Genomic DNA, 135,806 nt, shown 5'->3' with positions numbered 1-135,806 from the left:
GCGTGGTCGGAGTGCCGGGCAGGGGCGTGGCTGCCGTGAGGCTAGAAAGGTTCCCGCCGTGGCCGGGACTGGTCCAAGGGTCCTTTAATGCGTGGAGAGCAGCGTCCTGGTTTGGCCCGCCCCATGTTGTCCGTGGGACCTCAGGCGGCCCGGGTCTGTGTTCCCACGCCGGCAGATGGGGCGATGGGGTTGAGGGCATTTGAGTTATTGGTCATCGACTGTATGTCAGGGAATTTTTCATAGAAGCGGGGATTTCTTGCATGTGAAACAGAAGGCACGTATGCTTACACGTCAATGTGACATCTGGTCAACACAGAAGTTAAGTACCATTTAAAGTTTAGATCTTGATAACTGTCTCAAGGTACAGAACTTGGTGGCAATCAAATGATTATCACCAACTTTGCAGATGAAAAATGGGTGCTTGAAGCAGACTGCTGCTAGCTGAATAGTTGATTATCTGGGAGCACAAAGATGACCTAAGGATGTGTTCTTAGTGAGGAATTTGAAAACTTGATCTTCAGGAATTACTTAGATTATTTAAAATTTCTAGGAGTGATAAAATTACTGTTTTGGACAGTCCATAAATGTACATATGAAACAGTGGAGCCATAAATAAATTTAATGTGCAAAAAAAAAAGCAAACAAACAAACAAGAAACAGTACATGGAACTTGGTACTCTAGATAAATTTATTAAAAAAAAAACTGAATTTCTTCTAGGGAGATGCTGGTGCCATGGATCACATAAAAAACCCAGCCTCCCCTCTCCTCACACACATACTCCACACTGGGGTATGGACCCCTTCAAGTTTCTATTTCGTCCGGTTCTAGTCTCTACTATACTATTTACCAGTTTTGCAATTACCTATTTACTTGTTTTTTATCCATTAGACTATGACATTACAGAAAAGAAAGACCACATTTGGGTCCTCTGTATCCTTTTCACCAGTGCAGGGCTAATTAACACATTCACTCAACAAATCTTTTGAGTATTTACTCTGGCTCTGGCTTAGGCACTGAGGATACACTGGTGTGTAAAAGAGATATGATCCCTGCCCTTGTGAAGCCAGCAGTCTCGTGGCAAAGACGGTTAGATAGCAAGGACTGTGAATGAAAAAAATCTGCTGCAGGGATAAGAATAAAGTTGGGATGGGGAGAAGACAGGGGGAGTCACTTGGGTAGAAAAAAGATCGGGGAAAATTTTTCTGAGGAGGTGCCAAGTCCTGAAGGTCAAGAATGACTTAGACAATATGACTTAGCCAAGAATGTTCTGGGCAAAGGAAAAGGTGACAACCTTGAGGTGTGCAATATTGCTTGGCATGTTCAAAAAACAGAGGAGAGGCCAATATAGCTGGGGCTTAGCTGGACAGAGGGCAAATGGAGAGGTTGGCAGCAGTCAGCAGAGACCAGATGGGTAAATCCTGTAGCTCCTGATATGGCTGTAATTTTTTTTTCAAAGCATAGTGTATGAAGTATAATGGGAAAGAAGCCATAGGCAGTTTTTAAGCAGACAAGTGATAGATTTATATTTTTAAAAGACTTATCTGGCTGCTACAAAGAAAATAGACTGTAGGGGGCCAGCGAAAATGCATAGAGATCACTTAGGAGGCTACTGCAGTCATCCAGGTGAGAGGTGGTGATGACAAGGTTGCAGTGGAGAAAAGTGGAAGGAGTCCAGATATATATTGGAGACAGAGTCAACAGGACTTAGAGATGGATTGGATTTAGGAGGAGGTGAGGGAAAGGAAGAAATTATGGTCTATGTGCAAGCTGTGTGTGGATGATGGTATCATTTCCAGCAAAGGAGAAGACTAGAAGGACAGGTTGCAGAGACAAAACCACGAGTTTTATTTTTGACATAGTAAGTTCTGAACACTTATGGGACATCCAGGGGCAGACGTGCACAGTGGCTCTAGTCTGTATATCTCTTAGAGGGGAGGTCTGGGATGAGAGAGTTTGGGGGAAATTATCAGTGTATATATATGTAGTATTTAAGGCCCCAAGACTGGATGATATTACCTTGAAAGCCTGCAGAGAGAAGAGAGCAGTGCTCCTTCCTGAGTCAAGAGAAAGTCCATCCAACATTTAGAGGTGTGCTCAGGCGGAGATGCCTGCAGAAGAGTCATGAGCAAGACAGTTCAGAGAGGGGAGGGTGATTTCCCAGAAGCCAAGAGAAGAGCAGGAGACATTAGTCAACAGTGCGATCAGCTACTGGGAGACTAGCGTAAGGACAGTAACTGATGTTTCCAGAACTGATCTGAACACACACACCTGTGTTTTCTGAATGTCTAGCCTGGCAAACCTTATCCCTATTTCCCTTTATCTAGTCTCCCTCCACGCATCTTGGACAGCGGCATTTGGGTGTGTCCCTGCAGGAGCAACAGAAAAGAGAATATCTCTAGCAGTATTGTTCACAGTAGCAAAAGAGGGGAAGGGGGAAAGGAAATAACCACTGACAGAGTAACAGATGAATGAATTGTGCTGTGCTTAGAGTATCATGAAAGCACAGAGCGGGACACTTAGATTCAACTGAGTCAGCTCTCCCAGAGTGTCATTGCTTGCCTCCCATTCACAATCTCCAGAAAACCTTCATATTAAGGAGGATAGTGTAAACAAAATAAAATTTAAAAGGAGGGCTGGTGTAAGTCCAGGATGGAAGACGGGGAATTGATAAAAATTGAAACTGATATAAAATGGATAAACAACAGGTTTATTCTGTATAGCACAGGGAACTATATTCAATATCTTACAGTAACATGGTTAAAAAGAATATGAAAATGAATATATGTATGTTCCTATATGACTGAAGTATTGGTCTGTATACCAGAAATTGACACAATATTGTAAACTGACTATACTTCAATAAGAATATATTTAAAACATTTTTTTAAGAGTTAAAAAAATTGAAACTGACTTCTATTGACAGGTATAAATTCCTGATCCACAAACTCAGAAATAAAACTGTTTTAAAAACTGAATTTAAGGAGGGAGGGCAGTGGTAGATGCTCAGTGGTAGATGCATGCTTAGGATGCACAAGGTCCTGAGTTCAATCTCCAGTGCCTCCAAATAAATAAATAAATAAACCAACCCTAATTACCCCCCCAAAATTAAAATAAATTAAAAAAAAAACTGAAGTGCATGAACAGGCACCTAAATGAAGTGAAGGCATCAACCCTGTGAAGATCTGGGGGTAAAAAAAAAACTGAAGTGCATGAACAGGCACCTAAATGAAGTGAAGGCATCAACCCTGTGAAGATCTGGGGGAACCGATTCCAGATGGAGAGAGCGATAAGTTCAGAGGGCCTAAGGCTAAGAGCACTTGGCTTGTCTGAGTAACAATAAGACCAGTGTGGCTGTCCTGGAGGAGATTGGTTAGGGAGGCAACCAGCAGCCAAATCCTCTAGGGTTTATGGGCCATGGTAAGGAGTTTGAATTTTATCCAAGGGTTATGGGAAGTCACTGGAAGATTTTGAGCTGCAAAGTGTGGGATCTAATTTGCATTTTAAAAGATCACTCTGGCTAATCTAAGATGAGAATGGACACCGGAAGATCAGATAGATGGCTAGAGGTGATGGTGACTGGGACTAGGGAGAAAAAGGTTGAGAAGGTGAAAGGCAGTCAGATTTGGGATAAGTTTTTTTTCATCTCTTTTATTGTGGTAAAATATAATTTTCCAGTTTAACCAGTTTTAGGTGTACAATTCAGTGGCATTAAATACATTCACGATGCTGTGCAACTATCACCACATAGATCTATATCCACCCATCTATATATTTATATCCAGAACATTTTCGTGATCCCAAACAAACTCTGTATCCCTTAAGCAATAACTCTCCCATCTCCCCCTCCCTCCAGTCCCTCGTAACCTTTATTCTATTCCCTGTCTGCATGAATTCCCCTAGTCAAGATACCTCAAAAAAAGCTGAATAATAAGATATTTGTCCCTTTGAGTCTGGTTTATTTTCAAGGTTCATCCATATTGTAGAATGTATTAGAACCTCATTCCTTTTTATGGCTGAATAATATTCCTTTGTATGTATGTATCACATTTTGTCTATCCATTCATCTCTTGATAGACATTTGAGTTTTGTCCACATTTTGGCGATCATAATTAAATAATGCTGCTGTGAACATCGATGTTCAGGTATCTGTTTGAGTCCTTGATTTCGATTATTTGGGATGTATACCGAGGAGTGGAATTGCTAGATCATATGGTAATTCTATGTTTAACTTTTTGAGGAACCTCCAAATTGTTTTCCATAGTGGCTGCACCATTTTACATTCCCGCTAGCAATGAATAAGGGATCCAATTTCACATCCTTGCCAACACTTATTTCCTGTTATTTATTTATTTTTAGTAATAGTCATCCTACTAAGTGTGAAGTGGTCTTCTCAATGTGGCTTTGATTTGTATTTCTCTAATGATTAATGATGGGTATCTTTTCATGTGCTTATTGGTCATTTGTACATCTTCTTTGAAGAAATATCTGTTCAAATCCTTGCCCAGTTTTAAATTGAATTGTTTGTTTTTATTGTTGAGTTGTAGGAGTTCTTTGTATAGTCTGGATATAAATCCCTCATCAGATACATAATTTGAAAATACTTGGTCTACGGCCATACCACCCTGAATGCATCTGATCTCATCTGAAAATATTTATTCCCATTCTGGGCTGTCTTTTCACTCTCTTGATAATGTCTTTTGATGCATAAAAGTTTTTGATTTTGTTGAGGTCCAATTTATCTATTTTTTCTTTTGTTGCCAATGCTTTTGTTGTGACACTTAAGAAACTATTGCCAGGGAGGGGTATAGCTCAAGTGGTAGAGTGCATGCTTAGCATGCACAAGCTCCTGGGTTCAATCCTGAGTATCTCCTCTAAAAATAAACAAAGAGATAAACCAAATTACCTTCCTCTCCCCCACCAAAAAAATTTAAATAAATAAATTTAAATAAAGAAAGAAACTATTGCCAAATCCACGATTATGAGGATGGGATAAGTTTTGAGACTAGAACTTAAGTGGCCAGCCAAGGGACTGTACACTGATGTGAGCAACAGAAAGGAAGGAAGGATGTGTATCCCGTGTTTTTGGCTTGAGTGGGTGAACACCGCTGGTATTTACTGAGATGGGAAGAGTAGCGGAGGAGCAAATTTAAAGGAGAAAAGCAAAGCTTCCATTTTGGTCATGATAGTTTTGAAATGATTGTGAGATGAATAGGCAGTTAGAGATACAAACCTGGGGTACAGAGTATCAGCGAGGGCTGCGAGTAAAATTTGGAAGTCGTGAACCTGCAGGTGGTTTCAAAAGTCATGAGATCACCTAGAAAGAGTGAAGAAAGAATTCCAAAGACAGGCCTAGAGCTCCAAACTTTAGGAATTTTGGAACTGAGAATGGGGTGGAGGAAGTAGGAAGTGATAATAAGCAAACGAGACTCAGAAGGTACAGTCAGTGAGGTAGAAGGAAAACTAGGAGAGTTTTGAGTCTCAGAAGTTGAGCAAAGAAAGGGCTTCAAGAAAGAAGTGATCACCTTTGGTAAAGGATGGATGTGTTTAGTGACTGACATGAATTGTTTTCACTGGATTGGCAGGGGGGGAAAGCCTGCTTGGGATGAGTTAAAGACAGAATGGGGAGAAGAAAGGAGAAAGAGAATTGGAAGTGAGGCAATGGAGTCAGGGAATATGGAGAAGCACTTAGACAAATGGGAAAACAAAAATAGGGTAATAGTTGAAGGGGGCATGGAAGTCAAGGGCAATTTTGCCTTTTCCCCCCCAAATACAGGTTTTCACAGTAAAGGGGAACTCTGTGATACAGGAGAAAGAGAAGAAATTTTCAGAAACAAAGTCTTTGTGTAGGTGAATGGATGGGATCCAGTGTACAAGTTGGAAGTTGGCCCTGGGCATAGCAGGAGGAGTAATTTAGAGTTTTCCCCCACATACTCCTCAGGGCCTGCAGCTAAATTCTAGGAGCCTTCTGAACCACAAACAGAGGTGGAATGGAGCAAGATAAGGGATGTCTAGTCTTTGGGGAAGAGGTGTGGAGTGTCTAGTCTTTGTCATCTGTTTACACTGACATCTTCCCATCTGGTGTCAAGTCACCTGACTGTGTGGCTTGCTGCTGTGTGTGCCTCAACCAGACCACAAAGTCTGTTCATGCCTTCCTGCAACATGGGCCACACCTACTCTGCTCAGAGCCACTGGAGAAAATGTTCTACTGCTTCCTGTGCCACCCTCAAGCATGAGGAGTCATGTCCCTCAACTATTCCTTCTCTACTGCTCCTGGACTAGGTTGAGTGTAGGATGTCCATGAGGTTTGCCACCTAGGGTAAGGCTAGGCTGCTGTAATAAAGAGAAGGAACAATCATTCAGTGGCTTGAACAAAATAGGAGTTTTTCTCCTATATAATTGCAGTGGGCTGAATATTTATGTCCTCTCCAAATGTCTATGTTGAAACCTAGTCCAGAATGTGATAGTATTTGGAAGTGGAGCCTTTTGGGGGGGATTAAGTCAAGAGGACTAAGCCCACATGAATGGGATAAGTGCCCTTATAAAAGAGCCCCTGGAGAGCTCCCTTGCTCCCTCCACCATGTGAGGACACAGAAGAAAGGAACCAGGAAGCAGGTTGGCCTCATCAGAGACCAAATCTGTCAATACCTTGCTCTTGGACTTCCCAACCTACGGAACTGTGAGAAATAAATTTCTGTTGTTGATAAGCCACCTAGTCTATGGTCGTCAGTTATAGCAGCCTGATTCGACTAAGGCAATGTGGTCTAAGGACTGACATTCAAGGTCATCTGGTGGTTGTGCTCCATGTTGTCATCTAGGCACCCAGGCTCCTTCCACTGCCTGCAGTGACTGAAGCTAGTTCATGTGGGGTTCGACTGTGTGGCAGGAAAAGTATAAAGTCCTTGGATCTTTTCTCTTTCTTCACTCATCCTGTGTGATCTCATCTAATTCTTAGCTCTTCTACCACTGACAGCTTTGAAATTTGTCTTCAGTATGGCTTCTCTCCTGAATTTGGTGTCTAATAAGCATCTCAAACTTGGTATGTCCAAAAATGTCCACTTCCTTCTACAGTCTTGTTTCAGTTAACAACAGTTCCATTTTTCCAGTTGGTTGGGCCAAAAATCTTGATGTCATCTTTGACTCCCCTCTTTCTCTCATCCCTCACATCTGGTCTATCAGCAAATGCTAGGTACCCTTCACTAGTTGGAACTCTCGTTATACAAACTCAGAAACCAAAAAGGCACAGATAAATATTTTGAAATATATCCTTCAGTTTCTGAGCCCTTAATATCACTACCATCCTTCAACGTAGGCCCTGTGTTTTAGGGGACCCTGCATATCACAAACACATATGAGCTAAAGAACACACAGGGGTGGGAGAATAGCTTAGTGGTAGAGCATGTGCTTGGCATGCACAAGGTCTTGGGTTTAATCCCCAGTGCCTACGTTAAGGGGAAAATTTTTTTAATTTTTAAATAATAATAAATATACATGGGGGAAAAAGAGACCAGAAAAAAAAGATGGGGAGAAAAAAAAGAACGCACAAGTGCCTCTGACTCAGGATCTGACGCTCAGTGCTGGCACAGCACAATCCGTAATCATAGCATCCGCTCTAGGACTAGCACCACTCAGGCCCCAGGGAATGCTTCTAAAATTCCTTGCCGTGTGTCCTCAAAAGTCGACTTTGTTGATTGCTGTACAGGTTTACAGGTTGTGTCATTGCCAACATCAGAGACAGACACTGCTTCAGAGACCGGAGAAGACTGAGAAGAGGAAGAGCTTAGGTAAGAGAAACAAGTTAGTTGACTGGCCAAATCCTTCCTCTCTAAGAATATGACCATAGTATTAAATCCTTGCATAACAAAGCATCACTTGCCAGTAGTGCCCAGTGTCCATTTTCTTGCTTCTCTTCCAGTTTTAATTCAAAATGAGAGGTACTCATAAATTACCTTGGCTTCACATGACAGCAATGGGATATTTTCCAACTAAACAAGTCCCATTACTCATCTGGGTATGTATAGATTTAGATCATATGTAAAGCATAGTACTAATTCTTTCTATTAGCATTTGGATGGATTTGAACATGAAAATAATAGAAAGTTTTATTTTTAAAAAATGAATAAGATTTCTTTATTAATTAGAAAATTAATAAAATTTTCAAAAACAGTATATTAGCTTTAAATTTAGATTTTAAATGTTACATTACTGTATGTATCTTGCTTTTTTATTTGTAATAGGTGATTTAAATCTTTTGGAGCAATTTTTTTGAATTTTAAAATATATAATAGAAATTTAATTTTTTACGTTCATATTTATTTTCATTTTATTTTTAACAAAAATATATTCAAATTTTGTGTATTTTGCAAACAATTACATTTTAATTTTAATTCTTTAGATCAGAATTTGGTAAACTTTTCTGTAAAGGGACAGATACTTAATATTTTTAGGCTTTGTTGGCCATTATGGTCTCTGTTGTAACTACTCTGACATTGTCGCATGAAAGCAGTCGTGGACAGTGCATAAATGAATTAATGTGGCTGTGTTCTAATAAAACTTTACTTACAAAAACAGGCTATAGTTTGCCAAGGCTGTCAAGAGAACACAAATTATGCGAAAATTTTGATTATGAAAAATATTAGTAATTTTCCTAAAACAAGATCAAGAAAAATATGTTCTAGATGTGTCAGTACCCTTCAGCCAAAGACTGCCAGAAGCACACCTGTAGTTAAATGAGTTGGATTCATAACTCCCAGCAGGGAGGGAGAGTACACACCACTGGGAATCACGGGATGTCTCAGAGGTTGTTAGAAGGAACCTGTTATAGGATCTGGGTTAGGGCTGAGTGACATGGGGGAGGGTCTAAGAAAGCAAGTGACTGCTCTAGGTTGGATGACAGAAAGCAAGGGCAATTCTGTGACTGGGAATTTCAATAAATCTTATCTGTAAAAGGAGGAGACTAGCACAAGGGTAAAACTAATTGGTAAGAAGTAGCAGTCACTCATTTTACCTAAGGAGGGGTTGTTGGGTATTTTGTGGGTGGCACAGTGACCTTGTCTATGCTTAGACAAAATATAAAGTGGCCTTGTTTTGTCTCATTTTATCATGGACTCAGAGTAACTTTGTCTGGGATTGGTATTCTGTGAGATCATTTACATTCAATAGCATGACCTAGCTGTGAGTGCCAGGCCAGCCTTTTTCTCTCCTCTGTTTTTTTGAAGAATCAGTTTTTATTATGTTAATCACCTCTGTTGCTTTTCTCTCTATTACATTGATTTTTTCTCCTCTGTATATATCTTTTTAATATTTTTATTGAAGTATAGTCAGTTTACAATGTTGTGTCAATTTCTGGTGTACAGCACAATGCTTCAGTCATATAGGAACATACATATATTCATTTTCATATTCTCTTTCACCATAAGCTATAAGATATTGAATATAGTTCCCTGTGCTATACAGTATAAACTTCTTGTTTATCTATTTTTCCCTTTCTTATATAGAATAAATACATAATAATTTATTAATTGCGCATGTATTTTCTTATTCCTCATCCAAGTATTTCCAGTCCATCAACAGAACACCCAGGTATGCTCTATGATAATGATAGTCATTCATTTTAATAGACTTTCAGTAGCATAAAAACTATGTTTCTACACGTATTTTTTATTTTGTCATTATGAAGGAATATTTGTTAAGGTATGAAGATGGAATATACTGTATAAACCTATGCAATAATATGCTTTTCTCTTAATTTAGAGTTTTTAAATATTTAAACATCTGGTCTGTGAGCTTCCATTTATTTCATTGTCCCAGACCCTGCAGAAGTGAGTGGTAGGTCTGTTTGCTTCTCCCTCATCAAACTAAATCTGACATGACTACACTTGCATCAGAACTCACCATTCAAGCTCAGAAACCAAACAGATTCAGATAGTGAGGAATATTCACGATACTTCCAAAATTCAAGCATTTCTTACACTCCTGTTGCCAATCCTCTTGTTCAAGCCACCTTAATTTCTCACCTGGTGTGGTGGGCGTTATATTATGTCAATCTAGCTCAGCTGGAACTATGTTTCCCAGAGTTCCTTTTCTTGTGTAGTTTTGGGTGAGAACTGGCCACAGAGGGAGATTTAGGCAGGATTTGGAAGGTGGAAGTGAAGCTGTAGCCATGCTTGCTCTTGGAAGGCTAGTATGGGATCAAATGCTGCTGCAGCTCATGCATGTTTTCACAGATCTGCTGGCTTCCCTCGCTGGTGTAAGGTAGCAGCTGCGCCATAGCTCTTCTAGCACCCCCTCCCCACCCCAATCTCTGCTTTCAGCTTCTTCAACTCCAGGGCTAGGTGTGTGTTGATGAAAGGCATCAGCTTCTCTTGCCAGTTATCATCAAAATCGGAGGCTTTAGATGTAGGGAGGGAGAAATGGGGAGGTCTAGTTTATTCTCATAGATTCCAGTTCATCTTCATGGATGCCAGTTTGACCTTGTCCTCCACCACAGCATGTCTACGTTTCAGAACACTCATCATTTAGAACTTCCCTGCTGAATCCTAGCCCAACATCAGATGCACAAGCAACAGCTGTGTATAAACTGTGTAACCAGCACCCGTAATTTCATATGCTCAAATACCTGTAACAAATCACTTATTCTTATCATTCCTTATGGTTCTGCCTCTCTTATAGAACCCTGATGGATACATCTGGATTATTGCAATTGACTCCTAACTGGTCCCCTTGCATCTGTCCCTGCCCTCCTGGGCAGCCAGAGTCATCCTGTTAAAATTTTTCAGATATGTCTCTCCTCTGCTAAAATCCTGCTGATAGCTTCCCATCTCACTCTCAGTAAATGACAAAGTATTTACTATAACTGTACCAGATTCAGTTTAAATGTCTCCCAGCATTCAATATCCTTGCCACATCGCCAAACATTACTGACTGCCTCAGCATCATGAGGAGGCAAGAGTTCGTCTTTGACATGAACTCAGTTAAGCCTGCTATAGTGGGAACACCAGAGCTTTGGCACTCATGTCTGACCCAACTGGACCTATGAAGGCTCTGGCTTCCCCAGCAACAGCCCAGTGGAACAAGTTAACACAATTCCAAAGTACAGACTGTTAAGACCCTGTTGGCAACCATGAGACTAGACAATGAAAAATTGCTGACAGATAAACTCCTCACTCTTCTTGCCTTACTATGGACTCTTCCAAGACATAGTGGTTCCATGTGACCTCTTTGAAGAGATCCCATGTAACTGGGCAACTGGCCTTGGCTTTTGTGGGGCTCTGGCCAGCTAAGTCATGTACTAGCTTGTATTTCTTTCCTTCCTTCTCTGTTTCACTCCTCTTCTCCCCCTCACTTTTGCTTCCTTGGGATTGCAAGCCCCAAGAAAGCATTAGCCTACAACCTTTGATTCAGGCTCTATTTTCTAGGGAACATAGACTGATATTTAGTACCAGAAGAGGTCCTAAAAAACAGACTTTCAGGGTGTAATTTTGTAGTTGGATTTCTCAACCATGTGAAAGCAACAGGGATCATTGTTGGTAGTAAATGGATTGATAATAACTTTGCCCTTCAGTTGGCATCACCATTAGTAAAGCTTTCAATTGTGGTGAAGGGACAGCTATGTGGAAAAATCACATCCAATCACATTGTAAGTAGCAGAGTTACAAAGATCTCTAAATGTACAGTGTCAGTAGATCTACATCAGAGTCAAGGCCCTGATGGGGAAAGAGTAGGATCATAAGACCTGGGATAAGGACATTAGAATAGACAAACCTAAGAATCTTTATCTCATAAGCTCTCCTGGGTGGCAGAAGCAACCCCTGCCCTCTTGCCAATGAACAGTTTCTCCTTTCCTTGAGCCTACACAAAGATCTCACACCAAGCAGATGTGAGATGGCATTTGTTCTTCCCAATACAAACGTCACTCATGTCACATCCTCAAATAACTGGGATCAGTTCCTAGCAAATCCTGAGTGGGGAAATTTAACTCCTGACCGGGGAAAAATAAGCTACACATCAAAGGAATTGAAAGGCTTGGCCAATACATGTGGGAGTGATCTTGGGGGTTTCAGACATGGCAGTGAGGAGGCAGGCATGGCAGAATATAAGACTGGCTCATCCTGGACCTCTCTTGAATAACTCAGGCTTCAATATTCTTGCAAGGATGCTTGAGCTGGTTTCTGGTAGTTTCCAAAGATGGTCACCATCAATTCCTTCCCTCCCTCTATGTACATGCCACTCTTCATAACAGAAGATGGAATCTATTTTCCCCCTCTCCTTAAATTTGGTCCAGCCTTATGACTTGCCATAATCAACGGAATATGGTAGGAGTGTCACTGTCCCAGTCCCAGACCTGGCCTTTGACAATACTGGCAGTTTCTATTTCCCCCCTCTTGCATGCCAGCCACCATGTAAGAAATCAGCGGAGACCCTCGCACTGTGAGGAAGTACAAGCTAACCATGTGGAGACACAATACTGAGAAAGAGAGATGCCTGACCAGCCCCAGGTGTCCCATCCATCCCAGCCGAGGTGCCACTTACATAAGTGAAAAGGACATCTTGGATGTTTCACCTCCTGCAACACTGCAAACACTACATGGAGCATATGAACACCCAGCTGAGCCAAACCCAGGCTGCAGAATTGTGAGAAAGAATAAATTGCTATTGTTTCGAGCCTTTAGGTTTTGAGTGGCTTGTTGGTTAGCAATAGATAATTGAAATACGGTCTTAATAGTTTGCAATGATGGTTCCTTAAGGCAGAATGATGGTCTACAATACATGAGGTCGAGATGCTAGAACTTCCATGGTAGACTAAGAAGAGGTCAGAAAGTTCAGGGAGGTGGGAATGTACGATCTAAAAGTTCAGCTTCTGACTATGTTCTCTAGGAGGGCCCACAGGTCACTCTCTGCACTAAATCAATGAGGAGTTCATCGGTAAAGGGGACACCAACATCTCTGAGTAGCTCAGTTGATACTCTGGGATTAAGAGTAAGAGATGCTGCCATGCAATTGGTATCTCTAATGTCAATAGTAACGTTGGAATTCCAGAATGGCAGAGGTGGCATCCAACACCAGGTGAATATAATTACTGTCATGGGCATCAAGGCCAGAGTGACAGTGAGGGTGCCTTGATCTGCAGGGTTCTATGGCAAGTTGATTATGAGGATCGGATGGATGGACAGCTGACTGGGTGTTCCTCCGTATTTATATTTAAAAAAAAATCAAGAGCTGGTAAGCAGAAGACTGACATCAGCCGCCACAAAGGAAAACCACAGTCCCTCATCTTGATTCTAGATCTAAGTTCACAGAACCAGAACCTCTTGGCTACAGGAGGGGTCATGCCCCCTTAAGGAACAACTCTGCAGTGATACCATAATTTTATATAGTAAATATTCCACCAACCCTCCCCTAAAGGGGCAGTTATCATTTACCAGGATAACTGTGCATTGGAAAAAGAATATTCAGAATTTTGACAGATAGTTAAAGAGATGGCGTCTGAGCTGACACAGAAACTAGGATACACAAAACACCATCATAGCTCTCTGGCTAGAGCAGGGACTAAAGGAGGCCAGGTGATAAAGATGGAGTTTAGCCAAAGTCCAGTGGGTTGCATAGAAGTTGACAGAATCCTTTCGTTGATTTCATAATCTGTAGAGTAAAGCCTATTAGAATAGGAAGAGCCAAGCAGAAGCTCCTAAAACTCCCTGTATTAGTCAGGGTTCTCCAAAGAACAGAACCAATAGGAGGTGTACATTTATAGAAAAGGAGTAATTTATTTTAAGGAATTAGCTCATGCAAGTGTGGAGGCTGGCAAGTCCACAATCTGCATGGTAGGCTGGCCACCCAGAGATCTGGGGAAGAACTGATGTTACAGCTTGAGTCCAAAGGCAGACTGCAGGCAGAATTCTCTCTTCCAAGGGGGAGTCAATCTTTTTTCTCTGAAGGCTTTTAACTGATTGATTGAGGCCCACTTGCATTAGGGAGGGTAATCTGCTTTACTCAAAGTCTACTGATTTAAATGTAAATCTTATGTAAATACTACCTTCACACAACATCTGGAGTAGTGTTTAACCAAATATCTGGGTACTGTGTCTAATCAAGTCAACACATAAAATTAACCATCATGCTGCCCTACAGCTGATGTGTGCAGTATTATTTCTGATCTAATACTTTGGCTGAGCTTGTATTCCCCCATCGTATCCCCATTCAATTCACCGGTCTGGCCTCCAGAAAAACAGATGGGTCATGGCGGATGATAGCTGGACTACTGTGAACTTAACCTTGTGATAGCCCCAATCAGAGCTGCTCTCCTGGATCTGGTATTTTTACTGGAGCATATCAGCAAAACCTCCAACACTTGTGCATGGTTATTGATTTAGCAAATGCTTTCTTTTCAATACCCAAGAGAAGAGATGATCAAAGGCAGTTAGTTTGCCTTTATATCACAATGTCACAATGAGAGAACCTTCACTCTCTCCTGTCAGGGCTTTGTTAACTTTCCAGCTCTCTGTTATATACAGTCATCAGGGACCTTGATCACCTTGATATGACACAGAACATCAGATTGGTCCACTATATTAATGACATCATGCTCATTGGACAGGAACAGGAAATATTAAGCGCCATGTTTGCCAGAGAGTGGGAGAGAAATTGCATGAAGATTCATGATTCTGCCACATGGGGAACACTTTTAGGAGTTCAGTGCTTTGAGGCATGCCAGGACAAGTAATCTCACCTCACACATCTTTTAGAAAAAGGCACAGTGTTCGGTGGGCCCCGTTGGATTCTAGAGGCAGAATACACACGCTTAGAATGATTTCTCCAACCCTTTATTAGGTGACCTGGAAGGCTGCCAATTCTGAGTGGTGCCCAAACCCAGAGAAAGCTGTACTGCAGGTTCAGACCATAAAACAGGCAATGCTGCCACTCTGGATTATATGATCCTGCAGATATAATGTTGCTGGAGGAACCTGTGGTGGGTAAAGTTTCTGCAGGGAGTCTCTGAAAGCTCAAATAGGAGAGTTGCAATGAGAACTCCTAGGATTCTGGAGTTAGGCCATAATTACTATCATCCATTTGAACAGAAAGGTTCTGAGATGTCACTATGTAGTAGTGACTGAGTATATGACCACCAGATGTCAGGTAGCTATATGTCTAAAGCTAGACGTGATCAGATGGGCACAGCAACCAATATGATGGAAGTGGTTCATTCAGGGTTGGGCTTAGGGGTCCAGAGGCATGTGTAAATCAAATGGACAGGCAGCCCAGATGCCCATGTCCCCTAACTCAGTTGATCTGACACCTCTCCTTTAACTCACACCAATGGCCTCATGGAGGGTTCCCTATAACCAAGTGATAAAGGAGGAAAGGAGTTGAATTCATTTTACAGATAGATCAGTATGACACCAGCTGGAAATGGACCACTCTATTACAACCCCAGGTGGAGATAGCCCTGAAGGACATTGGTAAATCCTCCCTGGGGACAAAACTCTGAGCCTATACTTTGTCATGCCCTTTGTATGGAGGAAGAGAGGGACTGAAGGACAGACATACACTAATTCCTACTGAGTGACAAATGGCTTGGCTAGTTGGTCAAGGGCATGGAAAGAGCAAGACTGAATTTCAGAGATATGCAGGTCTGGGGGTAAGGGGCATATGGATGGACAAGTCTCTCCAGCCAGATAGATGGTCAGAAGGCTCATCCTGTGGGTGTCAGCCAGCCTCTAAACTTAGCCGCCTGTTGCTTTGCAAAAGATCCATAAAAGGGTGCCCATGCTGACAAGGATGGAAGCTATGAATGCACCCATCAACTTGGGCACCTTTTCACCAAGGCTGATCTAACAACAGCCAACAAACAGCCAACCAGCCAGCAGCAGGCATCAGCGTAGCAACAGTGGTCAGGGAGAGCAAACAACCACTTGGTGGCAGGTCAGTTATATCAACCCTCTTCCACTTTGGAGAAGGCAATGATTCAGCCTTACTGGAATTGTTATGTACTCTAAATACAGGTTGCATTTCTAGTTCTGCAAGCATCACCATTCAAAGGCTTAAAGAATGCTCAAGACCCATTTTATGGCAAAGAATATGTGACAGTGGCCTCGTGAACATGGGCTTCACTGGTCTTACCATATGCCCATCACCCCAGAAGCAGCCAACCTGAGAGAACAATGAAATGGAGTGATTTCATTTCCACAACCTTTATACTTCTCCTCTACCAAATAGGATTATAAACAGTATATGGTACTTCACAAGGCTGTCATGGGGTTGGATCTCTTTCCAGACCCTCTTATGTGGCAACTGCTCAAGAAATGGTGGGCACTATTATGAATTGAATTAAATTGTGCCCCAAGAGGAGCTGGTGGCTAGGCTTCCCTAAGCCCAGCAAAACCGTGGATCCCAGTCTAGTGTGTCCTGCTTTGAATACTGTTAGCCATTCAGAAAACTCCTGACTTGAATTACACTTTTCAGCCATAAGGTGGCTCAGCAGAGATGCCTTCACCGAGCAGAGCTGAAGGGGAGGAGAAAAGATCCTGCAGAGCTTAAGAAATGGAAACTCTTACAGGGATTGGCCACTTCAGGGGGCATAAATTTGGGCAAAGGAAAGGATTATAGAAACCCAGCCTGAAAGCTGTTAGCTCACTGCTGCTCCCATCCATCAGCCAGACCCAGACAGCAAGATTCCGTCTCTGCTCTCCTCCAAGGTAAGCAAGGAAGCTATGGCTATGAGGTGGGGGTGTGAAGCTGCAGACTGCTGCCAGGCTGCCTGCCTGTGAGCCTCATGCAGTGAGAGCCGGGATGCCCGTTCCTCAGGGAGGCGACATCCCTGAGTCTCTTTTAGTGCCCTGGACTAAGACTGGTCTGAGGGGATGTGTTAGTGTGCTTTTAGGGGTTGGGGGTACAAAACCTCAAGAGTCATGGGACTTAGCTTATAGGTGCCATATCAGCAGTCTGTGGCCTTAATCCTGTTGCTTCACTTCCCTGGGCTTTAGTTTCTCATCTGTAAAATGGGAAGCAGGTTACTTTACCTGACCAAAGGGCTGGACGATTTCTGAAACCCCTTTATTGTAGGATCTAATGTGACAGTGAGTTCATCTCTGAGGATAGATGAAATGATCTGGAGGGTGTTCAAAGTGGGGTTTGGGCATCAGCCATCTGTGGCTTTAAATCCCAACTCTGCTACTCCCTGACTGAGAAGTTGGGAATATTACCTACTCTTCTGAGTTTCAGTTTCCTCTTCTAGAACACGTGGTTGAGAACAATGGTACCTACTTCATGGGGTTGTTATGGGTACAACCTTGTGATGAGTAAGTGCTAAATACAGAGGAATGTATTTGGGTTTATGTTTCTAACTAGAGAAAAATGCATTGAGCAGACAAAGATCACATTAGAGGTGAGTTGGGGGTATATGTTTTCCTATTTTGTGGTATAATGGGAAGAGCACAGGTTTTGATTCTGACAGTCCTGAGTGCGTGTCTAGGCTGCACAATTTGCTGTGTGACCTTGGGCAAGCTCCTTTACCTCTCTTTGCTTTCTTTCTGAAAAATGAAGTTGATGGGAGGCCTGTAAACATTCAATGCATTGTAAGAATGTTTATCCATTCTTTTTTATGTTTATCCAACCATTTTTTAGAAAGTTCTAGAAAGTGACCGGAACTGTTCTAAATACTAGGGATATTGCGGTGAATAGCTTCAAAACTCAGAGCCACCCTCTGAAATAGGCTCTGTTAATAATCCCATTTTAGGGATAAGGAACTGAGGCTCAGAGAAGTCCTAGGGATCCTGCTTAAGGTCAGACAGCCAGACAATGCCCATAACAGAAACCGCAGTAAGGATACTAGGTGGCGTCTGTAGAGTGCGTACCATGTGCCAGGCACTGTACCAGAAAAGGATTTCCTCCTTGAATTCTCACAATCACCTGTTAAGGCAGGAACATCAGCGGCTCGGGTGCCGTGAGGGAACCGAAAGCTATGGCTCCTTAGAGGGGTCCTGGGCTCAGTCCAGAGCACCTCGCTGCTTTTTATGGGCTCATTCTCCAACCAAAACGGAAAACAACACAGCGGGCGCGGCTCCAAAAGGGCTCTGGGGACCACCCCTCCCTCTCCCCATCTCAGGTCCGGTGACAAAGCCTTCGCGGCGCCACCATGCGGCAGAAGGCGGTATCGCTCTTCTTGTGCTACCTGCTACTCTACACCTGCTGCGGCGAGGAGACCGGTAAGGATCCTGGGACACCTGAGGACTGTGGAATAAAGAACCGGAGAGTTTCAGAATCCCTGCGGAGAGTTTCAGGATCTCTGGTTTAGAGACTCAGCCGTGCCTCTGAACGAGAGGCGCTATTAGAACGGACAGCGCAGGGTCGCTGTAGCCAGTCCCAGATTCGAGTCCCTGCTCTGTCAGTTCCTCTATTCCCCCGAATTGTGTTTATGCCAGTTCAGTGCCAGGCGCGGCGCCTTGGGGGAGAGTCTGTTCCCTTCATAGGGGCTCTCCGAAATGGGAGGACGGTGGCCCCACCTCTGCGGGTGGGCCTGAGCGTCAGTCACAGAGTAGGGGACCCTGCTCCCCACTGGGCGTGTCCACTCTCCCGCCAGACGAAAGACGACGCTCAAAGGACGACAGCAGCTCCGGGTTATTGGGCACACTGACCTACATGGCCGTCGGAGGAGGTGGGTTTGGAGGGCGGGGAGCCGGGAAAGGTGGGGCGGGCCCTGCGGCCGGCGTCCCTCACGGCCTCCTCTTCCTCCAGGACTCATGGCCATGGCGCTGCCCGCGCTGGGCTTCGCGGGCACCGGCATCGCCGCCAACTCGATAGCCGCCTCGCTGATGAGCTGGTCGGCCGTGGCGAACGGGGGCGGAGTGCCGGCCGGCGGGCTGGTGGCCACGCTGCAGAGCCTGGGTGAGTGCGGGGCTGGGCCCTGGGGCAGGGACACCAAGGCCAGGGGCCCTCGTGACTGCACTGAGCCGTTCTCACAGGCTAACTCAGCCCTACGAGGTGGGGAGCCTTATAATCCCCACCACTCAGTGGGGAAACCGAGGAACCGGCGATTCAGTAATTTACTCAAGTTCTCCCAGCTAGTTAGCACCAGAGCCAGGACTCAAACCCAGTCAGTCTGATTTTTGAGTTTCAGCCATTTCAGGTCGGGTGCCTCACTAATGCTTTGGCCAAGTCACAAGTCTCAGTTTCCCTACGTGTTAACCAGGATAACCATCCTCAGTTTAACATTTTATGAATCTTCCCAATCTCAGAGAACCAGAGTGGCAAAGAAATGTGGTGAAGCCACCCAATTCAGTCTCATACAAACTCTGGTCTTGCATTTCTTGAGCACTGGGAAGGGGATAGAGAGCACAGAATGGTGCTTCTGAAAAACATACATTCACTCCCCTTTCTCTCTCTACCCCACTCCCTGCCCCGCCTCAAGCATCCAAAATCCTAGAGAATAAACGTCCCTGACAAACTGCCCCTCTAGTTTTCTGAATTCTCCATCTTCTCTCAGTTCTGGATGACAAAAGCCCAAAGAATCAGCGCAAAAGGACAGAGCCCTTCTCCCAGGGGGCAGAGAGGAAGACACAGACCAGGCTGCACCCCAGCAGTGGGAGGTGAAGGGTGTGAACAAGGCTAGGGACAGTCCTGTGCTGTAAGATGGCCATCCTCTCACATGTCACAGGGTTGTGACGAGGATGGAATATCTTACTTACAAACCCCCAGCACCCACAGGGAGGTCTCCACAGAGGCGACAGTTAGCATTACTAACAGTGCATTCACTGCAGACTTGAAGAGAATGATCTCATTTCTGTCTTTTTCATCTCTGAAAATCACCTCTGACTTGAGATGCCAAGTTGGGGGGTGGAGGTGGGGGCAGGGTTCACTTTGCAGAAGTCCTGTCCCCTCTAGGGCCCCTATTTCTCCATTTGGAAATGAAAAGGTTGAACTTGACCAAATGTTTCCAGACATTGGGATTCCTGGGCCTGGTGCCTGGGCCCCAAGTGACCCAGTTGTATTTGCTTTACAGGGGCTAGCGGCGGCAGCGCCCTCATGGCCAAGATTGGGGCCTTTTTGGGCTACACCATCCACAATCAACTTGAAAACCAGAAGGAGACAAAGGACAAGGAGTAGTCAGCAGCTCCCCAGAACTCCTCTTTCCTCCTTCCTCCTTGTCCTCCTTTTTCTAGCTGTAGTCCAGAGCTTCTGCTGTCACACTTGGCAATGACCTAAGTTGAAAAAAAAAAAACACAGAATAAACTCCTCTCTGAAAGCACTGTGTCCTGCTGTGAGTCGCACTCGCTATGCAAAGCCCAACAAGACATGGCTCTGGTCCGCCTCATGCGCACGCCCACCTCTTTCCCTCTAAAGGCCATCACGGCTCCCGGAGCACGGCTAGCTGATTTCGTCTCTGAGCCTTGGCATGCTTTGTTCTCTCTGCCTAAAATGTCCTTCCAAACCTCGTAACCCAGCTCAGACATCCCCTCCTCTGGGACTCCTTCCCAGGAGAGCTTCCCCCGTCACAGCATGAATGCTCAGGCTCCATTTCATGCAGATTCTTTCTCTTCTCCCTGAGAGAAGCTTCTAGCTACTTCTCTGATAGGCAGGGATGGAGAAGCCAGACCTCCATCCCCTGAAGAAGCACTAAAGTGGTCTCCCTCACATGGAGAACATAAGGCCAGATGTCTGCCTCGGGGGGAGAGTGTAACAGCAGGCTGGGCGCTCAGCAAGGCCTCCCTTCCCTCAGAGAACTCTCGGGACAGGCTGGGCAGTTTGCACCAGGAGCCTGCACGCCTCCTGAGTGGGAGGGGAGGCCAAGCCAAGCCCTTGGGAGGGTTTGAGGTTTGGGAGGCCTGTCCAGTGAAACAGAGTGCCTGGGCCGAGGTGGGCAGAGGGCCAAGAAGCCCCAGTAATCAAATGGCAGTGAAGGTCGGGCTGATTCTAGCACTAGTGGAGACAGAGAGAGAACTGTGCTGTGGTTCTGGTCTTTGAATGGACAGACCAGGCTCCCAGGGAGATCTGCACTCCTGGGAAGCCGCCATGTGTGAACCACAAAATCTGGTCACTAAAGGGCCAAGCCAGCTGCCCTCAAGCCTCCTCCACCCAGCCCCACCTCTAATCTAGAACTTCTTTGATTTCAAACATGTGTGGAGATGGGTGAGAGGCTCCATTCTGCTTGCTCCTGCCCACAAGTCCAATGCCCTCTCTGCAGATGGCAATGTTTGCCTCAGCTAGCTTGCCCCAGGCTCCAGAGCAGCACTGTTTGTGGACAAGGGGCACAGGTGGTGAAGGCACCATCTGTACCCCAAACACTGTCTCTACAGCTTGTGTCCAAGAGGAGAAGCTGAGCTGAGTCCCCTGACCTGATAATCACCATGGGCTGCAGCCGAGTCCTGCCATGGTTAGGGCCTCCCCAAAAGGATAGATGGAGTGGACTTCTGCCCACGGAGGGAAGTGGGGTCTCAAGCATCACACTCTCCAAGGCCTGGTAATGGCACCACCGTCCATTTGTAGAGTTGATATCCCAGAGACAGAAACAGGTGTCCCTCGGCTCCTCTCAGGGAGGGCACTGAGTCTAATTTGTCTCTCCTCCCCAGTGCCTGGCACAGCCCTGGCACACAGTGGGGGCTCAGTGTATGTGGGTAGAATTGAACTGAGGCCAGTCTCCTCCCATCTACCTGTCCCTTCACCTTCCTCAACCTTCATGGGAAGGAGGGACTGGACCACTTGTTCTTTCCCTGAGGGACCCACTGTCACTATCATGAAGGCCTGGGAGGAGGGGGACCTGAATCCCCTCTAACACTGTGGTCAAGTTAACACAGGCCCCTAACCTTTTATTCAGTATCCCCCAGCACAGATGAGGCTTCAGATAAGGCCGTGGAGCAGCGTGGTTAGGAATGTTCCTCTGAAGTCCTACAGATGTCCTGCCATCTCCCACCTGTGTGCCCTTACATGAGTGCCTTCAATTCTTAGTGCCTCAATTTCCTCCTCTGGAGACTGAGAATGAGAACAGCATGTACCTCACAGGATTTTTGTTATGAGATTAGACGAAACAGAGAACAGAAGGAGTCTAGCATGATGCCTAGCATGTGGTAAACACTCAGTAAATATCCATTATTATTATGACTAAGGGCTTGCATAAAGCAAAGAGGAAATAGCCAAATAACAACCAGGAATGAGGTAATCTAACTTTGGAGTCAAGCTTTACTTTCTGGAGCTCACAGCCCCTGTTCTTCCTTCCTCCTACGGATGGGCACCCTGTCCCCAGGGGCATACACCCCCCTTTTATTCCCTAGACATCATATTGCCTAGAACAGCATCAAGGCCAGAGAGGAATGGACAGCTCTGCCCCCAGATTTTAGATCTGAGGCCTCAGCAGTTCTCAGGCTGAATGGCCCTGACAATGACTCATCTTTAAGGAGATCCTCTGCCTACCACAGGACCCCTTTGGGCCTGGGCAGGGTAACTACTCACTTTCACTCTGCAGGCATTTACTGGGCACTCATTCTGTGTCAGGCACTGTGCCAGGTGTTAAGGACACTGCAGTGGGAAAGACCCAGCTCCTACCTACCTGGAGCTCTCAGTGCACAAACTAGGAGCCCCCCCCCCCCAAAGTATCCATGACTTCCCTTCTTCCTCCCTGGTCACCACCTCCTCGCTCCCATCTCCTTTCACCCTTCCTGGGCTTTGTCAATTTTCACAGACCACAATCATCTTGTCTACAAAGTATGAGACAGAATGATGAACACAGACCAGAATTCGCTAGTGCAGCAAGTCAGGAGATGCTAATCACCTTTGGACTTCTCCTTGGCAATGGCCTTCAGAGAGACACAAAGCTGAGTCCTGGCCCAGCTCCAGGGTGGGGTGCTCAGGCAGGTTATTTGCCCTCTCTGAGTCCCAGCTTCCTCGTTTTTAAAACCAGAAGGGTGTTGGACATCAGAGTCTCTGGTGCTTCCTGCCCTAAATCTGCTGAGCCTGAAGTATAGGATTCGGAATCTCCTGGGTCCTGTCAAGCTCCCAGCTCTCTGAGAGTTGATTTTATTTTTGGAAACTGCCAAAAGCCACCCAGTGGTGCCAACTTTGGTGACTAAGGTGGGTGATTGTGCTGAAAGATGCCGTGTTTGGTCACAAATGAGGGTGACTAGAAACTAGCAGGGCAGTTCCTCACTCTGGGACCACGCCCTAAGAAAAGTCCAAAAATAGATCCCATCTGTGTGGCTGACTTGATGGAAAACAACGGTTGAGGTCCTCTGACATCATTTCTCTCTGGACCTCAGTGTCCTAGTCTATAAAACGGAGGGAGGGAGGAGTTGGACTCTCCTCTAGACATGGAATGTCTTTCCAAAGTGCTGAAGTTATCGGTGTATTGCTCTTTGATAAAAGTCCCTTTAGCTAGAAATTTCTTTTCTTCTTTAAGGGCTTCCCTGGTCCCCAGACTCTTCCAAGTCCACCTACTTCCTCTCCGCGGGCGCCTCCCACAACCCCATTGTGCGCTGCACCAGTATGGCCACCAGGTGGCAGTACAGTCTCAGCCTGGAATCCTCATCAGCCTGACTCATCCTTGAGCAGCTCCACAACCAACAGACCTCCCTGGGGCCGGCCCTGGATGCTGAAGACCAAAATGAATCAGACCCTGGCCCTGTTCTGCAGCAGGAGATCCTGAAACTCATGGGAGTGGTCAACCCTGAGAATCCCTGCAGGGTCTGCCTCTCCTCCTCTTCCAGGCCCTCAGTCCTACAACCCTGGGGTCTCCAAACTCATGGGCACCACATTCAAGACCCTCTGCAGTCAGATCTCACCTCCAGACTTATAGCCTGTGCTCCCAGACCTAAGTTACAGGAACTGAAAGGAAATGATAGGAGCACACCAAACACACACTTCTTATCTGGGCAGCAGATGGTGATGCTGGGAACAGGGCATCCCTGGACCCTGCCTCGAAGAGGGTGTAGACCAGCAGAGGGCCTGGGTCAGCAGTAGCTGGAGGGAGCTGAGGCAGAGGAGGTCTGTGGCTTCCTGTGAATAACTGAAGAGCCACTTCCTTTAAGCAGATGGCTGTGGGGGAGGGGCAGAAAATTAGGAAGAATGGGCTTCCTGGCTCAGGGGGAGAGGAAGGCCCTAGGAAGACCCTCTGAAGAGGCCCAGAGCAGCCTTCTATTTTCTTTCCCTCTGGGGTCTCCCTGGAGCAGACAGTGCAGACAGGCAGGTTCACACCTTTCCCATGTGCTATGAAGCCACTGGGGAAAGTCAGGTTACATTTGTACAAGATCAGTAAAGAAACAGAGCCTTGGTTACTCCAAAAAGCAGGCCCAAAGGCACTTCCAGGCATGCAGGAAGCTAGGCCAGACATTTGCTCAAAGGCCTTCCCCCTGACTTCCCCATGACATCTCCTTCTTCACTCTTAGGTCTCCACTTAAATGTCATCTATTCAGAGAAGTCCTCCCTGACCACTACTTTACAGCAGCCTCTTTGTTCTTCTTTACCACAGTGGTTCCCAAACTTATCTGCAGCTGGGAGTTACCTGGGGCCTTTGAAATTTACTGATAACTCTGTCTCACCCACAGAGATTTTGATTTAACTGTCTGGGGGTATAGCCTGGGGCTTGGGAAGTTAAAAAAATCTCCAGGTGATTCCAATGTGCAGACAAGTGAGGGAACCACTGTATTAGCATCTTATCCTGTTTTAATTTTTGGAATAGGGCAGTAAAGAAATGGAGCCTTGGTTATTCCAGGAAGCAAGCCCAAGCACTTAGCCCCAGATACTCAAGTCCAAATACTCAGCCTCAGAACCTAGTCCCAAACACCCAGATCCAAGGTTTTACATGTATCAACTCACTTAACCCTAACCACAATCCTCTTAGGTGTTATTAGGATCCTCATTTTTACAGAAAAGGACTCAAGGCAGAGAGAGGTAAACAGCTGGAAAGTGACAGGCCAGGACCCAGTCAGTCTCACCAAGACAGTGCCTGGTACCCAGAGGGGACTCTATAAATTAAACTGTCCAATCAAGGAACTTAATTTTAATCTCTCTCTGCCTCATCCATTCCCCCTCCCACTCAGTTGAGCAAACATGCAGCCTGTAGATTCTATTTTCTCATTATTTCTTGAGTCTGTTCATGAGTCTCCACCCACATGGCCCCCTTTCATCATCTAGCTCACTACCCTCAGGCCTGGGGGCACCTACAAAGTCCTTCTAAAGTCTCCCTGTGTCCACTCTTGACCCTTGTGTTCTCTCTTGTCTATTCTCCACATTCAGTCAGGAAGATCTGAAGACAAAGTTGATCAAGTGACCAACCTCCCTCCCCACCCCAGGCTCAAAACTACCCAGTGTCTGCTCATCTCACTTAGAATAAAATTCAACTTCCTTACTCTGGCCTTCAAGGTCTTTAATAATCTGCTCCCCCAAATCTCCAGAGTCTTATCTCACCTTGCATCCCCTCCCCCAACTCTTTTCCAGCCATGCTGGCCTCTTTTCCCTTCCCAGAACCTTACAACTGCCTGCCAAGCTCAACGCCTTTCCACAAGTTCTTTCCTCTGCCTGGAACCCTTCTGTTGCTTCAGGAGTCATCTGGAATCTAACTTCTCCAGAGACCTGAGCCCCCAGTCTAAATTAAACACTCCGTTATTCCAGCAGCCTGTACCTTATGTTCCTGGGATTGATCACGGTTGTAATAAAAGCATGGTTGGTGTAAGCATTTGTTACTGTCAGACCTGCTCACTAGACTCTGAGCTCCCTGAACACATGCACATGGCTCATCGTTATTTATCGCCATCACCCAGCCCAGACCCTGACCTACAGGAGACGCCCAATAGTTTTGGTTGAGTGGATGAACAAAAGATAGATGGATGGATGAGTAACTGAGAGAATAAATACATTTTAAAAGTTAGGAAACGATTCACCTGCCTGTATTCCTTGGGGCAGCTATAATGTGCGCGATTCACAAGGGGAGTTATTTTCACCCTTCGGAGCCCCACCCACTGGCCCTCCAAGGCCTTTCCCAGGCCACGCCACTGGGCGGGGCTTCCGGGCCTGATGCTGTCCGTCACAGAGGGAGGCGTGCCCCGAGTCAGTCTCTGCTTCCTGATTGGTGGGCGCCTGGTGGCGGCCCCACTCACTAACACTGCGGTGGGAGTAGATACGGTGGGAGCAGAAAGTGAAGGAACCCGGCGAGGCGTTCCGGTGGATCGCGGCGAGGCAGCCAGCAGCCGTGCCAGCTTTAGCGCGTCAGGGTCTCCTGGGAGCACGTCCAGGTACCTCCGAGACTTTGGCAAGGCTTTCGCTGTTCGCAGGGAGATGGGACAGCGTAGGGGACGCGCGCTGTGGCTGAACCGCTCCCGGCAGAGGGCGGGGCAGAGAGCGGGTAAACAAACCTAGACGCTCTCACCCCAACGAGGCTATTTCGGGCCTCCAGCCTCAGCGAGGAAAGTCCCAGAAACACAGCCCCACACTCGCCCTCACTCTTCCGGACATGCTTCGCTTCTTCCCACCACCCCCGACCCCAAACTCAGACCCCAAAGAGCTGCGGGACGAGGAGTCTGCAGACCTAGTCTCTAGCCCTCACTCTGATCCTGGACAAAAGTCATGCCTTCTGGACCTCAGTCTGCTCATCTGCAAAATGAAGCGGTACCTACATTAAATGATTGATGTGCCCAGTGTTAGACTTGGACATGCTAGGGGCTCCGTAGATTCTAGTTCTTTTCTTCCTGACGGTGACTCTACCGCTGGTTTGCTCTGTGGCCTGGAGCAATTTCCTTAATCTCTGGGGGCCACATTTCCCCCATCTTATGATGAGAGACTTGTCCCTCCATCCCCAAGAGTCCTGGGAGCTGAGACTTCTTAAGTTGTTTGAGTCAGTGATGAGCTGAGATCCCAGCCCCACTATCAGGAGTTAAGAAAAGTCTGCTTTCTCCTTCCTGAACTCTCAGGCTTTTCTTTCCTCACACACTACCCACCCCACCCCTTGTAACTGTATCACTGAACTGACTGCTCTGAGGGTCCTCTGACAAGTGAGTTTTGTCATCCTCCTCGAGACGGCTCTAAGGAACTTGTGCCTAAGAGGACTGGGCTGCCCGGAGGCTCTGAGGGGTCTAAGAGTCTGCCAGGACCTTCAAGTTCATCCCAGACAACCTTCCCCATTGTTCCTACTGAGATAGGGGCACCTCTCTGCATAAAACCCTCCCATGGCTCCCTAGGCCACTCAACAAGACCCACAAGTCCATGCCTGGGTCTCTAGTCTCAGCTAGTCCCCTCCCGTGCTGTTAGCTCTCCTTTCCTCTCAGACTTTGCAGTTTCCTCCCTACCCCCTCCTCTTTCACATGTTTACCTCCTTTTTCTTGACCACCAGGGAACTGGGTGGATCCTGACTCCTGTCCTCACTCGGCTCAGCCCCTCCCCATCTCACTTCCTAGCCTCCAGGATGCTGAACTTCCAGCTCCTTGAAAATACCTGGCTCTTTCTTGCCTCTGGGCTTTTGCACCTGCTGTTCTCTTTGACCTAGACATTCGTCCCTGCTTAACTCATATTTACCCTTCAAATCTCAGTTCAGGAGTCACTTTCTCCCACTGGGGGGTGGGGAGATGTTCCTTGACCAGCCCCACCATATCAAATACACACTTTCTTACCACTATTTAACAGCCTCTCTCCCCTATTAGAATGTAAAATATGAGAGTGTAAGGATGCTGGTCACTGTATCCTCCAGTGGTAGGCACAGTGCCTAGCCCAAAGTAGGCTCTCCATAGGAGTTTATTGAATGAGTGAGTGCATGAGTGAATCCTTGCCCTGTACTTATCCAGGCTCTGCTTACATACCTTAGAGGCAGGAAGCTCACTACTTCTGAGGCAGCCTACTCCAGTTAGAAGGCATCTGATTCCTACCCACCCCCAACCAATGCTTAAGAGATTCCCTGGAACTGAGGCCCAGGGTGAGTGAGTACTTTGTACGAAGCACTTCATACAGAGCCAGGGTCCTCAGTGCTCATGCAGACTCGCCTGGCCTTGATAGGATCCATAGGCCTCGGCACTGGCCAGATCCCCTATTGCCTATAGGCCTGGGACTTGAGACACTGTCACAGCTCATGTTCCCCTTCATCTAGGACCAACCAATCAGCTGCTGGGGACAGGGACCCCAGCCACCTGGTCTGGGTGAGCGGAGGCCAGAAGGGAAGCATCTTCTGGTAGCACTGGACTTCTATGGCCTCCTTCAAACCCCAGACCAGCCCTGTAAGGCAAGAGATGCTGTTCTATTTTACAGATGCACAGACTGAGGCTCTGGATGAATGTTATTAATCTAAGGTCACCCAGTGAGATAGTGGCCAAGGCAGGCCAAACTTCAAAGCACAACCTTTTTTTCCTGCCCCACATATTGGTGCCTTTTGTCCACCTGCCCTTTTCCCAGGCCCATTCTGCCTGAAGTATCATTAGGTCTTGAGGGTCCCATGGCTCCTGTTCCACACAGCTGGATCCCACCCACACTGGGGCCTCAGCAGCTGGGCCTGGGCAGCAGCTAAGGGCTGGCTGTGTGCCAGGGGTCAGCCTCTCCTTCTGTACTTGGTCACTCCCCGAAACTACAGAGGGACCAGAACCATAATTAGGCTGAGGCCAAAGAGCATTCTGGTAGCCACCAAAGCCCCTGAAACTGGGCTGGGCCACTTATTTGCTATATAACCTTGGGGGGCTCCTTTCCTTCTTGGAGCCTCAATTTATCATCTGTAAAGGGGGCATATTATCTCTCCCTCAGGCCTCTGTGTGCCAGGATTCAGGAAAGCTGCTCTCTTCTCTCCCAGGTGCCTTGGCCCTTGAACCCTCTCACTTTGAGGAACAGAGGCCCCTCTCTAGGGTCCCTGTGATGGCAAAACTCCAGCATAAACTTCACATAGCCTGGTGCTCAATGTTGGGAGGGGGGCGGTCCACAGATCCTGGGTTGGGCAGGCACCAGGTTGTGGAGAGGCAAAGCTTCCCCAGCTTCAGTCTCTCTCGGCCTCCTTCTTTGCTGAGGAGCTGGCTATCCCATGGCGTCTGCTCCCTCTACTATCTGTGGTCTTTGCAGAGCCAGTCCCCAGAGGACTTTGCCTCTCCTGCCTCCTCCTATTGTCCTCCCTCCCTTCTTGCCCCCACAAATGTTTATCCATGCCTACTCTGTGCATATGTCATTGAATAAGCTTAATGCCAGTCCTTGCAAAGGGGGAGACAGACAAGGAAGCCAAGTTATAATTTACTCACCCATCCCCAATCCTATTGCCCTCACTGGTTCTGCCCGCACCCAGGGCAGCCTGCTCTCCACACTGCAGCTTGAGCCATCCTGATAAAAGGGAGGTCAGAATATGTCAGTCTTTTGCTCAACCCCCTCCCATGGCTCCCCATCTCAGAGGAAAAGCCAGCGTCCTTGCTGTGACCTGCAAGGCCTGCAAGATCTACTTCATCGCCTCCCACTCTCGCCTCTGAGAGCTCCATTCTGGCTGCACTGGCTGCCTTGCTGTTTTTCAACATGCCAAGCATGCTCCTGCCTCAAGCCTTTGCATTTGCCCTTGGTGCTGCTAGGAATATCTTCCCCAGCTATCCAGGTGGCCACCCCTCCCTTCACTCAGGTGTCTCCACCTCATCTAAGGGGTTTCCCTCACTTCCCATATAAATACTACTTCCTCCTTGCCTCCTGTCCTTTTATCTGCTTTATTTTTTTTCTTGGCACTACCAAGTGACAGGTAATTATTGGCTTATTGTGTGTTCCCCTGCAGGAGTCCCATGAAATTGCCTACAGTCCCCCACCCCTCAGGGAAAAAAAAAAGGGAAAGAGAAAAGAATACCAGGAAACTATGAAACAAGAAAAGGCGACACTAACCGTACTACTATAGATAATAATATTCAAGGCCTCAACAATTTAAAAAACTTGATTTGGGTGCAGGAAGAGACAAAGGAATGGGCTGGACTAGAATGTCCAGCAATAGGGGTGGAGGTATATAGCTCAAGTGGTAGAGCACATGCTTAGCATGCATGAGGCCCTGGGTTCAATTCCCAATACCTCCTCTAAAAATACATAAATAATCCTAATTACCTTCCTCCCCGCCTCAAGAGAGAAATAAATTTTTTAAAAAAGAATATTTAGAATGCCCAGAAATAGACACAACTGTTTGCTAGGAGAATTTAGTATTTGATAAAAGTGGCATCCCAAAGTGGAGAATGGACTCTCTACTGAATAGTTCTAAGACAACTAGGTAGCCAACTCACGGGAAAAGTGAGATCTCTACCTTACATGTTGAATTAGGATAAGCTCCAAAGGGATCAAAGATTTAAATGTTTAAAAAAATCAAAATAAAACCGTAAAAGCACTAAAGGAAAAAATGGGAGAATGTATAATCTCATAGTGGGAAAAGTATAGCCGTGACCCAAAACCCAAAAAGCCATTAGAAAAGATTGATAAAGTTAACTACATAAAAATCAAAAAGTTCTTGCAAGGTAAGATAAATGACAAACTAGAGGAAAGTATTTGCAACCCAGATCACAGACAAAGGGTCATCTCTGTAATTTATAAAGAATTCTTGGAAATCCATTAAAAGAACCAACAATCTAGTAGAAGTAGGCATAAGATACGAATTGACTGTCCCCAGAAAAGTAAATACAAATGGCTCTTAAACATTTGAAAAGAACTTTAAACTCACGAAAGACATAAAAGTCGGGAAAACTACACTGGGATACCATTTCTTCTCAGTTTGGCAAAAAAATCCAAAAGTTTAGTAATATACTCTGTGGGCATTTCTATAAAGAAACAGTGCTCTTACACCTGCAAAAATAAATTGGTACAGGTCCCCAAAAGGGCATTTTGGCAAAATCTATCAAAATTACAAATATGTCCAGATAGTCTACTTCTGAGAATTTATCCTTTGGATATACTTGCACAAATGAGAAATAATGTATGGTACACAGTTATTCTTGGCAGCACTGTTCACAATAGCTAAAGACTGGAAACAACTGCCCAGTAGTGTTAGGTTAGGTAGAACACAGTCCATCCGTTGAATGGGATATTCTGCAACTATGAAAGAGAATAAGGGAGATCTGTGTGTACCGATAGGGAAAGTTCTAAAGGGGTCTTAAGTTTAAAGAGCAAGGTGATGAGCAGCATATATGACATTTCACTTTTGTAGGAAAAGGGGAGAGAATTATATATACAGTTGACCCTTGAACAGGAGTTAGGGGTTCTGAACCCTTGCACAGTCAAAAATCCATGTACTGCTATCTCTGCCTCAAAAACTGAGGAGTTAATCAATGGCTCACACTAAGGCAGGAAGCTGAAGCAGTTTGGAGAGATCAGGACTCAAGCTCTAGTTTTTTTGATTCCATTGATTGTGATCTCCAAACACAAACTTTCCCCCATTTTCCCCCACACGATTAATTTAAAGATCTGTAAAATGAAAATACAGTACTGATTGAAAAAAAAAATCAATGTGTTAAGTGGACCCTCACAGTTCAAATCTGTGTTCTTTGAGGGTCAATTGTATATTCATAACCTTACTGAGTGGCAGCAGAACCAGTGATTAAGAGCACAGACTCAGAAGCCAGACTGCCTGAGTGCAAATATTCATTCTAGTACCACACTGGGTTCACTAGTAGCCCACCAGAATTAATGTCCACCTGGAACCTGTGCATGTGGCCTTATTTGGAAATGGAGTCTTTGCAGACATAATCAAGGTCAGATGAGATCATATCTGATTAGGGTGAGCCTTATATCCATTATGACTGGTGTCCTTACAAGAAGAAAATTTGGACACAGAGACAGACACACATACGTAGACAGAGGCAGAGACTGGAGTGATGCATCTAAAGGCAAGGAACATCCAGGGTTGCTGACAGCCACCTGAAACTACGAGAGAGGCATGGAGCAGATTCTCTCTGGAGCCTCCAGAAGGAATGAACCTTGGTGACACCTCAGTTTTGGACTTTGAGCCTCCAGAACTGCAAGAGAATCAATTTCTGCTGTTTTAAGCCACCCAGCTTGTGATCATTTCATATAGCAGCCCTAGAAGCTGTAGTTGCAACACAGCTACTTAGAAGCTGTATAATTTTGGGCAAGTTATTTTGCCTTTCTGTGCTCCAATTTCCTCATTGGTCCTGGAACCAATCCCCTGTAGATACCAAGGGACAACTGTCATTGGGTCACTACATTCTGGGACAAGTAACTCAGTCTCCCTGGGCCTCAGTTTCCCTGTGTGTAGAATGAGGACAATGAGATTGATCTTACCAGAATTCTTTCAGAATTAACCTGTCCCATTTTCTAGCTAATGGTCCATTCCTTAGTGCCCTCTCCCCTCTCCTGGCCCTGGTGAAGTTATAAGTAGGGTGATTTCTGCCACTTTGCTTATCTCTCCTTTAGATGACGGGATCCCAAGGGCAGAGCTCTGTCTCTTCTTTCAAAATGAGGACAGGTCTATGTCTCTTCCATATGTTCCAAATGAATTATCTAACATTTACTGTGCACAGTAATACAATAGGCACCTCACATGCATCTTCTCAGTTCATCATATAACAGATTTTTAATAAACCCATTTTACATATGAGAAGACTAGGGCTTAAGGAGTTTAAGCAGCTTGTCCAAGATCACCCAGCCAGTAAATGAAGGAGTCAGGATTTGTCTAGAGGCTGATGTCAGGCTTATGGAGAGACTGCAGTGTTAATCAGTTCAAGCAGACCCTGGGCCAAACCCCAGCTTTTTTCACTCATTTACTAGCTGTGTGACCTTGGGCAAATATCTGGAGCTCTCTGGCCTCAGTTTTCCTATCCCTGTGACAGAAAGAATAACTATTTCCCAGGGAGATAATGCATATAGAACAGGGCCTGGCACATAGTAGGTGCTCAGTAAAAGGTGTTCCCTCCCTCCTCCCTTCTTTCCCTTCTCTGGTAGAGATTCTAGGCCTGCGGGCAAATGCCCGGCCAGGCTGACCTAGCTGTCTTAGAGACAATGTTTGTTTTCCCTCCTTCCATGCTGATAAGGCCTGGGGGACCCCTGGGAGCACCCTGCCCTGTCCCCGGGTCGCTCCATTCCCAGGGGGCCTCAGTCTCACTCTGATGGAGATACAGCCCAATCAGGGGAGATACTGGCCCCAGGCCTGATACGGGGTGAGAAACCACAGCATTGTGCCACCTCATTGCACAGTGTATGTGTGGCTGGGGTGTGGACTCAAGAAGAAGAAGGGTCGGTGTTCTGGCAGGGAGGGTGTCTGGTGCTCTGTCCCATGTCAAATGAGCTGCTGAGACGCTACCTGTTGGAAGGTGAGCACATTGGGTGGACAGCAGCTGGAGAAGTTGGCTGTCCAGCTGGTACTTGTCAAAGTGCTAGCCCAGTAGGTCGCTAAAGGTACGCATGGTGGAGCAAACAAGAATTGTATCCTAGGGGCCTGAGCCACCCATATTGGCCCAAGCTTCCACCCACCGCCTACTGACATCCTCTCACTGAGCACTCCTGCCCCCAAGGGCCTCAGGTCTCAAAGGCTGCAGGAGATATGCGGGACTGCTGAGGCAGAGCAGGCTCCCCCACCCAACAGGGCTCCTATAATCAGGAAGTAAGCAAGCCCCCCACCAAAGCAGGAGGGACTGCAGGTAGACTGCAAAGAGACCCTTGGAAGCAGAGGGCTCTGTGCCCAGTAATGCTCCTCACTTCAAATGGGAGTCCCTTTCTTGAGAAAGGGCTGCCGAGGAAGGGAATGGAGTCCTACCCAGAGGCAGAGAGATGGCCAAGTTGACCTGACCCTTATCTGGAAGCCCCAGAGCTCAGGCAGGATGCTGCACTGGGACTGGCTTTTCGTTGGTGCCACTTACTTGGAGGCAACAGTGGATATTGTCCCACAAGGCCATGGTCACCAGTATCACCTTGGAGCCTATACTGAAGGACTGCTTCTGGTTGAACTGGATGGTGATGACCTGCCCTGAGGGGCAGGAGACAGTGTGAGACTGGACTCCCAGGGGCCCCCAGAATCCCTGGACTGCAGACTCAGGGCTGAAGGGGGCTCTCTGGGCAGCTCCAAGGCCATACACCATCTCCGCCACCATTCTTTTTTTTTGTCAGGGTAGAGGGTAGTAATTGGGTTTGTTTGTTTGTTTGTTTTAATGGAGGTGCTGAGGATTGAACCCAGGACCTTGTGCATGCTAAGCACTTGCTCTACCACTGAGCTATACCCTCCCCCTCTCCATCACCATTCTTGCTCACCTCTGAAATATTCTAGCCCACTCTGTAAAAGACTCCAACCCCCTCTGATGTTCCCTGTTCCCTCTGAAATAATCCAGCTTCCTCCAGAAGGCTTCAAACTTCTCCATAACATTCCAACTTCTTTCTGAAATACTCTAGATCCTCCTCTTTCCCCATAATACTCCAGCACCTTCTGAAATAAACCAACCCTTGGTGAAATACTGTAGCCCCCACTGTACAATATTCCAATCATCTCTGAAGCACTCCAGCCCCTGCTTTGAAACTTCACTCCACTGTTAAACTTCAACTCAACTTTAAATGTGTGCTTCAAGTTCAACAGTCCAGTTCCCTGAAAATGTCAACACCCATAATATTCCTCATCCCGCTGTAATACCCTAGCCCTCACTCCCATTATAGTTCTCCATCCCCAGTGAAAATCCTCCAGCCCCTTTACTAACACTCCAGACTCACTCTGACAGTCCAGTACCTCTGTAACGCTCTGCCCTGCCCCAAGGGGCAGACAGACCTGCAAGCCTGTCCAGGGCATACTGAGCGGGAGTACACCCTCCAGCCCCTGCTGGATCTCATGTCCTCCTGGGCCCATCAGCTTATGAAGGTTGAAGTTTCTAGCATATGGAGTGGTGCTGGGAGAGATTCTGAAACTCCTAATCAGACATCCCTCCCTGGCTCCTGACACAAGTTGCTTTCAAAGCCATCATATCCTTTACTCCTCACCCTAGGAGATAGATATTAAGTTCTGGTTTTACTGATGTAGAAAGTAAGCCTAGAGTTGTTAAGTCACAGCCTAAGGTAACATAGCTAGTAACTTATGGGGCCTAAATTTGATCCATACTGCCTTTGACGAGGAAGAGGGCAGAGCAGCACCACAGCCCGTTGCCCGCCATGAGCCAGGTCTGTTCCTGGGGGGGTCCTGGCAGCAGGGCTTGTATCATCTCTGTCCTCCAGGAGGCCCCAGTCTTATAGAGGACAAGAGGCCCAGACTCCAAGCAAGACATCTGGAGGTTGAACAGATCTCATAGGGCATTTTGTCCCACTCTGTCCTTGTGCAGATCAGGAAACAGAGGCCCAGAGATGGGCAGACACTTGCTCAAAGTCACACAGCATTCAGAGGCCCTGCCTCTTACCCAGAGAGAGATTTGCTGCCCATAGAAGACAAATCATGCCAATCGCCCTCTAGTGGTGCAGACGAGAAGTGCTGGAGGTTCAGAGAAGGGAGACTATACTACCTGCCCAGAAGACTGAGCCTAGTGAGAAATGAGAGGGAGGCTGCCGGCTGAGGGGACCTCTGGGCTGATGCTTGGTGGTGGGACTTGTGGTGTGCATCACCAGGGGCCCATCTCCTGCCCATACATGAGGCCAGTCCATGAGGATCCCTGTGCTATTTACCCTGGTGCCTCCTGAGACCAGCCATTCCACTGGTGACTTTCCTCTGAGAACGTAGTTCTTCCTGCTCCTAAGCGGAAATTCTGCTGCCTGAGGCTGCACCCCCTGGTCAGAACTCTGCTATCTGGGTCCCCAGAATAAGTGACATCCCAGAGTCACTGGGTCGGGGGAGAGGCTGCATCTGCAGGCAACCTCCTATTTCTCCTTCAGGACCCACCAGATACTCTCTCTTCTGGGAAGTCATCTTCTCCCCCCAGAAAGTTCATTCCCTCCTTCATTCCTGTTTTCTACCAACATCTATCAAGCACCTACTAAGCGCCAGGCGCCATCAATGTGTTGGGCAGTTTTAGCAACAAAACCCCTGCCCAAGTGGAGCTGAAAGACTAGGAGGGAGAGAGAATAAATTGACTAATACAATGATTGCTGGGTATTTTTCTCAAAAAATATCTAACAAAGTTTTACACGTTCCATTTGGCAATGATGTCTTTTTGGTCTTTTTAAATATAGAACAGTCACCCCCATCCTGCCTTTTTTTAAAAAATGACAGCATCTTTTTAAAATGACCAGGCCAGTTGTCTTTCAGAATGTTCCACATTACAAATGAGTCTGAAGTTTCTCTCTGGTGTCGTTTACCTTATTCCTCCAAATCCTGTATCTCTTGTAACTGGAAGTTAGGTCAAAAGCGGGGGTTGGCAAATTTTTCAGTAAAGGGACAGAAAGTAAACATTTTGAGCTTTGCAGATCATACAGCTTCTGCTGCAAGTACCCAGCACTGTCATTGGAGCAAGAAAGCTACACAATACGTAAATGGAACGTGGCTGTTTCAATACAACTTTATTTATGGACATTGAAATTGGGAGTTAATGTAATTTTCATGTGTCATGCAGTGTTATTCTTTCTTTGATTTTTTGAGAGCCATTTAAAAATGTAAAAACCATTCTCATTTCATGGGCTTCACAAAAATAGACAGAAGGCCATCTTTGACCTGTGGTTTGCTAACCCCTGATTAGATCCATAGCATGAATTCTTAGTGTTGTATATACTTAATTGTCATCACATGAGGGGACGCGCCCTACCAGCTTACACCTATTATGGGGCATCCACCAGATCTCTTCATGGAAAAGAGAGATCCTCTTTGCAAAACCCTGATCTGCTGGGTGGGGCTCCTTCAGCACCAAGTGAACATTATGTTATTTAAAACCTTTCACCTCTGTTTTTGGCTTCTGCTATGCACTGAATTGTGCCCCCCGCCCCCGCCCAGATTCATGGGTTGAAACTAGAACACCAGTGTGACTGTATTTGGAGTTAGGGAAGTAATTAAGGTCAAATAAGATCATAAGGGTGGAGCTCTAATCCGATCGGACAGGTGTCCTTATAAGAAGAGATACCAGCGAGCTACTTCTCTCTCTGCCATGTGAGAACACATCAAGAAGGCAGCCGACTGCAAGCCCAGAAGAGAGCTTTCGCCAGAAACCCACCCTGCCAGACCTTGATCCAGGACTGCTAGCCTCCAGAACCGTGAGAAATAAATATCTGCTGCTTGAGCCCCCAATTCTATGGCAGCTGATATGGCAGCCCAAGGTGACTAACACAACATCATTGACAATTCGAGCCTAAATCGATTATCTGATTGAGGTTGCAAAATGGAGTTTCTCTAGTTCTCACATTCCTTATAGTGTATTAGCTGGCATTTCCTACAAAGAAAAGCTTTCCCTCATCAACTAGGAGTGAACTGCAATTCCTCCTAAAAAGGTAGGATAAATGCTTAATTCTCCAAAGGAAGGTTGTTATTTTTCTTTTTCTTTTTAAATGGGACATTCTAGAACCTGTTTGTATGCTGAGAGTATAATTCTTTGGAGAGGGAGAGATTGATGGTACAGGCTGTTCTGGGTGAAGTGAAGTATCTCTTGAGGTCAGAGCTCTGATCTGGTCAAGAGAGATCCAGATACAATAAACAATGAACTGAGTTCTAGATTGTGACAACTGCCATGAGGGAGTCAAACTGGGTGCCAAGAGCAAGAATAAAGGGACCTCCTTAGATGGGGTGGCACTTGAGGAAAAGGACAGAAAGGAGCCAGCACTGTGAAGAACAGGGGGAAGAGTATCCTAGGAAGAGGGAACAGCATGTAAGAAGACCCTGAGGCAAAAATTCAATGCATTCTAGAAACAGAAAAGGATTCCTCTGTGGCTGCAGAGGAAGATGGCCCAAGTGGAACTGAAGAGGTAGGCAGGGGCCAGGCACACAAAGCTTGGGAAGCCACGGCAAGGTGTTTAATTTTATTATACTTCATTATTATTGACTTGTATTTTTTTAATTGTAAGTAAAATGGGAGGTAAGCCATGAGAGAGTTTTAAGCAAGGGACTCAGGTGGTCTGATTTGTATTTTATAAGTAGAAGCAGTTCTGCTCTTCCATTCATTTGCTTTTTTCAGCCATTGATTCTTGAATGTCTTCATTCTTTAATTCTTATGTTCAGTGATTTAATTTTCATCGGGCTTTCATTTATTCACCTGTTAATGCCTTTGTTCCTTGATTGAGTCATGCATTCCTGTGTCCAGAGAACCTGCCTCTCTGTGCCAGACCCTGCCTGGGCTCTGGGGGCATTGCCAAGAGCCAGACCCAGTTCTTGCCCTGAAATAAAAACATATCCCACACCCCAGAAACCCGTGGTCACCAGGCAAAATATGCCAAATGCTCTGCTGTGGGTGAGGGAAGCCTTCAGGGAAAGTCTCCTGAGACTCCAGATCGTGAAGGATGACCGAGCCTGATAGATTAGGGGGTCCCCCAGGGCAGGGACTGTTTCATCTCTGTGCTCCCTAAGCCTGACACCTGACAGGCAATGATAAATGTTTGTTAATTGAACATGTGGAAGAACGGCCAGTCAGGGAGTGGTGATGGTGATGGTGATGGTGATGGTGGAGGTGATGATGCCCAGCCAGGGTGAAACCACCCTTCCTGGGTCCCTGCACCTCCACCTCCTCCCCTGTGTCTTCCTGCCCGTCCCTCTTCCCATTTTCCTAAGAGAGAAATATTCTAACCTGCACCCCGCTGTTGTCTGCCACCCCACAATCATATTGAGACACACCTGAGTGCACACACACATAGAGGCATTCACAGGAATCCCTGATGGCACATAGAAACACACATGCCAGCGTAATGTGTCCCAGTTGCTGATTCCAAAATTGCAGTCATCGTGTTCATTGACTCCAATCATACACTCACACACACACACACACACATCTGTGCCTGCACTGCCTCCCTGCCTCCCCACCATATCCCAACACACATACTTCCCCACCAAACCGCACTCCCATACACATATCTTCGTCCCCAGACAGGAGGGATTTTCCTTGCCTTTGGTTGAAGGCTGAGGAAGTAGCAGTGGTGGGAGGGGGGATTGAACCCCAGGATGAGGAGAGGGTCAGCGACCCCTGCTAGTTGGAAAGGCTGGAATAGTGATAGAGGATGATACTCAGTTTTTCTAAAACCTGACTGTGTGTGGGAGGCTGACACCTTCCCACTTCCTCAGTGTGGCCTGATGGCTAATTCTTCTGAAAAGCAGTTTCCTAAGAGAAGGGTCTCCCTCTGCTGCCACTGTCCTAAATCCCCATCTCCCCAGAGCCCAGCCCCTGAGGATAGCAATATGTGGCGACTGGATTCACAGTGGTTCTGGTGCCAACAGTCTGAGGTCAACTGGCTGTGAGATCTTGGGCTAAGGCCCATCCCCATCTGGTCCTCAGTTTCCCCAGCTGCAAAAGGGGAGCGGGACACTGACAGAGAAAAGCCCCTCTTAACCTCAAATGCAATGATTCTAAAAGAGCAGGTGCTTCTAGGGGTGAGGAACTTGCTCCTTTGGAGGGGATCTTGGGAAGGCTGTGCTGGGGGTTCAGGGGGAGGCCTGGGAAAGCCGACCGGCCGGTAACCTGAGGGAGGCCGGAAGTGGGGGCGGGAGGGCTTGGGATTTGAGGGCCCCTCCCCTCTGCTGGCAGCTGGCTTGGGGCTGGGGAGTGACTGCAAGTTCTCCCTGTCGCCGCTGCCGCCTCTGCTTCGGCTGCAATAAGAGAAGTCTGAGGCGGCTTCCTTCTCCCTGCCCAGAGGTGACGGCGGTCAGAGGTGGGCAGCACCCCAATTTTCTCGCCCTCACCCGTCAGCACCAGCTGGCTCGCCCTGGGGTCGGTGGGAATCGGTGTTCCCTGGGACCAGGTAGGCGCTGTCAGGTGGGGCTGGGTGGGCAGGCGGTGTCCCGCCCCCAGCCTGCCCTGGCCCCAGGAGGTTGGGCTGGGGGAGGAAGTCTGAACTTGGGGAGAAGAGCTGAGGGAGTTGAAGGCCAAAGGGACCCCACCCCGAAAAGAAGCCAAAGAGGAAAACTGAGGAGACATGGAGACTGAGACTGATGAAATTTGGGGAGGGGGCTGAGGGAATGTGGGGAAAGCAAACTAAAAGGACTCCCCCCCCCATAAAAGGTCTGGTGGGGAAAACGGAGGGAACCTGTGGACTGAGATCTGATAGAATTGGGGAAGTGGGGGATGTGTCGGGGGAGGGAGACTGAGGAGACGCCCAAAAGGGGCAAGGGAAGAAACTGAAGGAACCATGAAAGTGAGGATGTGGGGAGAAGCTGGGGGATCTGGAAGAGGGGAATGAAGTAGAGGGACTGGGAGAATCAGGTGAGGGAGTTTGCCGGAAAGGGATCAAGGAGAACAATTTCTGGAGGGGGCAGAATGTGGGGCGCAATTCCTGGGGTCCAGGAAGTCTCCTTATCCAGAATTGTCAGAAGTCAGGGGCCTGTAGCCGAGAGGGGAGGGGAGGCTGCCACCGGCGCTGCGCGTTAGACTCTCCCGCACCGTACAGGTGGGCGGGTCCGGGATGGCGAGGGGACTCCTTCAAGGCGCTAGAGGCGTGGGTCTGGGCTTCCTGGGGAAGTCCCCGCCCTCGGCCAGGATAGGCGTCTCTAAGTGCCCCCTCCCCGCCCGCAGTGGCTGTCTCGGTCGGTCCACGTTCCCCTCGGGATCCGGGAATTGCTGGCCGCCCCGACGGAAATCCTGCCTTTGACCGCGATGGCTGGGAGGGGCTGTCTCCATGGCAACAAGAGGGCGGAGAAGCCGAGCCGGGTGCTTGGTTGCTGGGTGCAATGCCCGCGCAGCCCTTTTGGTTCCCTCCCCCGCCCCCATTTTGGGTCTTCAGTCGGGGTCGTCCTACCGGACAGAGGGGTAAGGCGATGATGCTCAGTGTTCAGGGAATCCTGGGGTAGGGGATCTGCAGACTCAGGGATTTAACCAGAATGGGACCTTAATTGCTGCGTGACTTTAGCCAAGTTATGGGGCTTCTCTGGGCCTCATTTTCCTCATTTGAATTATGTGGGAAATGATCTTTGCCCCTACCCAGCCCCCACCTCCCACCTTATCCCCAGTCCTGAGAATCAGATGTGGAAAGCAGTTTTGGCCCAGTGTCCTGGAGGACACTGGAGGGGTTGAGTTATCACTGACCAGGGAGCCTCTCCTTCACCTTCTTAAAGGCATGGAACCAGACTGAAAGCCTGACAGGTCCTCCAGGAACCAGCATAGTTGACTTCCAATGAAATAAATGTGTGTGGGTCTGGTGAGGCCCCATATTGGGAAAGTCAACAGATTTGAGACCTGTTCCCAATCCCCATGGTTCCACATCCAGTATCCCTGAGTCCTTTGGCATCCTTCCACCTAAGGTGATAGTGGTAAAGCAGGACTCTGTTCCCACTTCACAGTTGGGAAGATGGAGGTTTGGGAGTCAATGACTGACAGGCCAGCTGTAGGGACCCAGAGGCCACGTCATCCTGTCCCTGATGTGGCAAAGGAAGTAGCCAGAGCTGAGGCCCGAGTTCTCTTCTCATCCCTACCAAATCCCATGTAGCCCTCTGGAGAGAAGAGTGGGTGAGAGGGGGTGGTGGAAGAAGGAATGGGGTTCCTGGGCTTCATGGCTGGCTCCTGCTCCCCAGTGGCTGTGAAGCTGTGAGTGAGGGTGGAGAGTGTGAGTATGGTTTGGGCTTTGAGTGAATGAGCATGAGCGTGTGAGCCTATGTGTGGGTGTTTGGGTGTTCTCTGCAGCCACCTGGGGCTGATGCGGCAAAGGAAGTGGCCAGACCTTGGGAGGATGGGTAAGGGGACCCCAGAGCTGGGGAAGGAGGAGCCAGGGCCCTTCCTGCACAGAGCAGACCAGGCTGACGTGAGACCCAGGGAGGGAGCTTTCTGTCTGGCTACACCGTGGAATCTAGACTCCTATTGCCTCAGCTCCCCCCAGACCACACATGCCTCCCATCTCCCAAGAATCTCGAGTCCCTCAAGACCCCTGTTTTAAAGGCTAGTGGGTAGGTTTTCAGCAACAGATGAGAAACCGCATTACTCACGGAAGTGGAGAAAATTCAACTGATACCCTCAGGACCATGTGGAGGGTAAAGCTTGTGTGGCCTCTCCCCCTCTCACCCCCTGACCCCCGACACCTGGCCCTACCAGGGTGGTAGTCAAGAGTATGTCTCCTCAGCCCCAGGGTGTTCAGGGGTCAGGGAGAGTGGTGGTGGTAAGGCCTCAAGAAAGAACAGTGTGAGATGGTTGGAGGCTCTATGAGAGGTGAGGGCCTCAGTGAGGGAGGCCGGGGCTCAGTAAGGGTGCTGGAGCCAATGAGGGTGGAGGGTCTCAGTGAAGTATGGAAGCCTTCAGTCAGGGGATCAGGTGAGGGATGGGGTGCCCTGGGGCTGAGACTTGAGCCTGCACCTCCAGACCTGGCCTGCCCCTCGTCAGCTCGGAGTCCTGAGGAGAAGCCGGAACTCTTGCTGGCTGGTGGTTTCCTGCTTCTGGTCAGTCCCAGTTCCCTTTGGGTGAAACCCCCCGGGTGACTGGGCCAGCTCAGCCCTCCCATCTCACCCTGGATACTTCTTCTTCTCAGCCCTGTCGCTGCTCCTCCCCCAGCCTTGGCCTCGGAGAGGGCTTCCTCAAAGGACAGGACCAGAAGTGAAAGTTCACTGAGCACCTACTGTGTGCTGGGTGCTTTCAGGGGCTTGACTGAAATTCTTGCACAGAAGCGACCCCATGAGATAGAGATTTATATTCTTATTTTCTAGGCAAAAAACTGCTGCTTAGAGAAGGGAACTTGCCCAATGTCTCAAGCTGGTTGTCAGGCTGGGTAGAATTTGAGCTGAAATCTGTCTTCAGATCCCACAGATCTTTGGTGGGGGTGAGGGGGAAATAGGACATCCTGTGTCTACATCAAAGCCCCAACGTGGCTTTGGCAAGAATGGACCTCAAGAAATGGTGGGTGGGCCTGGGGCTCCTATGTCTAGGAGTTGGAGTGGGAGGGAAGCAGTTTCCCTGCTGGGTGGCCAGCTGCCATGTGACACTGGTGGTGTGTGCAGTTGGCCAGGGGCTGGGTAGGAAATATGACGTTCACCAGTCAGAGACAGCATGACCTGCTGCTCAGGCTTCGGAGAACATAGCCAGGAACAGAACTCCGGACCTGAATTAATAGTCCTGGCTTTGAATCCCTTGTCTGACTGTTTGACCTCCAGCAAGTCACTCCCCCCCTACACACAATTTGGGGTGGACTGGTAAATGGTCCCTGGGGGCCATTTTTGCTTTGCTGTTTCTGGTTCTCAGCCTCACTTAGCCACACTGGGCAAGAGCCACATCTCTTCAAGCCTTCCCAACAACTGAACAGAAGTTACAGATGCAAAAACTGAGGTTCAGCGGGCTCATGTTATTCATCCAAGGCCCCAGAGCTGGGTAGGGCCTCACAGAGGGAGATGCTGAAGACAGAAACACCATGATCCAGGACTGGACCTCTATAATCTGATTTTGACCCAGATGAGACTCTGGAAGCCAACACCTGTCAACCAGATGTTCAACCACATATTCATTAACAGACTCAGTCCCTACAGTGACCAGAATGCTTTTGGCCACTCTCTGAGCTGCTCCCTTTCTGGGGTTAGCAGGCAGATTAGTTCAGAGCTGAGAAAACAGAGACCTGCATTCAGGTTCTAAGAACTATGAAAATCAGTGATCGCCTGAGAGACCCTGGGCATGTCACTTCCCCTTTCTGGACTGTAATGAGGAAGGATTTAGAGCATGGAGCACAGGGCCTGGCACACTGCAGGTCTCATTAAGGTACATACATTACTGCTTTCACGAGGTCTTCAAAATACAACAGCGCTTATGACGGGCTTTGGAGCCAAATTGACTGGGGTTGCATTTAGCTTCCCCTTACTTGCTGTGCATGTAATCTTAGGAAAGTTATTTAAAATTCTGTGACTCAGTTCCCTTATCTGTGAAATAGGGGTAATAATAAAACCTACCTCATAGGGTCACTAAATGAGATCAGTCATGGGAATTGCTTGGCACAATGCCAGGCAGTGAGTAGGTGTTTAATAAATTAGCATTTGAAAACTAATAGTTATTGCCACCCAGACCTCTAGGAAGTCAAATTACTGCCCAAGGAATTGGTGGCTCATAGTTGAGGTCAGAGCTGGAGAGGATAGAGTCCCAGGGGCTATTTTCACTCAGATGCTGAGCAGAGAGGCCCTTACCTGCTCCCTTTCTGTTTTTTCTCTTTGTCTCTCTGGTTCTCTGTCTCTGACTCTGTCTTCGTCTCTGCCTTTCTCTTTTTCTGTCTCTGTCTCTCTGTTGCTCTCTCTCTACCTCTCATTTCTGCCTCTGTTTGTCTCTTTCTCTTTGCTTCTTTCTGTCAGGGATGTGCTGGAGCCAGCTAGCACCGGCTCTGGGGAGCTGATTCTGTGAATCTCTTTCCAGCCCAGCATTCAGGAAGTCACTTCGGTAACTTGAAATTGGCCATGGTGAAAATATTTACTCCATGGAAATTAGCAAATGGTACAAATCAGAGACTTTTTTTCTTCTCTTTTTTTTTTTTTACTTCCACGTGTCACTACACCCTCACCCCTGCCCCCCACTGCCCACGCTGGCAGCCCTGCCAGGGCTCTTGCTCAGCCCACAGAGCCTTCCACCTCCTTCTCAGAGGCTGACAGTTTCTGAACCCCCACCCCTTTCCAGGCATACTGAATTTGGGGCTCCCCTTAGGCTGGTTTTCAAACCATGGTAATATGTACCTGGGTATTGTTGGAAGTGGCCACACTGTATCCCTGTGGGGACCCATGAGATTGTGTAAGTTTGTGTCTTGTGGAGGGGAGCTCTTTTTGGGTCTGTGACTCAGGGGAAGGGCTACATATACCTCTGGGCTTCCCTGTGGGGGCACTGGGCACCTGTGCCTGACTGCAGGAATGGCTATAATCATCTGTGTCTGTGACCAGGCAGTGGAGAGAAGTGGCTCAGATCCTGGAACCAAAAGCCAGGATACATCATCTGTGTGACCTTGGGGAAGTTTCTAAACCTCTCTGTGCCTCAGTTGCCTTATCAATAATAATGATATTTACCTTCTGCAGTTGTCATGAGAATAAAATGAGGTGATATATGTAGAAGTGTTTAATTCAGTGGCTGGCACATAGGGAGTATTATAATTCTCCACATGCTATTCTTTGGGAGAGGCTGTGTGTGTGGAGGGGGTGAGGTGGGCGAGGGCCAAAGGTATGCATATATGGGGGCGTTGGTGTCCTTGAAGATGTCTGTGTCTGTGAATCTGTACAGAGGAGCTCGAGTCTCTCTGTGAGGCGCTGTGTGTAGCTGAGGTGACGTGTCTGTCTGAGATTGCATCGGGAGGGCTGTGTGGACCTGGGTGGAGGGCTGTGCCATTTGAGATGTGCATGTGTCTTCCTGTGAGAAGACCTCCATTCTCAGCGTGTCACCTGTGTTTTCCTCTTACTTCCATCTGTCCCCTCAGGGCCCCAAATCCCTTCTCTTAGCTCTGGATGCCCCCCACCTCCACCTCTATTCTCTCCCTGATGCTAATCAGCCTGGTAGCACCCTGGAGCCCTTCATACAGTGGTTTCACCCCAGGGGAGGTGTCCTGGGGTGAAGATCTCCGCAATGGCTTAGTGAACAGGGGCTATTTTAGAGCTCTCACCACAGCCCGCCTTGCAGTTTACCACATGGGTGTCACCCCCACCACACACACACAGGAGAATAGTTACAGTGGACCATGAGAGGGGCTGGCGGGTCTAGACTAGTGGTCAGGGCACTGAAGTGACAGAGCCATTGGCTAGGCAGCTGGACCTGGTGGATCCAGGAAGGCTTCCTGGAAGAGGTGAGTGGTGCTGGGTAGGAGGGACAGGACCCACAGAGAAGAGGAGGAGGATATCCATGAAGGGAACTGGACTTGGAGCTTGAGAAAGTCAAGGTGCGGGCACCTGCTCTAAGGATCCCTGGGTCCCTCTGGGGGAAATCAGGGTTCACTGGGTTGGCCCCACCCTACAACTCTTCATTCCTCTCACATCTTAGGAAACCGAGCCCTCTCCCCCACAGTTCCTCTCTGAGTGGTGCAATGGCAGAGTTTCTGGCGGGGCGTGGAAAGCCCTTGCCCAATGACCTGCCTGCCCTATCACTTGGAGGACACAGCTACAGGAAAGGCTTGGCTCCCTGGAGGGCTCCCCAAGGGCCCCTGGTGGACCTGGCTTCTGACTGGGGCATTTCCCTGATGTGGGGATAAGACCAAGCTCTGAAGGTAGGTGTCCACCTTCACTCTGCCACCACCCTGGGGCTGCTGGGGTTTACCCAGCCCAGGATGGGAGCAGAGGCAGCACCTGGAGGAAGGGCTTGTTTTTAGGAGACAGTGCTCAGAGGCCTATGGGTGAACTGAACAGGGCTTGATAGGAATCCAATTAGAGAGATGGGTCTAACACAAAATCATGAGTTTGTGAGGGTACGAGTCTGTTAGCCTGAGAGGCAGCCTGTGTGCGTGTGTGTGCGTGTGTGTTACTGTTATCAGAGCTTGGGCTCGTGCAAGACTTAGCTGTGTTGGTACGTGGTGGTGCCGGTGAGCACACTCACAAATATGTGTGACTGTGTGCTGGTGTATGCGTGACTGTGTGTGTGCTGGTGTGTCAGATGGATATGAGTGTGAGAAGGTCTATGTGAGTGGTATGTCCTGTGTCATGGTGGCTGTATAAGTGTGCCGGGGTGGTGGGAAGGAAAATGGAGGCAGAAGTCACGCTGGGGCAGAGCCCAGGCCTCTGGCTTCCTGAAGAGGACAGGAGCTGGCAGCTGGGTGCAGGAACACTGGCAGAGACTTCATCTTCCGTGTCCTTCTGTTTCACCCTCAGGACTCTGGCCCCTCCCAAGGACCATGCCACAGCCCCACTGACCCAGGAGTAGGGGCCTCAGGGGTGAGTGGAGGGGAGTGGGGACTGAGGGCTTTCAGGGTCAGGAATCAGGGTGGGGGGCCTTCCTGGACCTCACAATTCCGCACAGCCCCCTCCTCCTACAAGGGCCCTGTTGCTAGGTAACAGATGGGGGAGCCAGAATGAGGCAGCTTGAAAGGCCAGAGGCTGGACCCACGACAGGAAATGGCCTTGATCCCCCTCTGCAGGGAATATCCAGGTGCAGGCACACAGCCCTCACGCACATTCACACACAAACACACGCCAAGACACAGACATGCACACACACAGAGACTTGGACGCACAGAGATATTCACACACTTACACAGACCTGCACAGATACACGCACACAGACTGGCATATGTACTCCCACACAGGGCTATGCACACGATCATGGCATGCAGACACAGAGGCACCCGCTCACACAGACCCACATGCACAGAGTTAGACACCCACACACATAGAGGCATACACATGCACACTCACACAGAAACACATACAGACAGACATGAACACACACAGTCATCACATGCAAGAAACATGTTCACACATATACACACACAGACACAGACATTCACAAAGGGCTGCACAAACATACCCAAAGACACACCCACAAGCTAACTCACAAATACTTAGAGACCCACAAAAAATACACACACACAAGGACTCTGAAGGAGTCATAGAAACTCAGCACATTGAAGCAATAGGACGCAAAAATATTTAAATAAACACAGCAAACGCCTGAAGCAGGAAACCAGCCCCGTGGAAGTTAGACGTACTCTCTACACACACATCGAGGCAGCTGGGAATTAGATGCAATGGTAGCCCTGCCCAACCTTGAGCCTCACTAGGGAGGACCCCACCCTCCCCACCACCCCACCACTCCAGGCCTAAGAGGAGAAGCTGCATGCCTCTGTGTGTGTGTGTGTATGTGTGTGTGTGTGTGTGTGCAAGTGTGCATGCCTGTGTGTATAGGGTGCTGCATCTCACAGGGACCCTGAGTGAAGCATGCCCCCGTTCTGCAGCAGGGAACCTGGAATGGGCTGTGTGTTCTGCAAGAAGTTGGAGCCAGGGCCCAAGGAGGATGGTGACCTGGAAGGGGACTTCAGGGCCTACGGGGCTGCAGACCGCTATGGCCCTGACCCTACTCAGGGCCGACCAACATCCTCCTTTGCCCATATCCCCAACTACAACAACTTCTCCCCTCAGCCTGCCAACCCCTCCTTCCTGGATGGGGGCAACATCAGAGGCATCTCAGGTGAGTCCAGTGGGCTGGAGGCAGGCACTGCCCAGTGCCAGGGAGGACCTAGGGGAAGGGAAAACTTGGACTTGTCCTTAGGAGCCTCCAGGTGACATAGGAGACAGCCCTGCTTTGAGCGCACAGTCTGAGGGAATATGTACAGCCCTCCCCTCAGAAACTGCAGTCTGAGGGGGAGACATAGCTGTTCCCAGTCTGAGAGAGGGGCCTTGGTGACAGATGCAAGTGGGAAGTCTGCCCAGTGAGGGAGAAGAGAAGCAACTCCCCCAGGTGTCCCCAGGGTAGAGGGGATGGGCTTGAAGGTGTGTGTCCTAAACTCCATGGGGTCCAGATCAGAAATCCACTGGATTCCAAAGAACTTTGGCATCCGGGGCACTGCAGCAGTGGGGAGGCACAGCCCCTGGCTGGGGAACAGGATTCTGGGGGTGCAGCCCCCATGGTGCCCCCATTCCATCATCTGATGAGTAGCTCTGACTCTGCAGGAACTGGGGTGACTCTGTTCATCGCCCTTTATGACTATGAGGCCCGGACAGAGGATGACCTCACCTTCACTAAGGGCGAGAAATTCCACATCCTGAACAACACGTAAGTGACCGGGCCACCCAGTTCAGGGCATAGGCTGGGCTAGGAGCAGGACTCAGAAAGGAATCCCTACCTGGTCCCTGTCCTCAGAAAGCTCTAGCCTAGTTGGGGATGGACACATGACAATAACAACCCTGGATGATTGCTACTATGTAAGAGGAGCATGAGGAACTATGGGCACAGAAAGCACACCAAACATGGTCTGCAGACTGGTGGTAATCAGGGCAGGCTTCCTGGAGGAGGTGATTTCTAAGCTGAGACTAGAAAAATGAATAGACATTGAAGGAAGAAGGGAGAAGAGGGGAAGAGAAAGTGAGCAAGAATGAGACTAAATGTCTTCTGGAAACCATCAAGTGGTTCTGCATATCTGGGTCATAAAATATGGAGTGCAGAACAGACAGAGCAGAACCCAGACAGTTAGGTGGGAGCAGATTCTTCAGGGCTTTTTAAACCATGATGAGGAGTCTGGATTTTTTCAAGAAGGAAATATAGCCATTGGAGGGGTTTTCAGAGAGGAAGTGACCTAGTTAGCTATCCGCTGCCTTCTCAAACCCCAGCCAAGCTGAGGAGACAGAAAAGAATGCCAGGAGGCCCAGAGGGCCCCAAACATATTGCTTCTGCAGGGAACAGCCCACAGGGCAGCCGCAGTGTCTGGGAGCAGAACAGACAAAAGCCTGGGGGTGGGGTGTGTCCAAGGTAAGGCGTTGGCAGGGCCAGTGTCCACCTGATCCTCCATGTGGCCCTGCCTGGCCCCACAGTGCCCCAGGGGCTGGGTTGCCAGTGACACACCCTGTTCTGTGCCCACAGGGAGGGTGACTGGTGGGAGGCTCGGTCTCTCAGCTCTGGACAAACTGGCTACATTCCCAGCAACTACGTGGCCCCTGTGGACTCCATCCAGGCAGAAGAGTAAGTAGCGCCTGGGGGAGGCCATTACAGACAGGACCCTGGCGTCCAGCCTCGAGGCCACCTCTTGGGCAAGTCACTCCCCTCTAAGCCTGACTTCTTATCTGTAATTCTATAAGGTCATTGTGAGAATAAAGGAAGATAATAATGATGATAATAATAGTAGGTAATACTTATCTAGCATGTACTATGTTCTGGGCACTATTCAAAGTGCTTTATGTGTATTAACGAAGTTAGGAACTAATACTATCCTGTTTTACAAATGAGGAAACTGAGGCACAGAGAAATTAAATATCCTGCCCAAGTTCACATGGCTAGAAGTAGGCGGAGTTGGTATTTGAACCCAGGTAGTCTAGCTGGATTTGCTAAGCATTATATATATATATAGCCTCTGAGTGAAAACAACAGTGTATGAGCTTTAAAACAGTGTAAAGGGCTAAACAGATGTAAGGGGCCATTACTTTGAATTAATTCTATTAAGGAGTCAGGGAAGTATCATTTATGGAGTAGCTTGATATACTTGAGATACTGACAGTAATTTACCTACCTTGATTCATTTAATTCTCATAATAACACTCTTGATGTTATTATTGTCCCATTTTACAGATGAGGAAACCAAGGCTTATAAAATCTTTTTTTATCTAGCCTCACATACACATACATATATGGGGAAATAAAAGATTGGAGAGATTGCAGAGTGGGAGTGGGACTCCCAGGACTTAGTGCTTGATTTACCATTGGGCTCTGGAGCGCGGTAAGAATCTAGGGTGACCCAAAGTCTTCTTGAGGAACTGAGTGGCTGCCATTTGCTAAAGGGGGAGCACAGGAGCAGGTACAGGTACCTGGGGGGCTTGTTAGGTTGAATTCATGGAAAGGAACACACACACGGATGAGATGGCCAGCAATCAGATCAGGTTGTATTCTGTATGAGAGATGCCCAGCCCCTGTCAAGCCATGCCTCTGAATTAGCCCACAAGAAGGGGCCACTTTTCCTAACTGGCACAAAGACTCCTTAGTTGGTTTGCTGTGGCTCTTACAGAGGGCATACCTGGGCTGGGGTGGAAATTCAGGACTCTTCAGAGTGGAGATGATACTTAAGGCTGCATAAGAGAGGGAAGGAAGAGAGGGAGAGGGAGAAAGAGACTGGCCCTAGGACCTAACTTTGGAAAAAGCTGCCCTTGAAGAAGGCGCTGTTAGAAAACCATGCCAGGCCAAGTCAGAGGAGCCAAGAGGGTGGAGGGGAGGTTTCAGGAAACAAGAGAGGGAGTGACAGAGGCTGCCACTGGATTTGGCAATGAGGGTGACCTTGGTGAGAGATCTCTCTGAGTGACGTGGGGGCGGAGGCCAGACAGCAGAGCCTGAGAGAGAGTAGGAGGTGAGGATGTAGAGACCCAGGTGTGAAGTGCTTTTTCAAGTGAAGGAAGGTGAGAGATACAGCAGAATGTTGATGGCAAGATAGGGCTTAGAACAGTTTCCTTTGGAGAGGGAAAAAATGTGGGCCTATTTGGAAGTTGGTGGGATGGAGAGGCTGCAGATGGAGGCTGGTTTTTGGGAAGAGGTGTTCCTGAGCAGAGGGGAGTAGACGGGGTCCAGAGCTCAAAGGAGATGAGGCCATCATCTGGGGAGGTGGCAGGAGGTGTGGAGGAGAGGAGGGGGGATGATGCAGAAGGTGAGAGGTTGGGGGTACACGCTCATGGCCACATCTCGGAGTCAGTGTCATTAAGCTCTGAGAGGCACTCTGCAGCGTCGTGGTTAAGAGCTGTCATGGTTAAGGGTGCAGGACTGAGAGCAGACAGCTTGGGTGCCTATTCTGGCAACACGGTTTAAGAGCCGTGTGGCCCTGGGTAAGCTGCTTAACCACTAGGTATTTCAATTTCCTCATCTGTCTAGTGGGGGTTAATAATAGTACTTACTTCACTGCGTTGTTATAAAAATTAAATGAATATATGTATTACACTAGAGGCTGACACAAAATAGGTGCTGTTATTTTTTTTTTAACTTCTTTTGAGAGGGCAAGTGGTGAGGTTTATTTGTTTATTTTTTTAAATGAATATACTGGGGATTGAACCCAGGACCTCCTGCCTGCTGGGCATGCACTCTACTACTGTGCTGTACCCTTCCCACTATGTTAACTACTAAGGAACTAGCTAATGTCATGGGTGTGGGTAGGGGCAGGGCATTGAACACACTTGGGAATGTGCTCTACACAGTCCTTCAATAGTTTCTCCTTCTCCACCCTGCCTGCCCTCCTGGACACTCTACTTGCTAATTCCCCTGTACCCCAAATTGTGCCTAGAACCCTGGTATGGACTGACAGTCCCAGAGTTCACTGAGGCTGCCACCTCCCTTGATTTGAAAACTATGCTCCTTTTAATTCAGCCCAAGATGGTCACTGGCCAATTTAGTGAGCAAATGACATCTGAGTGTTCTATGGTCCCTGAGTATACTCTCACAATTGGTTTAAGGCTACAATTCTGGCCCAGGAAGACTATCCAAGAGACAGCAGGAATGCTTGCGGTCTGAGGTTGCAGTTAAGACTTAGAACAACATCCAAATTTAAGAGAGTGAAGGAAAAGTAGCAGTCAGGGCTACTTTGTGACAGGAGCAGTCAAAAGGAGAGGAAGAGAAGCAGGAAAGGGTGTTGTTCCAAAGCCAAATGAGGAGAGTATTTGAGGTGGGTGCAGGGAGAGGAATCTTAGTGGGAAGAGAAGTAGGGTGGGGGCAGAGGATTTCAGGTAGAGCTCATCAGCCAGCCTTGTGACCACTTCCCCTCTCCGAGCCTTAAGTTCCTCATCTATAAAATGAGCCTATGGAAGGAGTGGTAGTGAGATGGACCCTGATGAGGTCACTGGTGACTGGGATTTTAGCAATTTTAATTCAAGAGAAACCCAGAGAGTGGAGAGGAAAAGCCTAACCTTTATTGCGCAGCTACTCTGTGCCAGGCATTCTGCGTTGCCCTGCTCTGTGATCCTCATGACCAAGCTGTGACACAGGTGTATGATCCCCGTTTCCTGGGTGAGGAAGTCAAATCTTGGCTAATGAGGTGACTTTTCCCAGGAGGCTGAGTTGGGGATTGAACCCGGTGTACCTGACTCTGGCCGGCCCTTCCCCACAGGTGGTACTTTGGAAAGATCGGGAGGAAGGATGCGGAGAGGCAGCTGCTGTCCCCGGGCAACCCCCGGGGGGCCTTTCTCATTCGAGAGAGTGAGACCACCAAAGGTGGGGGCTGTACCACTGGGAGGCCTAACCATTAGGGTGGGGCTAGGAGCAGTGGGGTGTGGCTTGGGTCAGGGCCAAAATTGGGACAGGGCTGGAAGGGCAGAGCTAAGACTGGGACTGGGTTTAAGGGATATGACCATCCAACTTCAGAGTCTCCAGCCTTTTGGGCCTCTCTGGGCTCTCAGGCTGGGGGTGAGAAGGAAAGCAGGCCTGAAGGTGACCCCTGCCCACAGGTGCCTACTCCCTGTCCATGCGGGATTGGGACCAGGCCAGAGGCGATCACGTGAAGCATTACAAGATTCGCAAGCTGGACACAGGTGGCTTCTACATCACCACGAGGGCCCAGTTTGACACAGTGCAGGAGCTGGTGCAGCACTACCTTGGTGAGGGCAGCCCTCAGGTTGGCATGTGCTTCAGATTCCTGGGCCAACCCTCTGAGACTGAGGCCCAGAGAAGGGAAGGGTCTCCCAAAGCAGTAGTGGTTGGGCCAGATATAGAACCCAAGTGCGTCAGCCCTCAGCCCAGGATCCTGCTCTGTATTCTCCAGAGAAAACTGAGGCTTGAAGCTGTCCATGACCAAATGGTGCCCCATGATATCTGATCTCGGTAGGAGGCTGAATAGACCTGACATGGAGGAGGGGTGGTGGGGTTGGATGAAGGTTGGTTAGCATCGAGGCCCAGTTTTCTGCTTTGGTTAGTTAAGCCAAGGACAGGTCTATGGAAGAGTGAGGCTTCATGTCCACACCTTTGTCTGGGATTCCATTTCCCACAGTCAGAATCCTACCTTATCCTTGGAGGCCCAGCTGGAGGCACCTCTTATGGGAAGGCCCCCAATTCTTACAGGGATCATATCTCCTTCTGGTGCCACTTCCTTTTGTGGAACCAACATATTCACCTGTCAGTGGACTGGGTTGCCTTCTGCCCTGGCCTGTGACCTCAGCTGTGGCCTGGTTCCTGATAACTGATCTCGGAGATGGGGTGAGATGAGGATGTGTGGGGTCCTGGCCTACCTTTGACCTCCAACTCCCCAACCTCCACTCCCCAGAGGTGAACGATGGGCTGTGCCACCTGCTCACTGCTGCCTGCACCACCATGAAGCCGCAGACGCTGGGCCTCGCTAAGGATGCCTGGGAGATCAGCCGCAGCTCCATCGCGCTCCAGCGCCGGCTGGGCACCGGCTGCTTTGGGGATGTGTGGCTGGGTACGGAGCTCCTTGGGGCTGGGCCGGGACCCGAGGCCTGAGGCCCAAGGCCAGGGCAAGGGCTTGAGACGGCAAGGAGCCGATCCTGACAAGCTGGGGCTGCCCGACAGGCATGTGGAATGGCAGCACAAAGGTGGCGGTGAAGACACTGAAGCCGGGCACCATGTCCCCGAAGGCCTTCCTGGCGGAGGCGCAGATCATGAAACTGCTGCGGCACGACAAGCTGGTGCAGCTATACGCCGTGGTGTCGGAGGAGCCCATCTACATCGTGACGGAGTTCATGTGCCATGGTGAGGGGTGGGGTCAGGAGACCGAGTCTGGGAGGGCGGGATGTAGGGAGAAGTTTAGGTGGACATCTCTGGAGGAGGGACCTGGGTGGTGATCAGTGTTGGGATGAGGGACAATGGGCAGAGACCGCGTGAAGGGCCAGAATGAGTGAAACCACAGAAGTGTTGGGAGTTGGGGAGGGACCAAGTTAGATAAAGCGTGTGTGTGTGTGTGTGTGTGTGTGTGTGTGTGTGTGTGTGTGTGTCTGTACCTGGGGACGGAGCCTTGGCAGTGGTCAGCTATTGGGTGGCGCTTGGGCCAGTGAAGGCGGGATCTGTGATAAGAAAGGATTTGGGGTAGAGTCTGAGTGGGGCGTGCCTAACGGGGGATTGAGGAAAGGAAGGAACAAGTGGTGGGCAGAATCAGGGTGTCTGTGAGAGTGGGGCCTGGGCAAGGTCTGTGCAGGTTGAGGCACCTGGCGGGATCCTGAGTGGGGACGGATCCAGGGTGAGAGGACTAGGAGCAGGGGACAGAGCCAAACCCTAAGAGATTGGTCCTGGATAGGGGCAGGGCCAAGCGAGAGAAGGCAGGCCTGGAACTGGGGGCAAGGTCTTGCTGTTGATTTTCTGAGTTCTTCTCCCCAGGTAGCTTGCTGGAGTTCCTCAAGGACCAAGAAGGCCAGAATTTGAGGCTGCCCCAGCTGGTGGACATGGCAGCCCAGGTAAACTGGGACCGCAGCCTTTATCTCTCAGAGCCCTTCCTATTATCTTCCACAATCCCTGTGCCCTCAAACACCTAACCTACCCTTGGAAGTGCAGTCCCAACTCTTGGGTCATCTGTGTGACCCAAGACAGCGCACTGCCCCTCTCTCTGAGCCTGTCTGGAAAGTGGGCTTTTCACATGATCCCTCACACAAACCATGGTGTTCCCATCTCTCCATACCTTGGCGCCTCAGGTAGCTGAGGGCATGGCCTACATGGAGCGCATGAACTACATCCACCGAGACCTGAGGGCAGCCAACATCCTCGTAGGGGAGCGGCTGGTGTGCAAGATCGCTGACTTCGGGCTGGCCCGTCTCATCACGGATGACGAGTACAACCCCAAGCAAGGTGCCCTGCTTCATCCCACCTTACAAGAACTCCCCAGTGCACCCTGGGGCTGCCATGGGACCCCACATGCTCAGGGACCCTTCCCCTAGACCATCCGGGACACTCCCACTCTGATGTAGTTAGCGTAAGAGGCACCTCTGGGTTCAAACCCAGCTCCTTCACTTACTAGCCACGTGGCCTTGGGCAAGTCATCTAACCCATCTGTGAGCTCTTTTCTCACAATGAAATTCTCAATGAATACTTTCAGTGAAAATAGACAACAGTTAAGTTAACACATATTGATCAAGTACCTCCTATGTGCCAGGCACTGCTATAAATCTCAAGTGAAAGATCATAGACTGTAACAGTGTAAACTCTGCAGCCAGAATGCCTGGGTAGGAAGCCACTTATAGGCTATTCAATTTGGGCAAGTTATTAACAGCCTAGGGCCACCTTTTCCTCATTTGTACAATGGGGATAGTAATAGTACTAAATAATAGTAATATTAAAAAAAAAAACAGTAATAAAATTCACAGGGTTTTCATGAAGGTTAAATGACTTAATGCATGTTAATCGCTTAAAACAGTGCTTGGCACGTGGTAGAAGCCATACAAGTTTTAGCTATTAGTATTATGAGAATTATTTTAATGTTTGTAGAGTGCTCAGCACTACACTTGCCACAAAGGAAGTGCTGGCTAGATACCAGGTCTTTTCTGTTGTGCCCAGAGACCTCTGTGGGTAGGGTCCCTAATCCTAAAGATGCCATTCTCTTAATCCAGCTGTTACCAGAGATCCCTCTACTAACTTTCCCTTCTCCCTCATCTCTCTAGGGGCTAAGTTCCCCATCAAATGGACAGCCCCAGAGGCTGCCCTTTTTGGCAGATTCAGCATCAAGTCAGATGTGTGGTCCTTTGGGATCCTGCTCACTGAACTCATCACCAAGGGCCGAGTCCCTTACCCAGGTTTGCTGGGGGATGGGGAGGCAGAAGGGTGGTCATGGGGAAGGGCTTCTTCCTTGTTGCCTCTTTAGGAGGGGCTAGGCCCCCTGACTGACAGAGCCCCACCCTCCAGGCATGAATAACCGGGAAGTATTGGAACAGGTGGAGCACGGCTACCACATGTCCTGCCCCCCAGGCTGCCCAGCATCTCTGTACGAGGCCATGAAACAGACCTGGCGTCTGGACCCCGAGGAGAGGCCTACCTTCGAGTACCTGCAGTCCTTCCTGGAGGACTACTTCACCTCCACAGAACCCCAGTACCAGCCTGGGGATGAGACATAGCCTGTTTGGGCATCAACCACCTCTCAGGGGTTGTCCACCAGCCCCTTCGAATCCTCAGGGCTCCGGTTCCAAGGCCCCATGGCCCAGAACCCTAAAGAGTCTTAGCCTGTCAGAGCAAGCAAGTTGCTCTAGTACCATCTAGGGCAACCCACTCATTTAAAAGATGGGGAAAATCCAGGCTCAGAGATCATCCCTCACCTACTCTGTTTCCAAGCACTATTTTTTCCCTTCCCACTTATGCCCCTAGAAGCCTCTAGCCTCCTGTCTGCACTCCCCCCACCAAAAAAAAATGCTCAGACTCTGTCTAGTTATTTATAAAACTGTATATCCTTTCCCTCACTTATCACCTGTCCCTACTCTCCTCCCCTGTCATCCCATCCTGGTCCAGAATTCACCTCCTACTCATTCTCTTGGGTTTATAAGTTACAAAGACAGGGAAAATCTTTGCCAGATCCCTTTCCTGCTGTGTGTATGCTCTAGTCCAGGACCCTGGTCCAAGCCCAGGGTGAGGGAGAGGGTTGCTGAGGGCTTCTGTGAATCACGTGTGTGTTTACTGATTCTGTAAATAACAAAAATGACAATATGAATCCTTGAGCCACAAAAATCTCTTCCTTTGGGAGGGATGGTGGTCTGTGGGAAGTGAGTGGAGCCTCTTTGGCTGCTGGGAGGAAGGGGCAGTGAGAGAGCACCTTAATGCCTACTAAGCACAGGGCACCCAAGATGTGTCCTAGGACACCCAAAAGTCCTGATGCTCATCCCCATGTGAGTTTAGAACGAGCTGAGAAATGGATACAGAAGACAAGCAACTGGAGATCAAAATTTCCCATTACTGACGTGGCTTTCAATCTGTGTATGGCTCACTCTTTACCTGATTTCAGCAGATTTACCCTTCATCATAGGCACCACAGCAGAACTTCAGACCTCCCACGGCAGAGCAGGAGGAAGACCACTGTGGACCCTCAACAGTTCCCCAAAAGAGGACAGAAGGGAGGGGAGGGGAGAGGCCTGAGAGTTAGTCTAGTTCATTGGATTTCATTTGGAGCAACTCTGCTCCCAGGAGGCTTTTGGAGAGATTTGGAGGCAGTTTTGTTAGTCACAGTGAATTGGGGCTCCTACTGGCATGTAGTGGACAGGGACTGGGGGTGCTAAGCAGCCCACTGTATACCTGTTCAGTGAAGACTTGTCCCACCCCTTGGCTCCCCTTTTGAGAGACTCTGGCGGTTGATGTGTCTCCACGTGGAAACTAGAGGAACAAGGACTAAGGATTCCCAGCTCTGCCATCAGGAATTTGTTGACCCTTGACTTACTAAGGGAGCAGCTGCAGGAGAGAGCCTGGGAGCTGGGAATCACTGCTGCATCTGGCAAACAATTACTAAACATTGATTCTGTGAAGGGCCCTTTGCTAGGCAGGACCCCAGGGACACAGACATGAACAAGACCTGCTCCTGTCCGGAGGAGTTCACAATCAGGCTGGGGAGAAATAATAGTAATAATAATAACAACTCATTTATTAAGTGTCTCCTGAATGCCGGATGGGTTTACATTCATCTTTTCATTTAACTCAGTCCTGAATCTGGTTCTATGATTAGTCCCCCCATTTACAGATGAGGAAGCCCAGGGGTTACCTGATGTACCAAGGTCACACATATATGTGACAGAGCTGGGACATGAACCCAGGTATCACACCAAGGCCCATGATCTTTCTACCAGACCTCACTGCCTCTGGGCTTTAGGAAAAGATCCTATCTGCCCCAGGTGGATGTTTGGGGGATCCTTCTCCCTTAGATATTGGTAGAAAGATTCCCTGGAAGCCCTCCCAAGTTGACTGACCTAAGGGAAAGGGGACAAGGTGACCAATGCAGACTGAGCATTCCCTTGTTCAGCCCTGTGCTGGGGATTGCTGATGGGAGCAATGAGATGGGGAGAAGCCAGGGGCTGCTTAGAGAAATGGTCACAGGGGTGGGAGCCGTAGCTCTGGCACATCAACTCTCAGGAGCCAAGGCTTCCCCAAGGCCATGGTCTCTAGACAACCGAACTCACAAGAACCTGATGTATAAGCCAGAGATCCAGTGTTTCTACCTGCCATGGAGTCAGGAGATAGGAGCACAGATCTGGAGCTGTAGTGCCTGTTGTGAATCTTGCCTCTGCCACTCACTAGCTGTGTCATGTCGTTCAAGCTGTGAATCTCTCCAAGCCTCAATTTCTTCATCTGTGAAATGACAATAAAATGCACAGTGCATGTTAGCTGTCTTTGTCACTACAATTTACCAATTATTTACTCCATGCCAGGCATCCCACTAAGTGCATGCTGCCACTTAATCCTCACAGAACCCTATGAGGAGAGGGCTATTGTGGCTTGATTTTACTAATAAAGAAACTGAAACACAGTGAAGTAAATAGACTATAGGGCATAAGTGGCAAAGCAGGGGCTCAGACCAGGTCCTCTGAATCCAGAATCAGTGCTCTTAGTCTCTGGAGTCTTTTCCTGGGACCAGAATATTCTTGTCTGCACAAAGGGGCCCTGCTTGGTGCCTTTAGGGACGTCCATTTAGTTTAAATGAAGGCTCAGCAGAGCCATGAACCACCTGGAGTTCACCAAGCCCTCATGACTCCTCAGCAGAGACCAGAGCAGCCTGAGCCTGGAATCCCTGTGTCTACTGGTTCCCTGTCCCCACCTCTGGTGCAGCCAGATGAATTCTCCCTTGCACCCCCTTTTCTGTGCATCCTTCTGTTCCCTTCAGATAGAGCACAATGCAATTGATTAGTCCTCTGTTTTCTCAATTTCAATCACATCCTCGCCCTGCCTCCCTGAGATTACAGGCGGGTCACCTTGATTGCGGTTTCCACTGTTCACAAAACTCTTCAGTCATTTACAAAACCATCTCTCGCCTCATTCACTCCCCCACCTGGCTCTTCTCCTCTGTGATGCGTGATTTTACTGGCTTAAGACTCAGAGGGCAATTTTATTTCCAAGTTCATGGTGAGGGAGGAAGACACCTAATTGACTAATGCTGGGTGTTTCACATGCATTATCTCATTTGAGCTTCACCAGGAGGCAGAGCAGAAGTATGATTATTCCCTTTTTACAATAGAGGAAACAAAGACTCTGAAGGGCTACAAGACTTGCTCAATCAAGGTCATCCAGCTGGGTGATAGAGTCAGGATTGGAACCCAGGTTTGTGTAACTTCAAAGTCTCATGTCTCCCTGGGTGTCACATTCCCTTATTTGATGGAGCAGCATGGGAAAATATGATACTAACCCGGAGTCAAGCCCAGGGAGGACACGGTGCAGATAGGGGTCAGAGGTAGCCCCATCTATGCTGAGGACGGTAGTCATAAAAGAGCCAAGTCATTTATTAATTTCACACACATCTACTGATGTCTTCTGGAGGCTGGTCCTGTCCAAGACGCAGAACAGTAAGCAATTACAACATTTAGGGGCAAGGTCAGTCTGGAGGCCAAGGGAGACTTCTTGGAGGATGTGAAAGAAAAGTCTGCCTGATGAAGCAGCCAGAGGGTGAGATCATCTCCCACTGAGGGAACAGCATGTGCAAAGGTCCAGAGGCATGGTAGAGCAAGGCCAAGTCAGGCAACTGCAAATAATTACGTATGGGAGGGTTGAGGAAAAAGCTGAGGCATGGAAGAAGGTTGGAAGGTCAGCAGTAAGAGGTAGGAGGGTCGGGGAAACCAAGGGCTATGGCCCCAGAGTTGTGGAGAAAAGTCAAAGAGAAGAAATCTGGGTGGCCCAGGACCTACTAGGAGGAGTCTATTCTGGATCCCAGTGCTCCAGTACTAAGCTGGGTGGGTCCACTATCCACACCAAGAGTTCTCCCAGGTACAATATCAAAGCATCCCTCCCACCTAGTCATCCATTACACACACACACACACACACACACACACACACACACATACACACTTGCGCATCTGGATGGTTGATGTCCACACTCCCTCTAGCGGTCACTCTGGGCTCTACACCCAAAACTGCAGGAAACTTGCCTCCCAGGTAGGGACTAGGTCCCTTCAGACCCTCCTCATGCCTCAGGATGGGTGAGAGCAATACAGTACAGTTCCCGCTCTCAGAAAGCTCACAGTTAAATGGTGATGAGGGTGAAGGGGACAGACACAAGCAGAAAATGTGGGAGAACAGGGGAGGGTTCCAACTCAATCGGGCAGTGGGCTGTCCTCTCAGTGGAGGTGTTGCTTCACCACTGGAGACTTGAAAAAGGAGTAAAAGTTTGCTTGATAAAGAAGAGAGAGAGGGCATTCCAGACTTGACAGAATTAAGTAGCTCAGAGGCAGGAAACGAGACCGTGCAGGGAATTACAATTAAGTAGGTGTGACTGGAGTGAAAAATTTGAGGAGGTTCATTGGCTAAAGATGCAGATGGTGAAGTAGACACGGGGCCTTGTCTGCCATGCATTTGGGCTAGGAATCCAAGCCTTGGGCCATGGGAAGCCACTGAAGGTTTTGAGCCGGGGAGCGGCAAAATCAGATTCACTTTCTAGACAGAATCCGTTGGTGACCAACATAGAGGAAGGATGGGAGAGGAAGATGTGGGAGAGGAACACTCCTCTTGGACACAAAGAACCACACCAGGTCACACTCATAGGAGAATACAGAGCTTTGGGCAGGCCTATGAACCAGACATATCAACACATGTGATGACACCTACAGACAAGTCAGTGGCACCCCAGGTTGGGCACCCAGACAAACAAACACATACTGACATACACTCAGACACATAACTCAGGTCCCTGAGCTGAAAGGAAACAGAGGACACATATTCAGCCCCAGACACAGGCTGACAGTGAGAACTGTGCACACCCTGATGGACACAGGAATTCACATGCACGCAGTGTGCCTGTCAAGGGCCCTACCCTGCCCCCTTCTCTCCCCCGGGTTCCTCACCACCTCGGGCAGGAACAAAGCTGACCTTTGCCCTCTGGCCTCTGGCCTCTCCTCCCACACCCCCTGCCCAGAGGGAGGAGCTGTTTGAAGTCTGGGCTGCAGCTGGGGTTTCCTGTTGCCTGGAGGAATGTGGGAGGATTTGCAGGGAGGGAGAAGTGGAGGGAGGCCAGCACAGGAGGAGGGATAATGGGGACCTGAGGGCCTTAGTTCCCACTGTACCACAATGAAGAAGGGCTTCCTGCTTCCATGGTTTCTGGGACCCCCGCTCTGAGCTGTTCCCATCCAGAGGAGGGGAAAACCAAGGCCATGATGGCTCCAGTCCAACGGGCCTCTTGTTCCTGTATCTGTAGCTTGGTGGCTCTCTTCGCCTCAGTTTCCCCTTCTGTGGACTGGGCTGAACCCCTCCCTAGCCATCCACACCTTTCCTGAGGGAGCTCCAAGAGGGGGGGCTTCTGTAGTCAGGGAGGGCAGTGAGACCCAAGTCTCGCTTCACTCTGCCCTTTCCCAGAGCTCCAGGGGCCTGGCTCCAGGCTGCTGTGACCCCTCAGTTATTGTCATTATTGTCATCATGACTTGCTAGGCCCTCAGTATGCCCTTGCCAGTTTTCAAAGTGCTTTCACATCCATGTGTTCAGTAAATCTTCTGCACATCCCTGCCTGTAACACAGGGGCCAGAGTACTCCTCAATTTTACACATGTGGAAACTGAGACTCAGAGAGGTCAAGGACGCAGAATAGCAGAATCAGAACCAGGTCTGTCGGGCTCCTATTCCACATGGCCTCCAAACCCTTAGGCCCTACAACTTTACCTCTGGACTCTCACCTCTATTTCCTAGGGTCTAGCTATACCACCTTCTACTTACATTGAAACAAAAGTGCTTGAAGTGAGCTGAGCCCAGAAAGGAATGATGCAGTTTCTTCCAGAACTGAGGTCCCCTCCTTTAAGTCTGTTTTCTCAGGGAGCCTACAGCTACCCTGCCAGGACTGTAGCAACCCCAGGTGCTGTTTTTAAGGACTGGGTAAGCCCCCTTTTAGACAAGGCGACTGAAGCAGATATGGAGATTAGACACTAGGTGGCAGCAGCCACCCACAGGAAGAGTCTGCTTGAGTTTGGGGAGAGCACCCCCCAACCCAACCCAATTTGGATAGGATCCAAGAGAAAGACAAGCTCCCAAATGACTGGGAAACCTTGTAATGCTTAGTTTCCAGCTATGCCCAACACCTTAGGGACTAATAGCACCCACCCTTTCTGGGGAGAGGGCAACTGAAGCCTTTTTGTGTGGGAGGGGTATGCTTGGACCACCCTACCTAACTTCTATCCCCATCTCACACTTGGAGACCAGGGCCCTACCAGCCTTGTCCTCTGCACCTCATCACTTAACCTTTCTGCTCCCATGTCTTTCCCAAACTTCTCTTCATCCCAATCTACCTGGTGCTCCCTAGCTCCCCCAAACCATTCACACCCAATTCCTCCCACCCAAACCTTGATTCAATTTGGGTGGGGTCTTCATGCCCTGTGGCAGAGCCTAACAGGTAAGGATATTGTGAAGGGGTAAAAGAAAGGGAAACATGGGCTTTTCTTACGCTCCCCAATGCTGAAGTCTCACCAGTGGGGGACCAGCTGGGGCAAGTCTCATCTATTTGTCATAACTTTTGACCCAGGATTTGGAGCTGCAAGGGGCCCCTAACAACCTTAACCATTGCTTTCACTAATATCTGACCTTACAGTACTTCCCGTTCAATGACCAAATCTTTGAACCCAGGGCTTGCCTGCAAGGAGAAGCTGCTCCCAGATGGGGGCCTCTGCAACTGGCCACATCAGCACCGCCCCCCTCACCCCTGCCTCTGTGATGCCAGATCAATAAGCATACTATTTAGAGCCCTAGACCTCTCCCATCGCTGCTGTGTGCCCCAACCCCAACAAAGAGCCAACAGCATGTTCCCCAAGGTATCTTCTTTTGCCCTTTGGGGGTTCCAGACCATCCTAGAGGAGGGGCTTGGGAGGAGTTGAGGTGTAGGGAAGGTAGTGATAGGGAGCTGCAGTTGACAAAATGACACCACCTGCCTTTGTCACATGCTGGCCATCACCCCACATCACCCCGCAGGGCCAAAGTGGGAGCCAGAAACAGGTGGGCCAAGGACAAAGGCACTGCTGAAGGAACTTCAGACATGGGACAAGACAGAAAAAGCCAGCAGACACTGGACAAAGGAATGTCAGACACACAGATGAAGTGGGACTAGTGCAGGACCAGTCAGGGCCGGTGTTGGTAGCCGCAGGACAGGACTGCAACCATGCATTATTCATCTCCATGTTCCCTGTGAGCCCTGCACACCTAAGTTAGCATTTGTCGAATTGGAGTGCCAAGGGAGGGCACACGAACGCTGGGAGAGAAGGTCCGATGGAGGCCTGGGGAGTCACAGCTCCCTGCCATGGCCCAGAGGTTAAACAGTGGGCTTTGTACTCAAACAGTCCCTGGTCCAGTTGGGCTCTACCACTTCATACTGGGGGACATGGGCCCTTCATGGAAATAACAGTACCATTTCACCAGGTCTTTGCTGGACTCGAGGGCCCTGTGGTGCCCAGTAAATAGCAGCATCAATTCTCCTTCCTGTCCAGCTACCTTCTCTTAGTAACCAGGCCCTGGCAGTGCACATTCCCATCTGTGAGGATAGGCCAGGCAGGGGGCCTGAAGCGAGGGGCTGGATAACAGATGTGACCTGAAGAGGAGGTAGGTGAAAGTGCTGAGTCCAGCCCCCTGGGCACAGCAGGAGCTCTGAACTGTTGAATCTGAATCTTGCTTCCTGACACAAGGAAAAAGCTCAGTCTAATTCAAGAAGGCAAGGCGCCCAGGGTCGGGTAGGGGAGCGGCGGGGCGGGGCGGGGGGGGGGGGCAGGAGCGGGTGGTCTGTGATCTGTTGATTATCCAGGACTTTTGTGCCCTCACCGCCCTTGGACTTCTCGAAAAGCTAGGCTTTGGTAGGGGGGGGCGCTAAAGGCAGAGCTCAGAACTTGAGCCGGGGTCACTGAGTGGGGAGGAGGTACTGGTGGGCTTTGAGATTTCTGGAGCAGCCCTCCCGCCATAAACCCTCGCACTTTACTCAACATGAAATCTTTTCAGGAGAAAACGCCCCCAAATTCAAGAAGCTGATCCTCCCCTCCCTCCTCTTCCTCTCCCACTTAACTGGGACGCCCCAGAAAGTCGCAGGCCTTTTAGCTAATCCCTCGATTCCCTATTCTACTCTCATTCCATTCTCAGACCCTACCTCTTCGCTCCCACCCGCAACCTCCGTTCGAGCCAGAGACCCCCCCGGGGGACAAGGAACGTGGGAAACGTTCCCAATCCTTGGGGAGAACTAGCACCCCTAGGTAAAGAGGACGCGCCCCCGCCGGAGGGGCCAGGGCTCTGGTTCCCTGCGGGGTCCCGGCCGCGCCGTCGGAGCAGCCGGCGCCGCCCCGCCCGCCCCGCGCGCCGAGCGGCCGCGGCGAGGACTACAAGTCCCGGCGTGCCGCGCGCGTGCTCCCCCCTGGGGTTCCGGATGGTGAGCGGCGAAGGTAAGGCGAGCTCGCAGAGGCAGCGGCGGCGGCGGCGGAGACGGAGAGAGGCAGGCAGGCAGGGCGAGGGCGAGAGACGGAGGGAGGGAGCGAGCGAGGCAGACCAGACAGACAGACAGGCGGGCGGGCAGGCAGAGCGAGCCACCCGCCAGGCTGCGCTCAGCCCCGCTCACAGCGGAGAGAGCAGAAGGCAGGAGGAGGGAGGGGAGGAGGAGGAGGGAGGGAGAGAGGGAATCCAGCTACCACCACCCAAAGCCAGCGTCTGCTTTCTGTCCTCATTTCCTTTTCCCACCCAGCTCTGAGAGCAGAGAAAGGCAGAGGGAGCGAAAGATAGAGACAGTCAGAGAGACAGACAGACAGCCAGAGAGAGCGGGAGGGAGGAGGGCGGAGGAGGAGGAGCAGGAGGAGGACTACGCGGGGCGCGTTCCCTCCCAGGTTTGCAATTGGGGAGGTGGGGGCGGGGGTGTCCAGGGCTGTGAGAGTGTGTGCACGGTGGGGGTAGCGAGGGGGGCACAGGGAGCAAAGGAGTGACCGAGGTGGGGGGCGCCGCGGGAGCGGGGGGCCGTGTCCAGCGGAGTTAGCGGCGGAGAATGTGAGCCGAGGCGCGAGCCATGCTGTCAGCAACGGCGGGCGGCTCAGGGCTCCTCCACGACTCCTCTCTCCAGCAGCCGGGCGCCCGCGTCGCTGCCGCCGCCGGAAGACAGACGCCCCCCAAAGCCCCTCGCCTGGCTCGGACCCACGGAGCCGGTAGCCCAGCACTCCGGTGAGTGGCTCCTCCTCCCTAACACTAGACCCCTGCTGGGGACCAGCCGGCCGTGCTCTTTTGTGCAGCGCACCGGGGGGGCCCCGCGCCCCCTTCGCGTGCCCCGGTCCGGTCCGCCGGACCCGGTGGCTGCGGTGCCCGCGGTGCGGTCGGTCTTTGTTTCCACCGGGGCCCGCGGCTCGGCTGGGCTCGGCTCGAAGCCTGGCAGGCAGCGCCGGGAAGGGGGAGGGGGAGGTGGACGAGAAGGGGGGGCGGGGAGGGGGGGTTCTCGGGTTTCCTGGCCGCCCCGCGGCTCCCCCGGCTCGGGGGCGAGGTGCGCGCCCAGAGCTGCCGCGCGCCCCCTCCTCCTTCCCCCTCCCTCCGTTTTTGGATTTAAAACTGCAATTTGCTCTCCAGCTTGCTGAGAATGTGGGGGGGGGGTGTGTGGAGGGGGGGACCGTGGGAGCGGAGAACAAGGCTGGATTTTAGGAACGGCGCTGGGAAAGGGGGAGACTGCGGAGGGAGGAGCCCCTCCCCTTCAACCCCCAAATCCCAAGGTTCCTATGGTGCTCTGGGAGTTAAGGGGCGGGGACCTAATGACCCGGAGGGGGTGTGGGGCGGAGGAGGGATTTGGGGGCGGCCGGGGCCAGAGGGGTTGGGCCGCGTGCCCGGTTACCTGGCGAACAAAGTCGGCTCACTTTTGCATAAATAAATAAATAATCGCCTATCAATGCGTTTCCTCTGAGGCTCTGATTGAATCGGCCCCCTCTTCCCCAGGGGGTGGGGTGCTGAGTGACAGCTGTCAGCCCCCTGGGCCGGTAGCTGGGGGTGAATTGCTGAATCCCTCTGCTTTCTGGGTAAGGGCGCCTTACCCTGGCTGGGTCCTGGGTCCCCGGGCAGAGCCAGAGGGGCAGGGGGCTGGCTCAGAGTCTAGGAAATAACCTTGTTTCCTGTTCTACAGGAAAAGGGACAGCATCCCAGAGTTTGGGGGCTGGGGATGAGGACTGCTGGGAGCTGGAGGGGTTCCCCAGCAGCCTGACCCCCCAGCCTCTTGCCAGGCGAAGGGGCCAGCTGAGGGAGGAAGGATGTGGGCCTTGCTGGCCGGAGGCGGGAGCTGGGGCTGTCCCTGAGGCGGGCAGCGGGCACAGAGAGGGAGGAGGGAGAGAGAGAGAAGCGGGGGCGGGAATTCTCTACCGCAGACCCTGGGGGCCAGGGCCAGATGTGGAGGGGTGGGGAGTCCCCCCTCCCTCCTAGCTTGGGGGCCCTGGGGCTGGGCTGGGAGGGGCTGAGCCTGGTGCCCTCCGTTCTGCACCAGTGCCTGACTGGCAGGGCCAGCTGAATTTGGGCCCAGGCGTCACCCTGGGAGGCAGGGCCCGGCTGCACCAGCCTGGTCCCTGAGTACAAGGAGGGACCCTTGGGGGGCCTGTGCCTGTCTGGCTGGGCAGGCGTTTCCCGCCGGACCAGTTGGTGTCAGGCGGGACTTGGCCCCAGCTCCCTGGGCAGCGCTCAGGGTGTGAGGACAAGCTTTGCCTCCGGGTCAGGGTGGCCACATTTTGTCCGCTGCTGCCGCCGGCGGGGCGGGGGCATGTGCCCAGGCCTGGGCAGAGTCCTGCCAGGAGCATTTGGGGTGTTTCTATTGTTGGCTTGTTCCTGTTCCGTGTGGCCCAGTGTGTGTAGCTGTGTGAGCTGGGGCTGTATATGAAAGATTACCAGTCAGTCCATCCCCTACACTTGCCCCATCCCTCCACTTGTGGGGGCAGGCTGGGTTGTGGTGGTGAGCTGTAGGGGGACCCCCCCCCAGGTGGCATGTGCATGCAGCTTGCCATCTCCCTCCTTTGAGCAGATGTATATTTATTTTTATAGTAATGGAAAATCAAACTGGATAGTAAGTTGAATTCATTTTTTTCTTCTGCTGTGTCAATAGTTGGAATAACCCCCAGAGACTAGTGAACTTCTTGCCCCAGAGCTCCCACCCTCCAAAGGTAGCAAAGATCAGTGAGGGCATGATCTTTGGGGGACCAGTGGATTCCGGTTCAAACCAGTGACTCTTGTCCCTCTTGGTCTGGCACTGGGACAGGTGCCAGGTAGGCAGGGAAGGCATTGCCCCCCTCCCCAGGTATCCCCCTCCCACCACCGGGTAGTCTGGCCTCTCAGCTGTCTCCTTGGTCAGTGGCTAAGCTGTGCCCAAGCCTTCAGGGACATTCTCCTGGTGGGCTCTCTCCCCCTGCCTGGGCTCCCAGCCCACGTGCTGATATTTATTTTCTGTAGTAAAATCCATTTTTAATGCCGTTACTTTTGAAATAATATAGAGAGAAACAAATGTGATGTATTTAAGTTGCCCTCTGTGAGTTTTTAATGTGATCTATGGCTGAGGTAGTGATGGAAGGAGCTGTTGGGCTTGGAGAAATTTGGTGTCATAAAAAAAAAGAGCTTGCTGTTTATTATGGTTGCTGGGCTGGGGGGTCTGGAACAGGGTCATGGGGGCAGAGTGCCCCAGCACCCCCAGGTGCTGTGGTTGGACAGCATTGCTTCTCAGTTTGGAGGTGTATTGTTTCCAGGATTATTTTGCATTGCTCCCCAGCCCTTGATGGGACCTTTGGTGAGAGAGCTTGGGAGCTGGGGGGCTTTGCCCCACCTCATTTCACCTGCTTAGATTTTGGCAGGGAGGCTTCTAGAACCTCCTGCTGAGCTAAGTGGAGGTGTATTGTGGGGAGGATGGATTTGGATTCTAAAGGAGATTAAGGGATGGGATTTCCACCTGCTTGGTATGGCTATGCTGGAGGCTTGAGGGGCGACTGTTCCTGGCAGAAGACCTTTTTTTTTTAAGGGGGGGTGGGCTACTCTGAACTGGCAGAGCCCAGAGGGATATTGCTTGTTCTCAGATCAGCCTTGAGCACTGGCTCCAACCACTACCTCCTCTTGCCTCTGTTCCCTATTGGACAGGGGCTTCCTCCAGGCAAACCTGATCCCCCTCACTTCCCCTCCTCTCCACTCTGTCCCACCCCAGGTCAACTTCTTTTTTTTTTTTTTTCTTTTTGGTTTTGGAATACAGAGCTCTGTGTCTTGTGCCAGCCACCCAAGACCAAAGGGTGCCATGCCTTCGTACCAGATGCCCAGGCGCTTCTGGTCTGATTAGTGAGGTCAAGCAGACTCACTATTATGGGATGGAGCCCAGCTCTGTCTCTGGGTCCCCTGGGACTCTTGGGACAGAGCTGGGGAGAGGGGAGTCAGGATGGGGTGGAGCTGGGAACCGCAGGGCAGGGAGCAAAGGTAAAATTGCTGCTAATGTCAGCAGATGGACCCCCCCCCCAGGGAGAGAGCTGGGGGAGTTGGGGAGGAGAGAGACCCAGACAGCCACATGCAAGGTGGAAAGAGGGAAAGATGGTGACAGAAGCCAGTAATGAGGGGATGAGGGAGAAAACAGTGACAGAGAAGAGCCAGGATCAGAGCCCCTGGAGATGGCATCCAGAGGACCAAGAAGGCCTAGGCATGTGCCACTCCCCACCCCACAGCTCGAAATGAGCGGACACTGAGGGTCTCTCACCCAAGATAAAATGCTACTGGATTGTATTTGGAGGAAAGACAAGTGGGTATCTCTGGGAAGAGGGAGGAGGACTCCCACAGAAGGAGGGAGAACTGGGAGACAGGGGATTCCATGGGTCACTTGACTAATGTTCCTGCCCCAGGGCAGCGTCTCCCCACTGTCTTCTCCAAATGCCTGGGAACAGAGCCCTGAGCTCTTCCTTGGACCTGGAGGCGGGGCTTGAGGCAGGTACAGTGCCCCACAGGTTGTGGGCACTCTGTGGCAGGAGGCATCGGGGTTTTAAAAGCGGGGAACATTAGGAACATTAGAGACACCAGGGGCATCATCCAGTTGGATTCCCCCCCACCTTGTTTGACAGGAGGAAACCCAGTCTAGAGAGGGGAGCCTCTGGCCCAAGGTTAGGCACTTGGCAGAGACTGGCCTGGGACCTAGGTTCTTTCCCTCACCTCTCTGTAGTTAGAGCTGGAACAGCTGCAGGGGGCCTCCTGGGTGCGGAGGGGGGCCAGAGCCTGGGGAGAGGAGCAGGCGGGCACCCTTGTGGCCAGAGCCCCCCAGGGGAGGGGGAGGTGCCGCTGCCGGGAGAGAGGGAGGGAGGGGCGAGAGGAGGGGAAACAGTGAGTCAGGCTTCCAAGAGCTGAGGATGAGAGAGCCAGAGCTGGGAGGGAGAGGGCAGGGAGGGCTGCTCAGAAGCGAGGAGAGGGAGGGGGCCCAGCCAGGGGCAAGGAGAGCTCTAGAGGGAGGGAGCCAGCCCTGGCCCTGGCCCTGGCCCAGCGTTGGGCTGTGTAGGGCTGTGCAGAGGGTGCAGCCAGTATGGACTTTGCCCGCTGCAGGTCAGGAAGGAGGCAGATTCTGCCTCTGTAGCGTCCCTTTCTTTCCCTATTCCTCATTATGATCCCACCCCAGGACTTCAGGAGGAATGACTGTGCTGTCCCATCACTTCCTCAGTTTCCCCATCTATTGTGGGATTTGGACTGTGAGCTATTCTCAGAGAGTTGTGGGGGTGGGCAGAGCCTCCTGGGAGGTGTTGAGGGATACCTTCTCAAGCTTCTGGCTTTGTGCTGGGGGCCCTGTTGGAGGCTGCCACCAGTCCAGGTAGGGTGAGAGTCTCTGGGGTAGGGCTCCTGCTGAGAGCCCTCTGAGTTGCTAGGCTAGGGAGTGGGGGTGGTGGGCTGTGTGTGTGTGTGTGTGTGTGTGTGTATGAGAGAGAGAGAGAGTCAGAGGTGGGGGCTGGTCTGGCAGTGGTATGTGGACTGCCTGGGGCCTCTCAGGATGGTCAGTGCCTAGACAGGGCCAAGATCTCCACATGTCCAGAGCCACCCTCCAGTTAGGAGGAGGGGAGACACTTGTGTGATTCTCTGTGGGTCAGAGGCTCTGGAAAAACTGGGAGGTGGGAATGGTCCCTGTGGGAGCTGGTGAGAACTGCCTATGCGGCCCCTCATGTCTGGAGCTGGAACCAGAACTGGAGGGCTCCCCCAGGGACTGCCTGGGAGGGGAAGACCCCCTCCCACCCAGCTGACAGAAAGCTATGGCTCCCAACCCTTCCTTCACCCAAGGCCTGGCATCTCCGGGTCCTTCCCTCTTGGATCCCTCATCCCCTCATTGACTAGAAAATGAGGAAGGTGGGAACTGAAGCTGCCTCTCCTACAGGGCCTGGCTTTGGGGGGGAATGACGTGAGGGCAAAGTGAGGCCCCCCTGCCTCCCCCTTACACATGCATGCACAGACTCAGCTGCAGTGAGGCCCTGCTTTCTCTCCTCTTTCTGCTCTGGGGTCCTTGGCTTGGGAGCCCAGGGGAGGGGCCGCTTCTGCAGCTGGCTGGCCCCGAACTCCCAACTCAGCCCAGCTGCTACTGAAGCTTCCAGAAGCTGCAGCTTTGCACCCCCCCACACCCCCTGAGCCAGGAGAGGCCTTTGCTGACCTGGGGGAGGGTGCCTTGGTGAGCGAGTGGGCACCCTTAGAAGGACTAGCACAGACAACCAGACAGATGGGTGGCGGAGCAGATGGACAGAGACACCCACGCACAGGCAGACGGAGAGAGACGGACAGATGGACCAGGACAGGGAGAGACGGACAGACAGAGGTGCTGGCAGAGAGAGGAGTCAGAAAAATGGAAGGGCCTGGGGAGAGAAAGACAGAGAGACAGAGACTTGGAGACAGGGAGATTCAAAGAGGGAGACAAGGTGACTGAGATGGGAGGAGAGATCTGGGGTAGAGGGGGAGAGGCAGGAGATAAAGAAAGGGGGAAACCCAGAGAGAGGAAGAGAGAGGAGAGACTTGAGGCTACAAACCACAAACAAGGATTTGATGAGAATCTGGAAGGTGTTTTCTCCTGCTTCCCTTCCGAAACCCCCAGGCCAGCCAAGTCTCCATTCCTTCCACCCCCGGCTCAGTTTCCAGCTGCTAAAGAGGTCAGGGAGAAAGAGAGCAAGGAAAAGAGAAACACACACACACACACACACACACACACACACACACACACACACACACACACACACACACACACACACACACACACACACACACACACACACACACACACACACACACACACACACACACACACACACACACACACACACACACACACACACACACACACACACACACACACACACACACACACACACACACACACACACACACCCTCTCCTCCCTGCTCCTCCCTGATCTTTTGTAGGGGCAGGGAGTTGCGGAGGGCGCCTCTCCTAACCCTGACCCCTCCTCCAGTTGTGTATACTTCTTGTCTCAGAAAATATCCCACAACACTTCCCACTCACCAGGTTGGATAAAAGCCCCCCGCCCCCGCTCACACCTGTCCACAAAGGCCCTGCCTCACACTCATAAACACACGCTTTATGACATACAAGTCTCTGCTCTCACACTCATCCTAAGTCTCACAATACAACTGGTGAACTTGTCCCTAGGCTTTCTTACCCAACAGGCAGTGACACGCAGACCTTGTCATGGGGTCTCAGGATATGTTGACACACACACATAACACAGTGACCCTCTCACACAACTACATCTCACACCAGAGCAGAGAGAGGGCTCTTGCTCTCTGGAGGTGAAGATCAGGGCTGCCAGGGAGCCATGGTGCCGGGGGCGGGGGATTGGGGGGAGGCGGTATGCCCCTGACTCTTACCTAGCTGGCAGGGTGGGAAGGCAGGAGGCCCTCTCAGCCAATGGGAGCCCTCCTGGGAAGTTGCAGGGCCTGGCCTGGACACAGGTAAATTGGTTGGTGTGAAAGAACTGAGAGTTGATCAGAGTGTGTGCGCGCGCGCGTGCACATGCAAACACGCACGTGTGTATAGGTATAAGGGCTGGTGAGTGTCTGTTAACAGTGTGTGTAAGAGAGAGTGCATGTGAGATGGAATATGGGTGTGACAGGGAGATCAAGGTGTGTGGAATGTGTGGGTGTATGTGTGATAGCTCCTTGTCAGGTATGTATGTGTGGAGGCATGTATGTGACAGGTGTGTGTGGCTGTACCTGGTTTTACAGGGTGGAAGTGTGTGTAATGGGCATACATATATGAAGGACTAGGACCCTGGGGGTGAGGTGTGTGTGTGTGAGGGTGCAGTGTTCTGCAGGTGTGAAGGTGTGGGGGGGTGTTTGCGTGTGAGTGTAGGCAGGGTGCACATAGGAGAGGGTAGCTGCCTGGGTGGGGCTGTGAGCTTGTAGCCTGAGTTGAAGGGCTGTTTTCTAAGGCAAGGATGCCGCTTGAACAGAGGCCATTGGCATGAACACATGCAAAGGGGCTCCAAGGCTCACAGTCGGGCGCTGACCCACACCGATGCACAAGGACAGACATACCCACCCCGTCCTCCCTCTTCCTCTCTCCTGGCGTCAGTGGTTTTCGAAGGAGCCTCCTTGAGGACTGTTTGCTGTGCAGTTCCCCCCACCCCCCAGCCTGTGCCTCTTCAAACACTGCGATGCCCTCCAGGCAGCTTAGTGGAGGCTCCTGCCTCGACCATCTGAAGGCAGATGGGTGGGCTGGGATCTGCTGCCGCCCCCCGGGGAGCGAGGAGGTGGCTCTGCTCCTCGGGCCTGGGCACAGGCTGAGACAGATGGACTGCCTGTCTCGACACCCCCACATGGGGTCTAGGGGTGGGGCAGGCACCCCCCAGCAGAGGGGTTCTAGCAGACAGCCCCAGGCGGGCCCCTGAGCAAGGTCAGGACTGCCCTTCATCTCAGAGGGGCACCCACCCTCACCCTGCAGCCCCATCACCTGTCTGGGCACAGGGACCCAACTGCAGCCCTCACACCTCCTAAATACACTACTGCTTCCTACTCACAGCTCCAGCACCCCTAAACACACATCCCCAGAATCTCCACACACAGCCTCTCCACATCCAGCCACCTTCCTCACATCCAACTGCCCTGCCTGCACACAGCCCCAGCCCACCCCCAACACACAACCACCACATGGCTACCCACCCAAACACATACTTCCAGCCCTAGTACTTAGCCAAAACCCAGGTTTTTATGACCCACCATGAGACCCCCAAACACCCCAACATACACACACAGCTTCTACTGCATCCTCAGACATATCAACTTCCTCTCCAACCCAACACCTCCCCGGACATACCCAGGACCACACTACAGCCCTAATACCTCCCACATGCTCAGACTCTCAGAGCCTAGCACCTAACAGATTATAGATACACAGGTTCCCCCCAGAGCCCCAACATTTCCCCAGTTACAGCCCAGCACCTCCCTAAAACACACCGATACAGCCCCCTCCACTCTCCAAACTCAACAACCCCCGCATACACACAACACCCACTCAGACAAGAACACCCCCTATAGCCACACCATTTCTCTCAAACACACAGACATAGCTTCAGTTCTAATATATCTCTGAACGGATAGCGTCCCCCTAGCTTCTCGTACCTTCCCAGACACAGGTGCGCACACACACTCACACCCCCCCAGATCCCAGCACCTCCTCAAACAGGCCTCTATACATCCCCAACAGGCTCCAGCCCCAGTACTTTCCTCAGCCATCAAAGGGCCGAGGGACAGCCCCCACACCGCCTCAGACACCAGTCCCACATACATACACAAACACACAACCTCAGCTCAGTCGAAACCCTGCACCCAGTCACCCCTCAGAGCTGCTCTGCCCTGTTCCCTGCACCCCTACCTCACTCTGCAGCCCTCACTCCCACCATCACACATTCCAGCACACCCTCCCCACCACAGTGCTTGCCATCACCGCTCTCCCACCTTGTTCTCCCCAGCCCTCCTCCCCCAAAGCCCCCTTCTCCCAGACCCCCTCCCCCCGCCCTCCGGGCCGGCCCGCCCGCCCCAGATAGCCCCAGCCTTGAACACACACTGGCTCACTCTTGTGTGCTTTCTCTCTTTCTCTGCTGTCCAGTCCTCCCCCACTTCCCAGCACCTCCTCTGCCTGGGGAAGCATCTCCATCCCCCCTTATTGCCCCAGGCCTTTCATTCCTGGACAGTGAGGCTCTATATCTGGTTCAAAGCTGCCCCACCCAAGACCCCGTGCTCTGGGCACCCTGGCCTGGGCTTTGGGGGTTTGGGGCCTCTTTGGGGGCTCTTGGCACCTGGTCACCCTGATCTCTCAGCCAAGAACTTGGAGTACCCAGCCTTCCCTGGCTCTGGCATGTATGGTGGGGGAGGGGGAGCAGGGGGTGCTTGGCAGGGGGATTAACCCCCAGCCTGTGCTTTCTCAGGTGTTTACCAAATCCTCCTCCTCCATGGCTCACCTGAGGGGGACATTGGGCCTGGGGCTTCAGGGGAAAAGATGGGGAAGGTGCTAGCTTGACATGCTCCCCCTCCACCCCAGATCTGGGCTTGGGGCTTGGTCTCCCTGGGAGTCAGTTCCGACAGTGAAGGTTACTTTACTAGATGCATGATTTTAAACGGAATCTCCACCATCTGTTCCACCCCCTAATTACAGATGCACAGAATCCGCCTCAGAGGGCAGCATGAGGGGAGTGATTTAGAGGCTGAGCTGCTTCTGCCTGCATCAGGGCTGGGGAGATTGGGGGGGGGGCTCTGGGTATTGCTCACAGCCCCCCAATCCCATCTCTTTGCCAAGGGCCCTTCGTGCCTCTTCTCTTGTTGGGGGTAGGCTCATAGAAAAATCCCCCTGGCGCCCAAGACCTGAAAGAGGAAGCAACTGCTATGCTGAGGGAGGGGTCCCTGAGATACCGCCTGTGTCCCAGGCCCCAACAAGTCTTAGGATGCAGGCTCCATTAGAGCCTTAAAAAATTCAGTGAATCGATCTCCTGCCTGCTTCATGTGCCCTGGGGAGCCACAGGCGCTGGCTGGGCCCAGCTGTCTGCCCACCCCAGGGGTAACAGGGATGGTAAGGTAGGGAGTGGGCAGTGAGAGCAGAGGTGGGGGCATTCTGGTTTTGGCAGCAGAGGTCGCGGGCAGGTACGCCAAGACCCACCAGTTGTGTTTGCATGTATGTGCCCATCGACCTTGGCATGCCTGACCCCAGCTTGAGCTGCGCTCTCTGGGCTGGACCAGCACCAGGGACCAGAGCCTGGGCCTCAGAGGGTTCGGTAGGACACCAGGCTCCACCCTGGGGATGGGTCCACCTTTGCCCATGGCGCCAGGGACCCAGGCCCCAGCCTGCTGGGTGGTGGCAGCCTCAGGCACACTGCAGTAGAAGCTGGAGCAGTCACTGTAGGGAGAAAGGGAGCGGGGTTGGGCTGGAGGAATTTTAAAGATTGCTGCAGGCAGGAGGGTCTCTGGAACCCTGTGGAGCGGGCAGTCATGCAGAAGTAATCCTATCGCCGCCTGCCTGGAGGAGTGGCGAGGAGAGGGGGCAGGGAGGGGAAGGATGGCGCTGCTGCTCCTCTCCCACCTCAGCCCCTGCCCCAGCCAGCTGTGGAGGGAGCCAGGGACTCCAGGGGGTCCCCTGAGGAGGCACCACCATTCCACCGTGGCATGTGCCCCCTGGAGGGGCAGTGCCGCAGCTGTTGCTCAGCTCCAAGCTCTGGGTTTTATAAATAATGCAGCTTGGAGGTGGGGGCCAACTCAGCCCCCGGTCACCTTGGGTCACCCAGTGTGGCAACTCCAGCTGGCAGTCCTGTGGCAGAGCCCCTCTCCCTTCCAGCCTGCTCCTCTTCTTTTGCTGTGTGAGCTTGGGCCAGAGGCCCGGCCTCTCTGGGCTAGGCCAGGGGCAGAGGAATGCGGAAGAACCCAGAACCCCCTGTCCTTTTGTACTCTCCCACTCCCCCAGCCTTCACAAGTTAACTGGCCTCTGGCTCCACAAGTCCAGGCTGGAGAGGGATGGCCTGCTCTCCAAGGGCCTCCCCCATTCCAGCCCCTCCATTTTGCAGATGGAGTAACCGAGTCCAGAGAGGGCAGGATGGCCAAGGCCAGCCAGCAGATGAACACCTCCTTCCGCCCCATTCTGCTGTCACTCAGGGCTCTTCTCAGCCTCAGCTCAGCTAAGAGCAGGGCCTGGGGGGGGCGGGGGATGTTTGGGAAAGTGGTTGCGGCTGAGAGGTTGCCATGGCGATGCTGCAGGATGCCGAGCTGAAGTGGGGGTCCTACAGGGTCTCTGGGGCCCCCAGCTCCACACCCCTGTGGTCTTCTCCTCCCCATCTCCTGTCCCCCACCCAGATGCCTGTCAGGCAGCTCCGGTGACAGGCTGGGTGGGTGACAGGTGGTGCAGGTGATGGGCTGGGTGGGTGACGAGCTGGGTGGGTGACAGGTGGTGCGGGTGCGAGGCAGGCAGGTGACAAGCTGGGTGGTGACGGGCCCTGCTGATGACAGGCAGGGGGTGTGGTTGGCGAGGATGCTGTCTCCTGGCTGGTGGCCTGTTACAGCCCCCCACCCTCCTGCGTGTGCACATGCACAGACTCCGGGCTCAGAGCTTGGGGCTAAGATACTAATGAGGCTTATTACGTGTGGAGGGGCAGGTGCCCAGGCTCACTAATAAGAGGCCTTTAACGAATAGGGGGGACAGCTGGGGGGCTTCAAGGAATTTGGCTGGCCCTCCTGGGCTAGAGGATGAGCCAGGTCGGGACCCCTCCTCCCCTTCCCCCGGGCCACTTGGCTTTGTGTTAATACTACTCACGGTCCTGGTAGCTACTGCTGTTGAGCTACTTGCCACACTGGCCAAGCCCTTTACCTGCACTTTCTCATTTCAACTCAACAGTCATAGGAGGGAGGCACTATTACCCATTTTACAGATGAGGATCTGAGACTGAGAAGGCAAGGGACTTCACATAGTAAGTTTCTGTTGCAACTGACATTTTAATCTAGGTCCTCTGTCCCCGGAGCCCATGTTCTTAACCACCCACCTCACCAGTAAAACTCAGGTTTTGGTGCAGACCCAGACCTTCTCTCGGAGCCTCAGTTTCACTCTTCTGGAAAATGGATATGTGATAGAGGGGTAATCACCATAGGCTCCTCAGTTCTGACTCGGGTGGCTTCAGGGACTCCTCCAGGTAACTGCCGAGGCCTTACCCCATCTGGCCTGGATTCTAGGTGACACTCCTGGACTGGAGAGAGGGCAGGGCTTAGTGCTGAAGGAGTGGAACTAAAGAGGGGGACACCTGAGATATCTGAACCACTTCCTGCATTGAGTGGTGGGGAGGCTGAGGCCTGGAGACAAGCAGCAACCACCCAAGGTCACACACCCTGGGAGCTGTAGGGCCCCACGGGATCCCAGGTCTCTTGGCCTGTTGAAAGGGTGGGGCTAGGTGTGGTGCCAGGGCTGGGAGGTCACCTCCTCCTGGGCCCCACCCACCAGCCTAGCTTCTGCCCTGGAGGTTGTGAGCCCCTAGTTCCTGGGAGAGTTCAGGGGGCTATTGGCTGCCTCTTTAGGGCCATGCCCCTCCCCATTAATCTGGGTCCCTAGTGTCAGTTGAGCTCCTCCTTTGAACCCATTGTGGTGGAAACCCCCTGGCAACAGCTGATGGATGGGTTAGGGCCTTGACATTGGCCTGGGGCCACAGCATGACCCTGGAGGGACCAGGCTAGGGCTAGGGGGCTTGGAGGGGAATCTAAGGGAGAAGAATTAGGCTCATAAATCTTGGAGCATCTCAGTTCTCTTCTCCTTGACCTTCTTACCAAACCTGCTCTCAGCGACTCATCCAAGGCTGGGGGTTGAGGGAGTCCACCTGCCCATTCCCCTCTCCCTCGAACTGATGCTCCCTCCCTCCTGAAATTGCACCCACTATGGGGAAGGAGTTGCAGCCTTTGATATAGGGCAGGATTAAGAATTTGCATGTCTAGACTGCTGGATTTGGCCTGATTCTCAGTGGTGGTAAGGCGAAGGGCTTCACTGCCTCAGTTTCCCCAGCCTTGAGTTTGAAGTCCTCTCCTGGTGCCTGTCTGCTCGGTCAGGAAGGAGTGTTAATACTGAGAGGGATTTCACAGCTGTGGGACACATGGCCCTGTCTTCAGAAGCCCCATTCTGAAATAAGAAGCACAGCCCTGGCCTTGGGAGCCCTGAGACCGAGAGGTGAGGTCTTGAACCCAGGCTGGGCATGTGCCGAGTTTCAGGCAGGAGTGGGTGGTGATGGGTGGCAGGTCTGTGATGGCTTTCTGAAGCAAAAGTTGAGGCTAGGGGGAGGCCAGAAGAGTGGCAGTTTGCCTAGGGGGCTGAGGGGCCGTCTTTGGTTGGAGGGGTGGGAGCCTGGAAGGGTCTGGCTTTCCCACAGGCCCAGGCAGCCACAGCCTGAAGTTCTGGGGCCCTCCTAGCTCCCCAGGGAACCCACTGCTGCCTGGCCCTGGGGACCCAGGAGTCCTGGCGGGTGAGGGCGGGTCTCCGGCAGGCGCCCTGCCAAGCCCCGCAGCCTGCTCACCAGGAATCTTGTTGCTGAGAGATGGAAAATCCCGGCCGGCTGGGCCTGCAGCTCATCCCTCCCCTCCGGGAGGAGGAGGGGCCCAAAGATTCCTTCCTGCACCCCCCCTCCCATCTGGGGCAGGGCCCTCCTCAGCAGTAGGTGGGGCTGGGGGGCCCAGGACAGGCCTCAGGCTCAATCACATGGCCTGGAGCCTAGCCCAGCCCGCAATGGGCACCAGGGCACTCTGGAGGCAGAATGGGCCTGGTATGGCAGAGGAGAGGTGGGGGTGGGGTGCTGAGGCCAAAAAGGGCCTGGATGGGGGCCTGAGCCTGGCCCCGGCCCCACTGGCTCCCCCAGGGCGGAGGGTGAAGAAGAGTTGGTTCTCTCCTTGGACAGGAAGACGAATGATCCCATTATGGGAGCGTGATTTTATTCCACGTGTCACGGAGTCTGAGATTAACTTGCTCACCAGTCTGTGACAAACCCCTCACACCCTCACACCCAACACACACACACACACACACACACACACACACACACAGAGGCACAGAGACACACACATATCCTTGGTCTCACAAACAAATGCACATCCCGCAGATGCACATATTTCCATATTACAGCACACGGCAGAGTCTCACATACAGATACACAAGCACACACTCACACTTAGATACGCCGAGATCAAGACACACAACCTCAAAAGCACAACATTGTCTTACTCACATTAAGGCCGTCTAGATACAAACAGGCTGTCCGAGAGGATGCTTGCAGCCTTTCTTAGACATGCACAGATCAAGGACACTCAGTGCCCCACAGACACAGATACACCTAGACACACACACCAGACACATTCATCTGGATAAGCCTTGAGCAACAACTACACACACTGAGACAAAGGCCCAGATACATACAGAGACAAAGACAGGCACAGACACACAGCCGGCAGTGTGCACACAAGCACAGGCGTGCACACCTGGACACACACAAAGACAAATAAATGCCCAGAGGTTTTGCTTTGGACAGATGTAAGGCACACACACATCTGGGCCTCCTTCTCAACCTCCCTGCCTGGGGACCTGGTAATCTGGTGCCTGTGGCTTCAGGGAGAACTCTGAGGAATCTTCTGCTCAGTCAGAGCCCCCAGCCCCAGGCCCAGGGCCAGCCCCCAACTCTGGCATTGGGCCCGTGACCGAGGCCATGGCAGCCACACCCTCACCAGAGCCCTGACATCTCTTACCTTACCCTTCGCACTGGCCACACTCACAGGCACACCATCTCCTCCCACACATGCTTATGACACCCCCCACACCCACACATGTACCGTTTCTCACTCACACCCTCCTCAGGTGTCCCCTTCTTGTCTTTCTCAATCACATTCCCCCCCGCCGCCCCACAGTCGTGCACAACCTCCAGCGCACACACACACCCGCAGCCTTCATGGCACACCCCCTCACCTTCTCATACAGACCCCCACGAGCCATGGACATGCGTGCCTTTACATACTTCCTCACCACTGCTCTCTCAGGCTAATTCACAAATGCAGCACACACACACACACTCCCCCACATACATCCGCACCACTTTCTCACATGCACGCGTGCACACACACACATACTTTCAGAGCCTCCCTCACGCCATCACTTTCCTTCCTCTGTCTCTCACAAACACTCCCTCTGCCAAGAGTGTGGCTTCTGCTGCAGAGCAGCCCCTGAAGTATCTGTCACGGTTCCCCATCACATCCTTGGCCTTCCTGGCCTCAGTCTCTTCCCCTCCACCTCCAGCCCTGCTTACTGTGGCCTTGTATTCTTCTGTCATCTCTGTTTTGTCAACAGTGATATATGGAGTATTGAGTTATTCAACAAACGCTGATTGAGCACTGATTATGGGCTAAGCATTGGGGATACGGGTCATGGGTCCTTTTCTCATAGAGCTCTCAATTTTGTGACCAGTTTTTTTGTTTGTTGCTAGTCTCTTCTGACTAGCTTGTGAGGTAACCCTTGATCTTGGATGTTGAGAGATGTGTAGGAATTCACAGGAGGGAAAATATGGGAAGAGTGTTCCTGGCAGAGGGAACAGCATATGCAAAGCCTGGAAGTGAATCACGGTATGATATGCTGGAAAACGGGGTGATGTTCAGAGACTAGAGGAGAAGCTGCAAAGAGGGCAGAAGTCAGATGTCACAGAGTTTAGATGCCTTGCCCAGAAGCTTGGATTTTGTCTAGTGGGCCGCAAGGAGCTGTGGGAAGTGTTTTGTGACAGGAAGGGGTGGGGAGATGATGGTGGTCGGACCTAGAAGAAGCGAGTGGGATGGAAAGGATATTCACTTAGGAACAAGGATCAGTCGAGTTCCAGTTCCAGAGCTGCGACCTCAGGAAAGTCACACAACCTCTGTGACCCGGGTCCATTATGTGAGAATGGTACGGTACAGGATCTGGTCTCATAGTAAATGCTCAGTAAATGATAGTCATTATTGTCAGTTATCAATAGGACATGGAGGTGGGGTGGAGGGTCATCAGATGAGGCAGAGATTTACTGAACACCTACTGAGTGCTGTGGACTGTGCCAGGTGCTGGGGTCCAGGTGTGGTCTGCGGCTTCGGGAAGCTGACACATCATAACCACAGCTCACACGGACAACAACAGAGGGCTGGTGTGAGGTGGAGGCAAAACGTCCTGGAAGATTGAAGGAGGATGGGTCACGGAGGAGCTGGTATTGAGCTGGACCCTAAAGAGGCTGTTCCAACTTGGGCAGGCAGATGTGGGCAAAGGAGCCTCAGGTAGAAGGAACCGTGTGAACGATAGACCAAGGGCAAAGAGTCTGAACTGGCTATTGTGTGGGACACAGGAGGAAGGGTGGCAGGTCGTGGGATGGGATTATGGAGGAGAGATCTCTGGAGCCAGGCTAAGACGGGGGTCAGTACCGGCTGAGCTGCACTCTAGAAATCCCATGTTTTGGTGATGACGTGTAATGTGCCTGCCCATTAGAGATTGCTCCAGACTCTGCCAGGAAGCCACTGGGTGACCACGAAAAAATGCCTTGCCCTCCTTGGCCTCAGTTTCCCCATCTGTGTGATGGGGTGATTAGTCTTGTTTAGGAGGGAATTCTGGTATCATGTCTTATGTGTTGGTCTAGCCAACTTTGTTAGGCATCTTCTGGCTGGGATTCTGAGCCTCAGCAGTGCTTTCTCCTAAGGATTCTGAACCAATGAAAAGAGCAAAATGAGGGGTTCCCTAGAGGTGGTTTGAGGCATTCTAAATGAGGAGCCAGGAGCTCAGCATGGAAGTGGGGGGGGTGGTCTTTGCCAGGATCTGACTCCAAGCCCCAGAGGGAACCAGAATAGAAGGCCAAGGTCCCTCTTTCCTCCTGCCCTGACCCATGTGGTGGCAGGTGTGGGCCATGTGCCCAGGAGAGCACAGTGCCCAATCCCTGGCCCAGAGGGTGTCAGGACTCTTCCTGCCCACTGATGGAGGAGCAGGGCTTGGGTTCAGGAATGTGGTCCAGGCCTTAGAGTCCCCAGGGGGTAAGGATCCAGGAGGCCAGCCTCAGGGTGGCAGAGCCAGGTAAACGCCCGTGGTAACCGGGTTCATTGATATTTGGTGTTGCTGGGAGTTGTGGTCTAAGGCGAGTCCTGGTGACCCCTCAACTGCCCGGGATCCTGGCTGCAAGGGGCTCTTTAAGCATCTCACCTGTGAGGTGGGGCTAGTAGAGAATTAATTTCCTGTGCTATTTTAATTTTGCTGTATTTAATTTGCTGTTTATTTTAATTAATTAGTGGCGGGTAATCATCTATCGTAACTTGCTGCCGCTGGCTCCTCTTCCTTTTCAGAGGGGTGGAAGGCCAGGCCTGGTGATTGCCGACTGGGCTGTGTTAGCTGTGGGGGAGCTGGAGGGCCTTGGGGCCTTGACCTTCTTCCCCTTTGCCTCTCTCAACCCAGGGGTCTTCTCCCCTCTCCCTAGTTCCCCTCCAAAAGAGCCCTCTCCTCCCCCTTCACTTGTGGTCCCCCCACTTCTTCCTCCTCTCCCTTTAGGACGGCTTCAGGGCCTCAGATGCAGTAACCTGGTGATATGAGACCCTGGCCTGTCCTGCAGTAAACAGTATTTTAATGTCATAGGTGGTAGGTTAAAAGACAGGGAACTTGGCTTGCAACCTAAGCGGTGCTTAAGGGCTGCTGGGGAAACTTATAACATGGGGGTCAGTTTTAAATGGCAGTTCCCTTCTCCACCCCAGTGCCCAAATAGCACACCCATCTGTAGTCAGGCCCCAGGGACACTAGAGTGTCCAAGCACCTGTAAACACATCCATGAGCATGATTTCAGTTATTAATCTCTAGGACAGACCTCCAGGGGAGAAGGTCTCTATCCCTTCTAGACATGAGGAAGTGAGCTGTCAGAGAGGTTAAGTGACTTGCCCGAAGTCACACAGCAACTAAGAGAAGCAGAGCCTGGATTCTGACTGTAATCTGTCTGACTGCAAGGAAAGAGTTAATTGGAGGGGAGGGAGGGGAAGTGGCTTGGGGATTAGGGTAGGAGAATTAGGTCAGAAGACTGATGGGGCCAGGAAATGGGGTCCTCTGGCTCTCGAGGATGTGGGGAGGGAGGAGTGGGTCCCTTTCACAAGGGGCTGCCAGAGGTGTGAGGTCTCTGCCACCTCTTTCCATTTCCCTCAGTGTCTTCAGTTGTCTGTTTGGAACTGGGGCTTGCTTTGTCACTTGCCCTGTACCTTACCAGGGGGACCCTTCCATGGCTAAGTGGAACTCTATTTATTTAATAAACACATAGCATTTGCCAAGTCCCAGATACTCTTTTAACTTTATAAACAGACGTTCATTTAATCATCATAGTAACCCTTTTATCTTTATTTTACTTATCAGAAAGCTGAGGCTTAGAGAGGTTAAGTAAGTTGTCCAAAGTCACAGAGCCAGTACCTGGTGGAGCAGCCTTTGAACTTGAAACACCAGGATCCAGAATCCTTGTTCTGAGCCATGGTACTATCCTGCCCCATTAATGCTTTAAGTGGGAGATGGGGTCCTGACTTCCCGGGAAACATGGCATCCCGGGAATTCAGAGGGAGCCTCTAGCCTAGGTTGAAGGGGAGATCCAGCCCCACCCTCGCCAACCCAAGTCTCATAGGGCAGACAGAGCCCGCAAATCACTCTGCTTTGTGGGGAAAGCAGGCAGGTTGTCAGGGTGTGCCTGGCTGGGAGGTGCCGATCAGCATAGAAGCCTCTGTAGCACAGCCTTTGCCTCCACAGTGCTGGCCATGGTAGTGGGTGAGGGACATGGAAACACTGATGGAAGGGTTGACCTCAGACTGTGCCCTCAGAGAGCTTGCTATCTAATTGACTGGAAAAACAAGGCAGATGTGTGTGAACATTTACCAACAGTTATGTATAAGACAGTGGGAGAGAAACATGACAGAACACAAAGCAGTTGAGTTTGGGCTTTGAATCCTGTGTGGCCTTAGTTATTTGACTCCTCTCTCAGCCTCAGTTTCCTCACCTGTCAAGGGGAAATAATAATGGCAATGACTGCATAGGGTTTCCTTAGGCTCAAGTGAGATAAAATGTGAGGAGTTTGAGCTCTGGAGCAGGGGCTCAGTGAGCATCCATCTAGATGTTAAGGTCAACGTCTAGAAAAACACATGGACCTGCCCCTGTGGTTGGCACTGGAGCAGCTCAGGGTGGGAATAGTGAGGATGAGGAGGGCAGTGAGGGTCTCGGCCTTGGAGTCAGACTGCTTGGGTTTAAATCCCAAGCATGAAGAGTCGCTTACTCTCTTTGGGGCTTGATTTCCTTGTCTGTAAAATGGGTATAATAGTGGCCCCCCATAGGGTGTTGTGAGGATTAAACTGGTTAATTTGTCTATTCAGTAAGCAATATTGAGCACCTGCTGGGTGCCTGACGTATGTCCACTCACTGCAGATGATAAGCGGTCAATACATGTGAGCAATCTTATCATCATCCTCAGTCATATTCTGGAGAGGAGGAGAACGGTTAAGGGAGGAGGAAGAGAGGAGGCTGAGGCTTTTAGGGGTCTTTGTCTAAATGGGAATGAGTGACACGATAAAATGCTATATAAGTGAAAACAAGTTGATGTTTATTGAGTGCTTACTATGTGCTGGCTCCTTAGCTCATGAGGCAGGTGCTCATGTAACCCCCTTACAGGGAGGAAGCAGGCTGGGAGAGGTGTAGTGACATGCCCAGAGAAACACAGCTTGTAGTGGGTTGAGAGACTCCAAAGCCAGGCTCTTGATCACAAAGTTTTAAACCTGATTAAAAGATGGTGTGGGGCGGGGGCAGTGATCCAGAGAGGAAAGCGGGAGAGACCTGGCCAGGAGAGGGACAGAAGTGGGGCAGAGCCTCCAAATTCAGCAAACAGTGAAAGGCTGGACCAGGTCAGCATGTGCTCCCCCAGTGGGTTTTCCCAGCAGTAAACAACAAGGCATGAACTCAGGGAAGGGAGCGAGTGAAGACTGGAGGCCAGGCTTCCCAGAGAGGTGGGTCTTGAGAAGCAGGCAGAGTTGAAAGAGACACCAAGCCAGTGCATTCCAGGCAGAGTGCACAGCATCAGCAAAGGCCCTGAGGTGAGTGAGCAGTGTGGCTTAGAGCTGAGAAGAGGGAGGAAATGGCTGCGAGAGGTTAGAACAGGGGTTGGGAGGGCTGGTGGCCTCAGGAGCATAGGGAGAGTGACAGCCCCAGGGAGGTAGGGAGGGTGACAGAATCAAGAGGTTTAGTTAATGTAGAAACAGAAATAACCTCCTATCTAGACAGGAAATAGAGCATAGTGACCAAGAGGGCAGGTTCTGGAGAAAGTCACATTCTAGCCAGGCTGCTTCCTACCTTGTGATCAAGGCAAGTCTCTTGACATCTCATTTTCAAAATGAAGTGTAATGAAAGTACCTCTGTCCTAAGATGAGATGATCTGTGAGAGGTGCTTATAGCACAAGACCGGGCATATACCAAGCAATTGATTCATTCATTCATTCCTTAACTACCAAGTGCACACTTGGTGTCAGGCACTTTTTTAGGGCACAGAGCAGAAAACAAAGTAGATAAAAATCCCTGCCCTCAAGGAGCTTATATTTAGAGGGCGAACTAGCTAACACAAAAATCAGTAAAATATATAGTTTGTTAGATGCTGATAAATGCTGAGGAGAAAAACGAAACAGGGAAAGGTCTTGGGGAGTGCCAAAGTTGCAGGGTGGTTGCAATTTTAAGTAAACTTATAAAGGGAGGCAGTTGTATAGCATTGTCGTATAGCTCCATGAGAGCATTATTTGTGTAACAGGTTTTAGGAGAAAAAGCACCTTCCGGTTTATAAGGCATGTATCCTTCATTAGAATCACTCAAGGTGTAGGTATTGCTGTCCCCATTTTATAGATGAGGGAGGGCGTTGAGACTCAAAGAAAAGACTCTGACCCAGGAGTCATGACTCTGAGGACAGGCTGTACCAGCTGACTCCCTATGACTCCCTGTGACAAGAGGAGTGAAGGACAGAGGACTGAAGGAGAGAGAAGTTAATTGGGCAGGGGCTCAGGGGAGTCAGTGCCTAGGGATGGAGCTGAGCTGGAGAGCAGGGGCAGAGGCATACTTCCTGGAGTCAGAGCTATGGTCGGCCTACCTCATAGTGGCCTGATCAGAGTGAGTTCAGTGTGGCTGGACCCAGGGGCAAACCTGAGGGCAGAGCGGGGGCAGCAGGCTGGGCCTGAGACACTGCATGATTGAGCAAAGACGCAGAATCTGTCCAGAACTGAGTGACCATGTGGGTGGTGGGGTGCAGATGGGGAGGGGAAGAGGAGAGGAAGAAGCCAGCTCCACTGACCAGACAAGAGGGAACAGTGAGGAAGCTGGCGGTGCCAGAGCTGGCTGTTAAGGCTCTTGAATATCAGGCTAAAGACCTCGGCCTTGACGTTGTCGTCAGCAGTGGGGAGCTATTAGTTTTTGGAGCAGGGACACAGTGTCATGAGGATGAGATTTGAGGAAGATGAATCTAGCACTAGGTGGAGCAGATTCAGTAGAGGCATTTGGAAGTGGGGAGCCCTCCAGGTGGCTGTCATAACTGAGCAGGCAAGAAATGATGATGTCAGAATAGAGAGACAGCTTGGCCCAGCGAAAGAGTGGGGCCTCGGAGACAGTACTCCTGGGTGCACGACTTGGGTCTGCCTCATGTTTTCTGAGACACCCTGGGCTAGTCCTCCTATGTGTGCCTGTCTTCTATTTGGACTGAACTAAAGGCCTCCCCCCCCTTTTTTTTTTTTACCCTTTGGGCTAAGAATCCATTTTGAGAAGATGATGGGCCTTCTCTTCAAAAAGATGCAAAAATAAATTTGGGTTATAATTGTATGAGGTTTACAAACCTGTCAAAGTCCATTCATGGAACCAAGCTAGCTCATCAATAGTAATAAAAACAGGAGGTAGCATTACATGCTTATTATGGGCCAGGTGCTGGGCAAAGTGATGTATGTCATAATCTTGTTGCTTCTTTGCAATAGCCCTGTGAGGCGGGTACCATTATTATTATTCTGTTAACAGATGAGGAAACTGAGGAGCCTAGAGAGGTGAAGTGACTTGCCCAAAGTCAGAACTGGAACTGAGCCTGGGTTTGTCAGCTCCAGAGCCCAAGATCCTAACTGCTAAGGTTAAGGCTACGATTCTAGGCTGGAGGAAAGAGAAATGGCAGGGAGGAGGGCAGGTGTGGGAGGATCTTCAAAGAAAGCTATGGAGAAGCAGAGCTAGAGGGAAACTGTGGGAAAGGAGGCTAGTGATGCCAGCTCAGTCCTGAGGCGATAGGCATATAATGTGGTTGGAAGTGAAGATTCCATTTGGAGGCTCCTTGTGTAGATTCCAGGGGGTTGGTATCCGTCCCACGTGACCCCCAGCTAAGTGACCTGCTCTGGAGCCTGCTGGGAAGGGGTGGGGCTACTCTGTCTTCTTGGCTTGATTATGTTCTGCCACCTTGGCAGGAAGAGCTTACCCCTGACTCTTTGACTCAGCCTCCAGTGCTGTCTCTGGAATCTACCCTCCCTCCTCCTTCCCAAGGCCACTGAGAAGGACCAGTGGGCCTTGATCTTCCTAGGGGAGCTCAGAACTGGGGACACCCTTTCCATCCCAGAGAAGAGTACTAGAGCCCATCTCTTGAGATTAGAGTGGAGTCTGGAACCAAACAGCACAGAGTGCATATTAGGTTCTGGTTTAAATCTTGATCAGCAGTACCATCTAGGAGATGATGTAGATTAGACTAGGCCATAGTCTTAGGCTGGAACCTAGATTTATGGCAGGTTGGACTTGTCGGTCATCTAGAATAGGGGCTGGAAAACTTTCTGTGAATAGTCTGACAGTAAAAATTTTAGGCTTTGTAGACCATTGGGTCTCTGTCATGAATACTCAACTCTGCTATTGTACCTTGAAAGCAGTCATAGACAATTCAAAAAATGAATGAGCATGGCTATGTTCCAATCAAACTTGGATTATAAAAACAGACAGCAGGCTGGATGCGGCCCTCAGGCCATAGTTTGCAAACCCCTGATCTAGACCCTTATTCTTCCTATGGATGTTTAGATCTTAAATCTTACTAGACAGGGATCTAAGCACACAAGGTTGGGGTTGTCAGGCCGGTTAACGTGGAAGGTGATCTAGTCACACTCTTGGTGGGATTGAGATATTGGGCATTGGTGATCAAGAAATGTACTAGACAGTGGTTTAAAGCAGACTAAGCCATAATCTCTGGCTGAGCCAGATTCACAGAATGCTGGGAAGGGGTGGTGTGGGGTGGTGAGATTTAGACCCACACATAAGGCTGTGGTCTGGATGTGGGGAAGTGGGTGAGCTAAAGCCACACAGATATTGATCTAGAGCAGGCAAAGTCTTGGTCCAAAGCCAGAGCACCATATTTTCTAGAAGAGCACTGTCCAATAGAAATGTAATAGGATCCACGTATGTAATCTAAATTTTCTAGTAGCCACATTAAACAAAGTAAAAAGAAATAAGATTATGTAACCCAATACATCCAAAATATTATCATTTCAACATATAATCATTTATAAAACTCACTGAAATATTTTATTCTTTTTTTTTTTTGTATTTAGACTTTAAAATCTGGTGTATATTTTATACTTAACAGCACATCCTAATTCCAATTAGCCACATTCCCAGTGCCCAATAGCTAGGTTCTACCATATTGGATAGCATGTTCTACCAGCATTGGGCAGTTTAGAAGCAGTCTTTTCTTTGGTACCAGGTGCCAGAAGAGTCATGAGCCAGAATGATCTGGAATAGAGTTGGACACACCAGAGATTATATTCTTAGCCGACCTGAACTGGGTGTAGACTGCCTCATCCAGGGAGAGCATCTAGACTTTGGTTTGGGAGTTGGTGGTGGTGGTGGTGGTGGGGTCCCTCCCTTGGAGGCTGACCAACTGGCCTCCAGCTCCTCTTTCCTTCATCCCAGTGTCACCTCTGACTCTGGAGTCTTGTGTGGCCTGGCAGGTGGGGGTGGAGCAGGGTAGCAGCTGGACCCTGGAGGGAGCAGGAGCTCCACCCCTCTAAGCCAGCTGCTGCCAGCCTTCCTGGACTGACTCTGTGGAAACAGGGGGCCCAGAGACAGAAATAAACTGCCAGGTTTCCGGGGCGGAGTAGGGGGCCTGCCAACCTTTGTGCTTCCTTGCTGGGGGGCAGGGGGTGGGAACAGGAAGCAACTCCAGGCCCTGTCCCAGGCTGTTACCCCTGTACGCCAACTCCCCTCACCCACAGGTGCCCCTCACCCACAGGTTCCCCTCACCTCTGTGGCTCTGAGGCTGGCCTGAGTTTAGAATTTGGTGGGTTAGTGAACCCTGGGAGCCCGGGAGTCTGGTCTGACCCTCGGGAGCAGAGGATGACCTGGACAAAGCTTTGTGCCCATTTCTGGATCCCATTCTAGGGGTCCCTCTAGCTGCCCCAGGGCAGGAGCTGAACAGATTCAGAGGGCTGCAGCAGGGCTTTAGACTAGAAGTTGGAAGATCTGTGTTGGATGCTCAGCTCTGTGACTAACCGGCCAAAGGCAACTTTGGGCAAATCACTTTAAGCCTCAGTTTTCCTCTTCTATGAAAAGAGGGCAGTGTTTGTATTGCTTGTCTTAGGGCACTATATAGCTCAGTGGTTTACTCAGAATCTGGAGCCTGAGTTCATCTGACTCTGGCTTCTACCACTGTGTGACCTTTGGCAGGTCACTTAACCTTCCTAAGCCTCAGTTTCCTCATCAGCAAAAAAAAAAAGGGGTAATACCTGCTTTATGGGAACTTTATAATCAAGTGAGTTAATGCATGCTAATAACGCAGGGCAAGTACCCGGTGTTGGCTATTGCCATTGCGTAGTCCATAAGTGCAAAGGGATTTTAAGTGAAAATGCATTAAGTGTAAGAGATTCTTCCCCTGGAAAGCGTCCTCTCAGACCCCCTCATTTTATAAACGGAAAAACTGAGGCCCCCAGAAGGGAACAAGTTTCGGCGAAGGAGAGGCACACAGCAAGCAAAACCTCTAGTACCCACCATGTAAAGCCAGGTAGCTCGCCCCCAATTTACAGGTAAGGAAATCGAGGCCGGTGATTGGCCACTGGTGCACAGTGGCGCTATCCAGTGAGGCCCGAGTCCGCCTCTGGGGAGGGAGTGCCCAGGCCGCCCGTGTTCACCGGAGGAGGGGCGTGCAGGTAGCGGGCGCCCTGGAGTCGCAGCGGAGCCAGGCGCGCTATTAATAATCCCGCGGCTCGGCCTCGGAAGAGAGCGCAGGTCCGGACCGCCGCCGGGCGCCTCCCGGGCCCGGGCCCGGGCCCCAGCTCCAGCCGGATCGCGGAGGCCCTCCCCTTCCACCCTCCACGTGACAACCCCCCCTCCCACTCCGCGGGCAGCCGAGGGCCCGGGCTGGCGGGCCGGGGGCCAGGAAAAAGCCGAAAACACCGAGGCTGGGCCGCTCCCCTCCCGCTCAAAATAGTCCCCGGCCGAGGCTGCCACGCATTCCGCCGGGTCCGGGGCGCGGGAAGGGGCGGCCGGCCGGGCCCCCGCCCGGCCCGACGTGGCTGCTCGGCCGGGTTGGAAGGGGGGGGGGCAAGGGCGGGCCGCGCGGCCGGCCGGCATGTGGCTCTCCTTCGGGGAGCCTTGGCAGCCCGGGCTGCGCGCTGCGCCGGGATGATGGAGAGCTTCTGGAATTTCCTGCAGCTGGAGAGCGCGGCCGGCCAGGGGAGCGGGCTGAGCGCACGGCTCGGGAAGGGGCGCCTCGCAGCCCGACCCTAGGGGGCGCCCCCGCGGCGAGGGTGGTGGGGGGAAAGTACCTTACCCGCCCCCGGACTGCGCGCGAGGAGGGCCGCACACCTCCCCTCCCCCGCCGCGCTCTTCGGGTCTGGCGGGGGTCCAGTCCCGCCCCTCCCGGCCGGGGCGGCGGAGAGGGGCCAGGTGCAGGCAGCGCCCCTCCCCCAGCCGCCTGGTTTCCCTCTCTGCCCGTCACCTCCTCCAGGAGTCAGAAGCTCCGTGGCCTCATCTGGGAGGGGGGCGGGGGTGGCAGGGATCAGGGGGCAGCGCAGGCCTGCCAGGTAGCCCGAGAGGCGGCGGCGGGAAAACAAGGAGGCGGACCGTTCGGGCAGAGAACGGCTGGGCTGGACCTGCGGACCAGAGCCTCCTGCTCCAGCAAGACGCGCCTAAGGGCTTCTAGGAGGGAGGCGAGACAGCCTTCTCTCAACCACTCCCCACCCTCATCCCCTGCAATTGCCCACCCGGTGGGGGTCGGATGTGCCTGCAAAGTCCTGGACAATTTTCTCGACGGCGGCAGCAGCTTTCTTTGGGGGCAGCTCTGCACCTTGCAGGTCCCGAAGTCCAGAAAAGGGCTCCTGGGAGGGAGGGGCTTCCTTTTACAGGAGCCCTGAGATCCAGGGGAGTAGGTAAGTGGCCTCTTAGGGCTCACTCTTGGCACTGTGGCTTGGGGGAGGGAAAGAGGTCTACTCTGCCTTTTGTTGGGGAGGAGAAGCGATGCTTTCCCACCACTCTGCTAGTTCCAGTACCATTTGGTGCTCTGGAAACTGATGAACCGTTTGGCAACTCGGCAAGCACCTCCCCCTCCTAGGGTGGAGCCGCTCTACCCTTGCCAATGATTCCTTCAACTTCATGTCCTGCCCCTACCAAGCAAACCCTCACCATGTCAAACAAGCAGTGGGAATAGGTACAGTTCCAGGACTTCTCTGCCACTCACTGGCTGTGTGACCTTGAGCAAGTCCCTTCACTCTCTAGTCCCTTTACTCATCTGAAAAGCTAGATAATAGTAGGTAGGCCATCGCCTTGTTGTGGGGCTTTAAGTTGCACAACATTTAAAGCAGTTACCATAGTGTCTGCATATAGTAGGGCCAGGAAATAAAGAGCACCTGTGTATCATACAGCCCCATTCAGAGCCTTCAAAGTGTTTGAATCCCTTTCCCCTCCAACAACTCTGAGAAATTTGGCTTCCCAAGGTAAGGAGTGCCTCTCAGTTGAATGGGAAGGATAGAAAGATCTTGGTTTTATTGAGGCTCATTTATTCATTAAACACATATTTAAGGTTATTCTCAGCTAGCTCTAGTCTGGAGGAGAGACGTAAATTTGTGCTAGGGACTGAGGATTAGGACTGGTCACCACACTATGTTAAAGCTGGAAGAGCCCTTAGAAGTCCTAGCTCTTAGTACAGATGGAGAGACTGAGGACCAGGGAGGGGGGCTGATCGACTAGACCACAGTACTCCTTCTGCTGTGGGGGTAGAGGTGGGGGCGGGGGCTAGCAGAGAGCTCTGGGCCAGGGAAGTTGGGGCAGCCCCTGGCCCAGCTCCCTGGGGTATGGCCTCAGGCAGGCTTAGGAGCTGGTGGAATTCTGCTTTCCTCTCCCTCCCATCTCTGTGCTGACCTTTCACTCCACCTCTGCTAGAGTGGGTGGGGGTGGAACCCAGATACCCAGATTCAAATTCAAATACTTGTTGGCTCCCCCTCAGCCCAGGATGTTGGGCCTGGGCCTGGGTCAACTCCCACCCTGCTCTCTCCCCCTACCCCTCCACCCCCACCCCTATTCTCCCTGTTTCCTGTTGGATAGGCCTTCCTTGTGTACTGGAAGGAACTCAAGGCTCCATTTGTTGTCTGTGTGAACTTGAGCAAACTACAACTTGAGCCTCATTTTGCTTTCCTGCAAAATGGAATTGAAATAAAACTACCTTGCAGAAAATTTTCACAGCATCCCAGAGGCTTCCAGGCAGAGCTCTATTTAAATAATAAAAGGCAGGGATTCCCATTCAAGGCCAGGCATGGGGAACAGAGCATCCATCCTTTACCTTTGGTTTGAGGAGGCAGCTCTCTGGGGCCCTGGGATAAGAAGTGGGGTCGGGGTGAGTGTCCACCAGATAATTTTGGCAAAGTACAAATTCAAGCAAATTTATGTGGCCCAGATTCCAAGGCTACCAGGTGCACATGTCTCTTAATACACTGCAGGGCAGTTCTCATAAACGCTCTAGGACTACAGACTCTCCCTCTCCCAGCTGATCCAGTCCCACCTCCCTCTGCCTCAGGGATGCCTTCCTGGGCTGACTGTACCCTCAACCCCCAGTTACCATAGAGGACTCTCAGTGAAGGACTTTAGAAGAGAAAGGGGCTGGAAGCAGCAGTTGGGCTGTGTGACTTTGGGCAGGCCACTTCCCCTCTCTGGGCCTCAGGTTCCTCCTGCACAGTGGAGGAGGCTGGATTAGTGACTCCCTAAGGCACCTTCCAGCTCTGACAGGCCCCGAGCCTGTGTTGACTGATGTATCCTAGGAGATAGGAGCACACAGAACCGAGTCAGCTGGGAGATTCCTGTCTAGGTATCCTCCCCCCAAGAAAGTTGAGTGCCTCCCTTCCCAAGACAGACCTCCAGGGATACTAGCTGAGATTGTGGAGGGGGCCTATCACCCAACTGAGTGGGGCTGCTGATTCCCAGGGTTCCTCTTGTCAGCAGAGAGGCCGGGGCCTAAGAACAAGAGCTTGTATCAGGCAGGGCTGTGAGACTGCTTGCTTCTAGGGGAAGGGAATGTGTGTGTCAGTGACCAGTCGGCCTCCTGGGAATGGGGGGCGCGGTGCATGAGACAGCTAGCTTGTGGAATAGTGTGTCCAGAAGAGCAATCACAGGGGCAGTTTACTGGAGTGTGTGCAAGACAAGGAGGCTGACAATGGGAGGGATTTAAAAAAAAAGATGAACTGTAGAGCCAGGCTTTGGGTTGGAGCAAGCTGTCTGGGGAAGCTCCAGCCTTATGGGGAAGTGATAGAAGATTCAGCACAGTCTGACACAGTTTTGCCTGTGCCTAGGTTTGTCGACCTGTTTATAGGTGCTGAGCTGAACTGCACTGTTCTGAATTGTAGTTGTCACCTTCTATCGTGTGGGTAATCTGTAAGGTGTTGTCAAGTTTTTCTGAACGGCAAGTGTCTGGCTGTTTGGGGGAGTGTCTGTACAGGACAACACTAAGGCAGTAGGCAGCTTTTGTCCATTTGGGGTGCTATCAGATTGTACTAGGAGCATCAATTCTGGCTGTTAGGAAGCCTTGGGCTATATTGGGGGAATTGCCGAGCTGTAAGGAAGGGTGTATTCAGGCAGGTGAGGGAATCCTGGCCATGTTTTGGGTGTCTCTTCCCCCTCCATCTCTTACACACTGGGAGAGAGATCTCCTGTCTTAATCAGTCCCTCCGCAGGTAGGCAAGTAGGCAAGCAGGCAGTTGCAACCCGCTCACACTAGCAGTAATTTTACCACAGTGCCTAAATCAGGAACAGGCGTGAATTGACCTTTTAACCCCTTCCCCACCACGGGATTAGACTCTGTTTCCTGTTCAATCTCCTCCAGAACCAGTTCCATCCCAACTGGGGGGCCCACCAAGAAGCAAGTAAGCACCCCCCCACCATCTCTTTTCTCTCACCTCCCCTGTCGAGCCTTGGGGGGCCCTGAGGGCCAGGCTGGTGCAGGGCCTGGCAGAAGCTGAGGGCCCAGGAAGGAGTGATAAATATTGAAGAGGAGGGATTTCGGTGTGGGCTGGAGCAGCTGCAGTGGTTCGAGTGTCACACTATCTCTCCCCAGGTTTACTGACCCATTTCCATTCACGCGGCTGCTGGTTTCCTAGCAACGGCAACAGTCCCCCCAGAACAGGCGGAGTGTGTGTCTGCCATTAGCGACTGCCGCAACTGTGTCAAGGTTACCCCGCTCCCTGCAAACCCACCCCGGCGGGTTTGTTTTCTGCCAGTGCCTGGCACTCACCATGCCAGCCAGGGAGGGGGAGGGGGGGGCCCTGGGCCAGCCCAGGGGCTTGGGTGGAGGTGGGGGGGCCGAGGAGGAGCTGCAGTTCCCGGTCCATTGGGAGCCAACTTGGACTGAGGCCGAAGCAGCCGCACCCCCCCCCCCAGCCTTGGCTGGTGGAATTCCTGAGCCTGAGGGGAGCAGGGGGTGGGGCTGTCCCTCAGCCCTGACCCCCGAGATTCCAGAGCCTGGGGGGAGGGGTGTGGGTCGAGGGGCCTCCGGGAAGCCTGCCCGATCTGACCCCACCTGGCTTGTTCTGCTCCTGCCCTGGCTTCCTCCCACTTCTGCCAGCTCCATGCTCTTCTCTGCTCTCAGCTCTTTGTCCCAGCCTCTGTGCCTGGCCTCCCCCATCAGACTCCCCAGGGTAGGGTTGTATTTCTCCCATCAGACTAGGGGCTCCTGAGGTTGGGGTTCATGATGCCTCCTTTCCTTCTCCAACCTCAGCACCAGTTCATGACTTTTTCTAAATGTCATGGGAGATAAGATTAAACAGTTGGGGTGGCAAAGGGTAATTTTTCTGAACAGGGACTAGCAGGGCAAATGCCCCCATTCCACCTCCTGGGTGAATAGGTTCTGCTTGCACTCCCCAGTCTGGCAGCACTCACATGGGAGTGGCCATTGGAAGTAGAGTACCTCTCTTTTTCAACCTGAAAGCCTGGCTGCAAAGGGTTAAAGCAGCTCCCCGCTCCCTGCCACCTTGCCTTGGTATGTGAGCTCCCCCAGGCTGGGGGGATGGGAGGATGGGGGGGTCTGTGTCGCCTTATAGCCACTCATGTGGTCAGCTCAGACTTGACCAGTCACATTCCTGCCCAGGAGGACTGGGGCTTGAGGTGGAGGGGCAGGGGCCTGGAGGGGGCTGGGTTTGCAGAAATGGAAGGGGGTTACTGAGAAGCTGGGGCAAGGGGCTGCTGGGAACATGGAAGGATTGTGCAATATGAACCTTGGGAAGCCAGAATCAGCCTTCTATTCCTCTGGGCCTCAGTCTCCCTGTCTTTCCTCCCAGTTTGCACCCCTCCAAAACATTCCCGTGGTCCGTCTAGCTGTGATACAGGTACAGACCTGGTCCCAAGTCTAAACAAAGAGAAGAGTGTGGCAGAAGCAGTTTCCAACATGCAGGGTGGCACAGAGATTTGTGGGTAGTCTGCAGTGTGACTTTCTGGTGCTTGGAGGAGGTCGGCTGGGTTTTTGGCTGGGTCAGAGGCACTGCGATCTAGGGTACAGAGCAGGCTGTGCTAGACAGTAGAAAGAGGCCTGGGCGGGGACCCAGGAAGCCTGGTTCTCTGCCCAGCCCAGTGCCTGACTCCTCATGGTCTCAGTATCCCCATATGAGGGGCTTAGGCCAGTGATCCCCAACAGCCCTCCTGTCCTGTTAGTGGTTCTCAGTAAGGGATGAGGAGTGGGGGGCAATGGTTTGGAGGGATTATGGGAAGCTGCCAGCTCAAGGGGGAGTTTGCAATGTGATCCCAGAGCGAAAATAGCCCAGGTCATTTTCAGCTGCTTGGGCGGAGGTATCTGATCCCAGCAGGGCAGGGCAGCTTGGGCAGGGGGCAGGGAGGAGCATTCTCTAAAGCTCCCTGGGAAACCAGACCCCAGGATGGAAGGGTGGGGAAAGGTTGGCATCCCCGGCTTAGCTTCCTGAGACCCGCCGGGACCTGGCGGGGGCTCTGGAATGGAAAGATGAAGAATGCAGAGGGTTAACAGGAGGTGAGGGCTGGACTCTAGCCCCCTTTGGGTCCTGGCCTGGATGAGGTGAAAGGTCAGCCCTAAGGAGTCCAGGCACAGCTGGGGAAAGAGTAACTCGATCCTTCTCCCTAGCCCTGCTCAGGGGATCACAGAGCGGCCTTCCCCAGGAAAGGTGCTTTGACATCCCCAGGAAAGAGTTTTTTTCGACTTGTTCTCAGCAGGGGTTGGGGGCTAAGGGAGGATTCTGGCCCAAGGGGTCAAGGAGAGCTGCAGGCTTGGAGTCCCAGTCAGTATGGCAGTGCTTTGTCATCCTAGGGTCAGGGGAGGTGGAGGTGAGCCTGCTGGAAGGGTTAGAGGTAGCCTGTTCTGGCTCTGCTCTTGCTCTATGTCCCATTTATAATGACTCTGATGGCCAACGCTGGGGACTGGGGAAGCTTAAAGTTAGCAGACTCTACCTCCCTCCCTCCCCCAACATGCATACTAATTAGTGAGAGAAGCTGCCTGATAGTAGACAGTGACATTGAGATGTATTGGGTGGAGAGTTACACCCTGACTCTGAGATGGCTTTGCTGTGTGTGGTGGGGTTTTAGATTGTAAGATGGTGTGATGGGAGGTAGAGATAATACACAGAAGAATGTGGGCTCTGAAGTCAACTGTGACCTGGGTTCAAATAATTGCTTCTGCCTTAGGCAAGCTATTTAACCTAAGCCTCAGTTTCCCCAACTACAAAATGGGACTAATAGTACTCACCATAAAGGGCAATTATTGGCACAAAACAAGTACTCAGTAAAAAGTAACCCTTAATGGACCTCGTTGTGTCCCAAGGTCACACACTAGTTGGCACCCACATTGAAGCTAGCAGTCTGGCTCCAGGGGAGGAGTGGGTGAGCTACAGTTGGTCTGAGGGAGAGGATAGTTATGAAAATGTGACTGGGTCAGTGTCCCCAGGACTGTGCATGAGGCTGTGGGAGTATCCAGGTCACTTGGGGTAGGATGGGGCGAGGTGAACGATGTTTAGTCTGTGGCAAGGGGTGTTTGGGGCAAGGTTCTTCTTAACATCCACCTCTGGGGCTGGGGCTGGCGACAGCCCCCCACTCCCCACCCCCGGCGGGCTTGTGTAGCCATGTGTGGGTGTGGCAGTCCCCGGAGTGTGGCTGTAGGTATGTTTGAGAAGGCGCAGGCATCCCAAGAAAGAACAAGTCGCCTTTTGTACGAGTCCAGCCCCGGGCTGGGCTGGGCCCTCTCTGGGGGATCCCCTGTTTCCGCGCCCAGCTCCCCGCCCACGGACAGCGCCCGGGCCCCGCCCTCCACCTGAGGGGGCTGCGAGGTGGCCTCAGCGCCCCCTCCTGGGACCCGCGCTTTGGGCCAGGAGCCGGGGTCTGGGGCAGGGGGCGGGCCTGAAGCCCTGACCCCGCCCCGTGTGACATCACTCCAGGTGCTACCAATCCCCGGGAGCCGTGCCCACGGTCGGTCCGCCCCTCCCAGGCTCCGCTCTCTGACAATCCCGAGGCGCAGTGGGTGGAGGAGAAGGCAGGGCCGGCCCATGGGGCGGGGAGACCATTGAAGGCCTCGCCCTTCCTGCTTTGGAAGGGACTGAGCACACGACCCTGAAACCATACAGCTCAACTCCCTTTGAAGAACCTCACAAGAACCTCCTCTCTACTGGAGCCTTCTACCTTCTTGCCCACCTGTCCAAATCTTACCAGGTACCACTTTCTGCAGGAAGCCTTACAGAACCGACCTCCTCCCAATCTTTTTTTTTTCTGATTACCTACACCCTTTTAACGACCCTCTGTAATGACAGCGATACCAGTACTACTACTAACACCAGCAGCCATCCACTGAACGATTTACTGTTTACCAGACTGCTCGGTGTTTTTGATGGAATACCTTACCTGAAGGCTCTCTGATTGCTTTCTACCTTGTATGATGAGCCTTTCTCAGCCACTGGATTGGGAGTTCCTCTGGGCAGGAGTTCCAGACATGGCATGACTCGGAATAGACACTACTAAATGTTTAGGATGGATGGTAAATGAGGAGACAGGCCTATGGAGGGAAAACATCTTGGCAAAAATCACACAGCAAGTAGGTAGAACAATCAAAGCTAGAAACCAGGTTTCTGAGCTCCATTCAGGTCTTTGGTTCTGCTGTGTGACTAAGAGTAGGGAGTTTCACAGAAGGATGCCGTGGACCTTACCTGTCCCCATAGGAGGGCCTCCAATCCACCAAAGTTCAGAAGAATCCAAAATCTGTCTTCCTCTACAATTCACACACCTTGTCCTAGAACCCCTGACTTCTGAGAGGAGGAAGAGGAGGAAGAAGAGATGTTAGGGGGCTGGGAGGGCTTTTGCAGGCCAGAGGGGCATTTTGGGGCTATAAGAAGTATTGTGGTTCCAGTAATTGAAGGGTACCGGTTCTGGGGACATAAAAGATTTAGCTTGCAGGTGGGAGGTTCCAAGTTGGGCAAGGAGGAACATTGGGAGCCAAAGTATGTGGGGGTTCAGTGCAAGGGAGGCAGGGATTATGCTGGGCCAGCACTCCCCCCACCACCAAGCTGGCCCAGTGGAATGCTGGGAGGCCCCGGGGATAGGGCCAGGCAGCCAAGGTGTCTCCGGTGGCACAGAAGCAGTTAAGAGCTGCCTCAGCCCGTTCCTTCAGACAATTAGTGACATCTCGCTTGACAACACCACACTGAGCCGATGCAGACCTCAGCCCCCCTCTCGGCCCCCCCACGGCCGCTTCAGCTGTTTATTCTTGGGCTTTAACAATTGGGATTCTGACTTGGAGGAGCGGGCGCCCTGCGCTGCCCTCTGACCCTCCGTCGCCTTGGCAACTGGAGCCCGGTAGGCCTGGGCTCTGCGTTAGGATTACAGATCCTGAATTCACAATCTTGCTGCTCCCCTGCAAGCAGAAGCAGCAGTGGCAGCAGCAGCAGCAGCATGCGGCTCTTCAGCTGGACTGGAGGGAATAGAGATGGAGGATCCCCAGAGGCCAGCCTGTGGCCTGGGTGGGAACCAGGGATGCCCACAGGTGACCTGGAAAGTGGTGCCCCCGTCACAGGTGGAGCAGGGCCCAGAGCCGCCCTCAGCTCCCAACAGCTCCCATCTTCTCTGGAAACTTTCTTCCTGGTAGAGCCCTGAGGGCAGGGGCCAGGCTTCTTCATCACCCCCCTCTTTTCCCCTCAGTCAGCCCCCTACCATGCCCAGAACTCCAAGTGCCAGCAGACTGTGCCCCTGCCGTGCCCGCAGCCATGGCAACAGGCCCCCCCTCCCTTGTCAGCTCTGCTCCTTTCTCCCCGCTGCCCCCCCACCCCGCAGCCAACTGCCCCAGCTGAAACCGGAGCCGATGCATCTGTGAGCCTCATGCCCAGACCCACATTCCATTTCTGTCCTGTGTCCCCCCCAGCTCTGGCGACGACATCTCCCCCTCCTCCTCCTCACGCCCCCTCCCTCCTTGCCTCTGTCTACTCCTGCTGTCCCCACAGCACACACACTTTATCACTTAGTGCCTCCTCCTCCCCTCCCCAGTCTCTGAGTGCTTCTCGCCCTCTCCCACTGTCTCTGCTGGTCTCTGTGTGTGCCAGTCCCTCTGTCTGTCTCCAGCTCCCTGCGGTGTCCTCAGTTCTCTGTGCCTTGCGCTGGTCTGTGGCGGCTCCTCCATCTCCTGCCCCTCTGCATGTATCTTGCTCTCTCTTTGTCTCTGCCTCATCCTGCCTCTCTGTCTCCTTGTCTTCTCCTTCAGCCTCTTTCCCTCTCTTCCTGAATCTCTTTTTTGGTCTTTTCCTTCCTCTAGCTTTTCCTCTGTCTCTTTCTCTTTAACCTCATTCTGCCGTGTTTCTGTTGCTCCCACGTTCTTCCTCTTTCTTTGCTCTCTTCCTGAATCTGATTCTCTACCTTGGTTTCTCCCTCTCTCTCTTTGTCTTCTCTCTGACTCTCTCCCTCTAAATACATAGATTTCTTTCCAGTCTTCTTTATTTCCTTCTTGGTCATTTCCCTTATGGCCAGCCCTTGGGTTGGAACTGGGAGAGGGGGACCCTCCAGAGTCACCCCAAAGGGCATGTGTATTTGACTCTGAGATGGGGATGGGAGGTCCTAAAGTCAAAGAGCCTACAAGGGGTGGGGCACTAGGAACTAAGAGTGCCAGGCCTCCTTCCCTTCCCAGGGTCCTAGAGGATGGGCTCCATCCATCTAATTTAACTTCTCCCAGCCCAGATAAAGCAGAGGGTAGTCCTAGGGGCTGAGCTGGCCCAGGAAGCCCTCTAGCTCTAAGAATTCAAAGAAGAGCATGTTGAGGCCTCCCTCACTGATTCCTGGATTTGTCTCCTTCCCTGCTACAAAGATGTCTCACATTGCCTCAGCTTCCCCTGGAGTTACAGCAGTACTGCCCTTGCTCTATCTCTGATTTCTTTAAAGTACTTTAAGTTCCTGGAGCAAAGTCAGAGTTATGAAGAATAGGGAAAGGGTAGAGTGACTCCCATCCATTGCTCACAGTATCAAGGGGACTAGAACACAGAGGAATTTGTCTCAGGATGGTTAAAATAAGGGTCCTGTCTCCTTAAGTATTTGGTGGAGGGCAGTACTCCACCTCCCCCAAAGACTGGCAGCCCCTGCTGTCAGGCCCTCCGTCCCAGTCTGGGCAGTGGCCTCTAGCTCTCCTCCCCACAAACCCCTCTTCAAGGAATGAGTTTGGAGTCATGGGAAACAGGACCTGGCGTAGGGGTGCCAGGCCTCCAGGGCCCAGACCTTGCCTTTGGGTGTGATGAGACCTGGTCAGGCAGACAGTTCTAGGCCCCTGGGGTCTGGGCACTACTCACCAAGGGGCCAGGCAGGGGAGTAGGGGTGCCTGGGGGAGGCGGGTTGCACGCAAAGCATGCTGGGCCCCCTCGGCGGGTGGGTGGGGGGAACAAAGCTGGCATCGAGGCCTCAGCTAAAATTAGCCGCTTCCCTGCGCGGGAGCAAGCATGCCTGCCAGCCGCCCAGATCGCCGCTGCCTCGGCAGGCCATCTGTCGCCACGTTTTGCTCAGTCCCCCAGGGCCCCCCAGCTCCAGCCACCCCAGGGGCTAGAGGGACTCTACTCTGAGGCTGTCCCTGGCCAGGACTCTGGCCTCTGCTGCTCTCATGCTGTGTGACCTCAGGCTAGGCCTGTCCTTCTCTGGGCTCCTGAGAAGGCCCCAGACACTGACATCCCAGATCCCCCAGTCCTTCCAAGCACCAGGTGCTGGCGCTGGTAATGGGGAGCTGGGGTATAGGCTGCCTCCCTCCCTTAGAGATGGCCCTCTGGTCCAAAGTTTGAAGGTGGGCCAAGTGGGGTTTAGGGAAAAGGTCAGGGTATGTGACAGTCTCCTGTCAGTTTCCTTGATCTTCACTGGACAGTAGGGCAGCTCTGTAACCAACACCCTAGCATCCCCCCATCACAAGCACTCACACATTATCGATCTCCAAGCCATTTTACAGAAGGTGGGAAGCCTGGAGGTGGAGGCTGAGTTCAGCTGATATTAACTTGCTTGGTGACTTGGGCAAGTCTCCTGCCTTCTCTTAGTCTGTTTCTTCCTTTTCAATGAGAAGCTCCCATTCCCTGAGCACCTGCCCACTTCATGCCACATTGTCTCATGAGGCTGACATTATCCACCCCTGCTTTACAGCGGAGGAAACTGAGGCACTGTAAGTCCAGGTTCCTGGTGAGGAAGTGGTAGAGCCAGAGGTTGGACCTGCTGGATTCTCCTTTCTGTGGCCCCCAGTGCTCTGCTTGCTGGTCTGCAGCCTCAGCGCTTCCCTGGCTGCTGCCTTCCTGGCTCCCCAAAGCCTGAGACTGAGCCTCTGCTCCAAGGTCACTCAGCTTGGCCTGGGAGGAGCTCAGACTTGAACCCAGGCCCCTTGGCTCCTGGCCTCTCTCACTTTCTGGCCAGCAGGCTGGGCCTGTTCCCTGGGTGAGTCATGTCCCTGGACTTTGGCCTCCTTGTCAGGCTCAGTGGCCTGAATTTGGCGAGGGGGCCTTTGTCAGAGAGGGGGGGCTCCCCTGGCCACAGTGGGAGTTTGAAGCTATCATCCTACTCCCTCCTCAGTCCTGGGCCCTGAGGACAAGGTGACAGCAACCCCTAACCTGCCTCCCCTCCACCACCTCTAAGAAGTCTTACAGGAACTGCTCTTCAGGCCTCGCTGACAGCCCTCCTTCTGCCCCTTCCCTCAACAACAACTACATTCAATTAGAAAGGGGGTAGGGGAGACTGCTCGGGGAGGGGGCATTTTCAGGTTGTCTGTGTGCCCAGGCGGCTTTGTTCCCAGCACCGGGCCCCTGGGTTACCCAGGAGAGAGGCCTCGGCGCCTCCCCTCCTGGTGTCCAGGGACCAAGGTCACGCCCAGAGCCCTGTGCGCCTCCACCTCCTGGGGCCAGTGGTGTTTGTCACTGGGGCAACGTGTGGCTGTGCCCGGCTCTGGCAGGGCTGGGGTGACATTCATGCCCTGTGAGCTGTGACGCCTCTGCAGGCAGAGGACAGCCCCACCAGGCTGGCAGTGAGGGGGAGGGGTGGGGTGGGCTGTCACCTGTCCACAGCAGTCGAGTGACTGGTCGTGTACCCATCCCACAGTCTAGAGGGAGGACTAATGGGGAAGGGGCGAGGTTGTGTCCCTGGCTTATACTTTGTATGTGAGAGGAGGGGTCAGTACTTTTCTCACACCTGGAAGGTGTTGGGGTGTGTGTGTGTGTGTATGTGTATGTGTGTGAGGGAGGGAGAAAGAGAGGTTCTCTTTGCATTTTACATCCTGTTAGTGGGTGAGGGGGTGCCTGGTTTTATGTTGGTTACACTACTGTGAGGGTAACAACCTGTGTTCTGTCCCATACTGTCTGGGGCTCATGCTTTTGAGGACATGACAGGTTCTGTGCTTCGCTTGTCCTGTCAGGAGGGTATTCACCCAGTCGTTCGCCTGTGTCTCTGACTGTTGGGTATGTGTGAGATGTCACCATGTGCCCGTCTCACTGCCATCGTGGGGAGTGACATGTGTGATTATCTCATGCTGTTGGGGAGGTTGTCAGTAACTTGGGAGCTTGTCTCTCACCCTAAAGAGACAACATGTTGCCCAGTGGTGTGGGGCTGATGGTTGGCAGGGCCTTAGGGGCAGACCAGACCCAGCACTTGGGCCCTGGGCACAGGGACAAGTTGGGATGTGGGGTCTCAGTCCCACAAGACCTACTTTGTGACCCAGGTGCCAGCCCTTGGGACTATTGCCCAGGAGGAAGGACCCAGTGTTTTTCAGATGCTGTGAAAAGGGGCCTCTGGGGCTGGGGCAGGTGTGACTGGGGAGGTGGGGCCGCATGGGAGACTGTGTCCCCGCAGGCTAGGGGACCCTATTCCCTGCTTCTTCTGCCCCTGAAACTGTTAAACTAATTAAGGCTGTGGAGCCGCAGGATTAATCGGGGCAGCTCGGCGCGGGCCGGGAGCTCAGGTAGTCGATTAGTGCGCCGCGGAGGATATTGGATTTCTGAACCGCAAGTCAGCACTATTCGGGCCTGTTATCTCTCTGAGGCTTGAGGGTCAGGAGGCGGGAGGCTCCAGGCTTGCTGATCGCCCCCGCCCTGTGGCTCCTGGCTCTGGAGCGTCCACTCCCCCTGCCCACCAGCGCCACCCGCCCCTGTGCCCATGTACCCACCCACCACCCCTGCCCTCCTGGCCCCGCTGCTGTCCACATGGTGCCCTGGCCCACTCTGGCCCTGCATCAGGTTCTCCCTCTGTCACCCTTGGGTCCCCTCCTTCAGGCTTGCATCCCTAGTGCCCCTCTCCCCCAGCCCTCTCCCTCCCAGTCCCTCCTGGCCTGACTCTGTGCCTCACCGACAACTCCCCTCAGCCTCTGATCAGCCTCTCTCCACCTGGGTCCCCATCTTCTGTCACTGTCCCTGTCCCCCACTCTCTGTTAGCATCTCCCATCTCTGTCTCTCTGCTTTCGTGTTCGTGTGAGCCTGTTTCTCAGTTTCTGGCACTGCCTGTCTCTGCTTCTCATGTCTCTGTCTCCTTCTCTCCCTGTGTGTCTCTGTTTCTTTCTCTCTGTTCCTGTCTTTCCCTCTCCTTCTGGCGCTCAATACCCCTCCCTCTCTTTCTCTCTCCCTCCCTCTCTCTCTCTGTCTTTTCCTCTCTCTCTCTTGTGTGGTCTCGGCTGGTGTCTGCAACCAGAACAAATCTCCCCCAGCCAACACCCCCTGAACAAGGAGGCCAGAGCAGCTAATGGGAAACATGTGATTCTGCCTTGCGCCTGGAGCACCGAGAAGGGAGCCTTAGTCCCAGTTCAGCCTCTGCTCCCCTCACCCCGCAGCATTCCCCCCCCCAGTGCTGTCCCCTGCCTTCCAGCATCTCCCCCAGCCTATGTGGCACAGTCGAAAGTTCCCTAGGCATTTCCATTTCAGGGGGTAGGGGGAGCTTGTGTGTATCAGTGGGGAGTATCAGGTTGTGGAGGGAGCAGCTTTACTCCTCAGGTCGCCCCAGCCCCCAGGCCAGGCAGACCTCATGCAGACTCCCCCAGCCACCACCACCATATGCAGGAAAGCAGGGCCAAGATGAGCTGAGCTGTGGGGGCCTGGATGGGGGGCAGCCAGTCCACCCCTCCTGGAGGGCTCTGGGGCCACCCAGATTTCCATCTTCTCCGCCCTCCTGGGCCTCTGGGGAGCTCCAGTGGTGGGGGCTCTCCGAGCGCTTGGGAGCTGCTGGGCGGCATTTCTGTGCCCACCCAACCACGGGGAAGAGGGGGGACGGATCAGAGGAGGGAGGCTCTAGCAGGTTGGAATTCTCCTTCTCTGCCTGTGGATAAATTGTCCCTAATCCAGGCTTGGGGAGTTGTCTGGCTCCTACAGAGAGAGAGAGGGAGAGAGAGAGAGAGCAGGAGATAGGGAGGGAGGAGGGAAGCAGGCATACAAACACAGTGACACAGACACACTGCCTCACAAAGAGTCTCACATGCACAGGCACACAGGCACACTCATGCACTGACAAGTTACTTAAAGGTACCACACAAACACTGAGGCACCGTTGTGCTGACACCATGGCACACAGACCCACTCACACATGTTGACACTGAGACTTGGCTCTGCTGGCTCAGACATGCAGTGACACGGCACAGGGCCCCACTGACATATACAGACACACCATGGTAAGGTCATACCGCACAGACATGCAGGGACACACATGTGAGCGCGTCCTGACCCACGATGAAACAGACCCACAGGGACACTGTGACCAGTCACGCCATCACACCGTGACCCTGAAAACCCAGAGAAAGGCAGAGGTAGGAGGAAGGTAACACTGATCCACAGTGACACCAGTGCCCGCAGTCACAGGCCTTGAGATTAGAAACCTGCAGGGACAGCAGAGGATTCTCCGCACATCCCCACCCCACCACCCCCCGCCACACACACACCCAGAGAGTCTGAAATGAGCAGAAGCCCACTGGGCTCCTGACACAGTGAGATGCAGAGTGCCAGGCAGGGTGTGCACAGACGGGCACTCCTTTCCCAACCACAGCTTGGCACACCTATCACTCACAGGCACACACACTTCTGTGTCTCCACAGGCGTGCAAAGATAGGCTCAGCTGGAGGCACACACAGAGCTGAACAGACCCAGATGCACACACCCACTCGTATAACAGAAGACACAGAACACAGGGACACATCAGCTCCCCCTATCACAATCTCGTACAGGTACACTCTTAAAACACACATGTCCCCGAGTAGACATAGAAAATACACAGAGAAGCGTATAGAAGGCTGAGTAGACCCAGGAAGCCGCACACAGGTATATTTTTCCAGACAGCTGCACATCCACAGACGTGCATTCATGCAGGCAGGACCTCTGACACACAGATTCCCAGGCAACCAAAACCTATAAGCAATCCATGAGGCCTGGTTCCCAGACCCCCTCTGGGTTCCAGCACAGGCCTCAGGGAGGCAGACAAATGGGCAGGAAGCAGGGGGGTGGTGAGAAGGGCCATGGCTATTAAAGAAAACAAGGAGAAGGGTAAATGCCAGCTGCATATACACTACTGTCAGAAGTCTGCATTCACCATCAATTTGAACAGCAGCTCTCCCACCCTCATAGTAAATAAGCTGTTAGCAGTTATAGTTTCCCTAGAGCACTTCTCCCCATTCATAAGCTCTCCCCATTTTATAGATGAGAAAACTGAGAGCCAGACAGGTTAACTGACTTGCCTAAAATCACACAGTTGATGAGAGTTGAGTCAAGGACGATTCTAACTCCCGAGGCCAGGTTCTTTCCACCTTAGCGTGTGTGTTCACGTTCATGCACACATGTACCTACCCGTACAAAGGTACTGTCTCCCAATAGAGACCGGAAGATAAGCTCGAGCTCCCCAATAAAGTGAGACTGTAGCCAGTTTCATTGTGTGCAAGAGCGAACCCCATCCAGGATGGCCTCCTGGTCCCTCTGGCTCACCCTGTATCCATGCTTATATCTGTGGTGCTGTTTTTGCTTCCACAGATGGGAGCTTGCCTGCCTGTCTACCCATCGGCCTGGACCTCGGAGCCTGCCCAGCTAAGTGCGTACAGAGGGCCCCGGGTTCGGGGCGACTCTCAGGCGGCTGAAGACACAACCCTGGAATCACCGGCGAAGACAGGCCTTTGCTGCTGAGCCAGGCCTGTCTACACAGCCTGCTCAGGTAACTGTACAGGGAAGCTAGGTCTGTGCCTGGCCCACCTAGGAAGTGGGGATCAGGGGTACTTCCTTCCCAGTCCTAGCAGGGATTCCCCCCTCCCAGCTTAGGCCAGAAAGAGGCCCTTTAGAATCAAAATATGTTGACCCAGCTTACTCAGACTCCCCATTATCCAGAAAGGCAAGGCCTGTGGATATACAACAGGAGTCCTGCCTCCTAGTCTGGGAACTCTTCCCTGCACCTTGACGACCTGAGAGACATGGGAAGAGAAAGGGGTTGTGACAGTGAGCAGAGCTCAGGGCAGAGGTAGAAACCAGAATGCCTGATGTGTGAAGCTGGCCCCCCAGGACCCCTCTCTACTGGACTCTGTGGAAGAAGAGAGCTGGGAGGCCAGGGTGAGATGCTGAGAGGACCTGGGTAGCTCAGGTGTGCTAGGCCACCCTCCTGGGATGAGATGGGGGTGGTGCATGGAGGGGCAGGACCCACCTCCCTACTCTGGGCCCAGATTAGCCCACCCAGGCTCAAGAGCCACAGAGGCCAGGTGGGGCCGCCCTGCCCTGCAGAGGCACCTCCCTAAACTGACACATGAAGCCTCCGGCTCCAGGAAGCTCCCTAGAGCCCAGCCTGCCTGGGGACCCCACCCAGCTTCCAAAAGAGCATTCCTGGGGCCTGAGGTCTGGGGGTGGGGCCTCCTGGGATTGTAAGGGTGGGGAGGTACAGCTGTGGGAGGATGCAGAGCTGGGTGTACCCGACTGTAAATGTACAGGGCATCTTGTGTGCAAGTAACTCCAGCTTGTGTGCCAGAGGCACGTGTAGGACTCTGTCCTTAGGTATGCAGGGTTCTATACACGAGAGTTATATAAGCGGACTGGGCTGGGGGACATTCGACGGCTGCGTATGTAGTACATTGGAGTGAGTGTGTGCAGCTTGCAGAGTGTGTCCTGGGCAGGTGTAGGAAGACTGGAGTGTTGTGTGTGCCACACTGGATGCAAGGTGCTGGTGTACACTGGAGAGGTGTGTAGACAAGAATCCAAACACACTGGGGTGATGTGTGAGTGCACTGGGGTGGAGTAGGGTGTGTACACAGAGGTCCTTCCGCGTGTCACTGGGTAAGCATGTGTTCAGGGTTCCGGCTGCACACTGGGGGTGGTGTGTGCACGTGGCCCCGTTTGTGCTTTGGAGGTGGGCTGGGCAAGCCTTCAGCTGAGCTGGGCTCAGCAGTGCCCAGCCTTGTGGCCAAATTGCTGAAGTCACTTCCTTTCCAGCAGCAACTTTCCAAGAGGAGGAGTTCTTCAGACCTGGGCGGGGAGGGGGGTGGAACAAGGAGCTCTCAGGGGAAGGAGGTGGGCGGTGGTGAGAGGCTGTGGGGAGGGCCTGGTGGGGCTGGAGGAGGGGAGTCCTCCGGGAGACAGAAGGAAAGACAAGGACAGGAGTCTGGAAGGGCCAAGGGCAGGAGGGGATGGGGGCGGAGCAGGGCGGGAAGCACAGTCCCTGGGTGACCTCGGAGGGAGGAAGGGAGGGCCACCCGGCAGGGTGACCCTCGGGTTCAGCCAGAGCTGGCAGTGGTGCCCGCACACCTGGCACCCAGGGCAGGGGGCTGGCAGGGGGCGGGGTCTAGGGCAGACCTGCTTGCCAGGTGCCCCACTCCGGGCAGGAAGCGGGTGGGCAAGGGCTGCACAAAGGAGCTCTGTGTAGCTGGGGGTAGGGTAGGGTGGGGTGTGCTGTGTTGTGGGGGGTGGCCCTGATGGCTCCAGAGGGTGGGGCGGGGCTTTCTCCCCTTGGGGGCATCAGCAGCTCTAAGGGGACACCTAGTGGTGAGGGAGGGTAGTGCATCGGGTGACCTAGGTGGGAGGGGTGAAGAAGCTGGGAGAGGGTAGAAGTCAAAAATTAGAACCCGGAGTTGGGACTAGGACAGTTGCAGGAAGCTGCAGGGGAGGGGGCTGACTCTGGACAGTGAAGAAGTTTGATTTAGAGGAGCCCAACAAATTCAGACTCCAGCTCTTCCATGTCGTGGCTGTTTGTCCTTAAGGACATAACTTAACCTCTCTGAGCCTCCATTTAAATGCCAAATAAGTGACAACTGCCATTATTATTTCACCTTTGTTATTCTTGCTATGATTTGGGGCTGGAGTCAGGTTGGAAGAAGACCTTCAGGTACAGTTGGGTGGGTGGGACGGGGCTGAAGAGAAGGAAACAGAGGGGTGATGCGTAGTTCCTGAGGGGGCAGATCCTAGGAGATAAAGGCCTCAAAAGGAGGTGATGGGGGAAGTTTCACAGCAGCAGTAATAGCCCCTTTGATGCAGAGTTTTCCATTTGAGGACATCCCTGGGCCTTCAATCCAGGCTGGGAGGGAAATGGTGTAGGGGGGAGGAGTATGCAGGCTGGAGAGAGGGTCATGAGGCCGGAAGTGAGAGCTGGGGCTGGCAGCCTGGCTCCCCTGGGGAGGCTGTGGGTGGGGGAGGGGAGGCTGGCTGGGGAAGGGGTGGGGTGGTCACAGCCACAGCGGGGGAGGGTGGGGCTGGGGACTTAAGGATGTGGGCTGGCCCTTCCCGGCACTGTGCACAGCAGGTTGGGGCCCCCAGCCCCCTCCCAGCCAGCTGGTGTCCCCATAGGCAGGCTCAGACACACTGACCCAGAAGCAGACAGACAGACAGAAGACCTTTTTGACTTTGTTCACAGACATGGGATAGGTGGTGCCCTTGGGAGGGGCCCAAGAAAATGGCTGCCTGGGTGTGGTGGAGAGGGGAGCTAGCTGCTTCCCTCAGATCCTGGAGGCTACGAGAGAGAGCAGTGGACAGTCAGGAGGTCTGGCAGGACGACATGCCCAAAGGTCTTCACGGGTGGGTGGAACAGAAGCAACCACTGGAGAGGAGTTTTTGTCTTCTGCCAAGATCACACCCTCGGGCCCCAAGTGGGAGGTCTCCAGAGTGGGGAGGATTGGTGAGCCCCACCCTCGCTAAAGGAGGGATGGTGGCTTCTGGTAAGCATCTCAAAGAGGGCATTGGGAGCGTGGGTCAACCATACTTGCTGGAAATCGGACCTGGAGATTCCAGAGGCTGAGCCCCTTTCCTCCTTTGTGAGTGTGCTACCCACAGTCCTTCCTGCAAGAGCTACAGTGAGATTCTTGAAACAGAGAGCCTGGCCTAGGAGGGGCCAGTTTACAGTCTATAGGCAGGCATGGGAGAGAGCAGAACCCTGAGTGATCCAGTAAGTGGGACAGTGAGGAGCAGCTGAGGCCTGAGAGAGGGAAGGGCCGGGGAACAGAGAGATGTTCTGCTTGGATGAGCAACAAAGGGGCCCTCCCCATGCCAATTTGTAGCCTTGGGCAAAGTCTCTTTCCTTCTTCCGGTCTCAGTTTCCTTGTCAGTCAAATGGGAGGGGCACAAGGTGGCACTAGAACAGTGTACCCACTGGGGGAGCTGATTAAAAATACAGATTCCCAGATGTCCCTTCAGATCTATGAGTCAGACTCCCCTGGACTAGGGCCTGGGTATCTGGAATATTACAAAGCTCCCCTAGGCCCAGGGTTTGGAAGCCAATGGGTTAGATGATTTTAAGGTTGCTCCCAGCCTTAAATTAGATGTCAGCTCTAGAAGGAGTACTTTCAGGAGTGGCCAAAGCAGAGTTGTAGGAGCTGGGAGTAGAAGGAGGCTTTGGACTTTGAACAGAATTCTTGATCTTGCCACTTAACAGCTATGTGACTTCAGGAAAGTTACACAACTGCTCTGAGCTATTTCCTCTGTAACACTGAGATAATAAACCATATCTCCTAGGTTGCTGTGAAGATTCAGTGGGTCATATATGTGGAGGTGCTTCGTAGATTGCAAATTGCTGCCCACCAAACGGGAGTAAATGAGTGCCCTCCCCACACCTTCCTGTCTCCAGCTCAGCTCTGCTGCTTTCCTACAGCGATCCTCCCAGCACTCAGGGCCCATTCAGCATTTTGCTCCCTAACTCCTGGGGATCAACCAGGGCCCTGAGTCCCCAGGCTCCCTTGGGAGTCAGACATGCCTAGACCTAAATCCCAGCTCTGCCCTGACCAGCTCAGGGAGTCAGTTGGTAAATATTTATGTAGCATCCATAGCCCAGGCCCCAGGGTCAGGGGACACAACAGTAAACAAGACAGACACAGTCCCTGCCCCTGAAGAGCCCACACTCAGGGAGGAGACACATTGGCCAGTCAGCTAGTCATACAAGTAATTGGCTGCAGTCGTGATAAATACTGTGAAGGTGAAATAAAGAGGTCTCTGAAAATATGTAACAGGTGCTGGACTGAGGCCAGAGGTGGCATGGGGGTCTGAGAATGTCCCTTTTCACATTCTCAGTCTTCCTCCCTCCTTCCACGTCCTACTTGGGTCCCACTTTTGCGTCAAGACAGGAATGAGAGAGGGCCTCATGGGAAAAAGTGGGGCTGATTCTTCTGTGTGCTTCATCCTTCCATCCATCCATCTGTCCATCCATTCATTCATTCATTCAGTAAATATTTTTTGAAACACATTTGTGGGCCATGTGCTGACCTGGGTGTTGGGAGATACACACAGAAGTAAACAGGATGGAAATCTTTGCCTTCATGGCTCTTACCACCTTCCAGTGGATGGATTCCTCATCTGTAAAAGTGGGGATGATCATCATACTGATCTCAGGTTTGCAGAGGGGATAGATGAGATAATCCATATAAAGCGCTTAGTCCAGTGTTTGGCAACAGAGAAAGTGTCCCCAGAGTTTTTATTGTTGTTGACTCCATGGTATGATTATGTAACCTCTGACCTCAGGCACTCTTCATTTTCTTCTTTGCAGCTCTTATCCCACTAATAATTAAGTCATTTATGATTATCTGATCAATGTTTGTCTACACAGTCCTTGTGCAAAGTAGACACTCCATAAATAGTATATGAATGAATGATGTTACTTCATCTCTGAGCCTCCATTTCTTCATCTGCAAAATGGGGTTATTAATAGCCCCTACCTCGCAGGATTGATATGAAGAATTAAATGAAACGATGCCTGGACAGCTTCCAGCCCAGTGCCTGGCGCGCAGTAGGTGCTCACTAAACCTGAGCGATGGTCCTTTCCAGGCGCTGTCCTCGCCCCGAGGCCTGGGCTCAGGCCGAAGTTGCTCCACAGCACCCCCCAGCTGACAGCCAGCGACTGGCAGAGCCCCCAGGCCTGGGAGCCCCCTCTCTTTCAGGTTAGCTGGGTGTGCACTGGAGGGAGCACCTGGGGAACTGGGTTAGGAATGTGGGGGAGACCAGCCCGGTGGGCAAGCGGGCAGTGGTTGGACTGTGGCCACCAGCCCATTCAGATCTCCTGTTACCTGTCTTGTTGCCCACAGAGATCTCCAGTGTGACAGCCCAGGCGGCAGAGCCGAGGGTGAGTGGCTGGGGTTCTTCTAGAGGCCTGGGGATGGGGAGAGGAGGAGGCCATGTCCTTGATAGGACTTCTGGGCCCTCAGGCAGGGGCCTGGCCCTCTCCTTGTTTGATCTGGAGTGGTCGCTCCACCCTGCTGATGGGCTTCCCTCTCAAAAGCAGGTGAACTCTTCTACCCTAGCCTTTAGCTAGGGTCTAGACAAAAGTGAGTGAGCTGTAAATAAGTGGAACTGGGGGCCATGGAGGGGTTCATGGTGCATGTGATGGCTTGGGAAAAGCTGGGGGTCAGTGAGGGGACTGGGATTCGGGAAGGGACTCGGGGGGGGCGGGTGTCTGCCAGGGGATCATTGAGAACGTGGGAATCTGATGAGGACTGGGTATTCAGTGAGGGACCTTTCGCCTGTCCTGCCCGGCAGGTCCTGGTCCCGGCTTCTCGCACCCTCATGTCAGCCCCGGCCCTGCCCGGCGGCCCGCGGAGGACAAGGTCAGGATGCGTGTGAAGCCCCAGGGCCTGGTGGTGACTTCCAGTGCCGTGTGCAGCTCTCCTGACTACCTCCGGGAGCCCAAGTACTACCCCGGCGGCCCCCCCACCCCCCGGCCCTTGCTTCCCGCCCGGCCCCCTGCCAGCCCACCCGACAAGGCCTTCGCCCACACCTTCTCCGACAACCCGCGCCCACCTCCACGCCGGGACCCCAGCACCCGGCGCCCACCAGTGCTTGCCAAGGCGGACGACCCGCTGCCCCCGAGGGCAGCCCGTCCTGTCTCACAGGCCCGGTGCCCCACACCCGTGGGAGACAGCAGCAGCTCCTGCCGTCGCTGGGACAACGGGCGGGTGAACCTGCGGCCAGTGGTCCAGCTGATTGACATCATGAAGGACCTGACACGGCTCTCCCAGGACCTGCAGCACAGCGGCGTGCACCTGGACTGTGGTGGGCTGCGGCTTAGCCGTCCGCCTGCCCCACCCCCTGGTGATCTTCAGTATAGCTTCTTCTCCTCACCCAGCCTGGCCAACAGCATTCGCAGCCCCGAGGAGCGGGCCACCCCCCATGCCAAGTCTGAGCGGCCCAGCCACCCTCTCTACGAGCCTGAACCTGAGCCTGAGTCACGGGACAGTCCCCAGCCTGGCCAAGGCCGTAGTCCCGGAGCCACGGCAGCGGCCACTGGTCTGCCACCAGAGCCCGAGCCAGATGGCCCTGATTACTCAGAACTCGCTGATGCTGACATCCTTAGTGAGCTGGCCTCCCTTACTTGCCCTGAGGCCCAGCTACTAGAGGCCCAGGCCCTCGAGCCACCATCACCTGAGCCAGAGCCTCAGCTCCTGGACCCCCAGCCCCGCTTCCTGGACCCGCAGGCACTAGAGCCGCTCGGGGAAGCTTTGGAGCTGCCGCCCTTGCAACCTCTTGCTGATCCTCTGGGGCTGCCGGGCCTGGCTCTACAGGCCCTGGATACCCTGCCCGACTCTCTGGAGTCGCAGCTGCTTGACCCTCAGGCACTTGACCCCCTGCCCAAGTTGCTTGACGTCCCCGGCCGCCGTCTGGAGCCCCAGCAGCCCCTGGGGCCCTGCCCACTTGCTGAGCCCTTATGCCTGGACTTGTGCTCACCCCATGGCCCTCCTGGGCCTGAGGGTCACCCCAAATACGCCTTGCGGCGCACTGATAGGCCAAAGATCCTGTGTCGCCGACGGAAAGCCGGACGGGGACGCAAGGCAGATGCCGGACCTGAGGGCCGCTTGCTGCCCCTGCCTATGCCCACCGGCCTGGCAGCTGCCCTGGCTGAACCACCACCACCACCGCCTCCACCACCTCCTGCCCTGCCAGGCCCAGGCCCAGTCCCAGAGCTGGAGCCCGAATCTTCCCAGACTCCAGTGGTCCCTACCCGCAAAGGCAAGTGCCGGGGCGTGCGGCGCATGGTGGTGAAGATGGCCAAGATCCCTGTGTCCCTGGGACGGCGGAACAAGACCACATACAAGGTGTCATCATTGAGCAGCAGCCTGAGCGTGGAGGGCAAGGAGCTGGGCCTGCGCGTGTCAGCAGAGCCCACCCCACTGCTGAAGATGAAGAACAATGGGCGGAACGTGGTGGTGGTCTTTCCGCCCGGTGAGATGCCCATCATTCTCAAGCGTAAGCGTGGCCGCCCTCCTAAGAACCTGCTGCTGGGGCCTGGCAAGCCCAAGGAGCCGGCAGTGGTGGCGGCCGAGGCAGCCACGGTGGCAGCGGCCACCATGGCCCTGCCAGAGGTGAAGAAGCGGCGGCGGCGAAAGCAGAAGCTGGCATCTCCCCAGCCATCCTATGCAGCAGACGCCAATGACAGCAAGGCTGAATATTCAGACGTCCTCGCCAAGCTGGCCTTCCTGAACCGCCAGAGCCAGTGCGCTGGGCGGTGCTCACCACCCCGCTGCTGGACACCCAGTGAGCCCGAGTCAGTGCACCAGGCGCCCGACACCCAGAGTATCTCCCACTTCCTGCATCGTGTGCAGGGCTTCCGACGGCGAGGTGGCAAAGCAGGCGGTTTCGGTGGCCGGGGTGGAGGCCATGCAGCCAAGGCAGCCCGATGCTCCTTCAGTGATTTCTTCGAGGGCATTGGCAAGAAAAAGAAGGTGGTAGCGGTGGCAGCTGCTGGGGTCGGAGGCCCGAGCCTCACTGAGTTGGGGCATCCACGCAAACGGGGCCGGGGGGAGGTAGACGCCATGACTGGGAAGCCCAAACGCAAGAGGCGGTCCCGGAAGAACGGGACTCTGTTCCCAGAGCAGGTGCCCAGTGGCCCAGGCTTTGGGGAAGCAGGCACTGAGTGGGCTGGGGATAAGGGTGGTGGCTGGGCCCCTCACCATGGGCACCCAGGTGGGCAGGCTGGCCGAAACTGTGGGTTCCAAGGGACTGAGGCCAGGGCCTTTGCCTCCACTGGACTAGAGAGTGGGGCTTCGGGCCGCAGCAGCTACTACAGCACTGCCGCACCTGCGGGCCAGACTGAGCTCAGCCAAGAGCGCCAAAACCTCTTCACCGGCTATTTTCGCTCACTGCTTGATTCGGATGATTCCTCCGACCTCTTGGACTTTGCCCTCTCAGCCTCTCGCCCCGAGTCCCGGAAGGCATCAGGCACCTACACAGGGCCCCCCACCAGCACCCTGCCTGCCCAGCGGGGCCTGGCCACCTTCCCCAGCCGGGGAGCCAAGGCCAGCTCAGTGGCGGTGGGCAGCAGTGGGGCTGGGGCGGACCCCCCCTTCCAGCCTGTACTGCCCACTCGCCAGACTTTCCCACCAGGCCGGGCAGCGAGCTATGGGATCACCCCAGCCACTTCAGACTGCCGGGCAGCCGAAACCTTCCCGAAGCTGGCTCCCCCGCCCTCCGCCGTGGCCCGCTCACCTACCACCCACCCGCCCGCCAACACCTACCCCCAACAGTACAGTGGCTATGGGGCTGGACAAAGTGTATTCGCCCCCGCTAAGCCCTTTACGGGCCAAGACTGCGCTAACAGCAAGGACTGCAGCTTTGCCTATGGCAGCGGCAACAGCCTACCTGCCTCACCCAGCAGCGCCCACAGCGCTGGCTATGCCCCACCGCCTACTGGTGGCCCCTGCCTGCCACCAAGCAAGGCCTCCTTCTTCAACAGCTCTGAGGGGGCCCCCTTCTCTGGTTCAGCCCCCACACCCCTGCGCTGTGACAGCCGGGCCAGCACTGTCTCGCCCGGCGGCTACATGGTGCCTAAGGGCACCACAGCCTCTGCCACCTCCGCTGCCTCTGCCGCCTCCTCGTCATCCTCCTCCTACCAGCCCTCGCCGGAGAACTGTCGGCAGTTTGCGGGGGCTTCTCAGTGGCCTTTCCGGCAGGGCTATGGAGGCCTGGACTGGGCCTCAGAGGCCTTCAGTCAGCTCTACAATCCCAGTTTTGACTGCCACGTCAGCGAGCCCAACGTGATCCTGGACATCTCCAACTACACGCCGCAGAAGGTGAAGCAGCAGACAGCCGTGTCCGAGACCTTCTCCGAGTCGTCCTCCGACAGCACCCAGTTCAATCAGCCCGTCGGCGGTGGTTTCCGGCGTGCCAACAGTGAGGCCTCAAGCAGCGAGGGCCAGTCGAGCCTGTCCAGCCTGGAGAAACTGATGATGGACTGGAATGAGGCATCATCTGCCCCTGGTTACAACTGGAACCAGAGCGTCCTCTTCCAGAGCAGCTCTAAGCCAGGCCGCGGACGGCGGAAGAAGGTGGACCTATTTGAGGCCTCACATCTGGGCTTCCCATCATCCGCCTCGGCCACTGCCTCGGGCTATCCGTCCAAACGGAGCACCGGGCCCCGGCAGCCACGAGGTGGACGGGGCGGAGGGGCCTGCTCAGCCAAGAAGGAACGGGGCGGCGCGGCGGCCAAAGCCAAATTCATCCCCAAGCCACAGCCGGTCAATCCACTGTTCCAGGACAGCCCAGACCTCGGCCTGGACTACTACAGCGGGGACAGCAGCATGTCACCACTGCCCTCACAGTCGAGGGCCTTCAGTGTGGGCGAGCGAGACCCCTGTGACTTCATGGGACCCTACTCCATGAACCCGTCCACGCCATCTGACGGCACCTTCGGCCAAGGCTTCCATTGCGACTCACCCAGCCTGGGTGCGCCTGAGTTGGATGGCAAGCATTTCCCGCCACTGGCCCACCCACCCACGGTGTTTGATGCTGGGCTGCAGAAGGCATACTCACCCACCTGCTCACCTACCCTGGGCTTTAAGGAAGAACTGCGGCCACCGCCCACAAAGCTGGCTGCCTGTGAGCCCCTTAAGCATGGGCTCCAGGGGGCCAGCCTGGGCCATGTGGCTGCAGCCCAGGCCCACCTAACCTGCCGGGACCTGCCACTGGGCCAGCCCCACTACGACTCCCCAAGCTGCAAGGGCACAGCGTATTGGTACCCGCCAGGCTCAGCTGCCCGCAGCCCACCCTATGAAGGCAAGGTGGGTTCAGGGCTGCTAGCTGACTTCCTGGGCAGGACGGAGGCCGCGTGCCTCAGTGCCCCACACCTGGCTAGCCCACCGGCCACACCTAAGGCCGACAAGGAGCCACTGGAGATGGCCCGGCCGCCTGGCCCACCCCGTGGCCCTGCTGCAGCCGCTGCTGGCTATGGCTGCCCACTCCTTAGTGACTTGACCCTGTCCCCCGTGCCGAGGGACTCGCTGCTGCCCCTGCAGGATACCGCCTACAGGTATCCAGGCTTTATGCCACAGGCGCATCCCGGCCTGGGTGGGGGCCCCAAGAGCGGCTTCCTGGGGCCCATGGCAGAACCTCACCCTGAGGACACATTCACCGTCACCTCCCTGTAGTGCCAACTGAAGTGCCGACTGGACCTCGAGGTTTTGTTCCTGGGTGAGTCTGGGGAGTTGGTGCAGTGGGCAGAGGGTTGAGGGTGGGGGTGAGAACATTAGAGCTTAGGCAGAGGGAGGAGGGTTAGCAATGAGCAGGAAGGATTTAAGGACAAGATTGGGGACCTGACAACAGGGAGCTGGGATTCAGGAAGGAGTCTGGCTTTAGATGCTGGAAACAGTCTTAGAGAAAAGATGGGTGCCTGGGTGGGGAACCCAGTGTGGGGCTTGGACATTCAGGGGGTCCTGTTATTGAAATGTCCTTGGACATTCAGGGGGTCCTGTTATCCCATAGACTGGATAGGGCCATCTAGTTTGGTTCATCAAGCGTTCATTTCCCTCATCCATGCTAGGTCCTGGGTAGGGACCACCTGAGTCCTAGGAAATACTCACCATCTGACCTCTTGCAAGGGGGGATGTTTGTGTCACTCCGCGTGAGATGAGCGAAGGAAGAAGCAGGCTGGATACTTATCTGCCAAGTCCCGTCCAAGACACTGACCCTGCCAGGGTTCCTCATTTCTCTGGGAGCTTCATTTAGTTCAAGATGCAGTCTGGCTAGAGCCAGGCTGAGGGTGAGGCCAGTATGTCCTTTTCTGATCTCCCAGGGTACCCCCAAGGCTATTTTTCAACATTTTTGGCCTGAGCCAGGCTCACAGTGGTCAGGGTTGTGGAAGGTAGGGATTCAGAAGTAGAGAAGAGGTAGTGGGATCCCAGATGTCTGGAAACCTGCCACCAATGGGTCTATGCCCTGGCAGGATGTTTCCTTCCTAGAAAATGCCTTTTTCTTCAGTCCCTTTCCTGAGGCCAAATGCTTTTCTAAGAATTCAGTTAAATAGTGTTAGGTATTTAGGTTTTGTTTTATCAGGTAGTGTGACCTTCTTTAGTATTCTTTGGATTTTGTGTTTAAGAAAAGGAAAATAGAGGAGAGGGTAGAGCACATGCTTAACGTACACAAGGTCCCGGGTTCAATCCCCAGTACCTCCTCTAAAACTCTACTAAAATGAGTAAACCTAATTACCTCCCCCCTAAAAAAAAAAAAGAAAAGGAAAGGAAAATAAAGAAGGGAAATGCCCCCAAAATGGTAAAAGGGGACAGGGTTGGAGGAATCATTTTCTTGATGAACAGACTATTCCAGAAATACAGCAGTAACTGGCCCATCAGAACTCAGTTTTGGAACAGACCTGTCACAAAATCGACCAAGACGTGATGGGTGGTGGTAGAGTGGGCTGGGGGCCTGTCCGAGCCCCTCACCCTCGACCTCTGCCACTACCACAGCCTCCTGGGAGTGTCTCTTCCTGGAGAGGGAATAGCAGGGCTCCTGGAAAGCCCCGTCCCTGCTCTGGGAAGGCCGTTTGAGGCCGCAGTGACTCAGGGTCCTGAAGTCATGTCAGCGGAAACTTATTACCCCCTCTCTGCCTGACCTCACCTCCCTTGGTGCCTGAAGGTGGCAAAGGGCAGCACGTGGGAGTCAGGAGGCCTGGGAAAGGACCACTCCCAAATTGGCCAACTTGCTACGTGCCCTTGACCAAGCTTTTGCCCCTCCTCCACCCCGCTGCCTCTGTTTCCCCATCTGTTCAAGGAGATTGACTTTGATAGTCTTGGGCTCTTGAAACTCTGCATGGGCCAGATTTTTCAGGGGAAGATGGGGGCAGCATATTTTTCCTCCTAATAAAGCCAGACCAAGCTTAAAATGGCCTTCCATTCCCCACGCACCTCACTGCAAGCAGCAGTCACAGATCTGAAGCAGGCCAGGGAGAAGCTGCTTAGGGTTTAAAATGTCAAACTCTTGATCCTTCTCACTGGAGGGGAGATGTCTCATGGATAATCCAGAAATGTGAAATAATCCAAAAACCTTTCCTCCCAGTCCCTGGGTGGGAAAATAAACGGGTGTGGGGGCTGGGTGTTTGGGCAGGTCATGGCTCAGTGAGACACATAATGGAACCACCCAGTGAGGCCTGAACGCAGGAGGAACTGGGATGCCATCCAGCCCCACATTCTGGCCCCACTCCCCACTCAGAGCTGGGAGCAGACAGCACTATCCTCAGACCGATGCATTCAGTTGTTCCAGAGACATCTGTCCAGCACCCACTGCATGCGGGGCACTGGGGACACCACAGTGAACACCACAAATGAGGTCCTGGTCCTCAGGGGACCTCCAGTTTAGAGGGAAAGACAGTAAACAGAATGACACAACGCACTTGGTAATTATTGCTGTAGGAAAGACCATGCAAGAGAAGAAAAACTAGGAGGCTGTGAGAGCCTGCAGCCGGCTGACTGGATGCTGAGGCTGGTGCCTGAAAGATGAGGGGGCGTCAGCCAAACAGGGAATGGGAAGAGCATTCTGGGCAGAGGGAACAGCAGTGGGTCAAGCCCTGAGGCAGGAAGCAGCTCAGCTTTGAGGAACTGACGGGGAGACAGTAACAGTGAGTGAGGGGGTGAGGCAGGTAGGGCCAGATCATGCAGGACACTGGAAGGAGTTTGAACTTTGTTCCAAGACAAATGGGGAACCATTGACGAGTTCTCAGCTGGAATACCATGGGTCACAGTGAAACAGGGCAAGTGTGGGAGCAGGGAGACCAGCTGCAGTAGCCCAGGAAAGCAGCGATGGTGGCTAGGACCATGGTGGTAGTAGGGCCGTCTGCCTCCCTTACCTAAGATGGCGCATACTCTCTCATCTAGGGCAACCCCTCAGTGCCAGGGACTGATTAGAATCGTGGGAGTGACGAAGAGTTGGGGATACAGGGAAGGAGAATGGTGAGGAAGAAGAGTTAATAGAGGGATTGTCACTGTCAATAGATGGTTTAAGCAGAGAGGACGTGACACACTCATTCACCAACAGGCAGTGAGCCCTTCTGACACTGGGCACAGGGGGAGCAGTCACTGAGCTCAGCCTCACATCTTGGGCCCTCTGTGTCTGTCCTGATGCCAGGCATGAGGAAGACAAAGCAGATGTAGCCCCTGTCCTTGGCGCCCCCATCCACCCTAGGAAGCTAAAACAAGCACACAAAGAACCTGAAACACCTGGTGGGAAGTGGCAGGGTGAAGCAAAGCCTGTGCACCAGGAAGGGACTGTGGGGTCAGAAGTCACCTCAATGCCACTTTGATGAGAAAAGGGACACATTTATGTTGAGCCTTTTGAGCAGTGCTTCCTCACTGACCCTTCACAGCAGCCTGGCAGGTAGGGGGGCCCCATCCCCGAATCAGAGAGTTGAGGAAACACTGCAGCCCTGAACCTTGCCCAGGGGATCTATTGTTAGTAAATGGTGGAGTCAGGATTTGAACCCATCCTTCTCCCACCACCATCCTCCCACCCCCGAGCCTGGATACTCTGCCTTACTGCTTCCCACTGCCCTGTGCCCCTGATTCCCCATCCACAAAATGACGGATTGGTTGATGCTCCCTACAACTCTTTCTGGGTCTGACATTTTAAATGGATTTTGAGGTTCTGTGAAAGAAGCTGCATCTGAGCTCGTCCTTGAAGAATAGGCAAGATTTGGACACCCAGAGATGGGTGAAGGGCATTCCAGGCAGAAGGAACTGTGGGTGGGGGCAGGTCACATCCCAGTATGAATGAGAAGAGGAGAGTCAGCTGAGCCAGAGTGGGGAATGTGAGACCTGACGGGTCTAGGGGCTGAGCTGGTGGGACAAAGAGGGAAGCGGACGGGGGATGGGGGGGTGCGTGGGCCTGGGCGACATCTCCTCTAGTCCCTTAGATGGAAAGCAGAGCCAGACAGACTGACTCCGCCCTGGGCCCTCATAGCTGAAGATCTGCCCTACTAGACCCTGGGGCCCGGTGGGAGGGTCAGAAGGCCCTCCAATGTGTTTGGGAATCTCAAGTCCCCCTCTCCTCCCTCTCCAGCCTGGACCTGAGGCCAAGAGAAATGTCACAGGTCCTCCAAGGTTACACTAGCTGGTGCCTGACTGGAGCAGGAAGCGGCTTCCAAGGCCACCATCCAGCCCGGGTCAGCAGGCATGCCCAGACCTGGGCCGGCCCCTGGCCGCTCTGGGCTTTGTCTCTCTGTGTCTTGAAACCTCAAAAGGTCACCTGATCTTGCCTCTGGCCCCGAGCGAGAGGCCCTCAAGTCAGGGGTCAGGCAGGCCTGCCCTGCCTCTTCTGGGCTCCTCTTCCCACTCTCTGGGGCTGTCCTTCCCCCAGTCCTCTCTCTTGCCTCTCGCACAACCGTTTTCAGACCAGGCCTTCTTGTTCTGAGCCCTCATTTCCTGGAAATATAATCTCTCCGTGAACATGCCTTCTCATGCTCCTCCTCTCCCATCTCCCCACATCCCTGTGGACCCGGAAGAACCCAAGGGAGCAAGGCCCTGAAACTGGAGGGTGGTGGCTAGGAGCATGCCTCAGGGTGCAGACAGGCCTCTCTGCAGAGCCTGGTTCCATCCCTTACCAGCTATGTGACCTGGTGAGTCACGTCACCTCACTACATCTCTGGTGAGAATTAAATGAGATTACCCATGAAGCATTTAGCCCATTCCCTGGCATGCAGTAAGCACGTAATCAGTGGTTGGTAGAGGGGTGGATGAAGTGCCTCCCCATGGTCTGTGTGAGTCACATACCTCTGACCCTTTCCTCCATGCTTAGGACTCGGTAGCCAGCCCTCCTTCACCTGCTCTCCCTACTTCCCTCCTAGGAAGGATCTTATATTCCAGTGTGGGTTTGGGGCCTTTGGCGGGAGGCTTTGAAATACCACCTACTTATTTGCATTAACAATGGGGCCGGCTCCTCCCCGGGGGGTCCAGAGACAAGGTAAGTCACAGGCCCCACCCCAAGGGACCTGAAGCCTAATGGGCAGCAGAACCCAGACTTCTAAATGACCCAGGTCAGCTCGAAACCCTGTCCACCCAGTTATCCACACCAGTTCTCTCTCTCAGTGCAGATAATCTGAAAAAAGATTTCCTTGTGAGTTTGTAATACATCATACTTTCTTCATAAAATCTCACAAACAGATTTGCCATCTTTGTCTTCATAACTGTTGCTGCCATAGTGGCCTCTGTTTGTGCTGGAGGGCAGGAGGAAGTAGGTTAATTCTGTGTTCAGCCCACACAAATGAGCCACCTGCCCCAGGCCAGGCATTGCTTCTGGTGCGAAGGGTACCACTGAACAAGACAAGCAGTGTCCTGCCCTCATGGAGTTTGCAGCCTTTAAACAGATGTTCATTAAAAGCCTCCATGTGGGCATCACTCCCCAGCAGGGTACTGAAATGGTCCCACCAGAAATACCAGGGACCACCCTCTTGAACTACGGGCAGGGCAGGCAGCAAGAGCTTCCTGAGGGGCAGGAGATGGATCTTGAAGAAATTTTTGAGACCCAGAAGCCGTAGCCCTAGCTCAGCCACCTGGGTCAGTGCAACTAGAGCCCACCAGGTCTCTGCCCCAACACCTGCCTCACTCCCTGAGCCCATCCCCCACATGTGGCCGCTGAAGTGCTTGCCCTTCAGCATCTTTGGACACCTGGTGTCTGAAGCCCCCCTCAAAACATTTACTGGATGAATTGATTAAAACATATCTGCTCTTGTGACTCCATTGCTTAACACCTTTTGATAGTATCCTCCCATCTCCAGCCTCCTTGTCTACAAAATAAAGGCCCAGCTTCCTAGCCTGGTATTCTGAGTATTCAAGGCTTCAGCCCTGACCTCTTGCTTACACAGCCTCCCTTTCCCACTCTAGACTGTGGGATTGGGAGGGAGCTTTCCAGACCCTTTCCCCAGTGTGCCCTGTGCCTTTGCTTTCGCTGTTCCCTGGCCTGGGCCGCCCTTTCCTAGCCACCATCCATCTTCCACCTGTCAGCTCCTATCTTTCACTCAGACATTGCCTCCTCCAAGAAGCATTCCAGGATCCTTCCCAGGCGCAATTAATCTCCAGCCCTTTATGCGTCTGTGACAGCCCTTCCTGGGAATGTCTTCCTCACCACGCCATCAGCTCCTTTAGGCCGGTTACTCATCTCTGTGCACTGTTCCCATCTCCCTCCCCAGTGTCTCATCACGCCTGGGACATTTCAGGGTTCAGAGTTTTTTTTTTTAATCTTGAGTCAAAGAGGAGCATGTAGGCTAGGGAGAATTGTAAGGGGAAAGGTTAGGCATTGGGGAATGAGCATGAGATGATTTCTCTCAACCCCACTGTTAATCAGATGTGCTCCTGAAAATGGGGCAGGAAAGGGGTGTATAAATAAACTGGTTCCAACTCTCAGGATTAACTGGGCTTTTGAGTTCAAGTACAGCCCCTTCCAGTTTACAGAGGAAGAGGGACTCGCCCAAGGACACACAGCCAGCTGTCTAGGGAAGCATGGAAAGGTAGAGCCAGAAAGGTCCCTTGAGGATCACCGAGTTCCACTGTTCTTGCCCCTTCATCAGGCTCCATTCAGTCACATGCCCAGCGCATACCCACTGGTGACACCTGTCCTTGTATAGGCATCTCCCATCAGGAAGGTGGAGAGTGGGTGTTAGGGGGGCGTGTATAGTCTCCTCCCAGGACAGGTAAGCAGTGTGAGGCTCTGAGAGGTAGGAGATACACATGAGGTCACACAGCTTGGTGGGAAACCATGGATGTGAATCCCGTTTGGTCCTGCCAGCATCCCCCTCCTCTATGCCCAGCAGAGGGTAGGTAGGGGAAGACCTCCAAGGAGGGAACGACTGGCAGAGCTACAGTTTAAGAAACACCTCTGGTCACTGGTGGACAGATTTTGGAAAACTCTGGAGTGAAGAGGAGAGCTCCACACCCACACCCCACTGCCTACCCATCCCCAGTTGGAAGCTTCATCCCTCAGTGAACTCTAGGTCCACCCTACCTGAGGGTATCTCTATCTGTCAGGTGTGGTCTGGGCCTCAGGGAAGCAGTATCCTCTCCACATTTGAGGGATTCATGCCTGACTTTGCCTGAAAACGTCAGAGGCGTTGAATCAGCCTTTGGGCAGCTGTGGTTTGCCTCTGACCCCTTGTCTTTGATATGCAGTCTCAGTGCCTTAAGATCTCTCCCATTCTCTGTTCAGCCCCCTTAATTTATATAGAAACTGAAGCCCAGAGAGGGAAAGGACTTGCCCTAGGTCACACAGCAAATCAGTCTCTCAAATTCGCATGCACTCTTTGCCTTCTGCTCCACTGCCTTGTTTGATGTCAAAACCCCTTTCTGGAGGGCAGAGAATAGAAGGTGGGTTTAGACCTTAGCTCATGGCCTGGCAGTTAGTGGGTGTGAATACATATCTGCTGGTTGCTTGAACGAACACATGAACGTGTGTTCCTTTTGCGGGGGAGAACTTCTCTCTCTGAACAACCTGATTTATATGTGATCGCAGCGCTTTGAATCCCTGCTCAGCTATCCCTCGGTGCCCCCAGTGCCAGCCCCCACTGACAGACAGAGACCACTTAAAGCCCTGGCACCTCAGATGGTAAAACTGCTGGAGCGTGAGGACTCCATGGAATGTGGCTGCGTGGTCCTCCGTTACGGAGGCACTAAAAGGTTAAGTCTCATGCAAATGGCTGGTGTCCTGGGGCGCCAGGCGCATGCTGGCATTGGGGATAGGGAGGTACCACACACAGGTCTCTGCCCAGGAGGAGCTCAGAAGGGAATGACAAGTGCCCCCGTAGCTATGGTAACAGGGTGGTCTGAGGAGGCGTCCGGAGGTGTGCAAGACCTGAGCTGGACCTTGATTTGCTAATCGGACTTAGACCGTTTGTTGCTCTGTCATTCAGTTGGCTCACATTCCTGACCCCAGCATGTGCTGGGCGCCAAGCTCAATAGTGAGTTGAAGAGCCACAGTCCCTCCCAACAAAACTGGGTTAGGTGTCCCCCATTGTGCTCCCTGAGCCACCCCCTACCCCCATCCCAACCCTTCCAGGGCTTCTCTTGGCACACCCCCATCTCCCTGCATTGTGAATGCCTGGTTTGGGATCTGCTTTGCTTCCCCCACTGCTCTGTGAGCCCCTCAAGGGCAGGGACCAGATCTGTCTCCTTCTCTGCTTTGTCTCCAGTGCCCAGCGTGGGTTGCCTGGCCCAGCAGCATGGGTTCTGTTCTGTGGTGAGTTGAACCTGGTGAGGTCAGGGTTCTGCATGACCACAGTGTTCTGCCTTCTCCCCTTCTCAGGAACCTCTGGTTTTGATTCTCTCCCCATCCCCCACCCTCCACCATCCCCCAGATTCTGGCCAAGTCATGAAAGCTGGGAGGGCAGTGGGAGGAGGAAGGTGAGAGCGGTGGCTTAGCAAAGGGTGAGAAAGCCTCCCTGCTGCCTGGCCGCCAGCACCACGGGAATGGTTCTGGCAGGAGCTGCCTGCTGGGCTGAGATCACCATGGAGACCTGGCTTGGAGAGGGTCACTGGCAGTGGCTAAGGGCTGGAGGGGGCGGGGGCGACAGGGATTTGTGCAGAGGCTCCCAGCCTGCCCCAGGGCCCTTAGGGGGAGCCCAGGAGGCTGGGGTTCAGTACAATCCACTTGCTGAGTGGTTTGGAGCTGCCCATCCTAAATCTTCCCCTCACTTGTCACCTCAATACACTATGTCTGTCACCCCAACAGAGGTTCCTTAGCTTGGCAACTGTTCTTCAACTGCAATAAAGCTGTCCTACAGATAGATGCCCCCAGCCCTCCAGCTGAACCTGTCCCCCCAGATAAAATAATAGTCCTGCCCCCTAATGGATACCCTGTATACCACCCTAACTGGAGAACTGACATCCGACCCAACAGCACCCCCTGCCCCAAGCATACCTCTTACCCCTACAGCTAATATTCCATCCTCCCTTCACCAGCAGAAGACAGCTTAACAAAGATATAGCTCCTACCCACCCCTCATGCCTCTGTAAGCCACCTGGGCTGATGCACCAGGATGGGGTGCTGTCCCACCTCCCAGGAGCCCACCTGGCTCCCCTGGCCCTTGGAGGAGTCCTGGCAAGTCCAGCCTCAGGACAAAAGTCTTTCCCGGGGCTGATTGCCCAGCAGACAGCAGCCGAGGCTGAGCAGAATTTAAATGTGGCCCTGTTAGAAAGGGAAGCCAAGAAAGAGGACAAGAGAGGAAAGGCTTTCTGTGGCCGCCTGGTTCCTGCAAGGGTGGGAGAGGGCAGACAGGCTTGCTCAAGAGTCTCAGAAGGTGGTTTTAGCACCTCTATGCCTGCCCCTTAATTTTGGTGGGACGGTCAGTCACCAAGTGTAGGAGACATGAATTTCGGGGCTCTGAGAAGAGGACGGAACTCCAAAAGCCCAGGCTAATGACTGGAGGTCTTGAGACTAAGTGAGCCCATTCCTGTCCCAGTGAGCATCTTCCTGCTCACCCCAGCAAGACTGGGGGTCTGGGTAGGAAGTTAGGTCCCTAGAGCCTTGCAAACATAATTCAGACCATCTAGGGAAAAGGGGTACTTCAGATCTCTAGTGTCTGGTGATTGTAGGGACAGGCGAATTGGGAGTGTCTGAGCTTCAGGAAGGCAGGGGATGCAGCCAAACACAGATGGTATTGTGTTGGGCAATTTCTTTATTCAGACAGACTTCCTCATCACCTCACCTCTCTAAGGAACAGAATGGCATTGGTAGGGAATGGGGAGAGGGGTTGGATTTAGAAGAAATTAAAGCAGCAGTTCACACTTGTGCTGTGCTAAGGCCCTGTCTTCCCATTATGTCATTCCTCAGAACAGCCTCAGTAGGAGGAATTACTAAGCTCATTGTTGTATGAGGAAACCAAGGCTTGAAGAGCCTAGCTGGCTCAGGCCCCAAGAAAATAATGGCTAGTACTAATCAGTATCATTTATTACACATTTATGGACCAGGCTTGATCTGCCTTAAACTGCTGAATCTTCCCAACAAACTTACAGGATAGTGTTACCCCCCTTTTACAGATGAGTAAACTGATGCTCACAGAGAGAGATTCACCGACTTGCCTGAGGTCATAGAGCTATTAAATGGCTGTGTCTCAGTGTCTGTCCCTGCCACTGACTTCTGCCACTTCTCTTGTGTTTCTTTGCAGCTTTCAGAAAACCAACGCCAAGACCCCTCCCAGCGTCCACATTCGTCCTCTGGCAGGAGCGCCTGCCCCTCTGCCTCCCACCCCACCTCCCCTGCACCCCCTGCAGCCCCATCTCCCACCACCCCTCCCTGCCCACCTCCTCCACGCAGAAGCCGAAGGTGAGCCCTTTCTGCACAAAACCAGCAATTGTAAATACTTTTTAAAAATGTACAAAACTTAAAAACAAAACACAGTTTTAGAAAAAGACAAAAAAAAAGAGAGAGAGAGAGAGAGAGAGCGTGTGCAAGAGGTTGCGAGCGGGGCCCCGAGGTGTCCAGAGCCCCTGCAAGTATGCACTGAGAAATTTATCTACAGGTCGTTTGACAAAAATGAACAATATCCTATTTATTGTATATACTGTTTTATTATAAATCGTGGATTGTATATTGCATTCTGTAAACCTGCTGTGGTCCCGTGGTGTGCAAATTCGCATGGTGGGGGGTGGGAGATGAACCTCTTGCGGGAGCTTTTTTTTTTTTTTTTTTTTTTTTTTTTTCTTTCTTATTTTTCACTCTTTTGGGTTTTCTCTTCTGTTGTTGTTGTTGTTTTCTGTTGGCAGGACACACCCAAAGATCCAAGTTTGTATTAAAAAGAAATGAAAAAAAGCAAAAAAAAAAAAAAAAACAACAAAAAAAAAAACCCACCTTGTGTCTTGTGAAAGGGGGTGAGTGAGGGCGGACAGAGCAGAAGGGGCCTGATGGCGAGGGGGGTTCGTCATCAGCCACTGGTTCCCCGAAAGAGTTGAGGTACCAATGTATGTTGCCTCCCACGGAATTCTCCCTTCTGCCTGAGGTCTGAGTCACCTTTGCATCTGGGCCCCTCCCTTTACACCACAGGCCCTGGGTCTCCCCTGTCTCTGGGCTGCCCAGGCTTATCCCCTGGGGTTTCCTGGCCTCTGGTCCATGCATTCTGTCCCAGGTCCAAGGAGTCTGCCTTTTAGAGCTTCATTTTGCCCTAGGTCCTGGGTCTCTCCTGATTCTGAGACCCCTATTCTCCCCAGGTCCTAGGTTTCCTCTCACTGAGGAACCCCCATTATGAATCAGGTCTGGGCCTCCCCTGCTTTTAGACCCTCTCCTCACTCCATCCTCGGACCTAAGGTCTCTGACTCCAGCCCCTTCATTTGTCCTGTGTTCCCCCAGCCTTCAGGCCCACAGTTCTACTCTGGTTCAGAGATACCTGTCTTTGAGACATTCATTCCATCCTAAGCCCAAGAACCCTTGTGGGACACCCCCTTACCCACAAGAAACGGAGTATCAGCTGTTAGTGTGTCTCCATTCACCTCAGGCCTGGGTCTCCTCTGTCTCCAAGCCCCCCTCCTTTTTGCCCCAACACACATGCATCTACCTGTGCAAACTCCAGGATTTGATTAGGTCAATAACCCCAATATTTCTGCCTTCCCTTACCTTTCCACCCTGAACCCCAAGTGCCAGGTCTGTATTTCTTCCCAGCTTTTGTAAAGGAAAAAGAAAACTCCCTAATCCTGTGCCTATTTCTGGTAGATAGACCTGAAAGGGCCGAACTGACTCCCACCCCCTGACCTTGGGGAGCTCTTGGCTGCCCTTGACCAAATAATGTCCACTTTGGGCTGCCTGGTCCTTAGCAAGTCTATGTTCCCATAGACTAGTTTATGTTAAAGCTCTGTGGAACAGGACTTCTCTGTGTCTCTCCCTGCTGAAGCTCAAGAAGGCCCCAGGGGACAGCTCCACGTGGCCTGCCCTCTCTGACCCAACCAGCAAGGCCCGGGCCTTGGGAGAGTCAGAGGAACCCACAGTCTGAGGAGGAGTGAGACCTCCACCTTCTGGGCACCCCATCTGAGAGAGGATGCTCATGGGTTCAGACAAAGCAAGGTAACATCCCTAAAACTGCAGCCTCTGTGCTGGGTGTGAAGTTTCAGCCTCCCACAGCCCTCTTTGTGCAGCCCCAAGACTCAGATGAAGACGATTCCTCACTCCTGCATGGTGAGGGCAGAGGCATTAACACTGCACTCAAGGTGTAGTCCAGGATGGTGCTGGGAGTCAGGGTGGGGAGCAGTAAGATGTGGTGAGGGTTTTCTGGAGGCCAAGACCAGGGTACTAGGCAGAAGAATGAGGGAGCTCCCAGAAGAGGAAAGAGCTTATGCACAGGCCTGGAGGTGAGAGAGCATGGCGGGGGTGGAAGCCACACAGGGATCTGTTTGGAGTAGACACTATGTGGGTTTGGGAGGTCAACCTGAGGCAGTGGGGAGGCTGGTTGGAAGGGGTGAGTGGTACCAAAGGAACCAGTAAGGGAGGCCAAGGGAAGCTCATTTTCAGCTGGGAGTAAATGAGTATGTTTAGCGGCTTCTGAAGAAGCGGAAGACACTTGGGGGAGCTGTCCAGGTGGGGTGGGCTGGGCAGAGGGGGGCTGGGCAGAGGGTGGGGCCTGGTAAGGGGGGCTGAGGGCTGCGGGGGGTACACAGTGAGGGAAGGGGACAGTGAGGAGCTTGTTCAGTAGAAGGGGCTCTACAAGATGGGGAGGAAAGACAGTGAAGGGTTGTGTGCCCAAGAATTGGGGTGGGGGAGGGGAGACCCAGGAAGGAAATGGGAGCCTAGGGAGGTGATGACAGCTCAGCACAGAGCTCTGTAACTTGAAGAGGGCTTTGTTGGAGGCCCGGGGATTCACTGCAAAGTGAAGGGCACCAGGAGAATGATGGAATCCAGAGAAGGCCTTCTGGTTTACTGGCTGGGAGGGAGGCTTGGTCAGAATGGGGACTCTTTGAGAGGTTAAGGGAAGGCCTCTGGGGAGAACGGAGCTCAGGAAGGGGTGTGGTCTCAGCCTAGAGCTCTGAAGCTTACAGGACACGAAGGGCTGAGGTGTATTTTGGAGAGCAGACTCGGGAGATCTGCCGGGTCCAAGGGCCCAGCCTTTGGGATGGAAGGTTTTCTGGGCTCTGGGGGAAGGGCAGCAGAGACTCTGCCCAGGTGGGTGGACCAGGGATGGGGGTCACCCTGTTTTGATCTGTTGTTTTCAGAAATTGGGGCCTTAACAGCCTTAGTCCCACACCTGATCCCAGAACACATCAAGGTAAAGTGGCTCCTAGATATTTGGGTTTTGCCACCATTTATTAAACACTTCCCTGAGGTGCTTATTCCTCAAGATGATCCTTGAGGTAGAGAGAAACATTCATCTCACTTACAGATGAGAGGACAGATTCAGCGACAAGGAGTAGTGACCTGTCCAAGATCACACAGGAGGTGGCAGAAGTAGGTTGGCCCAGAACCCGGCTCCAAGCCCTTACTTTTTCATAACAATTCAAAGGAGAGAAAAAAACCTCGCTGACAAAATTCATCCAAAAATTAATCCATCCTAGGGAGGGAGGCAGGGTATAGCTCAAGTGATAAGAGTACATGCTTAGCATACACAAGGTCCTGGGTTCAATCCCCAGTACCTCCTCTAAAAGTAAATAAATAAGTAAACCTAATTCACACACACACAAAGAAATAAAAATTAATCCATCCTATAATAAAAAACTTTAATGATAGAAATAAGAATAGGAAATAATTATATAACACTTTCCATGTACTAAATACATATATACAAAATAATTCCATCCCCACAACAATACCATGAGGCTTTATTGTAATAATTATTATCCTTGCAGGCAACTCAAGTGCAGAGGGGTAATTTACAAAGACCACTCAAAGAGTAAATAGTGACACCAGGATTGAAACCCAAGCAACTTCCATCAGGAGTCTGTTTCATTATCCTGTTCAAAATGAAAACCCAGTCTATCCCCATCCCTGGTAATAATCCTTGGGTCAATATTTTCAAGTCCATTTATCTAGATCCGTGGTTCTCAACCTAGATATTTTATTGGTCTGGGTGGGGCCTGGGCATCAGGATTTTTAAAAGCTCCCCAGGTGGTTCTAATGTGCAGCCAAAGTTGAGAACCTCTAATCTAGCTGTTGTGCTGAGTGTTTGCACATGAGCAGCAGCCACCCACATGCACACACCTATATTTAATGTCTTGTCCTAGATGTGCAAAAGAAACCTTGTGTGTACCCTGTGCCATCCATCAGTGTTTTTCACTGAGTGGCTGGCTACAAGTTAACATGGGTTCTCTCAGTGACTGTTAGAGACACTGTGTAAACACATTCCTTCAAGCACCTATGAGATTCCAGGCACTGTCCCAGGCACCTGGGGATACAACAGTGAACAAGACAAATGAGGTCCCTGCCTTTGTGTGTATAAGGAATTGACAAATTTGGTCTTACGTCTTTCCCTGTGGGTGGCAGGGGTTGGGAACCCCTCAGGGGCTGCTGAGGGGTGAATGACTGGCTAGGAGAGCTTAGGAAGGTGAGACTTGATAGTTGGCTGTGTGCATGGTGAATCTTCCAGCCCCGTGTGCAGATGTGTTTGAGAGAGGGAGATCCAGGGCATGCTTCCAGGTTTCAGTGAGTCTGGCATGTGTATAAAGGTGTGTATGATGTGGGCCAGTGAAAATATGGACAGTGTGTGTATGTGTGTGCGTGTGTGGAGGAGGAGGTGATGGGGGAGGGCTGTGTGCAAAGGAGGAACCAGCCCAGAACAGCATATAGATGGTGGCATGTGCACATGCATGCGCGCGTGCGTGCGTGCGCGCACACACACTCACATACACAGAGCCAGCTGCTTCAAGGAGGAGGCTGAGTTCTAGTCCCAGGGCACAAACTTCCAGGGCCAAGGGAATTCCGATTTGGGTATGTGGAGGAGGCACAGCTGGGGCTGAAAACTCTAGAGTGGGAGCAAGGGAAGGAGAAAGAGGGAGGGAGGCCAGAGAGCCACATCCTTGATCTCTGGTCTGTTTTGGCAGTTCCAGACTTGGTGCTCTGCATCTCTGTGTGACTCTGGGTCTCCCTCTCTCTAATGTCCGGATCTTGGCATCTCTGTTTCTCTCTTCTGGATCTTGGGCTCTAAGGCTGATCATATGACTCTAGGTCACCACCACTCCAGCCTACTTGACTCTCTGTGTCCCCCTCCAAGTCTATCTCTGCCTCCATGTCTGCCTCTGTCTGCATGTCCTTCCTTGTCCTTGCCAGGTGGGAGGAGGGGGCCCAGTGCTCAGGGAGCAGGTGTCGGCTCACTCAGGCAGCAGGGAGTGAAGCTGAGGAGGGCACAGAGCCAGCAGCCCCTGGACACACAGCCACACTCCAGGACACGTACTCAGGGTGCTCACAGGAAAGCACAATGACATACATGGAGAGATGGGTTCTTGGGGACATTCACAGGACATACACACAGGTACACAATTCAACACACAGCTGCAACCCCAAACACACAAGGATTCCTGACACCGAGGGTCACATGCAACTACCAAAGGAATCACACACACAGACAAATACTTATCCAGGCACATACACATACACAGTCACAGGCATACCCGGAGCATTTTTCCAGAGGGAAACCCAGGGCCATGGGCACACACATCGACACAAACATACACACACCTTCAGGGACATACAGACACACAGGCACAAAGATAGCAGACACAATCACACACTCGAACACAGATATACAAAGGCACAGGCACACTCAGTTACACCATGGCAGTCACACTCCGAGTCAGTACATTCAGGAATAAGGAGGCAAATGAGCACAGGCAAACACCCTCAAGGACAATCAGAGACAGGGGCACAACAGGCACGCTGGGGACACACCCAGGCACAGGCAGAACATCCTCAGGTACACCCCCCCCGGGGGGGGCTCACTCTGGAGCACCTGGGGACACGCCCACAGGAGGCGGGAGCGGGAGTCGGGGGTGGGCGGCCCAGCGCACCTGGTGCCCACGGCTCGCCCGCAGGCGCCCCGAGTGTGCGTGCCCGTGCGTGCGTGCGCGCCGCCACCTGTGGGAGGAAAGGTGCGCGCTGTGCCCGGGGCTGCCCGGCCGGCGCGGCGCGGGGGGAGCGGTTGCCATGGCGAGCAGAGCAGGGCCGCATACTAATGGAGCGGCCACGGGCGCTGCCCCCTGCCCGCCTTGCTCCCTCCTCCCACGCCTTCCTCCTCAGGCTCCTCCCGGATCGCCCCGGCCAGCGACTCGGCCCACGCACCCCACTCACAGGGCCAGAGCCCCCCGCCAGGGACCTGGGGCAGTCGGGAGGCCCGGGGCTGCGGGACCCCCAGAGGTGGCCTAGGCCGGGTGAAAGCCGGCGGCGCGGGATGATGGCCTGGGGGGATTCGGGCGCTGCCTGGCCTGGACGCGGGCACCAACTGGGCTCGGTAGCTGGGAGCTCAGGTGCTGCCTTGGAAATGAGGGTAGTTATCCTGGGAGCCAAATAAAGGGGAACTTAACCCTTTTATTGTTAGAGGGCCCTCCAGCTAGTCTTCCCCAGGCCTGGCTGAGGAGGGGGAGGGACTTGACCAATCGCTAATACAGTCTACGCCACTCACTCTCCATCTGCTTCCAGCATCTCTCCAGTTCTGGCTTGACGTGTGGGGTTGGGAGACCATCAGTTATCATCACGCCAGTTCTGCCCTAGTCTGACTGGTGAGGTGGGGGTTTGGAGGAGTGTGCTGAAGACTGAGGGGAGGGTGCAGTGGCACTGGAAGGGTTACATCTTCCTATACCTTGATCCCAGTCCCAGAGCCCCCTTTTAAGCAGCCTTGACCCCTTACCCTCTCAGCCCCACTGTTTTAATTGGCTCAGAGGGGCGTGGTGGTATCCTGGGGTCGGGGGAGACAGCAGAGGATTTGCAGGTAGAGGCAGTGGGAGGGGGAGTCTAAGAGGGGGGAGCCAGGCAGTTGCCTAGCAACCCCACAGCTGTCTGTTGACCTAGAAGAAGCTGCGCTGTCTTGACACAGCTGGTGTTTACATGTAACCGAGGCTCTGGCTTACCGCTTGCTTGGAGGAAAGCTGAGGCAGTGCCCTGGTGGCAGCCTGGCCCTGGCCCCCGGCTGTGGTGGGCTCTGTGCCTGCCTGCCTGCCCTCTGCTTCAGCTCCCACCTCGAGTCCAACGGGAGAGAGAGTGGGAGGGCAGATCTCAGAGCTGGAGGCTTTGGGGCTGGAGAAAGTTGATGTACACACATACACACACACACACACACACACACACACAACCTGAGGCCTTCAACACAGAAATGGTGGGAGACTAAGACAGGGCTGGGGGGCAGGGGTGCCCAGTTTGTGCACAGATTTCAACTCACACAGACAACTCCAACACTCACTGGGACACATGGACACACAGACCCACAAAATCAAACTGACACAGGCACACACACAGGCACAGAGATGCCCGTTGACATAATGACATCCAGGCAGACACACACAAACACACAGAAATGCAGTAATCAAGCAATTGAAACCCCAACATGCAGACACACCCACAGACCTCTTGATACAGGGGACAAAAAGGCATTGACCATCTGATAGAAACACACACTCCAACAGGCTGACACACTGAAAC

The 135,806-nt window shown here is 52.5% G+C and overlaps 3 protein-coding genes across 14 annotated transcripts; all 3 read left to right on the top strand.

Moving 5' to 3' along the window:
* Positions 1–16,535: 16,535 nt before the first annotated feature.
* On the top strand, positions 16,536–20,237 carry IFI6 (interferon alpha inducible protein 6). Of its 2 annotated transcripts, XM_006173698.3 has the most exons (5): positions 16,537–16,689; positions 18,099–18,198; positions 18,573–18,647; positions 18,728–18,877; positions 19,992–20,237. In XM_006173698.3, exons 2-5 carry the CDS (start codon positions 18,129–18,131, stop codon positions 20,093–20,095), a joined length of 399 nt encoding a protein of 132 aa, XP_006173760.1. In that variant the 5' UTR covers positions 16,537–16,689; positions 18,099–18,128; the 3' UTR covers positions 20,096–20,237. The 2 variants fall into 2 exon arrangements, with proteins under 2 accessions (XP_032351521.1, XP_006173760.1); XM_032495630.1 differs by lacking the exon at positions 18,573–18,647 and having other exon boundaries at positions 16,536–16,689.
* Positions 20,238–26,079: 5,842 nt separating this feature from the next.
* FGR (FGR proto-oncogene, Src family tyrosine kinase) lies at positions 26,080–57,171 on the top strand. 7 transcript variants are annotated; one of them, XM_032495626.1, is made up of 13 exons: positions 26,080–26,208; positions 46,719–46,781; positions 47,801–48,033; positions 48,516–48,618; positions 49,423–49,521; positions 52,634–52,737; positions 52,971–53,120; positions 53,783–53,938; positions 54,049–54,228; positions 54,850–54,926; positions 55,161–55,314; positions 56,124–56,255; positions 56,365–57,171. In XM_032495626.1, the coding sequence occupies exons 3-13, from the start codon at positions 47,814–47,816 to the stop codon at positions 56,571–56,573; spliced, it is 1,584 nt and encodes a 527-aa protein (XP_032351517.1). In that variant the 5' UTR covers positions 26,080–26,208; positions 46,719–46,781; positions 47,801–47,813; the 3' UTR covers positions 56,574–57,171. The 7 variants fall into 7 exon arrangements, with proteins under 7 accessions (XP_032351517.1, XP_014415506.1, XP_032351519.1 ...); XM_014560020.2 differs by lacking the exon at positions 26,080–26,208 and adding an exon at positions 39,536–39,643; XM_014560009.2 differs by lacking the exon at positions 26,080–26,208 and adding an exon at positions 39,559–39,733.
* A 7,825-nt stretch (positions 57,172–64,996) lies between these two features.
* On the top strand, positions 64,997–129,048 carry AHDC1 (AT-hook DNA binding motif containing 1). 5 transcript variants are annotated; one of them, XM_032495622.1, is made up of 7 exons: positions 64,997–65,034; positions 65,700–65,797; positions 107,547–107,724; positions 112,794–112,906; positions 113,051–113,088; positions 113,502–118,424; positions 128,371–129,048. In XM_032495622.1, exon 6 carries the CDS (start codon positions 113,576–113,578, stop codon positions 118,379–118,381), a length of 4,806 nt encoding a protein of 1,601 aa, XP_032351513.1. In that variant the 5' UTR covers positions 64,997–65,034; positions 65,700–65,797; positions 107,547–107,724; positions 112,794–112,906; positions 113,051–113,088; positions 113,502–113,575; the 3' UTR covers positions 118,382–118,424; positions 128,371–129,048. The 5 variants fall into 5 exon arrangements, with proteins under 5 accessions (XP_032351513.1, XP_032351515.1, XP_032351512.1 ...); XM_032495624.1 differs by having other exon boundaries at positions 65,016–65,034; positions 65,703–65,797; XM_032495621.1 differs by lacking the exon at positions 64,997–65,034 and adding an exon at positions 65,097–65,469 and having other exon boundaries at positions 65,703–65,797.
* Positions 129,049–135,806: the final 6,758 nt, after the last annotated feature.

This window comes from Camelus ferus, chromosome 13 (genome assembly GCF_009834535.1).
Source record: "Camelus ferus isolate YT-003-E chromosome 13, BCGSAC_Cfer_1.0, whole genome shotgun sequence".
Lineage (NCBI taxonomy): Eukaryota > Metazoa > Chordata > Mammalia > Artiodactyla > Camelidae > Camelus > Camelus ferus.
The sequence above is the reverse complement of the archived record's forward strand: the minus strand, read 5'-3'. Positions and strand labels throughout refer to the sequence as shown.

What these genes read in the sequence shown, in the direction of transcription:
- IFI6 (XM_006173698.3), top strand. Translation starts at nt 18,129, where the DNA reads ATGCGGCAGAAGGCGGTATCGCTCTTCTTGTGCTACCTGCTACTCTAC. An exon ending in CTGCTGCGGCGAGGAGACCG is followed by an intron (nt 18,199 to 18,572) that starts GTAAGGATCCTG and finishes CTCTCCCGCCAG; the next exon opens with ACGAAAGACGACGCTCAAAG. An exon ending in GGCCACGCTGCAGAGCCTGG is followed by an intron (nt 18,878 to 19,991) that starts GTGAGTGCGGGG and finishes TTTGCTTTACAG; the next exon opens with GGGCTAGCGGCGGCAGCGCC.
- FGR (XM_032495626.1), top strand. Translation starts at nt 47,814, where the DNA reads ATGGGCTGTGTGTTCTGCAAGAAGTTGGAGCCAGGGCCCAAGGAGGAT. An exon ending in AGAGAGTGAGACCACCAAAG is followed by an intron (nt 52,738 to 52,970) that starts GTGGGGGCTGTA and finishes CCCTGCCCACAG; the next exon opens with GTGCCTACTCCCTGTCCATG. An exon ending in CTTTGGGGATGTGTGGCTGG is followed by an intron (nt 53,939 to 54,048) that starts GTACGGAGCTCC and finishes GCTGCCCGACAG; the next exon opens with GCATGTGGAATGGCAGCACA.
- AHDC1 (XM_032495622.1), top strand. Translation starts at nt 113,576, where the DNA reads ATGCGTGTGAAGCCCCAGGGCCTGGTGGTGACTTCCAGTGCCGTGTGC.